This window comes from Sminthopsis crassicaudata, chromosome 1 (assembly GCF_048593235.1).
Source record: "Sminthopsis crassicaudata isolate SCR6 chromosome 1, ASM4859323v1, whole genome shotgun sequence".
NCBI lineage: Eukaryota > Metazoa > Chordata > Mammalia > Dasyuromorphia > Dasyuridae > Sminthopsis > Sminthopsis crassicaudata.
The window spans coordinates 339,833,083-339,977,261 of NC_133617.1; the positions used below are offsets into that span (position 1 = coordinate 339,833,083).

The 144,179-nt window shown below is 34.2% G+C and overlaps 1 protein-coding gene and 1 long non-coding RNA gene across 2 annotated transcripts; both read right to left on the reverse strand.

Annotated features, from left to right (window-relative positions):
- Nucleotides 1–4,634: 4,634 nt before the first annotated feature.
- On the reverse strand, nt 4,635–62,226 carry UBE2QL1 (ubiquitin conjugating enzyme E2 QL1). Its single transcript, XM_074279146.1, has 2 exons — nt 58,154–62,226; nt 4,635–6,029 (listed from the first exon to the last, which is right to left on the reverse strand). Exons 1-2 carry the CDS (start codon nt 59,039–59,041, stop codon nt 5,898–5,900), a joined length of 1,020 nt encoding a protein of 339 aa, XP_074135247.1. The 5' UTR covers nt 59,042–62,226; the 3' UTR covers nt 4,635–5,897.
- LOC141549540 (uncharacterized) lies at nt 20,384–58,078 on the reverse strand. Its single transcript, XR_012484377.1, has 2 exons — nt 31,558–58,078; nt 20,384–30,051 (listed from the first exon to the last, which is right to left on the reverse strand). It is a non-coding gene; the product is annotated as an uncharacterized LOC141549540 (long non-coding RNA).
- Nucleotides 62,227–144,179: the final 81,953 nt, after the last annotated feature.

The following is a 144,179-nucleotide window of genomic DNA, read 5'->3' on the forward strand; positions in this document are numbered from 1 at the left end:
CTAAGTTCCTTTTTCACCACTTGAGTTTAGAGTATGTATATGGAAATTTAACCACTCTTTAGTGTTGTTGCTATATATTTGTTTTCCCAATGAAGTATTGTGCTAATTCAGTAATACATTACACTACAGTTTTGTGCTGAGTGCACAGTTTCAGTTTTGTTGAGAAACTTTAATGGGAATCTTTGGCAAACAAGTCTACAAATCTTTTTAATGCAAATGGCAACTGAAGGAGAGGTCTTCTAAATCACGCAGACACTTAATTAGATTTGGTTCAGTTACATTTCATTGATTTTTATAGAGAATACCCGTGACATGCTTCAAAGCCTCCATTTGGCAAACCACAAATAAATTAAAGCACAAAAGATCATAGAATATCACATGACAAAAAACACAGCAACAATGGACCACAAAAGATAATGAATGTCAGGAAAACAAGCAAAAGCAACTGAATTTAAATCATGCAAGTATGTAACAAATATTCAGCATAAAGTCATTTACTGGATTGATATTTAATAACTTAAATATTTTCCCAAATTACTATTTTGCGTGTTAGGAAACTGACCTTTGGTCTGTCTGTCTTTCTCACACATACACTCATATTTACACATGCACACCCTTTATGTATACTTGTCACTGTTTTTTTTCCCTAAATTTCCTATTTAATTCCATATTATTTTTCCCCCCTCTAATGAGGATTGAGATCAATAACTTGGAAAACAGCATACTCCAAAGGTACCAATGAAAATTATAGTTGAGATTCCCAATCTTCACAATAACCCCACTAATGTATTTCAGCATTCTACTACTGTAATTATGGTATAACATTTGTAAAATCATCAAAAGGCAAGGCAAGCAGAAATAAGACAAGCACATTCAAGTTATATTATCATTTCTATTTTAACTTAGTTAATGGTATCACTAATGATTTGCCCAAGATTTAGAGATGAAAAGTGTTGGTGTGTCCACAAAATATGACATTTGAACTCATACATAAGTGCCTCAGAAGAAAACACAATTTTAAGTTGTAAATTGACATTACATACTCAAATGCTTAGAAACATGACTAAAATTCAAAGTACAGTAATATTGTACTCATGCTGTAAATTTCAAAGCATAACACAAGTAGCTAGTGACTTATTTACAAAAGCCACAATCATTGTATTGTCAGTCTTTAAATAACAAGTATAACTTTAAGCAACTTCTCACTTCCTTTTACATTGTTTTTCTGAATAAGACAATGTAGGAAACTTTATTTCTTAATTACATGTCTATGTGTACAAACTATAATCTCTTTAAGGACTGTTCAAAGTGGAGGCAATTTTCTATTACACTCAGAGTGACTTACATCTAGTTACTCTAAAAACCTTGAGAATTCTTGGACAAGAGATTTTTCTGCATGTAAAATCAATATAAATCAGTCCACTTTTATTCACATTTGAAATGAGAATGAGGTGATGGTCCCAGTGCTTTCACAAACTAGTTTTAGTTTTCAGTTTATTTCTTCCTTAGGGTATAAATGGAACAATATGCCACTGACTTAATTATTTGTTAATTGAAGGAATGAAAAATGTACTGCAATGTCCAAAGTTAGGTAAGATTTAAAAACCCATTTAGCTGCAGGAAATAAGTCTGTTTACTCTTTTAGCATATGTTGTTATGTCGACCCCAAATGAAGGTTTGAGTATCTGAGCTCCAACAGTTCAATTCATGATTTTTGTATTATATTTTATATTATGAGCTGCAAAGGAAAAAATCTATTTCTCTTTTGAGTTTTACTTCTTATTAAAAAACATTTATATTCAGACTTTGCTCTTCTTGCTTTATAGAACATCAGCTAAAAGAATTGTCATGAACTTGGTTGCCATTTGCTGCTTTCTTTATCCAGTTTCTACTACTTAGATCTTAAACTATTAGAGAATAAAATCAGTAGCATTTTCCTTTTAACCAAATGATGGTTTATAAAGTTTAAGGGCTATCTCCCATCCAACTACTGAACTAAATTGTTATACTATTTCATTGTCTTTCAGAGAAAATAAAACAAAACTAAAATATAAGTTTCTGTTTAAGATCAGCTACTCGGAACACTAACACTGTCTAACTCTTATCACATACTGAGTGGGGCATATCATCTCATATTTCTTGTCTTTTCTAATTCACTTTCAACAAGTGGTTGCTAATTTTGAATAACTCATCAAACTTTGAAGGACACTGCCTTTCAAGTAATTTCAAGTCAAAGAATGACTCAGGTTTAAAATGCCTAATAGACTTGGTCTATATTTTCATTATAATTATAGGATCCTTTCACTCATAAATTTTGTTTCTGTATGGTTAAAAAAATGACAGGATCTCATTATAAAGTTCTGTTCTGGTATGAATTTGGATCATGCTTAATATAATATGAGAAGCAGAATGACCTAATAGTCCCAATTTTGCCATTCTTTGGTCATTGGCAAATCATTTCTCCTATCTGGATCTCACTTTATTCGTTTGTAAAAATGGAGGCATTAGGGTAGTTAGGTGGCACAGTGGATAGAGCACCAGCCCTGAATTCAGGAGGACCCGAGTTCAAATCTGGTCTCAGACACTGAACATGTCCTAGCTGTGTGACCCTGGGCAAGTCACTTAACCCCAGTCTCAGGGAAAAAAAAAATGGAGGTATTAGACTAGATGATCTTTAAATACTTCCCAGCTACTACATTCTAAGAGAATAACATTTGACAAAAACTCAATATTCCATAGTTACTTCTCATTTAGAAAGCAGAAGTTATTACTGTCCTCTATTATCAGCATTATAATAGAATGCCACAGGGTCATTTTCTAGAAATAGTGGCAGTATTTTTCTAAGAGTACTAGCCATAAGGATAAATTTAGAGCCAGAAGGATTGTTAGAAACCATCTAGTCCAACTCTTTCATTTTATAGATGAGGAAACTGAGGCCCAGATAGGTGAAATGAATTCTTTTTTGTAATTACAGATGTTATCAGTGGTAGAGATGAAAGTTGAACCCAGTGCTTCTGACTTTAAATCCAGTGTTTTTTCCATTATAGCATGCTGCTTCCCAAGGAGTACATCATTACCCTGCTTCTTGCCTACTCCATGATGGAGAGTGTGTATTCTTTGAACATGGATATCAACAGAAAACCATTTTTCCATATTTTTCTGTAGAAGATCATGCAACCATGCAATGGGGGTCTATAAAAATAATTCATAATGAAAATGATATCTAGAAGACAAATATAGAGGTTCAAGAAGAAACTAAAAATCAAGCCTATTTCCTCTTTCATGTACATAATAACTAGATAAGCAATGGATCAAACTTTGGGGTCATTGTTTCATCATTTGTACAAAACTCAGTTTAAAGTTTTATTCCTCAATTGGTTTAAAAGAGCTTATAATATTATTGAAAGCAAAGTAATTAACAAGTATCATAGAATTATTATGTTCAAGTTTTGTTTTCTTGAATAAAGTCTTGGAATCTTTCATTAGGTCACAGCTTTCAGAAGGAATGGTTGCCTTTTATCTTAAAAATTTGCAACACTGGGGAAACAAAGGGGAAAGAACTAAAAAAGTTTATCATTGTTTTGTAGGAGACAATTCCTAAATAAGAGAGGTAGTGTGGTACAGTGAACAGAATGCAGACCTCTAAGTCAAGAAGATTAAGTCCTGACTCATACATAATGGCTGTGTGATTTTGGCTGAGTCACTTAACTTTTTAGGACTCCAGGCAACTTTCTAAGACTATAGGTTACAAAATAGTTGTTGATTGGGATTTATAGAGGAAGTTTAGGAGCTCTTTATACTGAAAAAACCACAGATCCATATTTAAAAAAAATTAATTGGCAAGCTTATTTGTATCTTGTAGATACTTTAAAATAAAAATATAATGTAAAACAATTCCATTACAATGAAATTGTCTTCATTACCTAACAATTCAAATGCCACCCCCTAAATTGTACTTTTTGAACAGAGAATTCCACTGCAGAGGATCAAATGTGATTTCCTTTAAGTTCATTACAATATACTTTCATAATGATCTTATGAGAAGCAAGTACTTTTGAGCAGAAAACTAAACAGGGAAAATTTCCTCTTTCCTTATTGGAAATAGATTAGTTAGGACTTTGGACAACACTCAAGATATTTACTTTTGGCTTGATGAAAGAGGGTGGATTTTTTTTTTTTAATTGATAAAAACTTGATCTTTTAAAAAAGCAAAAACAGCAGTAGCAAACATGTAACCGAAAGCAAGGACTGAATTTGTTAGTCACCAAGCCACACTGGATAGCTCATAACCATCTGTTCTTTGTAGCACTGTCTCTATGAACTTTAAAATTCTTAGACCAAATAAATGAGCTTCTCAGCAGCCAAAAATGCCTGAAGCATCATAAATAATTACTAAAAAGGATTCCCTTCCCCCAACCTTCCAAACCATGAAAAAATACAAAGGATAACTGTTTAGAGAATTTGATCAAAAGCACTGGCATAAATGCACAAACGGGGGTCATTATAGCAATGTATTTGACAGGATTGCTTTTATAATCAATAAGTATTAAAGGTATCAGGACTAAAAATGCCAATAGGATAAATATTTTAAGTGGAAGAGTATCCCCAAATGATTGAATTCTTGAAACAGTATAACAGGGTTTGGGTGATTTTATTAAAATTTGTCTAATAATATTTTCCATTTGGAATCACCATTTTAACCTTTTTTCACAGATCAATATAAACTTTTTTCTTGCTTTCTTATAATTTTTTTTAAAGAAAGTTCTAAGTAATTTAACAGAAGAGAAAAATGAAACCCCAAAGATTAAATAACAGGACATTTATATACAGCAGTGGGTTCTCTCACATATTGGGATCAAAGTACATACAATGACTATTTTGTTTAAAAAAAAATCCAGCCATGCAAATCATCTTACAATTCACTTATTTTACTTTTTTGAAGCTCTGACTTTCACATCCACTGGCACGTATTTTAAAATGTCATTAATGTTTGTGAACATAAAGTGACATACTTTTTTTGTGTATGGTTTGCCAGTTGAAAGCTTACAGGCAAACAAACAAATATGCTATCATAGCAATACTGCATTACACCAGAAAAAGAAAAATATATCTATTTTGATTCTACCATCAATTAATTACTTTGAATCCCATCCTAGAGTATGGGTTGCCCATTTTATTGGAAATCTGACCAGTTTTTTCTCAGTTTGTTTGTGAACAACAGAATACCACAAAATCAGCATAAAGAGCATATTTTGACCAAGTGAGATGATCTTGTCCCAAGAGAACCTGGCAATGTCAGAATTTTTTTTATGAGGCAAAAGGTCAAAGAGATCACAAATGAGGTCTAAATTTAGTCACAGCAGACCATAGCGCCACATAAAGACAAATCTTCAAGTTATGTTGATTTGCTAGAAAATAAAACAGCACAGCAAACAAGTATCTGCAATGCACTGATTCCCTATTAAAGATGAACAGCTTCATTTACATTGAAATGGACTGAGCAGAAATGGACAGATTTTCCATATCTGCTCTTTGGTGCAGCTGTCATGGCAAGAAGGTGAAAACAATGTGGACTACATGGGGGGGAAGGGTAAATGAAGGGAAATGATAGCATCTCAACATTCACTCTAAAGTGACTTCAAGATGAACATTTATTTTTGAAACAATCCTAAAACAGTATTTTTTTCTACCCAACTCTTTCCCTCCCTCTTTCTCTTTCTGTAAACAATCTGTTCATAAATAACTTAAATGTCTCTTTGACATTCATGATATAGTACTAACAGAAGCTGACGTAGAAAAGGATGAGTGGATGTACAGCACTGAGGAGGAGATGTCATAGTATTTGTGTGTTTTGTTTTGTTTTGTTTTGTAAGTGTCTAATGCAAGTGTTTCAAATATCAGCCATCAGAGACCGGAGGGGTGACCCAACCATACTTTTCGTGAGTCTTCACCAAACTCTTAAACGTTGCTTCCGCTTCCTTGCGACTGAAGGATTTTTTTGATTTGCCAGCTTTTCTACAGATTCGGCCCTGTGTGAGAGAGAGACAGAGAAAGAGAGAGATGGAAAGAGAAAGAAAAGGAGAATGAGACAGAGAGAGACAGAGATAGAAAGAGAGAGAGAAAGAAGAAGAGGGAAAGGGGAAGAGGAAGAGAGAGAGATTTCATTTCAGTTTGTATATGCATATATAAACACATCATATATATATGTATACATAAACATACATGTACATATATCCATGCACCTTAGGCAATTTAAATATATCTAGTTTAATAGCTATTAGAAATAAGAGATTCTCATCCAGAATATAACTTGAAAATCAGAGCAATTAGCTCAAGTATGACATAGAGAGTATTCAATATGTACTGATCATTTTAACATAATAGTATCAAATTCAAATATAGAGGCCACTAAATTATACTTAAGAATCCTTGTAAGCCATGGACCACATTCCTGATACCTTTGATTTATATCATAGGGTAGAAAAAGGAAGGATAAGAGGGAATAGGGAGAAAATAATTCAAACCGAATTCATACTGAAATTTAAAAGATCCTGAAATTTTCTTTTCTGTGTGTTTTTCTGATATGGGAAAATTTAATAATCAAGCAGAAAATCTCCTAATTCTCCAGAGACTATTTAGTCTATTGGGCTAGAAATATCAAGAATTAGGTCCTCTGGGGATGAACTATTAAAATATTTTCTGTTCATAAATAACTTACAGAAACTTAATTTCTTTTTCACTGTAACAGAGACACCCCCCCCCCCAAAGAATCATACTATTAATATAAGGCACTAGAGAATCCCAGCTGTCTCTTGAAGCTGACTTTTCACCTTCCAAATGTTGAAAAAAATAAAATTTCTATCCTGCTCTGTGAACCAGCTCTACTGGAGCCATACCAATATGACTCCAAACAGGTTAGGGATAAATTGGGAGAAATGAGGTGTAGAAAATCTTTCTACTTCTGTATTTAAGGGAAAATGGAGAACTTTCATGGCTGGGGCCACCCCCACTTCTTAATTTTCCCTGATATAAAGAAAAATTACTTCTGAAGAACTTCAACTTAGCATTGACAAAAGTTTGCTTTTTTAAAATAAAGTCAATTTCATGACAAAACATGTTCTAAGAGGATTTATAATGGAAATTGTCTACTGTTCCCCAAAAGAATTAAATTAGTTTTGATAATAATAACAATATTATAATAAACTTTCTTTTAATCATGCTTATTTTTAAGTTTTATCTCAAGAGAATTTTCAAATATCTTTTAATTAGTCTTAACTGTTACAAATTGTAGTAGTTGATATTGAAGGCCTTGATTTTAGAGGCCATGTTCCTTTTCCCCAAAAGCACTGAATTCCAATGAAAGAAAGTCTGCTATCTGATCAAATTGTCAGAGGAGGAAGGGAAAAGAATAAGGCATTTTATAATTCTATCTAATCTCTATAGATTGATGTTTGAATATGGTATTGTCTCAGGTTGGGCAGAAGCTGGAGGAATTGTGGAAGGCTTAATTAACACTGGGGTGAATATGAAAGTTGATATCCTTAGGGAATGAGTCAGAAACTAAAGAGCATCCTGTTTGACTGGCAATGGTTCAGGTCTGGGCTGTGGGAAGATAAAATAAGGTTTACCCAATCCCATGTCTTAACTGGAGGATAGAATAGCTTAATATAATATTATTGTTAATAATAATAAAAATAATAATAGCTTCTACTTCTATAAAATTTTAAGTTTTACAAAGTGTTTTATACATCTTTTGTTGTTGTTCCCATAATGTCCAACTCTTTGAGACCTTTTGGTATTTTCTTGGCAGATATACTAGCTTGCCATTTCCTTCTCTGGTTTATTTTACAAATGAAGAAATTGAAGCAAAGAATCAAGTGCCTTGCCCAGGGTTACACAGCTAAGTAACTAAAGCTGGATTTAAATTCAGGTCTTACTTTTTCTAGGCCCAGGGCTCTATCCTCTGTGACCACATATCTATCTCATTTATCTATACAACCTTACAAGATATTTATTACCATTTTACAGATGAAGAACAGAGAGTGAGAGGTTAAGACTTGCATAGAGTCACATAGCTACTGAGTAGGTGGAGTAGAATTTGAAGTTGGGTTTTCCTGAATACATGTAATGTGCTCTTTTCATTATACTACTTAGCTGCCTAACATGCCTGAATTATGGATAAATATTAATAAAATACTTTTTCTGATGTTTGAAGATTTGTTTACCTATTAAATACCCATCTAAATCCATTTTTTTCTTTTCTATGGAGATAATAAAAAGAGTTTCAAGAAATCAGAAATATCAATTCTAATCTTATTTTTTCACTAGTTGTGGAGTCTTGGACAAACCTTGTTTCTAAGTTTTCTTCATTTGTCAAATGATGGTAATGATATAATTTTATTTATTTAGGGGATTTTTTATGAGCTTCAAATGAGATCACAGATGTTGAAGTGATTCAAATTGATAAAAGGGGTATAAAAATTACTATTACACTATTCTCTGATTTTTTCTGGCATACTTCCTTTTACTATTTAAAATTTATAATGCTGCTATCTGTTAAATTTTTTTAGTATCCTATTGAGGCATTTATTATTAATAACAGGCATAATGGTTGAAATTATTATTGGAAAACTATTATTGGAATAATAATTTCTCCCACTTGGACTATTGCAATAAACTTTTAAAAAATTAGATTTCATTTTGAATTAATGAACTCCAAAAGAGAGAACATTTTCAAATTAGAATAGAAAGAATATAATATATGAAATCTATTCAGTACAATTTGCTTATATATATGCATATATATGTAAAATTATATATGAATGTATATGTATACATGTGTGTGTAAATTCAATAGGGGATATGCACAATTTAGTGACTTTTTGGGCACAGTTCCAAATTGCTTTCCACAATGTTTATGACAGTTCATAGCTCCACTCTAAGGGCATTACTATACTTATCTTCCTATATCCTCCCCAACAATTATGATATTCTTTCTTTCTGTCTCTCTCTTTCTCTCCCTTCCTTCCTTCCTTCCTTCCTTCCTTCCTTCCTTCCTTCCTTCCTTCCTTCCTTCCTTCCTTCCTTCTTTCTTTCTCTCTCTCTCTCTCTCTCTCTCTTTCTTTCTTTCTTTCTTTCTTTCTTTCTTTCTTTCTTTCTTTCTTTCTTTCTTTCTTTCTTTCTTTCTTCTCTCTCTCTCTCTCTCTCTCTCTCTCTCTCTCTCTCTCTCTCTCTCTTTCTTTCTTTCTTTCTTTCTTTCTTTCTTTCTTTCTTTCTTTGTCATCTTTGACAATCTGATAAATGAGAGGCAGAACTTGACAATTGTATTTATTTGTATTTATTTAATTTTTAATTATTTGGAGCATATAAAAATATGGCTATTGATTGCTTGTATCTTTGACAGCAACTTACTCTTATCCATTGACCATTGACCTATTGACAAATCAATTCCTTACACAGTTTGGGTATCATATCTTTTATCAGAGAAACTTATTGCAAAGCTTTTTTTCCTCTGCTAATTGTTTTCCTTCTAATTTTAATTGCACTGATTTTGTGCAATCAAAATTGCCCATTTTGCTTTCTGTGTTCATTTCTTTCCTTTGTCTGGTCAAGAATTCTTCCCCTATCCCTAACTGCAAATGAATATTTGCAAATTACCTAAAATTAGCTAATTGCAAATTAGCTAAAATCCTAAATTGTTTAGGATATTATATTTTTGATTGAGGCCATGTACCCATTTAGAACTTATTGTGGTATATGGCTTCTGATACTAGCTTTATCATCCTGAGCAAGTCTCAACATCCATCTATAAAATGAGCTAGAGAAGGAAATGGCAAATCACTCCAACATCTTTCTAAAGAAAATCCCAGATGAAGAGTCAGACAACTGAACAGCAACACTAACAACTGGTATATGATATTAAACTTGGTCTAAGCCTAATTTTTGCAATCTATTTTCCAGTTTTCCCAGAGTTCGTTGATTTCATTTTTGTTTTTCAAATAACAAGTCCTCAAACTGGTATTTATGATCTTTGAGTATCAAAGTTTATGCAACTATGCTCATTTGCTTCTATATGTTGTATACCTAATTATTCTATTGATTAATTTTTTCTGCTCTTCAGCCACTATCAAATGTTGTGATAATTATTGCTATGAAGTATAATTTAAGACCTGATGTTGTTTGGTTTCTTCTATACCCCTGAGAATCTTGAGTTATTGTTGGGTTTTTTCTTCTAGTTCCATAAAGTAATCCTTAGATAGTTTAATTAGTATGGAAATTAATAAGTAAATGAAATAGCATTTTTATTTTATTGTCATATATACTCTAATATTTAATAAAATAAATGTTTGCTTTACATTGTCATACTTATTTTTATCTGCCAATGAACAATTAATATTTAGTGTTGTCTTTATTTCCCTAAAGAGAGTTTTATAGTTGTATTCAAGTAGTTCCTATGAGTGTCTGGGTAGGTAGACTTTTAAAATACATTTTGCATAAAATTCCATATTTTCAATGAGATTTTTCTTTCTATCCCTTTCTGTTGGATTTTATTGGTTATATATAGAAAAACTCATGTTTTGTGGCAGTTTATATTTTGTTACTTAAGATACTCATTATTTCAATTAATTTTTTTAGTTGACTGTTTAGAGTTCTGAATTTATCCCTCTGCTCGGTTACCAAGATGATTTTTCTAAAGCACAAGTCACACTATGCTATTTTCCTATTTAATAAGCTCTAGGGGTTTCCTATTGTCTGTAGAATCAAATAAAAACCCTGTTTATCATTTAAAGTTCTTTACAACATGGCTTCTTTTTATCTTGGAAGTCTTCCTACACTTTACTCCCTTCTATCCATCCACTAGCCCAGCCTAAATGCTGTTTCTCAAATATGACACTCCATCTCACTCTGAGTGGCTTTTTCCTGGCTCTTCCCTTTGCTTATAATATTTGATCCTCTTATTTTTCTTTTTTCTTTTAATTTTTCTTCAAATTCTTCCTTCTCTTGGAAGTCTTTCCAGGTTCCCCCAAATGTTATTTTCCTTTCCTTTTCAGATACTTTTCAGTATCTACTTTATATATAGCTGAAATGTCTAGTTATTTTGATTCTTTCTCCCCCATTAAAATCTAAGTCCTTGAAGGATTTTTTGCTTATTTATTTTGCTATTCTTTGTATCACCACTGCTTAACACAATTTCTGGCACATAGTAATTTAATAAAGCTTGTTGATTGTTTGACTAACATAATATTTTCCTCACTTTCCTCACAGAAAACTTGTTAAGTAAGTTATGGGGAAAATTGTTAATAGTCCTATTTCACAGATGAATGAAATGAGGCTAAACAAATTTAAATATCTTGTCTATAGTCATAAGGCTATGAGGTGACAAAGCTGAGACTAGCACTCGTGTCTCTTGAGTCTGAGTCCAGCTTAATTTTTCTTAAACCACATTGTGAAAAGATAACTTAAATAGTTAAATAAGTAAATAATATTGAATATTGAATAATTGAAGATGACCTGAGTTTCCCCATTAAATATTTTTCAAATGTAATTTTCACAACATAAGGTAGGCGCCATTTAAACATTAAATGACAGAGAAAATATAAAGAATTTCCTGTAGATACAAAAATGCAAATCTAAGGCAATCTATATAATTAATTTGAATAAGACTGAAATAATTTTGGAATAGCATATTTAAAGGTATCAGAAATAAAAGACATTTTCAAAATCATAATTATCAAAGACATCTAAGAATACTGTCATTTATGGCAAGAATGGATATCTTGACTTACTCTTTGTCAAAGTACCAATTGTTTACAAAAAAAAAATCAAACACATAAACAAACATCTCTTTATTATTCTTTGTTTGTTGAATGAAATGATGAAGATAGACCAACAACAGTGAAGCTTCAGTGAATTTAGTCATCAGGATACAGAGTCTATTATAAACTGATTTGATATTGAAATTCATCTACTACACACAATTGTAAATGCAAAACTGTGGTTTTATCTTCTATTTCTTACTGTTCTGCTATATACCAAATGTACTGATTTGTTGGCGTGTTTTAAACCACAAGCTCTACAAAAACTGTTTATTCTCCTTTCAGTTAATAGTTAGCACTTTTTATACCATAATTCTTTAAGTGAATGATTCTTGAAAACCATTGATTGTTTCCTAGCTGTCAATCTCACAAACTTGTCACTGAGACAAGTTATTGGAGATACTTTTGAAATATACTACTATTTTGACTTGTAGTCAAACAGGCCTGAGTTTTTGTCATGGCTACAGACCTTCTATCACATGATCTTGTCATTTTTAGCTTTACTCAATATTGGCTTACTTAGCTACAAAATAGAAAAAAAAATATTTTGCGCCAATTACCTGACAGTTATTGTGAGGATCAAATAGAGACTTTCATTTATTTATAAAATTATAAATTATTAAATGCCGCAAAAGTAAGTCTTTATCATTATTCCCATGCTTATCATTCTCTTCTTCATTGAGAGGGAGAAATCTCATTCTACTTTGTTAAATATAAATCTGCTTGAGAAAAAAAAAAAGTAGTTTTTTGGTGTTTACAAATTTATTGAAATTATCCTTCAAGACCTGGAAACTTAGTCCTCTTCTTTCCAAGCCAGTATAGCATAATGCCGATTCTATTTTCAAGTCAGATGATACTAAGTTAGAGAAAAACAGTTTCTTCCTTCAAGAAGCTTATATTGTAGTAGGGAAATATAATATTTAAACAGAAAAAAATGAATACAGTATGATTTAAGAAGGGAGAAAACACAAATAATTTGGGAAAATCAGGAAAGTTTCTCATAGGAATTAAAATCTTGGTGAAGCCTTGAAGAAAGCTACTGATTCTAAAATAACAGATGTGAGGAGGGACTGTATTTTCCACATTATAGTAATGGAAGGTGGAAGACCCAGGTCTGGGTACAAGAAGCTGAATATTGCATTAGGACTTTACCCTGTTCATTTTCACTTTACTGAGAGCTTGTTTGGATGTTTCTGCTTAAAATGACAGAGTTCACTCTTAAAATATTTGTATTTTTTCTCTAAAATAACCATGCCACCATAAACATGGTGTTGCAATAGCTGAATGTTACAGTGACTATTAGAGAGCTAGTTGGCAAAGTAGATAGTGTGCTGGGCCTCCAGTCAGAAAGGCTCTTTATTCTGAATTCAAATTTGGTCTCAAATATTTATTAATTGAGTGACCCTGAGCAAATCACCCATCTTGGTTTATTTTATGGACTTTTAAATCACCCAAACCCATTATGACAATGTAGTCACTACTTGTGAAGACAACTAACTGTGTATTAGTCAGAGGTGAACCCATAAGGCAGACAATATGTTCAACCCTATAGTTGAAAAACTTGAGAACTATACATTTTCAGACTTTTCAACAAATTGAATTCTGGTGTGGAGATAACTGGACTATGCAATGACTAGGCAAAAATGTAATGACTTCTGGCAAATATTTTAGGAAGTCTGAGATTTAAAAAAACAAAAAGTAGCTTGACACAAAACTATATGATCCAGAATTAAAAAACAAAACAAAACAAAACTGTATGAACCAGAATAAATTAAAAAAAAAACATGCAGATTGAGGCAATGAAAAGAGCACTGTACTGGGATCCAGAAAAACTTGTTGGATTAATCTTGGCTTTGCCAACAATTTAAACAGTGTGACCTCAATCAAATCAGGCTTTCTGTACCTGGATTCTTTACCTCTAAAAACCTGGGGATTGGATAATTAGATGGGAAAGATGGACTTATTTTTAAAGGTAAAACTGGAACAAACTTCATCTAATGATCTAATTCAACCCTCAGTGGAGAGATAAGGAAACTGTGTCTCAGTGAAATTCAGTGATTTGTTTTCAGGATCAAAAGTTAGTTAATAATTTTCTATACATAGATATAAGAAGAAAAAATTGTAGCACATCCCACTTGATGGTTGTAACAAAATTTTTGGGGCAGCTAGATCGCACAAGCAGGTGGACCCATGTTCAAATCAACCCTCAGATATATAACACTTAGGAGCTGTGTGGCCCTATACAAATCCCTTAACCCCAACTGCCTCACAAAAAAATCCAATGCATGTTGAAAACTATCTATACATTTTTTTGAAAAATCAATTTTAAAAAGTATTAGTATACTAAAAGTGGGTACCATGTAAATGCTATTCTCTCTGTCCTCCTGAAAGCAGTTTAAAGGACAAACTATTTGCCCCCCAAACTATTGGAAGAAAGCAAAAATACTCAAAAACTACTAGTGAACAAATATCAATGTAAACATTCAATATTGTTTTAGGCTATTTAAATGACTCCATTCTCAAGAGAACTGAGAAGCTGATAAGCAGGTTGATTTAAGTTAAAAAGAAAATCACAACTGGTTTCAGAAATCAGTAGTTCCTCTCTTCCTGGATGTTCAGCTTCTAAAACAAACAAACCTAGAAAACTTGGTTGCTTTTGAAGAGACAACCCATTCTAAAAGAGATTGTTTCAAAAACAAAACAAGACAAAAGAAAACAAAACAAACAAACAAAAAAAAGCAAGTTAGCATCAAAGAAAAAATACCAGGTCATCAGCTAGTGGTAGGTCAATTATGCAGAAAATAGGAGAATGGGAGGAAGGGGGATAGTAGGGGAAGAGAAACCTGTGGAAATGATTGTTACCTTTAATGAGCCATTATAAAAAAATCTTGAGTAGAGAAAAAAATATTGAGAAACAGTGAAAACTGGAAACCAAATGCAGCTCTCAAAAAATGGAAACTTTTTTGAGGAAGTTAAGAGACTAAGCTATCAAGAAGATTTAAAATACATCAAGGCTCAGAGAAGCCCTGTGATTGGTTGACCTGCTAATTGAGGCATTTCCTACTTCAAGGGAGTTTTATTATAGGTGAGAAAACCCAAACCACCAGTCAGCCTACTAACCAATCAATACTTCCATGAGTATTGAAGAAAGGAAAGCTGAGGAAAACAAACGAGAACTAAGATGATGAGACACTCTCTCTCTCTCTCTCTCTCTCTCTCTCTCTCTCTCTCTCTCTCTCTCTCTCTCTCAAAAGAAGTTTAGAGTCCTCTATTAGCTGAATTTTTACTTAATCTCTTTCATCAACTGCCAAAGTTCCTCTTTGGTGTCTACTTGCTAGAATTCTGATTTTCTAATCCTCTATATTTACTATTATTGAACTAGAGACCCACTATTTGCCCCTAAATTCCTTCTTTCCAACTTTAATTACAATCCAGATTACCCTTATTCTCCACCCCCCACAATCTATCTTTACTCTTATTTGATACTCTTTCCGGACTATTTCATTGTGGTCTTTGAAAGCAAAGTTGAATATGGAAGTAGTACGAGGTGAAAGAAAGAGAAGTCAAGGATAACACCCTCAGGTTGCAACCCTGGGTAACTGGCTGCATATTTGTACTACCCCTTCCTTTTGTCTACTTGATTCTATGCCTACTTATCTCTTCTATGTCATGCATTCCCAATATCTTCTTCTCCTGCTACCTTTCGTCTACAAACGTGTTCAGGTAAAACTAGTTTAAAAACAAAAACAAAAACAAACAAACAAAAAACAAAACAAAACAAAACAAACAAACAAAAAAAAAAACAAAACCCAATTTTGACCAGATCTAGCTATCTATCTAGCTATCTAACTTCATGTTGTTTTTCAATGTGTATCAGGAAATCATCTCGTTATTGAAAAATTTAATAGTATGTCTTATTTCTAATTCTCCTTGACTCTTCTTTAGCATTTGAAATAGCCAATCACTCTTTCTTGTAATAAATCCCTTACCTCATGAAAAATTCTTCTGGTTTTCTTCCTATCTTTCTAACCATTCCTATTTTTATTCCTTGAATGGTGGATCTTCATTTCTATTGACATTTCCAACTTAATTAGTCACTCTATTTCCAATCTTGCCACTTCTCTTTTGCCATTTCTATTTCTGCAAGATTTTTCTCACAAACAAATCTGATCATGTCATTACTCTGTTCAAAACCCTTCAATGCTCTTTTGCTGCCTATGAATCAAGTTTAAAATCTAATTTAGAACTCACAATTTGCCTCCTTCCTTTTCCAAACTGATTTAATCATACTCCAAGTCATAGTCTTCATTCAGATTAACTGGGAATATCCATTATCTCCATTCTAAACTTTCTATCTTTTAGTTTGGAGGGTAATGTTGTAAATTTGGGAGATGGGAGGATTGGATTGGATAATCTTCAATTCCATTCAAGGTTTTGAATACAATTATTATTTTTACTTACTACCTTCACTCAGAATGACCATCCTCATTTTTACTTTTTGAAAATCTTATCATCCTTAACTGTCCTACTTTTCTTCATGAAATTTTCCTGTTTCTCAGTCAGAAATGATCTTTCCTTTAACCTTAGATGAATAAGAAACAGTTCCAGCCTTCAAGAACTTTACAATCTGATTAGAAGCAGAAAAGAAATAAAAGGATTGTGTTGGCTTGTCAAGGCAACAAATCAATTTGATCCTTTTTTCATCCTCTCAGACTAATGGTTTTAGTATTTTACATGTGTACTTGTGTCCTGGATTTTTTATCTGGTATCTTGAGGAAAAAAATCCCAAACCCACAAAATTATTTTTGCAAGAACATAGTCTACCTAAAGTTCTAACTATCAGAAATAATGAATAAATTTTTTCCCTAAAAGTTATATTTTCAAACTTCAAAGAATACTTGGAGACCTAACTGAGAGTAATATATTAATGATATACATACAAGTGTACAGGAAAAAAATGTATATGTACATTTTGTTGTCTTCCTTCAGTTGTACATGTTAGAGTTTTCTTGAGACAATCAGAAAATAAAAGAATTTTACACTATTTTCCCCAAGTATTTGGCTATACATATTTTATATTTTTCCCTAAAGTCTAAGGTATGTTTTAATAGTACACTATCAAATTATGTGAGTTGAAAAAAAGAAATATGACACATATCACAACTACTTCTGAACTTAATAATCAAGATATTTTGGAAATGTCTGCAATTTATATTTGTGTATGTGTCCTCTAATTATCATTAAAAAGAAACTTTTTGAAGGTGGGATCTATTTTGGTTCACTTTTGTATCTGAAGTTCCTAGAAAAATGCTATATGCATAATTGATATTTAATAAATGCTCTTGACTGAAGGTCTACTGAAGTCTCTTCAAACTCTGAGGTTGTGTTTAAATAGCATCCATTAACTCATTCATTTAACCAATTGGCATTTATTAAGCATGTAATATATACAAAATCCTTTGAGAAACAAAGACAAAAATAAAACAGTACCTGACCACAAGGAGGTGAGTTGAGGATGGAGATTAAGGTAAAAACAGTATGGAGGGAGGATACCATGATCACAGAAAAATATATACAAAAATAAACTTCATACATAGTAATTTCCAGTGTAAGGACACTAGAAACTGGAGGCTTGATATATGAAGAATACTTGAGATAAGCTTTGAAGAAAGTTGAAGATTCTTTGAAATGGAGATGATATAGGAATGCATTCCAACAGTGGTGAAGAGCCTGGAGATGAGGAAAATGTCATGCATAAGAAGCAACAGGTAGCCCAGTTTGGCTGGGATTGAGAGTATATGCAATAGAATGAGGTATAATAAACTTGGAAAGATAGGTTGGAGCCACATTGTGAAGGACTTTAAATTACAATCAAAAGAGTTTGGTTTTTCTCTTAAAGGTAATAGGTATCTACCATGCTTTTTTAAGCAGGAGGAATAACATGGTTAAATTGTACTCTAGAAATATCGATTTGGCACCTAAGTGTAGATTGGAGAAGGGAGAGATTGGAGTCAAGAAGACCAAATAAGAGATTATTACAATAGTCAAACGATGTAGTTGATGTTGGACTGAAGTAGAATAGAAGATATAAAAGTGGAGAAAACAGAATTCAAGTTAAATGCTTCAGAGGTAATAGCTATAAGGCCTGGCAACTGATTATGGTTGGAGTACAGGGGGTGATGACAGACAAAGAAAAGTTAAGGATCACTTAGAAGTTGTAAACTTGAGTGACAGGAATGATTCTGTGTTTCTTGAAAACAAAGAGTAGAGGAAAATCTGTGAGTTTAGTACAGAAATACTCAATTCTGATTTTGGACACACTGAATTAGAGGTGGCTATGTAGAACTTCCAGTTAGGAATGATTGACCCAAAAAGACTATAAGGAAGGTAAGACATATAAATACAAATCTAGAAGTCATTTTCATATAGATCTTAGTTGAAGCCAAGTTGAGGGAGGGAAAAGACAGAGTTAGAAACAGAAATAAAGACACACACAAAGCCAAAAATAGAGAGACAGAGAGAAACAGACACACAGAGAGAGACAGAAAGACAGACACACAGAGAAGAGACAGAAAAAGAGAGAAAGGGAGGAAGGAAAGGAGGAGGAGAGAGAGAGCAAGCAGAAATCTAATGTTAGAAAATCTATGTTAATAAGAAAAATATGTAGAGATGATTAGCTTTACAAAATATTATTATTATTATTATTATTATTTTTACCTAAAGGATTAAGATTTGAGAGACAATGTGATTTGAAGGTCTGACTTGGAATTAAGAAAATCAGAGTTCATGTCCTGCTTTGACACAGTAGCTAAGTGATCATGAAAAAAATCACTTAAAGTCTCATTATGCCCAGTTACCCCACACTATTCATAACTTAGAGATAATTTACTGACTGATCTGAATCTGTAGAAGTAGTTTTCACACCAGGGAATTTCTGTCTCTGATTAAATCTCAAGTCCAGCCTCTAATATTCTCTTCCCTCTTCCCCTAACCCTTTCCAAATGTTGTACATAGTCTTGGGTTTTAATACTGATTTAGTATACATTAGGCAAGTCAATTAATCTTTTGGGCCTTAGTTTCCTCATCTATTAAATGTGGGTATTGAAATTAATAACACACCAAAAGAGAATTTTAAAATTTAGACCAGTCTTATTTTATAGATCTTTAAGGTATTTCCAAAAGATAGAAAAAAGCTACCCATCTATTTGTTATTTTATTTAATAGCATTCCTTCAAATAGTGGGTTTCTTAATGCACTGAAAATAACACTTGATTAATAAGAATTTTATTTATATATAAATATCATGTAACCTGAAGCATCATGGCATCTAGTATTATATAATAAGTTGAATCGAAGTAAAGGTTAACTTTTCAGATCCTTAAATACATAACTGTATGTTTTCATACTTTATTTCCTGAAATAGATTTGTAGCAACCTATATTTTACTGTTTACTAAGATTACAATTAAAAATAACTTATTCCAAAAAAAAAAATGTCACCCAGCTTCTTCATCTATAAAATGAAGATATTTGGCTAGATGATCTCAAACATAGTTAGGTAACTTGAATCAGGAAGACCTAAGTTCAAAACCAGACACTCAAAACCAAAACTCAAGACACTTAACAACTGTATGGTCCTAAGCAAGTCATTGCTATCTGTCTCAATTTCCTCAACTATAAAATAGGGATAATGATGTACTAGCATCAAGCTCCTGGGGGCGATTAAGGATCAAATGGGATAACATTTGCAAAATTATTAGTCCAGTATCTAGTACATAGTAAGTAGAATTTTTAATTAATGCTTTTCCCCTTTCTTTTATGACACTGAATCTTATACTGACCTGTTACAATGGAAACGTATTCTATTTTTAATAATGAAAGACTCTAAAAGTTAAATCCTTCCACATCACAAAGATTTATAGTAATCCATTTAAAAAGTAATTCTTCAGTTGCTTAAAATTAAAGTGCTGAAAAAAGTTTTCATATGAATTTTCAAAGGTAAAAGTTCTCTAGGTTTATACAATAGCAATTTAATTTAATTATGAATTTCAGAGTCAATATGATGTAGATGTCAGGCGAGTTGGCCTACAAATCAGGAAATCTTGCATTTTAAGTTTTGCCTCAAACAAACACATACTCTGTATAATCCTGGACAAGATACTAAACCTTTTAGTGTCCTGATCCAAATCAACAGACAGAATTTCTGCACTATCTATTCCTTCTATTGATAAAATCACAGGTCTATTCCCTATCCCACCAAATATATACATATGTTTACATATGTAATATATATGTAAAAAGTAAAATTTCCCTTAGCTTTTGCCTTATATTTCTCAAGATTCTTTTTGCTTTGATAAAAATAAAATAGATCCTGTGATTCTGAAGTGCAGTCAAATTACAAAGGATCAAATTTTAGGCTTGATAACAGGAAAATAATTGGAAATTTCAAAAATGGAATGGATTGTTTCAGGCATGAATGAGAAAAAGCACTTAATAAGTATTTATTATATGCCATGCATGGTGCTAGTCAGTGTTGAAGTCCTTGCCTTCAAGGACCTTCTATTTTAAAAATAGAGAGAGTTTTGACCTAAGGAGTCATGGGGATGTTAAGTTTGATTCATGGGGGAGGTATTTATTCAGCCTATCCAGAAGCAGTAGTATTATTTACTTGATTATTGTGTCCAGAACAAAATATGGCCAAGTTGATCAGATTACATATAACAAGATGGTCCAAGATAGCTGTCTGAATAGGATGTAAAACATGTTGTGCTCTGATACTGGCTAGATATCCTGGGCTATGTGAGCCTGCATTTACTGACTCACAAATTTAGATTAATGTAGTACCAGGACAGAAGTGCCAAAATTGAGTGCATTAATCCTTCCTGTAATGATGTCTGTAAGTCAGTATGTATCTTTAAGGAATAGTTCAATGCTACTTTTGTGGGGGATGCTGCAAAAGGAATTTCTGTTCAGGTACAGATTAGATTATATGACCTTGGAGGTCCCTTTCAATTCTGAGATTTGGTGATTGAATTTCAATGTCCATGTTAGGATCCTTTATATAAAGAAGGTGAGATGACATTGCATGGTATAATCTCCTCTTTTAAAGAGCATAAGTGGGAGGAGAGATGAAAAAGGAAGGATGATATTGAAGACAGAACATAGTTTCATCCATTTTCCTCTCTGCAGAGGGAATGTCTATTTCCTGATATAGGAAAGAAAAGGATAGAATAATACCAGTAGAATGAGACGTGCTAAACATAGCAAATCTACATCTTCATCTCTCTGCACTAAAAAGTACATACATTCACATATTTATATTAGTAAAGACTGTACCCATTAGAAAACCATTCTTAATGTGTGGCAGATATTTTGCTTTCAATAATTCTGGAGAATTGTACCTCTTTTTTCCTATGGCATTTAACAGATTTTTTATAACCTTCAAGTAATATGTTAATCAGAACACTTAATTACATACTTCGCTTGTTCAGTATCACTATAGGAAAAGTTTCCAATTGTGTCATAAAACAGATAATAGTCATGGCAATGCAGTCTGAAGGAAGCCCCAAAGAAATAAAGGAGACCAAGAATGTCACCAGATAATGTGGCAGGAATCAAAGCTGGTAAATTAATCTGTCAAAACAGAGGGCAGTCATACACCACTCTTCTCCCCCTCTATCATTAGCTTTTATGAATTTGACAAAATAATTCCAAACTCACTTGCTCTAGAAGAATAAAAGTAGAATGTAAAGCAAGATTTCACTCTAGTAAGCTCACGTAGGCAGCATCCATCAATTCTGGGAAACATTTACAGGTAAGGGCATATACCTATTTTCATATTTAGCATTCAGTAAGATAGTTTTACTTATATCCCCAAACATTATTATCATAATAGTTAGAAAAATGTGTTCACATGACTTGAACATCATTACCACAGTAATTTTAAAATACATCAGCTAAACTAAATAATTAGTTAGTGCTAATTAAATAGAACTAATTTGACTTGGGAATCATTAACAGTCAGTGATTTGTTTCTTGGGAAAAATGAACTGTGAAACATATTAAGATATGAGGGGGGTAGGAAATATTTACAACATGCATATCTAAAGATCTTAACAGTCTGGTGGTGATCTGTTTCCCAAAACATAGCAGTAACAGATTTATTTTGTGATATGGCATTCATAAGATAACATTCATAAAAGAATATAGAACTTAGAGCTCAACTAGACTAAAAGCCTTCATTTTCTAGAGGAAGAAATTTAGGCCCACAAATGTTATTTGACTTTACCCAAAGTCATTCAATTTTTAATTTACTTCTATTTTCTCTGTCACTGAGAATGACCTTTGGATTAGGAAAGAAGCACAAACAAATAAAAAAAGTTAATAGATAGTTGATAAGCAATATAAACTAAGGCGTTGACTATAAATATATAGCTGCCCTTAATTCAAGTCACTGGATCAGATGAAACTTGGGCATGGAAAGAACTGGCAGATATGACTGATGAACAATTATCAATGATAACTGTAACATCAGCAAGAATAGGAAAGAAACCTCATTGTCTTTGATTCCTCTCAGAATTTTAGAATGGATTATTAGAGAGATGGTTAATGAAAATTTAAAAAAAGGAAGTAGGTATCATAAATAGCCCATATGGCTTCATCAGTTCTGAGTATCACAGTAGGAAGGACACCAATAAGGTTAAGTTAGCATGTTGAAGGATCTTGAGTCCATTCCATATGAAGATAAACTAATGAACTAGAAAAGATTCAAAGAGAAATAAGAACTATCTTCAAGAATTTTAAGAGTTGGCATGATGAAAAGGAATTAGTCTGGTCTCTTTGGCCCCAGACAGAAACAATAGCTTAAAGTTTCAAAGAGGAAAACTGAGGATTGAAGTCAGAAATTAAAAACAAACAAACAAACAAACAAACAAAAACAACTTCCTAATAATTAGAGTTATTTTTATCTTTATACATTTGCTTATATGGGGAGAAAATGGCTCCTTCCAGCCCACTAGAGGTCTTTAAGTAAAGGATAAATGACTATGTGCCACATTGCAGTGGGTTGGACTAGATGTTCACTTTCAGCTCTAAAATTCTGTGATTCTATAACCCCCAAATCCAGTGTTCTTTCCACTTGTAATTCCAAAATAATTTCAATAGACATGAAAGAATAGCCATGAAAATTCAAGTACTATTAACACTGGATTTTTCTTAGTATCTGACGCCCTCTATTCTAGTGGAACAAATGCTTTTGAGTTAGAAGAGACATTAAGATTTATTCTATTCACAGATTTCTCCTTTGTGATGTTCAAGAAAGTGATATTAGTGATTACTATTTTCAGAATCCAAGTAAGATTACTAAAAATAGCCTAAAACTACATTTTGTTTTGTACATTCTGGACTAGGTCAAGAGTAAATAATCTCCTTTATCCTACTTTTGCATGTGGATGATTCTTGGAATATTTATTACTAAGCCACTTATCTCCCAAATTACAACTTTACACCTCTTTCAATTAAATATTTCCATATGGATGCTCTGGTATTTGTTGAACCTCAGGACATTAAAGTTAAAATACTGTTCTATCTAGCATTTCCTCCAGACATCTCTATTTTTGGTGACAGATAGAATAACTATTCTTCCAGTCATCCAAGGTCTAAAACTGGGAGGCAAACTCTAGGGTGATACTATCCTGATTGGTGAATCAGTTAATGCAGACATTTGTGGTCCTCACATCCTTGCATCTACCTTGTTTGCAGAGTTTTCTTCCCTCTTCTCCCCCTTATGCCTTACTGAATTATCATTCGATTTTATAAAAGGAATGTCGATTGATTGTCCTGTGGTTTCATACAGCATCCCCGTGGCTGTCCAACCAAAGCATCCTTCCACTACTCCCTTGTATGCATGACCTCCTTCAATTAGAACCTAAAGTCCTTGAAAATAGGGTATCTCTTGCTTTATGTTCATGTTCCCAGAATTTAGCACAATGCTTGGCATATAAATAGTGCTTAATAAATGCTTTTCATTCATTCAACATTCCATGCAATATTTTCCATGAAAAGTGACCTATTGCAGTTTCCTTTATCTACACTTTTTGCATATATCATCACTTTCTCCCTTCACCTTTTGGTCTTACAAATCCAGACAAAATCCTTTCTTTTTTTAAATAAAATTTTATACTCCAGTCTAGAGATTAATTTGTTTGTTTATTCCTTCCAGAATTACTGTGTAGTGATGTGTAAAGCACTGATGATTTTTCTCTCCTCAGACTCTTAGAGAATGTATCTTCTACTTTCTTGTTCAGACACTAGCTATGTGACCTGAGCAAGTCACTAACCTCTCTCAGTTTTTCTTTCCTCATTTGTTAAATAGGGATAACAATATCTGTAGTAGTCGTCATCTTTAACATCATAAACCTATGATAGAAATTTGTTCATGATGATGGGAATATAGAGAATGTGTTTTTTTGCAATTAACCAAACATGAGAAAATTTTTTCCTGAAATCTTTGTGAAGGCCCCCAGATTTCTAGGATTTGAGAATTTATAATGTAGTACTAAACTCTCTGCTTAAATATAGTCCCACATTAAAATCTAATTTGTGGCCATAGTCATTTAGCTGTCCCATCAGCATTTCAAGCTTAATGTATCCAAAGTAGAACTCACCACCTAACCCTAAGAATAACCTGTTTCCATGAAATTCAGTTCTGTATAATTTATTTCAACAAACATAATTAAATATGCAAGATCTTGTGCTATGTAGTTGAGATACAAATACAAAATTATTTGTGTTTTCAAGGAGCCTATTCCATCAGGGGAATAAATATATGATCATAAATGAGGTCATTGAAAGCAAGAGCCTTAACATTGGAACATGAGGAAAGAGGCTTTAAGGAAGAAGCAAGATTTGAGTTGAGCAAAGGATTCTAAAAAGCAGAAATAAGGAAGACATGGCCTTTTAACTATGGAGGAGGGGTAGTTTATGTGTATGCATGATAGGTGGAGATGGAATTTTGGGTTCAAGGAAAATTAATTCAGTTCGGCTACAAAGCCATATAGTGGAGAGCTTCAGTGACAGGCTGAGACATTGGTAATCAATTCTAGAAGTAATAACAGGGAAACACTTAATATTTTTTGAGCTAGGGAGTGAACTGGTAAGACTTGTGCCTTAGGGCACAGGGAAAGGAAGGGAATAATATGGCAGCTACTATATTCTGGGCAGTATTCTAAGTGCTTTAAAAATATTATCTCATTTGATCAAGTGTATGTATAATCACTTGACAAAGCAGAGACTAGCATCAGGAAGACCAGTTAGGAATATTATATTATAGAAAAGAAGTAATAAGAACCTGAATTCGAATAGTAACATTATTATTGTAGAAATTAGGAAGCATGCAAAGAGATGTTTAAGACAGAACAAGATTCAGTTATTGCTTGATCAGGACTTTGTCTCAAGATATTACAGTGTTGAGCTTGATGAAAATGTTGTGCACTCCATTAGGTAGATAGGGAGAGCTTAGCATCTAGTTAGTAAGAAAAAGAATACTTTTTTTTTATTTTTTGGCTTCTTTCTAGTACCTAGTATACAGTAGATAAAGCCGTGGGCTTGGAGTCAGGAAAACATGAGTTTAAATCCATCTTCAGATACTCAGCTAGATATGAGACAGTAGGCAAATATTTGACTTCTGTGTTCCTCAATTGTCTCAATTGCAAAATAGGGATGATAATAGTACCTACCTTCCATGGTTGTTGTAATAACATATCTAAAGCTTCTTAGCATAGTGCTGGACACATATTAGACACAACACAAATGCTTATTTCCTTCCTTCTCATGAGCTCTTGTGACAACAGGCATATAATGAGAAGATGGAGATTCTGGGACCCTGGCTCCTGTCAGAGGCCATGGAACACTGAAATGAGGATGGTGGACAGTACAGTGATGGAAAGAAAACATGATAGGGCTAGATCAGGAAAGAGCATAGAAAGTAACTGTTCTTAGAATGGCTAAAGAATCAATTCTTTTGTCCTCAGGTCTGTAGAATCAACATAATTCACAGTGGCAGTGGAGGGCAAGGTAAATATTTTCTCCTCTATTTTGTGTCTTGATCTTTTGACCTTCTCTTCTAGCTCATGGACCAATGTTGCTCTTTTTCTCATGGAGGGAGGCTTGGTCTTAGGAGTTTCCTCTATTGTACAATTGCTTCTTGCCATTATGATTCATGAGACTCTGCTCTAATAACCTGCCATTCTACTCTTGCCTCTCCATGGCTGTCTTCTTTAGGACCCAAATCTGTTCCTTTAGAGAATTTGGCTTCTGACCCTGCTCTCTCCTCTAGTCTCCTCCATGTTCAGTACTAATTTACCAGTTCTCTGGTTGGGTTTCTTTCAAATTCCCCATTCAAGATCTACAATAGTCTCAATCAGCTATTTTCAAAGGATGTAACCAGGGCAAAAACACTACAGAGGTTCAAGGAGATGTGAACAAAATCCCAAATGAGGTGACAATAGAAATATTTACACTTTGTATAGGGAGTTATCTTCAAGACCAGAACAGGCAACTTCCTTTAACCTTAAATTGATTTTAAAATTTAAAAATAGTGTTAATGCCATATATTTTTAATATACAACTATCATTTTTGTATATAACTGTCCTACCCCAACTTAGCCTTTAACAGAGAAAACCAGTTCATTAATCTATGCAGAAACGGTGTCTGCTTTCTTTGAAATATGGCACACCTATGGCCCCCTCTACTTCTCTAAGTTAAGAGGGATATGTGTTTCATCATTGGTCCTCTGGGACCAAAAATCTGCAAGATTTTGCAGTGTTTTCTTACATTCACTGCTTTATGAGTTCAAGGACCAGGTTTGTAAATGCAGATACTCAATCTGACATGGATTTTACAGTTCTTTTGCTTCATTAGATTTCTCTTTGTACATATGAGTGCCACTTTTTTTTTTTTTAAACTTCAAGTTCCTGAAACAAGACATCTTGACCTAAAATATCAACCAAAGACTTATTTTCTTTCTTTTTTTCAGGTAGCTTCACACATATATAAATATATGTAAATAAAAACTTTCATTAACTAAACACAGTCAGGCTAGACAAGAACCATTTCTTGCCTGAAGGTGTATGTGAATGCCCAGTTTTGATTCTTTTGTGCAGAGGCTGCTAATGAGGTGATAACAAGGTGCTAAGGCTGTGGATACAGAATAATGTATCCAACTCAGTAAGAAAATAATTACTCCCTCACCTCTACTCCATTATAATACTGGGAGGCAGAATGAAAAGGTCCTGAGAAGTGACCAAAATCATGAACTCTTAATATATTTCATCATGCTGTGGTGATTTTCATCCTGAGATTATAACACCCTGGGAATGTGTCCAATTATTCTAAGGATGTCAAAAATGTGTCAGGACTTTTTTTGGGGGGAGGGGCTATTGTGACTGAAAAAATTGGAAGTTAATGAACTAAATTATCAATTGTTTTTACATAACTAAGAGGAAGAAACAAGCCAAGCAACAGAAAACTAGGGTATGAATATAAGTTAGAAGTTTTGAGTTCTGTATTACTATATCCTATTATTGATCTGACTGATGTAGTGCAGCGTCACTGAACTCGCATTTGCCTTAGCATCTACAATCAGTTTTGCTTATAATTCTGGTTTTGAAAATGCATTTTTTTTCAATGAGATTGATGCATAAAGGAACAATTAGAACAGAGTTTGAATTTCATTTTTGCTTATGAATTATTTTGTCCACAAGAAAGAGGGAGATGGAGAATTGCAACTTTTATACTAGTGCTATTAAGATTATATAGCTGAAGGGATAAGATAGGGAGAAAATGTCTCTCTATTGGTCTTTCTGAACTCAGACAATACTGGAAATTTCAAAAATCATGTATACTTCCAAGAAGAGAAAAATTCAGAAAGGTTGATTACTTTCTCTAGGGCAGCCATCTTTAAAGTATACACACTTTTAAAATAGGTATGCATGTTATTAGTAAAAATTCCTATTGAACACTTTGAGAATGCTATTTTAAAATGCTAAATGACTTTATCATGGACCATTTTCAATTCAAATACTGGAAGAGATTATTTGAGAATTAATTTATATCATTGTTTTTTGATGAAGCTGGAAACAAAATATAATTGAAAACTGTTTACAAAATAAAAATACAATGTTAATTTGTGGTTTTCTAAATTAATAGGCAGTTGTAGAGATCCAGGTCTATTAGAGTTTAACACCATTGCTCTATAACCTTAGTATAATCCAGGGGTTCTCAAACTACGGCCTGCAGGCCACATGCAGCCTGTTGAGGACATTTATGTGGTGGCCTGGTTATGGCGAATGGGCTGAGGAGTGGAGACAGAGTGTGAGTTTTTGTTTTTATTATAGTCCGGCCTCCAACAGTCTGAGGGACAGTGAACTGGCCCCTATTTAAAAAGTTTGAGAACCGCTGGATAATTAGGGGTGAATAGGGACCATTCCTTTCAGCAAAGGAGTGGAGCTGGGGGAATTCACTTTGGAACACTTCCTCCTACTTGGCTTGTGATATTAAGGTCAAAGAACAGGGTTCCAAAAAAAATCTAATAAATTACTAAAAAGAGGGATTATAATAGAAATATCGATGACAGATTTTATCTATAATACATAATTATCATTTACTATTTTTACAATTTAAAACTAAAGTGTCAGTCTACTGATAATTCCAATTTTGTTTTTTGCTAATTTGATAGAAATGGGGAATTTTTAAGTGAATAGCCAGTTTTGTATAAAATATACAATATATTAGCCTGGCATTATAATTTCTAAGCTATTTTTTTTTTGTAGGAACTGTATCTGTAGGGAAGTATAAACACTGATAAAATCATAGATCCTAAAATATCAAAATAATTATTTATCTAGCCATAATAATGTGCCTCAAGTATTACCAGTTATTTTAGCCATCTTTAATAAGATCAATTTGAATGGGTATACCATCAATATAATTATATAACAATTGACAGTATAAGATAATAAAAACTATGATTCAACTATAATATAGCTGGTCAGAGACCACATAAAGTCACAGGCTAGAAGTGAAATGAATTTGTAAGAAGCATAAGGATACATGTTATCTTGAATTAGACCTATGCCAACATCAATCTATAATATTTGTTGTACTAGTTAAGATACTCAGCCCCAGTTTCCTCATCTGTAAAACTAGGAGAAATAATTCTTCCAATGTCTATATGAAGAGATGGTTGTAAGGATCAAAGGAGACAAATAATATGATATTCTTTGCAAACTTCAAAGCATCCTACAAATGTCAGTTTTTATTATTCCACTGCTTTTTACTTTCCAGCTTTAAAAAAAATGTAGCTTTTGTCTCTCCTACTTTACTGAATCTATAGGAATCACAAAGACTTCCCCATTATGTAGGAATTTGGATTAGATGTTGCCTCCAGCATTTTCTAAGCTTTTGAACTTCTTGATTTTATGATCCGTGATAGCACAGTACTTATGAAGAGCAAATTCTTCAATGAATTTTTCCACTCAAATAAAGAGACTAAACAAGAATATAGGGAAAAGCAAAGTTGAAAAAATTACTGACTTTATAAGATGTTTTGAGAAATAGAAAAGAAAAAGAATAAAATAGAAAAGAAATAGGAAGAAATAGATTATTACTAAGAAAAATAGATTATTCTAGAAATGTGTTTTATTAGTTACCTCTTTCAACTTAAATCATCCTAGAAACTGAAAGTATATAAAATTTCTTAGTTTTAACAATCTGGGACAAACTAGAGAATATTACTGAATATTAATTTGTCAATCCTAAATGTAAAATTTATGCCATGGATCCTTAAATTGAACCATGAATTTTTATGTACATAACTATCCTTTCACAACAAGAAAACTTCACAAAGATCAATAATTTTTTTTTCAACCACTGCTATTGAATATCTTTCCTAAAAGGATTTACATTTAAACTTTAAATGTTCAAGAATATTTAACTTCTTGCTGAAATTTCTTGTCACAAATTAACTCACTGATTAACTATCATCTTGATTATAAGAACTGTAATAAATATTAGGTATTTACACAGCCAATGTATAATTATTAGAATTAGCCTAGAGGAAGATGTAAGTCACAAGTCAATAATCTCTTCAATGTCTTAGGATATTAGTTCTAGAAGCTATATCCAAAAGGTACTATTTGCAATTAGGGCTTTAATTCTGAAGCCTTAAAAATTCAACCTGATCGGGCAAGATAGTGAATAAAAATAGCAATCTAATCTTTGACAAACCCAAAGATCCCAAATTTTGGGATAAGAATTCATTATTTGACAAAAACTGCTGGGAAAACTGGAAATTAGTATGGCAGAGACTAGGCATGGACCCACATTTAACACCACATACTAAGATTAGATCAAAATGGGTCCAAGATTTAGGCATAAAGAACGAAATCATAAATAAATTGGAGGAACATGGGATGGTTTACCTCTCAGACTTGTGGAGGAGGAAGGAGTTTGTGTCCAAGGGAGAACTAGAGACCATTATTGATCACAAAATAGAACATTTTGATTACACCAAATTAAAAAGTTTCTGCACAAACAAAACTAATGCAAACAAGATTAGGAGGGAAGTAACAAATTGGGAAAAAATTTTTACAGTTAAAGGTTCTGATAAAGGCCTCATCTCCAAAATATACAGAGAATTGACTTTAATTTATAAGAAATCAAGCCATTCTCCAATTGATAAATGGTCAAAGGATATGAACAGACAATTTTCAGATGATGAAATTAAAACTATTTCCACTCATATGAAAGAGTGTTCCAAATCACTATTGATCAGAGAAATGCAAATTAAGACAACTCTGAGGTATCATTACACACCTGTCAGATTGGCTAAGATGACAGGAACAAATAACGATGAATGTTGGAGGGGCTGTGGGAAATCTGGGACACTGATGCATTGTTGGTGGAGTTGTGAAAGAATCCAACCATTCTGGAGAGCAATCTGGAATTATGTCCAAAAAGTTATCAAAATGTGCATACCCTTTGACCCAGCCATACTACTACTGGGCTTATACCCCAAGGAACTACTAGAGAAGGGAAAGGGTCCTGTATGTGCCAAAATGTTTGTGGCAGCCCTTTTCATAGTGGCTAGAAGCTGGAAGATGAATGGATGTCCATCAATTGGAGAATGGTTGGGTAAACTATGGTATATGAATGTTATGGAATATTATTGTTCTATAAGAAATGACCAACAGGAAAAATACAGAGAGGCTTGGAGAGACTTACATCAACTGATGCTGAGTGAAACGAGCAGAACCAGAAGATCATTATACACTTCAACAATGATACTGTACGAGGATGTATGCTGATGGAAGTGGATTTCTTCAACATAGAGAAGAGCTAATCCAATTCCAATTGATTAATGATGGACAGAACCAGCTACATCCAGAAAAGGAACACTGGGAAATGAATGTAAACTGTTATTTTTACCTTCTGAATCCAATTCTTCCTGTGCAACAAAAAATTCGGTTCTACACACATATATTGTATCTAAATTATACTGTAATATATTTAACATATATAAGACTGCTTGCCATCTGGGGGAGGGGGTTGGGGGAGGAAGGGAAAAAATCTGAATAGAAGTAAGTGCAAGGGATAATGTTGTAAAAAATTACCCATGCATATGTACTGTCAAAAAATGTTATAATTATAAAATAAAAAAAAAATTAAAAAAAAAAAATTCAACCTGATCTGTGGTTAAGCATAATTCAGAGCTCTTATTAATGTGCTTATCTTTAATAAGCTAATAAAAAACTTTGGAGGACTGGGGTTCTGAAAACAGATTTTCAGTTAACTAACCCATGTTCTATAATGTTAGGGATCCAACTCAATATAGAGTAATATACTCAATAATATTTTCATGAAGAGCAAATTAATTAAATGAGTTTTTTTTTCTCCTATGTGTTCTCATATTAAACAAACTGAATTATACAAATTCAGTTTCCTGATTTCATTTCTGTTAAAATTTTTGTAGCATTATTTCTTAAGATATATGTGAGATATAAACTGTATATAAGATATGTAATATATAAGGATCATACTTCATCTAGGTCCTACAGTAGATACTGTGTGTGAATGGTTAAACAAATTAGACAAATAAAGACAGAGAAACGATGAATTCAGAGAAGCATAGGAAAATTTATATGAACTGATGCAAAGGAAAAACCCAAAACAGGAAAAATTGTAAATTATTCTTACAATCAGGTAAATGGGGGAAAAAAAAAAACACAAGAAAATGAAACAAAATCCCTATATAGGGATTCTCTAAGATCCTAAAGAAGAGAAAGAAAAATATACTCTCCTTTTTTGCTGGAGTAGGTGACATAAAGTATATATGTTTAGGCTTGGTTGGTGCATTTGTGAATTGTTTGTTTTTTTTTTTTCTTTGTTTTTTTATTCTGTCAGAAGGAATAGTTTGCTAAGTGGAAAGCACATTCAGGATTGAAGGTGAAAGAAAATTAAAGATTTAAATTGAAAATCAAAAATATTTTTTACTTTGTTTTATATTTAAAGAAATAAACTATGTGACTCTAAAAAATTAGAAATATTAATTTTTATTTCATAATAACATCTTCCTTTAAAACTTCCTTTGCATGGGTTTTTTTGACCATTCCATAACATCATTGATGATTTCCTGAGAAAACTGGCTTCATATAATATTTGTATTAGAAATCAAGCAATAGACTTAGTTTGAAAAAAAAAATATATATATATATATATAAATAAATGCTTTATATTGATATGTGTTTATTATTCAAATCAGAACATCAAGCAGTGGACAGAGTTAATGAGAAGGAATTGTTTCTTTCTGTCAGAGTAATAAAAAATAGTATGTCAATTTTTTTTTAGAAGTTGGAATCTTATTTTGTCTTATATTAGTGCAAAATCCCATTTTATATAAATTAAATTTCTTATTTAGGATTTATTTCCCAAAGGAGTTATGTTACCCATGGGTAACAAAAGCACAACTTTTATGAAAATATGCAAATTGTGATAGTATTTAGATTGTAATGGTTCAGGCATTATAATTTTGATTTCACACTATCATTCTTTATGAAATTTCCAAAAGTGATTCCCATACCACCTTTATTTCTTCTTCTTTTAAAAATTTTCTCAGAGACTATCTTGCAAAGTATTAACTATATTGTGACCTTGGACAAATGACTCAGTTTCCCTGGGTTCCTTCATCTTTAATAGAAGAGTTGGATTAGATGATCTCCAAAATTCTAAAATCCTAATTAGCTTTGATTAGATCTATATTCTTATGTAGGTGCACAGGTAAATGTATAAATGCCTTAGAGAAAAATGCCTAAAAATAATTATTTTGCCTCAGTAACAATGACATTTGCCTTCAGAGGAGATTTGGTTTAGTGGAAAGAATTCTAGTCTAGTAGTAGATCCCCATTTGACTGTTTATTGAGAGTGGATATGGACACTCATTTTTCTCCTTGTAAAAAGGAAATAATAATACTTTCATATATTTCCCTCAAGAATGTTGTGACGAAAGCACTTTATAATTTTTTATTACTATAGAAACATGATCAATTTTTGCTAACCTTCAGAAGGAAGAAGGGAAAGAAGATAGAAGTTATTTATTAAACACCCACTATGTGCTAAACACAATATTTACATATATTATGTCATTTAATCACAACAACCCTGAAAGGTAGGTATTATTATTTCCATTTTACAGCTGAAAAATTGAAGGAAAGATTAAGTGACTTGTTCAAGGTCACATTGCCAGTGACTGTCAGAGGTTATAGCCAAACCTAGAATTTTAGGATTCTTGGGATTTCTAATATTTTGATGCCAGATGCACATTCAGTCAATCTACCAATATTCCTAAACAGTATGAAAGAAAATAAATTGTAGTATTTACCATATATTTGCAGATATGAAATAAAGGCAATTAATTTCAATTGGTTAAATCACTGTTTATCAAATATTCCCTGTACTTCTCAAATATATATATATATATTCCTCATGATAGTTTCCCCACTGAAGTCATGCTAAGGAGAAATTTTTTTTTGACACAAAATATAAAAATCCAAAAAGAAACCAGCAAACAGGCCATATGGGTACCGTACACAAAACACAAAATAGGGAATCAGGAGGCCTGGTTTCTAATAACAATTCATCCACTGGTTAATTAAATGTGTTTTCCATTTGGCTTAACATCTGTGATTTTAAAATATTAGAGATTATTTTATCTAATCATTTCATTTTAGAGAGGAAGAAATGATGCCAAAAGAGGTGAGGTGATTTGTCTAGGTCATATGGCTACTTTATAGAAGAATTTTGTAGAAAACCCTGGAATATTATGATAATTTTATAATCAATATTACAGGGTTTCCAAGGATACATACATTTAGAGAAGCAGTCACTTTATTGAATGGAAACTAGTACTTAATTTATGAAGCCCAATTAAGAATTAAAAACTTACATAGAGAGATGGAAAGAACAGATTTTTTTTCTAGTAGTAAAACAGATTTGAAATAGGTAAAATAATTTTAAACAAAGGACATTAAAGAGTAACCTACAAAATCAAGACTAACCATCCATACAAAGCAAAGGAAAAGTTAAATGGTTTATATAAAGCTCTTTAAATTTCTCCCATCACAATAAGTTTTTCAACAAAATGAATATTGGATATCTATTATTGATAATTCAAAGAAAGTGAACTGATATATGATGCTCTTTCAATACCACTTTAATGCTAGCCATTACTGAATGTACTGCCTAGTGCTGTGCTGATAACCATCTATGGAAACATTTTAGGGGCATTCTAATAAAAACAACACAAAAACCAATTCTATTTTTAAGAAGAGCAAGTAATACTTAGAGAGGAATATGGTAAAACCGCAATTACTTAGAATGTCTAAGGGCTAGAATACTTTTGTTAGTTGATTATAATTGTTAAGTGAAATCAGAAAAAGGAGAAAATTATTTTTTTATTTCTTCTTGAAAATACTGTGAAATTATCCTCTTTCCTGCTGTTGTGAATGAGATTTACTCTTTTTCTTCTTGCTGATTCAGTACCTTGCAATGTCCTTGGGCTATAATTCCGAATATCAACTCTCATTATATACTCTAGGTATAAGAAATTGATCTGAATGCATAACGACTCAAAGAAATGCACTGAAAGTTGTGGGTTTGAAAATGTAAAATACTAAAATTCTTAATATAAGTCTGTTTTCTTATTTGACTCTGAAAAAAATGAGCCCAGAAAATTCCAATTAATTAATAACTTAGCCAAATTTAGCCAAATCATTCTTATTTTATGAAAATAGAATAATCAAAAACTGTGCAGGTCATTATAAGCTAATAAAAATGTTTCTTTGCATGTATATAATAGTATTAATTCTTATGTATTAGGGTTTATAAAGTGTTTTCCTAACAACTCTGTGAAGATGCATCATCATATAAATATTATGCCCATTTTACAGATGAGAAAATTAAACACAAGAGTAGTAATTTCATATCTAACGAGATTCAGAATCTGACTCTATTTGCAATAATCTATTTTCTATAAGCTGCTATCTCTTAATGATAGCTTTGGTAATGAAGATTCAATCCAAAATAATGATGATTATTTTGATGAACATTTTCATGTTAAGGCTATTAGAATAGAATTGTAAGCTAATGAATCTCAATTTGTAAACTTAGGATAATGACTTTTTGTTTATTTTGTATTATTTTATTTTGTATATTATGTCATAATAATAAGGAAGCAGTAGATACAGCTCTGGGTCTGAAGTAAATAAGACCTGAAATCAAATTCAGCACTAGATGTTTAATAGCTGAGAGACTTTGGACCAAAAGTAATCTCAGTTTTTTCAAGTATAATAATAGTACCTTTTTCCTAGGGAGATCAAATGAGATAACAGTAAAGTATTTAGCATAGTGCCTGGCATATAGTAATAACTTAATGAATGCTTGTTCCCTTCCCTTTTACCTGTAAAATAGCAGAAGCAAAAGTCTCAATAAATTGAAGTCAATACTGACTGCCACTTTGCTTAAAATTAAGATATATTTAAAAGAAGTTAATAGGCTTGTGTCTCTTAAATATACTACTCTTTACAAAAATTGTAAGTAACAGATGCCAACAATATATCAGAATGAAAACTTCTGGTTATTTAATGTGAATTCTAACATGAATTCTTTTCATTTCAATTAAAAAAAAATTAACTTGTAGAGGAGGAATTGGGAAAGGAACAACTACCTACCAGCTAAGTGAATTGCTATTACTTTTGCAATGCCATTTAGTTATCTAAAACACCATAGTGGGTGAACTTGGGAATAATGTTGTTTATAATTACTGATGTATTATATGTTTTACTAAAATAGAATAAAGGTATAAAGTTACAGGTTTTTCCTTCCCTGTAAATTTAGTAGGTATCAAGATGCTAGTCTACACTGAACTTTATTAAAATAGAGTTTGCAAGTAAAGCAGAATGAATTTTTTTTTCAGACTTCAGCACAAGTGTTCAAATATTCTTCTGTTTAAGAAATGGAATCCCAGTTGTCCTGGAACACTAAAGGAATGTGATGGCTGATTCAGCTTTCTCTGACAAAGCCCTTCAGAACCTTTTAAAAAATGAGCATGCAAGTACTAAATTTTGTCATATTAGAATTGATTGGAAGATAGTTCCCATTTCCTTTCCTACTTATGTAGGAAACATCTCCATATAATGGTCTTGGACATTTCAGAGGAGATGTGCACATTTCACACAAAATTGTAAAGCACCTCCATTTCTATGGATAACATTCTAAGTATGTGTCTAATTTACGGTTGCAGACATAGAGTTGGAACGTGGTGAAGAACTGAAAGCACAATTCTATTTTCACTGGAAAGGAAATGATAAGTGTTATAATTCCTCAGACCTTTTCAGAAGGCCTGATTCATAATTGTTCCTAAAGAGTTGTTTTCAAGGCACAAAAATCTTCGTGGTTAAATGGAATAGCAAGATTATGGAATACTTCCTTCCAACTTCCTAGGTGATCTAAAAAGCAAAGCCTGACTATAGACACTGGGGTCAATTTAAGGGCAGCTTGCTAACAGTAAAGCAGGCGGCAGACAGCAAGCTGACACTGTTTTGCTTGTGTACATGACAGCAAAGAAACATGATGGCCCAAAACCTCCTGCTAATTCGTTGGCAATGCCCTGGTTTAAAAAAAAAACAAACATTTTTTAAGATCATCTGTTCAGAGGGTTCATTCTTTCTCATTAAGGAACTGTTAACACTATGCTTGCATTCTTTGCTCAAAGTGTATTTGTCCTAAAATGACAGTGTTTAAAATAAAGATATGGAACCCAATCCTGGGATTTTCAAGAGAAGCTGGTTTCAAAAGATTAATTTCTTCAAAATGAATTTTAATAGGATAGCCTCAATTTCTTAGTTCTCCAATTTCTTAAAAAATAAATATTGTGACCTTATTTCCTAGAAAGCAGTAAAAAGTATTTTTTTAAGGGGAAGGGGAAGGAAGGAAATACAAATAGGGCCAATAATCACCATTATAATTGTCATTATTCTGCAAAAAAGAAAAAATTAAAAAAAGCAAAAAACCCAAAACATACAGCATACGTCAGTGTCCCAAAGACTTCATGTATCTTTGAAGCTTAAAATGGTATTAAAACTTTGGGAACATCCTTGATATATAAACTGATGACTTTGACAATATACTTTATAAATGTAATCAAAAGTTTCTAGGTGCTTTCAAAAATTCTTCACTAACATTCATCTCCAGTATTGTGACTATGTTCTCAAGGGCAATGCCTTTGAAAATATAAGTTATAGCAGGTCCTATCAAGACAGAAAGACTTGTAGTGATGAACTATGTGTCTATTACCTAAGGGACTAGCAAAATTTAAAGAGTGGCCAAAGGTGATGAAATTATTGACCATAGCAGATTATGTCTATGCTGTTATAAAGCAATTGTGATCTTCAAGAGGATAGTATTCACACTGAGAAAACTATAGGTCTTTTACTTAATGAAACATCTTATTTAAAATACATTATAACTTTAAAAGAAATTTTATTGTTTTAGTAATCCCCACAAATCAAGCCTTATTTATCTTGAAGACAACTCAATGTTATTTTATTTCTCTAAGCAAAATCTAAAATATTTCTTCCTACATCCTTCGGACAGAACCAATGTCTGTGCCCAATATTCTTTGAGTATGCAACATCTTGATTTTATTGTTATGTATTATGAAAATAACTAAATGAAATCAAATAGGAACAAAAACTAGTTTTGCTCTGAAATATTTATATAAATGTAGTGATAAGTACAATATTATCATTAATTTTTGCAAGGTAGGGCAACTTGATAATCCAACTCTTTGTTGGTTCTTTGACAACAATCTTTGAGACCTGTTTTCAAACTCATCGTAAGCCCAAGTGCAACTTTTTAATAAATATGAAATGTTGAAAGCTTATAGAATTATAGAATGCTAGAGACTGAAGGGTAGTTCTAAATGGAAGGGAGAAGAAAGAAGGAGGAGAAAGTATAAAAGGAGGAAGAAGAGAATGAGGAGAAGAAAAAGATAGTGGTGATGATGATGATATTTTTGTGGTGCTCATTCATTTTGACATTATAATATCTTAGCAAAAAAGGAAATGTGAACTACCAGAATGCACAGTGTGATCTGATAGCGGCATAAAAATGCTATTGGGAAATGAGTTTTTTACATTATTCACTTTACCTCTTTTACTACTTTACCTACTATTTTCTGTGGAATGAACAAAATGGAGAAGCTCCAATCTGCAAAAACTAGATCAAGTTTTGGATCTCTTTTTACTTTACAAGGTACATTTAACTGTTATTTAAGTAACTTCTATTTATCACTATTTAAATGTAGATGATCTACCGCAATGGTATTTACTGATCTGTGTAGCATATTAATTGAGCTTACTAATTCTAAGTAAACTGGAGACAGTTTTTATTGGCTTTCCCATCATGCTTTTGTTTATGAGCAGAAGCTATAATGATTGAAAGTTATTTCTGGACTGTTTGAAGTTCTTATTTTAAGTCCTTGCATGCAGTTACCTAGCAAAAATCTTACATTGTTGTTATGGATGTGGTTCAGGAACCACAGGAAAAAAAGTGGTATCTAGAGCCAGCAAATACTATGGAAATAGATAGGGATAGGATTAGTATGTAATTTAGGATTTAGATACAAGTAAAAGGGAAGTGATAGAGAAGTATCTAAAGAGAACTCACTTTCAATGATAGGGAAGGAATTGTAAGCAAAGGTTTCATTGAAGAGCTAGCTTTTGAAAGAAGAAAAAATTTTAACAGGTGGCAATAAATCTGGAACAACCACTTACAGTCCTGTTTGACTGGAACTCAAAGTATGGTAAGGGAGGAGGCTGAAAAGGTAGATTGGAGCCCATTTTTAGTAGGCTTTAAATACCAGGTTAAGAGCTTGGGTTTATGCTGTAAGCAGGTAGAAGACACTAAAGATATTTCATCCAAGGCATGATGTGATTAGACTTTTCTTTTACCATATTTACCATATCCTCTAGGGAGGATAAATTAAAGAGTGGTGAAACTGGAAGCAAGAGACTGGTTACTCTTTACACCCATGAGAAAGGTGAAGCATTAAACCAAGGGAGTCACAGTGGGAATAGAAAGGAGGAAATGAATAGGAGGCACATTGTTGGGGTAAAATAGGAAGCTGCAGTCACCAAAACCATTTGGTATTGGCTAAGAAATAGACCGGTAGATCAGTGGAACAGATTAGATACAAAGGACAAAAAAGGGTACATCTATAGCAATCTAATCTTTGACAAACCCAAAGATACCAACATTAGGGATAAAAATTCATTATTTGGAAAAAACTGTTGGGAAAACTGGAAATTAATATGGCAGAAATTAGATATGGATCCACACTTAACACCATATACCAAGATAAGATCAAAATGGGTCCATGATTTAGGCATAAAGAGGCAGATAATAAATAGATTAGAGGAACAGAGGATAGTCTACCTCTCAGACTTGTGGAGGAGGAAGGAATTTATGACCAGAGAAGAATTAGAGATCATTATTGATCACAAAATAGAAGATTTTGATTACATCAAACTAAAAAGTTTCTGTACAAATAATACTAATGCAAATAAGATTAGAAGGGAAGTAACAAATTGGGAAAATATTTTTAAAAGCAAAGGTTCTGACAAATGTCTCATTTCCAAAATATATAGAGAACTGACCCTGATTTATAAGAAACCGAACCATTCTCCAATTGATAAATGGTCAAAGGATATGAACAGACAATTCTCAGATGAAGAAATTGAAACTATTTCCACTCATATGAAAGAGTGTTCCAAATCACTACTGATCAGAGAAATACAAATTAAGACAACTCTGAGATACTACTACACACCTATCAGATTGGCTAAGATGACAGGAACAAATAATGATGAATGTTGGAGGGGATGTGGGAAAACTGGGACACTGATACTATTGTTGGTGGAGTTGTGAAAGAATCCAGCCATTCTGGAGAGCAATTTGGAACTATGCCCAAAAAGCTATCAAACTGTGCATACCCTTTGACCCAGCAGCGCTACTACTGGGCTTATACCCCAAAGAAATACTAAAGAGAGGAAAGAGACATATATGTGCCAAAATGTTTGTGGCAGCTCTTTTTGTTGTAGCTAGAAACTGGAAGATGAATGGATGTCCATCAGTTGGAGAATGGTTGGGTAAATGATGGTATATGAAGGTTATGGAATATTATTGCTCTGTAAGAAATGACCAGCAGGAGGAATACAAAGAGGCCTGGAGAGACTTACATCAACTGATGCTGAGTGAAATGAGCAGAACCAGAAGATCGCTGTACACTTCAACAACAATACTGTATGAGGATGTATTCTGATGGAAGTGGAAATCTTCAACATAAAGAAGAGCCAACTCACTTCCAGTTGATCAATGATGGACAGAGGTAGCTACACCCAGAGAAGAAACACTGGGAAGTGAATGTAAATTGTTAGCACTAATATCTGTCTGCCCAGGTTACATGTACCTTCGGAATCTAATGCTTATTGTGCAACAAGAAAATGGTATTTACACACATGTATTGTATCTAGGTTATATTGTAACACATGTAAAATGTATGGGATTGCCTGTCATCGGGGGGAGGGAATAGAGGGAGGGGGGGATAATTTGGAAAAATGAATACAAGGGATAATATTATTAAAAATATATATATATACATAATAAAAATTATTAAAATAAAAAAAATTAGGAAACTGCTTGGAAATGGGATAGATCATGACAGACGAGAATGATAGATGAAGAAGTCAAATATGACTTTAGGGTTTCCAGGCTAGGTGGCTGGCAAAATGGTGGTGCCATTAGAAGAGTCAAACTAGGGATATGTTGTAGAGGGAAAATAATGAATCCAGTTTTTTATTTGACCAAATATGAAATATTAGTTGGACAGATATTCAGCTATAGATATCTGACAGGCAAGTGGAGGTAAAGGACTAAAGACTGAGATTTGGTGGTATGACCAAGACATTCTTACAACTTCAGAGCTTGTTTTAGCCACATTTTATTATTACAAAAAAGGGCTGAAGCTTTTCTCCCCAGACTTAGCTATTTAACAACTGAGACAAGAATCCCCCTGGTGACAACTCTACCTCTTTCCTCCTCAAGTATGCTTAAATTTTATTTTCATCCTTTCTTTCTCTCACTTTTTCCAACTATCTTTGCTCTCTTTTTCTCCTCTCCCCTTTCCCCCGTTACATCATAGGCCACTAGAACCTATTTACATTTGCTTGGTCCCATTAAAGATATTAAAAACTAAAGAAGTTGCTTACTATTGTGTTGTTTAGTACATCCATTAACAAAATTTTTCATAGTAAGGCCAGAAAAGGCGAGTTGTTCATTTGGCGAAAATGAGAAATAACAGGGACCTCAAAGTGATGTACTATCACCTCCCATAGATATTATGGGGATTTTTAATCTGAAGTCCACTAATTAAAAAAAAATAAACTATTTCAGTGTAATAGGTTTCATTTGTGGTCCTAGGTATTTTATTTTATTCATTTAAAATATTATGCTGAAAAGGGGTTTATAGACTTCATCATTCTTACAAAAGGATCCATAAGAAACTGCCCTGGCAGCACTGTGGAGTGTTTATTACTTTATAAAGAAGAAAACCACAATGTTTCCACATCACCCCCCCAAAAAAAGATTCTTGGAGTTTGGAGGGTGAGAAAGTTAATGGTCTGTTTCTTATTCTTTTCATAATAATAATTCCTAATGAAACAAGTATTGTTAAAAAAAAAACAGTGCAAGATCCATTGGTGACATATGTGTAATGCTCAATAATGGAAGAACTGAAGTCATTCACAAATCATACATTTACATCTGGAGGCTCATTCTTCCTCTGGGTTTTCGAAGATTAGAAAAGAACAATTGAGGCATTGCCTTCCTCTTTGTATCCAGATAAAAAGAACATGATGTTATACCACTGAATCCAAGTATAGTGATGTGGAGAGTCTGCTTCCATTCTGACAGTGTCTGTTTCCTTGTCTCATAAATCTGTCCAACTTGTTTCTGTGTGTATAAATGTAGTTTCATTTCGTGTATAGGTTGGTATGAACTCCAATGAGAATTTTATCTTGATCTTGCACATATTCTTATAAAGTCTTATCTTAGTCACTCATGTTTGTGTTTGGGCAAACTTCCAAAGTCATAGAAATTGAATTGGTATTTTTATAGGCAAAAAGTAGATTGATTATACACACACACATGCATGTGCATATATGTGTACTTATATATGTATGTACATGTATATGTGTGTAAATTATTGTGTACATAACAAATATATGTGTATGTGTATGTTGTGTATGTAAATATTGTCCTCTACAAAGAATATAAGCTCTAGAGAGCTACAGGAGAAAAAATAGATCTCTAGCTCTTGAATCGAGTTATTGATGGCAAAGATCACTTAGAGACACAAAGAAAAAAATATTCCTTGATCTCAAGGAACATACATCTTAATGGGGAATACAACATGTAAATAACAATGTATATACATGATGTAAACAGGGTAGACAGAAGGTGATCTCAAAGGGAAACAAGAAAGACTTTGAGACCTTAAGTATTAGTCTAACAACATTTAAGAGAGCAGATAGATGTGAATTCTGGTCCAGTTCTCCCTCTTTCTGAACACAGAAAAGCAGGTAAGTTTCTGGCCCCAACCTTTTCCTTTTCCTTTTGGCAGGAAGTAAAATCCCCCTTGGCGAACTATAAGGAAAGCTAAAGATGCCTATTCTTTCTTCCTTGGAATCACATAACAACATCACAATATTGCATGAGGGTATAGCCCTTGCCACATCTAGATCTAAGATTCTTTTTTTTTTTTTTTCTGAGGTTGGGGTTAAGTGACTTTCCCAGGGTCACACAGCTAGGAAGTGTTAAGTGTCTGAGACCAGATTAGTTAGATTAAGTCTGGTCTTTCTATTGGTTTCACTGTGCAATGAGATGGCTACTTGAGTGGCTTTTGATTATAGATGAAGGATAAAATAATACCTTCAATGAGAATTTTTCCTAAAAAACGGACCAGGTTAATCCCTTGAAATGTCTTTGAAACCTTTGTGAAGTGTTTTCTATTTTGTTTTCTGATTTCACAGTAAGCAGTAGAATAAGAAGCTATACCCAAACTGACCAAAGTGTCTGCTCCTAAGCTATTCTATTTCCTATTGACTTGACTATGTGACATGAAGTCACTTGAGTGGCTTTTGATATTCATGTGAAAGGAGAAATAATGCAGACAATGGTAACTCTTCCTACAAACCAAACAGGTTCATCCCTTGAAATGGTGCTCCTGAATTCAAGGCTGGTGCTCTATCCACTGAGCCACCTAGCTGCCCCTAGATCTAAGATTCTAAAGGTATATAAACCTAAAGTCCAGAAGAACTGAGTTCAAATCCAGTCCAAAGTACTTACTATGTATCCATAGCAAGTCATTTAACTTTTATCACCCTAGATTTCCTCAAATATAAAATGAGATAATAATAGTGCCTACTTCCCTCTTGTTGTGAGGGATAAATGGTATAAAATTAATAAAATTCTAAGCATAATGCATGAAACATTAATTAAATATCTTAATAAATATTTGATATATTTTTCTTTCTTCAATAATTTCTCATTTATATTTGTGTCTTCAACACTTAACACAGTGTCTGTAATATAAAATACATTTTGATTGTTTCTTCTCTCCTTTTTCAGGAATGAGATAAAGTATAATTGGGACAAAATTCAAATTTCTGTTTCTGGTATGAATTCTTGTTTTATCTGGATCATTAAGAGATACTGTAAACAAAAGAAAGAGTCTTAGATGCTGGTTCATCTGATGTTCCATGGAAGACTGAGAGGTATGTACCTGCTCTCATCTTGAGGTTCTTGTCAATTTGGATATGATAGGATTGGACTCCCCAAAACCATACTTAGAGGATAAACTATCATTGTTTGACACTGGGCTTCAGGTTAGAGTCAATATCAAGAGACTTGATGATGCTGCCACAAAGTTGTGTCCTTTAAAGAGGTAATTCCCATAGCCTGAGATGAGTTATTGTTTGTTCTTTGTTCTTGAAGAAGAGGACCATGACATCAGGGATTTGTGTCATTATTTGTAAGTGAACTGAATTTAAGTAAGGCAGGGCTGTGAAAAGTTATCAACCTCCCTCTCTCCCCCAGACTCCTCTGGTCCCGTGGCAAGATATAGAGCAGGTCAATTAGAGATGACCCGGATGTAGTGTGAAGCACTGATTTTTGTGAGCTAAGACTTTTCTCAAGTCTCAGCTTATCTGAGGCAATGCCCACTCAGTGATTAAGGCTAGGTTAACAATGAGGCAAAGAATGACCTCTTTCACCTAGTCAAAAAAAAAATAAAATAAAATCCATCTGGGAGGGGAAGGGCCTACACTATCCCAGCCTGCCTTGGAGGACATAAGCTCATTGTAGGAATTACAATAATTTAGCAGAGATCTGATGAAGGGTTCAAAGTTAGGAAATAAGTAAATGTCCTAAAAGAAGGGAGAACTAACAACAATGGCCATTCACCCAAAAATATTTTCCTCCAAGGTATAATAATAGATGTTCTTGACCTTGCTTAAAGAGATATATGGGAAAGGGATCCAAAAATGAGACTGTTACCTATTGGCTACATATACATATTCTTTCACCAATTGAGTCTAAGGGATCATTCCTTAAAAGATAATATTAATGATTACAACTATCATGAAATATAATATAAATACATATTTATAATAAATAAATATATATAAATATTATGAATAAAATATTGGCTTGGCTGATAAGAGAAACAGAATCAACAATAATAGTATTGCTCTTGCTATTGAGGAGAACTTTTGGTATTACCACATTAACTCATTATGGGAATATTCCCCCCAAATCTGTGAAGTCTAAGGCCATTCTATGGCGAAGATAGAAACAGCCCTGAAGAAGAAGATGATTATCGTACTAGGAAAACTATGACTAGTGACTTGGACTCATTTGATTTTGGTCCACCATCAGTGGAATAAACAATTATGACAGAAGTAATAGGCAACTTACCAAAAGGAGGATTTGGTAGGGCTGTAAGAAATCTGTTGGAATGACCTGATTTTAAGAATTAACCAAATGGGACAGGGGAAAATATTTATCATTCATATCTGTGTCACTGCAGAGTCTTTCAGAAGGATGGGAAAGATACTTTCTTCCCTGGAGATGGTAATCTTTTTAAAAATCCAAACATTTATGATATCACTACTTCTGGTATACACATATACAGTTGGTGCCATCAGAGCATTCCTAACATAGGTAATAAAATTATTACTTGTGTTGTCTTTGTATAAGAAAGATGTTGCTGCAGCCAGCATCAAACATCTGACTTCCTTGGTCCTTTGTAATCCTATTAGTACCATGGATACTAGTGAAACTGATATTCTGGGTGATGATTGGAATTTTCTGAGGATTTAGACCTGAAATGATGCCCTGAAACCAATAGGTTTGTTCTATACCAAAAACAAAAAAACCCACCCATTTTATTTATTCATTGAACTATAATAGAGCAATGAAATGGAGGAGCTGTAAACTTGACCAAAGAATTTCTCAGATCCAAAGTGACAGAGCTTAAGTGTGATTGTGGAGGCAATACTAATTGAATTTGAGAAAGGCATCCCTGGCATATTGGCTTTTTAAATGGCCTAGATCAACTTTTTGGCATATGAAGTTTGCATCATCTTCTTTATTTTCTAGTTGTTCAAAAAAGTAACAATAAAAAGCTTTTTAATGGTTGTTTTATCTATGTAAAAAGATAGTTATGTCAGAGAATGGCAAATCTACATCAGGACAAGAGTTCTGATAAAATTTACTTTTAGAAAAATATTAAAGGAATAATTTTGAAAAATCAAGGCTAGATAAAAAAGAGACTTTTATTCACTAAAAAAGTGCTTGTGTTATCTATTTATATATTAATTTAATTGGCTGTAATATAGAACTAATATAAATGTTTATTACTGAATGAATAAAGTGTTATATTCCCTACAATTAATTTTTCAAAAGAGATATTTTAAATTTTCTTAAATAAAGATCATCTAGTAATATAAAATCTTCTTCCTAAAAGTCTTGGGTCAGACTACATCTATCTGGACTTGAATTGCTACTTAATTTTTATTTCTTGCTCATAACATTTCCACACCTTGTATCCTGTGGCATTAAAATTAGAGGGCAAACAAGAGAACACTGCATTTGCTTCTTCAATAATATGTGTTCTACAAAAAGAAAATAATAATAATGACAGCTCACATTTGAATAGTATTTCAACAAACACAAAGGGCTTTCCTCATAACCACCATGTAAAGAATGTAATCAAGTATTTTTTTTTACCCCAGATCACACACTAAATCTGAGTAAGGAATAAAATCCAGTTCTCCTGGTTGAGTTTAACACCCTTTCTTCCACATCTTACTAAATATTTTGTTTTCTATTGTACATGTTATAAAAATGCTAAACTAACATTCCTTATGTTTCCTTTTCCCTGACATAAAAGTCATAGAAGAAGAATTGCAATCAAGGCTCTAAGATTGGTAAGTAGTTTCCTAATGACTCTGCAGAGCAGTGTCTTTTAGAGTTAGAAGAATGAGTAAAGTAGGAGCAACTTGATAATCAAAGGTGTCTATGGTCATTAATCTTCCTTTCATTGCTTAGTATGAGTAATTTAAAGAAGGATGGAATAGAAGGTGGCCCTGGCACTGTATGCAGATTGTGATTGAACTTCCAGTACTAATCTGGTGGTCCTTTTAAAAATAAATCTGCTTAATCATTAATGATAGTTAAACTCATCTAACCACATCTTAAGAATCTTCACATGGGAGGAGATGGAATATATTCAAGTGTTCAGCAGTTGAAGCCCAGTTTATGCCAATAAAAGAAAAAGGAAGTTGGAAAGAAAGAAATCATTACCAAAATATATGCAATATATTTGATGAGAGGCAGAATCATATGATGACTGATTGTGGAGTCAGTCAATATGTTAACTAGCATTTTAAAAGTGTTTTTGACATATCAAGTACTGTGCTAACATCAGAAGACCAGAGTTCAATCCTAGCTTTTAAGACATTATTACTGAACGACCATGGTGCTCCTAGGATAAATATTCTCTTCAACTATAAATTACAAAGAAGTTGCCAATATGCATCAAAATGAGGGAATTCTCTATGAGTTCCTCTCTCCCTCCCTTTGCTTTCCCTGCCAGAATTCCTACAAATGACAATGTAATTTTGAAAATATAAAAAACTTTTACAACACAATAGTGATGATATACTGGAAAGCAAAATAATATTTCTAGTATATTCTAGAATTTGGAGTTAGAGAAACTTTAAAATTCATCTAGTCTTTTTGTATCATGGTCCCTTTTGATGGTCTGAAGAAAACTCTGAACCTTGTCTCACAATAATGTTTTTAAATACATAAAATAAAATACATAGGGCTTTAAAAGCCCAATTATATTGAAATTTAATTATCAAAATTTTTTTTAAAACTTCACAGATACCAGGCTAAGAATCTTTACTTTAATCCTTCTTCTTTTAGGAGACAGCTAGATGGCATAGTGGATAAAATGCTGAGCCTGAAGTTAGAAAGCTCCAAGTTCAAATCCAGACTCACATACTGGCCAACTGTGTGATTCTGAGCAAATTACTTAACTTGCCTGCATTATGACCAAATGCTGATAATGACAGCAGCTGTCCTAAAAATTTGTGAGGAGGAAACAAGATATTTATAAAGGGTTTAGCTCGTAGTAGGAATATTATATAATTAATCTCACTTTATAAAGCAGGAAAGTGAGGCCTGCTGAGGTTGTCACTTGTTAAGTAGGTAGTAAATAGTTGCTCAGAACTATGTTGCTCAGAAATAGAATGGTTTGAAAACATCTCAAACAAAAATGTATGCTCTTTAATAACAAGAGTCTAAATTAAAGTAGATGGCAAACCCAAATGGAAAAATAATAAGCACAACACTGATTCTAACAACATTTACCTGGCTCATAAACTAATTTTACCATTTTTTTTCTTTTTCACTCCAGCTGAAGGAATAAGGAACTTTTCTACCTTGGGGATATAAAAGGCAGGCTGAAAAACTAGCTGAATGAAGAATACTTGGGGAGTTTCATAGTCAGGATCATAAATTGTGATATTTTAATATGCTTGAACAATAGTGTGATCACTGAGCACTTTATAGCCAGGTTCAAACACACTGGAAAACTATTAACTACAACTATTTAGAATTCCTTGGGACCTTGTTTTTGCACTTAGCAAAGAAAGAATCAGAACCAAAGAATCATAGAAGCTTGTATTTGGAAGGTATTTTGGCAGTCCCTTAATCTAACCCCTCACTCAATACAATCCTTCACTGATGATCCTCTACCTCTGCTTGAATTCTAGTTAACAGGGGGCTCATTACTTTACAAGGCAGTCTAATTGGTGACTACATGGCTCTAATTGTTGGAAAGCTCTTTCTTATAATAAACATGTTTAATAGAAAATTTAAGAGTGCCAGTAGAAAAGGATGGTCATTTTAAATGCATTTACTTTTAAAGGCAAGAGGGTGTTTTATTAAAATTCTATGCTATTCTAACAAGAGGTTGTTAATCTGGAAACTGTAAACTTTTTTTTTTTCTTTTCAATATTTTGATAACTGTATGTCAATGTAATAGCTTTCCTTTCTAATCCTAGAAATTTTGTTTTGCATTCAAAAACATATTTATGAGACTGGGGTCCACACCAATGATCTTATATGTTACATTTCTAGGCCAGTTCTATCCTCTGATCTCATTGGGGAAAAATAGGTTACATTTCTAGGCCAGTCCTTAAGAAGATCCTCTGATCTTATTGGGGAAAAAATATTGATGTTTATAAATTGGAACTGAAATGTATGACTAAGTAAAGCAAAGTAGGACCTCCCAAGTGGAAGAGATGGATTAAAAAAAAAATTACTGCTATTCCATTATTTTTTGTGATGAGTTTGTAGATGTTTTTGAAAAAAGACAATGTTAATATGGTAAAAATTAATATAATCCAAATGCCTAATTTTCTTTGGGATTTAAATTATTGTGAGACATAATGATAATAAAATTCTGTCAGAGGAAGACTCTACTATTCTTGAATTTCATTATAACAGATTAATTTTTAAGTCAATTAATATCTGTATAGCTCATCCAAGGATATATGCCATGTGGGATCCAAGCAGTCATGTAATTTTATTTTTCTTTTTTATCTAATGCTAACTTAAGTGTATGCATTTTATCCATCTGATAAGAAATTCACTTTGAAAATAATGTCCCAGTAATTATAATTATGTGCAATAATTTTAATAATTGTGCACAATATGAAATATTTAAATTTTAACACTTATATTAGGAATATTTAAAATAGGTTTTTTCTATTATATATTTTGTAATTAATATAACTCTTTATTCTGACCTATAATCTTTAACAGATTGAAAGTATGAGTATATCTTGCTTTCAGAAAATGCTTCTCCCTATACTTTTAAATTCAATTTTCAAGTGATTTTGTGCATTTTGATGGATCTGTGATCATAAGGATATTGATATTCCTTCCCATGATATAGGTTATAAATTTGTTAATTTGTTCATAAAATTTTGGTCTTTTAAAAATATGTTCAGAAAAGAAATTCTTATGAAATAAATCATCTTGTGCAGTGAATGAGTAGATTCAATTTCCTGAAATCAGAAAAAGAGATGCCCCACTCCTCTCAAGTGTCCTTATTCAAAGGAACATAGAAACATGTTCCTAATTGATTGACCAGTACAGAGCTAATTTTCAGATAAGACATATGGTTGCTTGAGGTCTATAACTTCTTGCATTAATCTTCAGATCTGACTGAGTTTCTGGTCAGCATAATCTAATCCTCAGTTATAAGTCTTTACACAGCAAGAGAGGGAGTTCAGCTTTCCAGCCAAATAGGGGTAGGTCCAAACAATGCAATAAAATTTCTCACAAGAGAGAATTGGACTGGATCTATTATTGAATAGAAAGGGAACTAAGTCAAATGCAGAATCACAAGACGGAGTTAGTGTGGTTCATTCAATTCCCACAATGCCTTCAGAATTCAAGTAAGATTTAATGTCAATGACTTGTCCACATAATTGGGAAAAAACAAGTTTAGAAATTATTTATTATGGCAACATTTTCATAAGTAGATTCTGCTTGTCAGTTGGATACCTATTAAAACTATGTTTTAAATGCTGATATTATGGAGGGTTTTCAACTAGAGTATTTCATTTTTCATCATCATGAATGCTAATATATGAAATCTATTAAAGATTAAAGGTAAAAATAAAGAGTTATAAAAATCATTAAATATATAATAGAAAACATATTTTAAATATTTCATCATGGATCACCAACTCTATCTAAGACTAATTTTTTCTGCTTTATCAATGAGTATAACTATTTATAACCCTTGCCTGCTTCTGACAGAGTCCCCTACAATTTATTACAATTTTTTGCCTTCTTCATCATTCCTCTGATACAGATTCTACATATTGTTTCCTTCATCTTATATCCTGGAACCCATCACTCAATGTTCCCATTTTCTCTGGATGATATCAAAAAAAGGGCAAGGTGTTCTCTATGGAAAAACTAAGTTTGGAAATATGTTAAGCAGGTAAAAGGTTTATAACAGAGCTAAAGTGTGTATGGGCAAAATCTCTGTGGTATCCTCAGGCATTATACCTAGAGGAGCAGCATAGGCAGGACCAATTTAGAAGATTGAAGCAGTTACCAAACTATTTAAAAAAAAAAACAATTTGCAAGTTGCCAATCCACTAAATGTATCTGGGTGGGAGTGGAAAAATTTGGTCCAAAAATATAGACTATGTGGAAATGTTTCTGTCATGTTGTGTTCTTTTGGAAAGGTCTAATTTTCCATATTTTCGCGATTGAAAAAAAAGCAATGAAATCACTCTGAAAAATGGATTCTGTAGAGTTTTCTTTCATAAACTTAATTTTAGAGACAATTCCAAACTATACTTTGTGAATTTTTCACAGAAATATTTTAATCATACTAACTTCTCCTCATCACCTACTAAGTATTCAATCCAAGTTGCCTCTTTCTATTGATAGATAGTGTTTCCTTAAGACATTGTACACCAATTATATTTAGTGAAATGAATCAAATATAAAAACCAAAACCAAATATGAAGTATTTAGCATTTACCCACTTTGGAGGGCTCTCTTCACCAATGTTTCTTTCCATGTATCAAAGGAAGTTTTGAATGAACCTTCATTATTTATTGCCTTCCCCCAAAGTTCACATTCTTTCTCACCACTAGGAAGTTGCCCAGAGACCAAGGATGTGACTTTGTCTTGTATTTTTCCACAACAGTGCTTAAAGGTTGTTGGGTAAGGCGAAGGTACTGAGGAAGAAAAGAATGGAGATGTTGGAGATGTTGGGAAGGATGGGTGTTCAGGATGGAAGTGTGAGGAAAAGGTTAATTGGGAAGTAGTGAAAAAAATTCCTTGGTAAATTCAATTACCTTCCCTCTCCTCTATCTTTTCTTGCCTTTAATCTATTTGTTTCCCTTTGCCTCCTTCTGTAGACTACAAATTGTACATACAAAGGGAATTTATAGAGGGCAACCCTGTAGCCCTGCAGATTGCTCATGGTATCAACAAATATTTAACAGCAGAAATCTATCAGAGATGTGACTAGAGCTCAAGAATGGTTCTTAGGTCACCACATCTTTCACTATTAATGTCTGTCATCATTCTTATATGGCAACCCAATCAAGAGATATTCCTGCAATACTCCTGTTATTTCTAAAGTTGAGAAAACAGAATCGATAGAGAAAAGTTGAGAAGTATATCAGGTTTAAATATAACTTAGACTACTCACCATCAATTTATAATTCACATTGGTATTTTCTGTTAGCATAATACTTTCAAAATGCATTAGTATTTTCTTTTTTAAAAATAAATATTGTTATTAGAAAAAATATTGCCTTGACAACTAAAGTAGAAATTTATAAACTTGAATGACAAAAAGTATAAATCTAAATTTTTCATTTATGTTTTTAGTTTCTTCTAAAGGAAATTAAATATCAGTTTAAAGTAACTTTTATTATTATTAACTATTTGTCAGAGAAAGCAACCACGAGAGATTTATCAATGCCAGAATATTCAATTGGTAACTATTTTTAGGATACAAAGTCCTGTTTGCAATTTTATGTCTGCCCTACTTGATATAAGAACAAGTAGCTATTTTTCTCCCAAACACTCAAGCTTATAGATATCACAACCTGCAGAGTCATCAGTTAGCTGGTAATTAACTTTGTCCCTTACACTGAGGTAGAGAACAAAATGACACATGGTGACTCATAAAAAGCACTACCAAAAATCAACATCAGGTCTGATCCAGAAATATATTTTTAAAAAATCAATTTCTTCACCTGTCCCTCAAAATGTTTATAATTTGCTATTAAATTGTCTCCTACTAAATTCAGAACAAACTAATTTATCAGGATGACATTGTGTTAATATAAAATGTCTTTATTCATATTAATATCAACCATGTCATAAATGTTATATAATTTCTATAGCTGAGATACTGATTTGCTTAAAAAGAAAAAAAAAAGTTGGGGACTTAAAAATTAAAGAATAAATTACAATTGGTTAGCATCCTATGATTTGTAGAAATCCTAATGTCTACACATTCCTCTTTCTGATTAGATTATATATAATTTGCAAAGCCATAAATAAAATATTTCAATGTCTTCTTTGGAGACAATAGTCAGTACTCTGAAAAAATAAATGAATAAATGAATAAATGATATTTTTGCTGACTTTTCATTCAAAGACACATTTTACCTAGTAAAAATTACTTAACACATTATATTGATCTTAATCATGCATATCATTAAGTAAAACTCAACAATGGATACTAGACCTGTCAATGTCTCTGGCAGCATTTCAGTTTCCTTTATTCAAAAACCACAGACTTGGAATAACTGACTTGGAATCACTAACACATTTTAATTTCAAAGAACAAAATCTGCAAAATTTTAAAGTATCTTTCCCTTTTCAGTTTTCTTGCTTAATGATTGACACTGTGTTTGTTCTATGTGCACAAAATTGATTAGAAGGGTCATGATTGAGAGAGGGCTGAAGCAATCCAAAAAAAAATCAATCTGGCTTTTTTCCATTAGTAAACTGATGCTATACTTCATTTTATGACGAAACTATCAAAAATCAGTAATAATTATTGATGATCTTTTATGTCATTTGTTGAGCATTTCTCAATTAGATGTCAAGTTCTAATAGTCAAATTTTAATTCAGTTTTGTTTCCATTTGGTCCTGGGACTGGCTAGGGCATGATTATGATCAGCTCCTTGCCAGTTGGAATGCCTGATCATCAGATTATCTTATGATCTCAATTAATTATCTGAATTGAATGGTCATATAAATGAGTTAGTATTATAAAGTAGGAGGAATGTCATAGAGTGATTCAAATTAATTTGTATGTCAGTTAAAATAATCATATTGACAGAATTTACTTACTTGTTTTATCTTAAAGCCTCCATCCCAGGGCAATCAAATCTGCTTCAATTGGAAGGAACAAACATATTGTGCTGCATGCACAAGCTCTTAAAACATCAATACCAATTTATATATGTTTTAAAATTATGTACCTGAAAGTCTTTAAAAATGTAATTTTGTGAACATAGATTAATCAATATTCATTAAATATTGAATGTTCGTGATGTGCTAGATATTATTCTGAGTTCCATAATATATATTGATTTTGAGGGGGCAGTATGATGTAATGGAAAGAACAATGGTTTTTGAAAAGTTAAAAGTTGTAATGAAAGCTTTGCCATTTTAAAAACATGTATCCTGAATAAGTTACTCATAACCTACCTGAGTCTCACCTTTCTCCTATGTAAAATAATAAATAATAATACTTGCCCTACCTACTCTTCATGGTTGTTGTAAGGAAATCCCTTTTATGGAAATACCTTGGAAACATGTGTTCTTAGTAAAAATCAAAATATTATACAAAGTGAAAGGATTTCTTATGAGTTCTTACAGTAATTGAGATAGTAATGGACTAATGAATAGAAATCTAGCCTTAAAATCAGAAAGTCTGGGTTCAAGGGTTTTCTTTTTCCTGATTTTCTGAAACAGTAGGTGCTTAATAAATACTCATTGATGATATCAGGTTCTCATTTCTGACATAAGCTGTTATGGGATCCTAGGCAAGTCACTTAGGTCTCTGGGCAATTAAGACCACAGTTAAAGTGCCAACCTTCATTTGTAGAGAGGGTTTTGTCATCTGATCTTTCCTTATATCAATGGAATCATGGATCCATTATCAATTCTTGTCCCTATCCATTAATTTTTATTCTTCTGATTCCCAAGTGCTGAAGAAATTACCTAAAAAGAAGAGTTAGTTTACAGGGAAAAATATGATGAAAATTAACAAGGTATGGACATTGACATTCTTAAATCATGTTAAATTACTGAATAATACATAAGTTATATTAGCAGTAAACAATATTAAACAATAAATGGAAATATATTTTCAAAGGCCACATTTAAAAACTAAATAAACAAAAACCTCTATAAGAAGCAACAGTAGCCTTGTCATGTGACAAGTTTAAAATTTCTAACTTGAAAACCAAAAATTTTAAAACCAAATCTATTTAAGAAATAGAAATATTTTTCATGACAATGTTAATATTATCACAAAAATATTATAACATAAAGATAAATATAAAGCATTCTTCAGAGATGGCCAGATATAAAAGCATAATATTTCCAAAGTTCTTAAGAACCAGAAAATTATGTTATCTAGTTATTAAAAACAGATGTTGAATTATTTAATTTTCATAGTCTAAGCTTAACAAATTCTTTTTTTAAAAAGAAATGTTGGTTTTTAATAATCCTTTATTTTAATAATTATTGTAATAATACTATGCACCTTTCTGTGCATACTCAAGAGGGCCTTTGGATATTCTACTGCGTATCCTTTACAATCCATGGAATCAAGTCAGTAACAACAGCCACATTAAGTGAATGGACTCAAAAAACAGTGAATTCAGAAAAATAGGATGTAACATTGAAGTAATGCTTTTGTAATCTGTCCCATTATCAAAAATCTTTCAAGATATAGAACTCTAGATGATAATTGTCATTTATTTCTTCACACTTTTAGCCCCATATATGAATTTTAATGTTTTATGTGTAACTTGAAAATTTTATTTTCTACTCAATTTGTAATATTCTCAGGGATCTAGAGACCAACAAAATTAAAGTGGAGAAATATGAAAAAACAGTAAAATTGGGATTAAAAACTATGTTATAAGTTTTTAGCTATATCTAGTCATTTTATTCTGCTAAAAGTGAGACTAAATAATATAAGCATGCTTACTGAACTATACTTGGATACAGGGCATTAGGTCCAATTAAGTAGATAGTAATCTCTCATTTACTATCATGGTGTAATTAAAGAAAACACCTTTAATTATTTCCATCAATGACGTCATACTATGTCTTTTTCTTTCTTTCTTATAAAATACAGCTTTATTCTCTCACTCTCACTCCTCACTCTATCATATGTGCTAATATATACCTGGTTATTTTACAATTTTATTAGTACAAATAGAACTAATACTAGCACTTAACAGGAATATTTGAAAGTATTGCTTCAAACAGGAAAAATAATTTTCATTTATAAGAAATAAAGTCATCCCTATCTCCCACTCCTTGGAAATCATTACTATGACTAATGAAAAGAAGTGTCAAATTTTTTCCAGAGAGGTCTGATGAAAGGTTAGGATACAAGTAAAGCAGGTATTTCTCTTGTGTTCTCTTCCACATGAGAATCTCACTTAAAAAAAAATCTTACTTCCCTCTCAAAATCCTTTCTATGAAACCATCTACCTCCTTATTCCCTTTTATAATTTCACTCTAGAATTAATGATTTGCACTGGTATTATTTCCTAGATCAGTTAATCATGTGCTCAGAGAGAACTGAGTCCTTGGTTTTTCAAGGAATATGAGAAAAACAAATCTTAGAAGAGATGGAATGCAATACATAAAATGTGTAGCTACATTAAAAACAACATATCTATTATGAATTAAGGAGTGTTTTTTTAAGACAAGATGTTGTTTGTCTAGAATTTCAGGTACTTTCTACAATCTGATCCTCTAGAAGATAGAAAGAGAAAGCCAACAGTAGCAGAGCCAAACAATATGGTAAGGTTTGGGGGCACCTGAAAAATTACCCGACTGGGGCCTAAAAAACATTCATTCCATTTGAATAAAAAATAAATTTAAAAATTTGTTAAATAATTAATGTATACTCAGTCAAATGTTCAGCTAACAAACATCAATACATCACTGTACTCTATGAAGGGAAAATGATTTTGCACTCAAGAAGCCAATATGAAGGTGAAGGTTAAGAGGGTTGCAGAATACTTCTCAAAAGATATATTCATAGAATTGCCAATCACTGCCCTAGTTTTTTCTTTTAGGTAATTCACCTACCAGGATTCCATAGGTAAAATGATGCCATTCAAACTGTATGTCCCAGTTTTAGGTGGGTTTTAAAACCTTTCATTAAATACAAAAGATTTTTAACCTTCTTAGGATATGGAAAGAACAAAACAGGAATAAAGAGAGGAAAGAGAGATGTAGAAATATGCTTTCAGGTGATGACCTATTGGAAGCAAAGATTCCAAAATCAGTGGGAAAAGAGAATGAAAAAGCAGAGGGGGAAGGAAGCTATTTCTTTATTTCAATTAATTAAACAGCTTTATGGGTTTTCTCACATCAAAAAGACTTCCACCACTAACTTCCTAATGATATTTCCGGTTAGCAAAATGTTCATCTTTGGGAGGCACCAGAATTGGCTGAGAATGAGTGAGGGGAAAAACACCCCATATTGATCAGTATTTACTATGGATTTTATCCCCAAATCTGTAACTGACTCCATCTGAAATGTTTTATAGAAGGAACAGATTTCCTGGAAACTGCTCAATTATAGTTTCAATCATTACAATAAAATTTTGAGAAAGGCAGAGAAAAAGATAAAGACAGAGACAGAGACAAAAACAGAGACAGAGAAGATGGAGAGAAACAGAAAGATACAGAAACTGAGAAACGTACGATCAGAGCCATAGATATCAAAAGAAAGATAGACACAGAGAATGACGGACCATGTACAATAAATAGAATTCAGTACGTGTATGCCCCCCCCCCCCGCAAGGTTACGAAAAGAAATGGGGGGGGGGCGTGTTGGATTGTCTACAGCCTCCTCTGGTAGCAAGTTTTAAAAGAAGGGGGTAATTTGGTGGAAGCTGATGCAACTCAAGTTTGGAAATGGGAGGGGAGGTAGATGAAGTTCTAGGAGGTCGTCTCCTAATTGAAGCTGAATGAAGTATCCCCAGCAAAACTGAGATACCGAATTTTGCCTCGGTTGCCCGCACCTGGCGGGTCAGAAGCAGGGAAATAACTGAAGATGATAGAAAAGGCTTCTGGCTCTTCTTCCCTTCTCTCCTCCCCAGCCAGTATCAAGTGTTTCCAAGTGTAATTCCCTCAGCCTCCTCCTTCTTTCCCTGCCCCCTGCCTATGTAGGGTCCCTTTACTGTCCCACTGATAGCTTCGCGAATCTCCCCTCTCCCCCCTCCCCCGCCAACCCCAAGCTTCAGCCTCTGCCTCCCCCAACCTCCTCCCTTCTTACCTGGCCCTTCACCAGGCTGGCAGCGAACTGCCTCATGACAGCCTCGACTGTGTAGGCGCTGGACCAACCCCGAGGGGTGAGCAACTCCATGCAGATGGCTCCCCCGTCCAGCACATAGCCGTTTTCCAGCCGGGGGCTGAGCACTCTCATGAAGGGCGGCGAGAAGGGGAAGTTGTCGGGGAAGGTGAGGTTGAGCAGAATGAATTCGGTGTTGGTTTCTTTCATGTCCTGCCACAACACCGAGTCCTTATCCACCTGGTGCAGCTTCACATTCCAGTCGTAGAGACTCTCGTCTACCAGCTCCACTGAGATGAAGCGGTCGCTCAGCCTGGAGATGTCCTGCAGCTCCTTCATCAGTCGCCGGCTCCTCACCTGGGTACCGGGCTGCCCTCGCCCCATTGGCGCCAGGCTGCTAGCTGCTGGGGTCTGGGCCACCTGCGAAGAACCCTTCCCGCCTCCGCTGCTGCGGCCGCCGCCCCCTCCTGGCTGCTTGGATTCCTTAGTGGACTGGTTCTCCCTGGAGTTCGCCTGCTTCTCCTTGTGGCTACCGGAGCTGGACTGCTGCTGCTGCTGCTGCTGCTGTTGCTGCTGCTGCTGCTGCTTGTCCTTGTTGGCCAGCTCCAGCGCTCTCTTGTTCTTGGAGTGCCCAGGGCTGCCTTCACTGATACCGCCGCCGCTGCAGCCGCCCCCTCCTACCGGAGCATTCTGCTGCTGCTGCTGCTTGTTACTGTGGTTCTTCTGGTTGCCTTTGCCCCGCAGAGAGGAGCCGCCGCCGCCGCCGCGGCCGTGCTGGCTGCTGCTGTGGAGATGGTTGTGGTGATGTTTGGGGTCCTCAGTGTCGCGATTGTGCAGCCGGATGAGTCCGATTTTCCGAAGCAGAGTAGCCATTTTAATCTTCTTCTGTGGCTCGGGCGATCCGGGAGAAAAATACCCACTCTTTCCTAGACCGTGGCGGCTGACTTGTCTTCTTCCCTTGCTGACTACCTGGAACGTGCAGCCCCAGCCGCGGACTCCGCGCTAACCCAGTGGAGCAGGAGAAGATGAGGCGAAGGGAGGCGCACACGAAGAGCTGCGCGCAGGGGCGGGGACGCGGGGCTGAAGGACTGAAAGGCGGTGAGAAGCTGGACGTCTGACTATCTTGGCCGCCGCCGCCGTCACTGCTTCAGGACAATTTGCTTCTTTTTTTCTCTGCTCTTGGCCAGACAGGAAAGCAGCTTGTGCTGCAGGGCTCGGATACTCCGGGGAAGAACACTGGAACCGGGGCTCCTGGGGCTGCGCAAGAGATGGGGGTCGGCTGTGACGGCTCTCTCAGAGACTCTCTCTCCCCACACTCAGAGCTGGCAGCATTGCAGCATCTGAGCTAGCAGGACTGGCTCTCCTTCGAGTTATTTATTACCACGGTCATATGATTATCCCTCTTCTCTCCTCCCTTCTATTTCTTTTCCCCTTCTGAGGGAAGAGATAGAGGGGGCTGCTGTACTGCAAGCAAGGAGTCTCCTTCCCTTTGGGGGCACTCAGAGGTTGATCAATCACTGAGCAGCATGGGCAGGAAGGATGGAGGCGAGGAGTAAAAAGGGGGTTGGAGGGAGTGTTGCTTAGCCGGGGGCGGGAAGGAGGGCAGAGATGGTCGTGCTATCTCCTAGTCACTGCAGCAGCAATGAGCAGGTTTCCCGGTTAGTAATTCCTGACTCTTCTTTGTTGCGCGATTCTCAGGCTCTTCACAGGCTTCCGAGAGAGCAGGTCTTGAGAACGAGGGAGCTGGAGAAGAAGAGAGACTACGGGCAAGCGTTGCCGTGGGGGGGAAGAGGTTTTAGGTTGGGGAGAGAGGGAGATTCCGGGGTTGTTCGCTCTCCCCCTGCAAAGTCGCGTCTCCTTCAGTTGGGTGTTCTCAGAGACAGCCAGACTCCGGGGATCCGCTGTTTCGTGGACGAGAGGAGATGGGTAGTCAGAATGGCTAATCTCAGCCCCGGAACCGTCGTGTTCCTCCCGGGAACCTAGATGCTAGTGTGCCGACTCTGGTCGGGATCTCCCCTGCTTCTACACGGACGCCGCCGTAGCTGCAGCCCCTGCTGCTGCTGCCGCCGCCGCCGCCGCCGCCGCCGCCGCCGCCTCCGCCGGTGCGGCTGCTGACATTGCAGAGGCAGCAGCTCAGTCTGTGCCCTGTGCTGCGCTGAGGCGGAGGCACTATAGAAGCAGGGGAGGGGAAGGGAGGGAGGAGCACGGAGGGAGGAGTCTGACGAGTTGCATTTAACATACAGACTGCCTCCTGGCAGCAGTAGAAAGAGTTAGCAGTCACTACCATCCAACCTATCCCATCCCATCCTATCCCATCCCATCCCATCCCATCCCATCCCATCCCATCCCATCCCATCCCATCCCATCCCATCCCATCCCATCCCATCCCATCCCATCATCTCCATACCCACTACTAATACTGCCGCCTACAGGAGAAGGAAAATGTGTGCAACAAAGCAAAGCGCTTCTTACTTGCTTCACTGTATCCCCAACTAAGCACTTAACCCTGAGCCTAACCCTAATCTCCATAGAGGCAAAACTGGCAGGCCCGACACTTAAGAAAAACATGATAACTCGAGTTCCTCCAAATCCTGAAACACAATGGAATTCCTCTACCCAGAGAGGGGATGTTAGGACCTGGGGGTAAGAATGGTGATCTGCTCTCAAAGACATAGAGCCATGCAGAGTAAGAGACGGGTTCGCCTGTGGATTCCAAGCTTACAGCATTGGACTTCACTTAACCTAGTTAGAAAAATGAGAAAGGGAAATGAGAACATTTATTCCCCCAGTCTCATATGGTGCAATATAGTTCGGATAAAAGATTCAGCTGTCTCACGTTATGGGGGAAGGGGGGAAGGAGAAGGAAAGGAAAAGAAGGAAGGGGGAGGGGAAATCCGGACACTGAATTAGAGTTTTAAGAGAAATGATTTAATCTATTAGTTCACATTGGAGGGTGAATATGCCGGGAAGTGTGTCCACCACAATTCTATTAAATAAAACCCCTTTCAAGTAATTACTTGATGAAAGAATAAATCTGTTACAGGAATTCACCTCCATGCCTCTACCTCGTGCTGCGTTCTAAAGAGATCTGCTGTTTTCTGAAGATGTCTAGTAATTGGGAAGGTATTGCTAGACTTCATTGTAAGCCATTTCAGAAAGACTGCAGAAGGCAAACTTAACGCACGTCTTTCCGGGTTAAATGCACACAATAAGCCTAAAGTTTGGAATCATTAAATGAACTCTTTTGAGCTTAGTAACATATTTCAAGAAATTTTGGAGATATCCTCCTCCACTTTTAATATGTCCTACTCATTCAGCTGCTCTCAAGTCTGTTAAATCTCATTTGTTCCATGGCATTTCAGGTATGTACTGAATTTTTATTGGTAGTTGAGATTCCCAATAAAATAGAGGAATATATAGACAATCTCTAGATACATCTCCAACTTTCACAAGTACCCAATGCATGTCGTATTATCTATGCACCACTCTGCTTAACACAATTACTTAATAATGAACGACAGCACTAATGATTGAAGCATTGTACAGGCAGTATCAAAGAAAGCAAATAGTAAAAGAGATCCAAAATCTATTAGGATTTTCAGAGTTTGTGAAAGCTGAACTATAAATAAATTACTGAAAATTAATCTTGGTTTCTTAAGTGGTATGATGTGGATTTTTAAAAAAAAGTTGTTACTATTTTTATTTTTTCCTCAAATTATTTAAAATAGCTAACTCCTCAGACTATCTGATCTGGTCACTGCAAGAAGTCATGTAGATATACAGAACTTAAGATTTTATGCTTCAGTTTGCTCAAGCATTCTAAAATAAGAGATATCATCTTTTTACTGACAAAAATATCAATGACATAATTTAAAAACGTTTGTAAAGTATTCAAATCTACCATACTAATAGAATTTCATTTCCTTTTTGGTTTTCACCCCTTCTATAATCCCTATTAGATTGTAAACTCCTTGAGGGAAGGGATTGTATTTTGCCTCTTTTTGTATGGGCAACTTTTGACATAGTACCTGAAACATAGTAGGGGCTTAATAAATATTTATCAATTAAATTATAATTCAATTAATTGTTATTCATTATGTTGTTGTTAGTTATAATGTGCCCAAGTCTATACAGAACATACGTGAAACAGTCCTTAACCACCATGAATTTATATCTCATCATTTCTAGACCTATACAAATATATCAACAGCATATATCTGTCCTACAAATCATTTAAATTAAATTTATTTAATACCATTTTTTACATCACAGTCATTTCCAAACCAATCAATCACAAAGCACTGCTCCTTTCCTTGCAACAACAGCAAAATTAAGCAAAACCAGTCACTGTGACCACATTTGACAACATATCCATAAGTCTGGACCTACAATCATCCACTTCTCTGCCTAGAAAAGTTATTTTTTCATTATCTATTCTCTAAGAGTGTTTATTACAAATCTTAAAATTGGTCATTACAATTAATTGTTTTGGTTTTTTTTTAGTGTTCTTTTTTCAACACTATTGTAATCCTCACATATATTCTCTTGGTTCTGCTTACTTCACTCTGCATCAGACTGTATAGGTCTTTCCATTTTAAAAAATAATAATTCTTCATAACCATAAGAATTATTTCCACTTATTTGTTACCATAAAATGCTGACATTTTTATAAGAATGATTGGCATATTTATAAGATGCCATCCCCTTAGTGACCTCTATATTAAGGGGTTCATGAATTTATATTTGAGATTTTATATTACAAATAAGATTTTTGTAAGTCAGATTGTCAAAATAACTTGCTTGTGATAAATTATCTTCTTAGCTGCTTTTCATTTATGTATACTTTTAGTTCAATTATTAACAAATATTTTTAATGTTCTAGTAGAGAAAAAAAAAAGGATAATTAGGAAAGAAAGCCAGTACTATTCTTAAAGTATATGTAGTTCCTATAAAACAAAATCATAATTTATCAGAGTTAGAAAGGATGTTAGAAAAAATGTGATTTTTGCCTATTATATGAGGCTATTGTAGGACACGGAGCAAGTCAAGGGTTATGCCTAAGTCCAATGAAGACCTCAAAGAGCTGTTTGTTCTGAAATGGGAATATGGACAATGATTTCAAAATGTACTTCATTAGGGTTGCTGAGGACACCAAATTTTTAAAGAGGGAAGAGATAGTGAGGGAAAGGTAGGGGAACCAAGACTGGTTAATGAGGACCCAATTCTTAGTACATATATGAATTTGCCCTTCTTGCTTATTTAATAGTACAGAGCATACACAATATTTCTTATTTAAGTCTCATTCAGTATGTGGAGACTTGTTGAGCTACTTCTGACTATAGATGAGCTAGAAATAGTGTGATTAATTCTTCTATTTGGTTAAGGAGTCAGAACTAAGAGTGCATGCAAAAGGTTTAAACAAATGATTTCTTATCCTCTTTCCAGGGGACTTTTCAGTGAGAAGAAATATTTCAAACTATTTGATTAGGGAGAGGCACTGGCAAACTGCATGCTTCTTACCAAGTTGCCATGTGTTCATAAACACATGTGTTCAAAAATAAGTACATAAATACATTAAAAATACTTTTGTTTCTTTTTTTGTTTATTCTTTCCTGATCTTAAGTGAATGTTTATCTTGAGATAGAAACACCTAGGGAACCAGTGAGACCAGGAGATCCATTGAGGCTATCTGAAATCCCATATCCTTGATTCTAGACCTGAACTCATTAGGATCATTTTCCTGATTCTTCCCTATATAGGACCTTCTCAGTTATCCCTTCCCTATGCCTACCTTCATCCAAATAGGTGAAGGTTTATTCAGTGACATGAACCAACTCAGTCTCAGCCCCTTACCCAAGGACAATTCTCAGGTAAATAATAAGGACATGCTATGCCTTTTGGAAAGGGTGGCCCTAGTAATATCTATATGAAACAAAACAATGTAGTTAATTCAGTAAGAAATCTGATAAATTCAGTAGATTTAGAAGATTCAGGCAGTTAATACATGTGAGAACAAAATTGATCTAGGGGCAAATTACAATATACACTTAGGCTTAGTGTTTTGTAAACTTTTTTTCTTCTTCTTCTCCTCTACCTCTTCCATCTCCTTTTCTTCCTCCATCTCCTCCTCCTCCTCCTCCTCCTCCTCCTCCTCCTCCTCCTTCTTCTTCTTTCTTCTGCAGAATCATTTAATGAGGCAAAAAGACCTTTTGTGCCACCTATCATCTCCATTCCCATTTTCCACCATACCACAAATTCTCAAACGAATTATCAATTCTTTCTTCCTCCCCTATAAACTTCTAGAGGCCAGGGTCTATTTTCACTTTTGTTTTTAGCCCCAGCATCCAATAGCGCACCTGGCAATGCTTGCTGAATGATTGAATGTCTTTAATCAAACAAAGCGGTGCAGGGTTTTAAAATAAGCATTTAAATGATTTATCACATCAGATGAAAAACATAGAGATTATAAACTTTACATTTTGCCTTTGATTTGTTTGGGGTTTAAGGCAGGTCAGGACTTCCTATCTTTTGCTTCCTCATTATAATTTACAACATGCTCTTGTTTATCAATGACCTTTTTAAATCATGGTTCTCAGAACTGAACACAGCATCTGGAGAGGTGAGGTTTGCCAATAGCAGAGTTCTCTGAAGTATCACCTTCCTATTCCTGGTAGCTAAGCCCCTCTTAATGCAGCTGAAGATCAAATTAGCTTTGGAGAACTGTTACATTGCATTTCTGCAGTCTACTCAGACCCTTGATTTTTATTTTATTTTTAGAACAACGATGTCTAATCGTGCTTCATCCATCATACTTAGGAAGTAGAATTTTTTTTTGGTACTTAAGTGTAAGATTTTACATTTATCCCTATTGAATTTCATTTTTAAAAATTCAATCCAATATTTGAGCTTGTAAGATTTTTAAGAACCTGACTCTTTCATCTTATCTCTCCTAGTTTATATAATCTGCAAATCTGATGAGCATATCATCTATACTTTTGTCCAAATCATTCATAAAAATGTTAAACTTCATAGGGCCAAACACATATGCTTTGAGAGATAGAGACAGAAAAATGGAAAAAAGGCAGGAAGTTAGTTGCCTGAGCTCTCTCCACTTTCCCTTGAAACACTTTAAATAAAGCCTCAAAATTAATTCTGAAGTAAAAGAACTCAGAAAAAGGTGAGGGTAAAAGAATTTTCCAATCCAAAATAATTTAGAAAGACTGCAGGAAATATTTGTCTCCCTTGGTTAAAAGAGGAATGCAGTCCAGGATTGGTGGAGTCCAGGCAAGCCAGTGGGAGTCTCATGGCCCCAGCACAGAGAAGCAACCATGGTTTCTTGACCGTAGATCACCAGACCAATGTCACAAAGGTATGAGGCCTCAAGTCCCATTGGAGCAGGTAAAATATCAGCCCCGAAACTCTTAAAAGAATAAGTTCCATAACACCAGGCAAGTCGAGCTCCATGGACTAAATGCCTGTTCCTAAATCCCCAGAACAATAGGAGAGCTGCTATGCTTGGAGGTCCCAGTGACCAGCTCTTTGGCCTCCAGAAAAGAAGCTTGGGAAAGTGTCCCTTGTACAAGTTTAAATGTCACAAAATAGGCTGGAAAATGAGAAACAAACAAACAACCAAAGCCCTGACCATAGAAAGCTATTATGATGATAGGGAAGATCAAAATACAGTCTCAGAAGAGAACAACAGTCTGAAAATACCAACATGTAAAACCTCAAAGAAAATACAAATTGGTCTCAAATCCAAAAAAATCTTTCTGAAAGGGCTCAAAAAGTATTTTTTAAAAAGTAAATAAGAGGGGTAGAAGAAAAATTGGGAAAAGCAATAAGAATAATGCAAGAGAAAGAAAACAATTCCTTAAAAAGTAGAATTGGTCAAATGGAAAATTAGATACAAAGGCTAACTGAAGAAAATAATTCCTTAAAAATTAGAATTGGACAAGTGAAAGGTAATGACTTTATGAGACATTAAGAATAAATCAAACAAAATCAAAAGAAAAAAAAAAGAAAATATAAAACATTTCATTAGAAAACAATTTGGAAATAGATCCAAGAGAGAGAATTTAAGAATTATTGGACTATGTGAAAAATATGATTAAAAAAAAATCCTAGATAGTATCTTTCAAGAAATTATCAAAGAAAGCTGTCCTGATATCCTAGAACACAAGGGTAAAATAGTCATTGAAAAAATCCATTAATCACCTCCTGAAAGAGTTCCCAAAATGAAAACTCAAAGAAATATTATAATTAAATTCCAAAATTATCAGGTCAAAGAGAAAATATGCAAACAGTCAGAAAGACAAAATTCTAATGTCAAGGAGTCACATTCAGGATTAAATAGGATTTAGCAGTTTCTACATTAAGAGATCAGAAAGTTTGAAATATGATATTCCAAAAGGCAAGAGACCTTAGACTACAACCAAAAGTCAGCCATCCAGCAAAACTGAGCACAGTTTTTGAGGGGAAAAGATGGATATTCAAAGAAAAAAAGGACTTTTAAACTTTCTTGATGAAAAGACCAGAACAGAACAGAAAATTCAAGTTTAAAATATAATATTCAAGAGAAGCATAAAAAGGAAAGAAAAAATATCATTCAATAAGATTAAACTGTGTATATCCCTATATGGGAAAATACTTATAAATCTTAGGAACTATATCTCTATTAGGGTGGTTTATAAGTTGATTTTGATAGAATGATATAAAAAAATTAAGATATGAAAATGAAGAATCCCTAGAAGAAGAGAGAAGAGAGAGGCAAAATAGGGATAAATTATATATTGTGAAGAGGCATGAACGATATATTACAGTAGAAAAGAATAAAAGGAAAGGAAGTTGAGCATTGTTTGCACCTTACACTTATTGGATTTGGCTCAAAGAGCCAAATCTTGGGTATAGAAATTTGTCTTACCTTATAGGGAAATGGGGGTATGAGGAGCAAGAAAAAGGGAGGGGGCTGATAGGAGGGAGGACATATTCAGATAGGCAGTGGGCAGAAGCAAAACACTGATGAAAGGAGAAACAGAGAGAGAGAAAAAGAATGAGACAGAGACAGAGGGAAAGAGAGAGACATACATAGAATTGGAGGAGAGAAGTATAAATAAGAAGGAAATAGGATAGAGGGAAAGACATAGTAATCAACTTGTTAATGTGAGTAGGATAAACTTATAAAACAAAAGTGGAAAGTAAAGTGAATCAAAAAACAGAATCCTATAATATGTTGTTTACAAGAAACACATATGAAGCAGAGAGACACCACAGAGTAAAGGTAAAAGGCTGAAGCAGAATATATTATGCTTCAGTTGATGTAAAAAAAGGACATAACAATCATATTCTGACACAAGCAAAAGCAAAACTGAATCTAATTAAAAGAGGCAAGGAAGAAAACTGCATCTTACTAAAAGGTATCATAGATAAGTAATATTAATACTAAACATAAATGCACCAAATGGTATAGAATTCAAATTTCTAAAGGAAAGGTTAATTTAGTTATAGGAGGAAATAGGCAGAGTTCAAAATGATCATTTTATAAGAGGTCTGAGACTGGAGCTTCTATTGTCAATGCCCCCAAGCCTACATTTCCAGTTGAAAAGAAAGTACTTATCTTGGGAGTTTCAAGCCCCTCAATAGGACTATCAGGTGGAACTCCAAATCTTTGCAGAAGTCCAAAGTAGGAATTATGCTTTGCCTACAAAGCTCTCTTCTTGGAAAAGCTGCATGCTAGGACTCCTGCTCGATGTGAAGATACCCTGTTCTCGGTGATAACCTTTTGTTTGTCTCAGGACCTCTTGCTACTGAGGAGTCTGTCTTCCTAGCAAAGCTGGCTTCTCAGTGCATAAAAATCCCTTTTTCCATTCAGACTTTACAGGTTCGGGAATTCTTTCACATTGGACCTGTGTGTCTGTGACCAGAGGGGATTCCCACAACTCTCTGCACTACCACTAGGCCAGAATCAAGATAAGTCTGTGTCAAGGCATATAGTCAAAAGATCCAGTATGTAAAAGAAGAATAGCACATATACAACAATACACCAGCATAACTGGAAAAAATAAAAAGGGCCCCTGCTGTGAAAGAGCTTTTCATACTAAACAGAGAAATGATTATTAAATAACCAATTATTGGGGAGATCCAGGTTTTTTTCCCCCTGCCTAGTTCCTTTTTCTCTACCAGATCAAAGCATCTGAAGTTGCTGATGGATTACCCAAATCCATGGGGTTCAGACCTTTTGGTTCTGGGTGAGAGTTGTTGCCCCATCTAACTAGGATACTTTACAAAGAAGTTAATCTAAGATGAATTCTGGTTTATTGTGCTCCTCTCACAAATTTGAGCAGTGAGATAGATTCTTTGTCTAGATTTGAGGTGTGTATGTAGAAGAGACAACGATTAGAGTCACATTTTCTCCCCCCTCCTTATTAGAATAATTTTACCTCTCATTATAATAGTCATTCTTATTGCTTAACGAATCAAAGTTGATTGCCACCCTAAAGAATACCAACTCTTCCAAGATCATATGTGTTTTGAGTGAGTTCCACAAGAAGTCTTTAGCATTTGAGAGTGCCACTGACCCCTTTCATTAATTATTTGCTAGCATGATTAATAAAATGATTAATTACCCAGAGACTATGCCTCAAACTTTTTATACATCATGAAACCAAGAACTTTATATATAAATATGGAAGGAATAGGAAGCCAATGGAGCTTACAGAGTAGGAAGAGGACATGGTCAGATTTGTGCTTTAGGAAAACCATTTTGACAACTATATGAATGATGATTTGGAGTAGGGAGAGACTTGAGGGTTAAGTACTATCTCCTATAGAAGATTTGTCTCAGCCCTACTTACCCTTTCCAGTAGAAGGCTACCTTACACCTGGGGTGTATAGAGTCTTCAAGAAGGACTAGTACCTCTGGACTTAGGGCTTGCCAAGCTTTTTTGGGGGGGCTATTAATCCATCTTTGGTGTCTACCTTTACCCAATTCTCACCTGTGGCTCCAAAGAGCATAGCACACATAATAGCCACACCCCAGTAAAAAAGCATCTTGACAAAAAAAAAGCATCGTGGTTAAGCCAGGTTGTGGGTAACCAACACATCTCAAACCTATTGGTGAGTTAAAGAGATGTTTACACCCAAGCATGTGAAAACTTCCCTCCCCCCCACCTGGAATGGGCAGATAAGAACAATTTGTTTTAATGGCAATGGAGGCAACTGAAGCTGGTGCTGTGGAGGGTTTAGAACTTGATCAAACATTAGATAGGCCAAGGTCATCCTCCACTGCATTCCTGGTCATTGACAATCATCTTAGTTTTTGTCCTGTCACTGGGCTCTGGAAAAGAGTGAGGCTGACAACTCAGTGCAATTTTGCCTCACTTAAATCTAATTCATGAATAAGTCAAGACATCATCCTATGATGTCATTATTCCTTTTTGGAAAATGAATGAGCAGCAACAACAACCACCACAACAACCACCTTTCATCTAGTCTGTATTTATCCTATATATCTCAATTTATGCATATTTTTTCTCATTAAATATAAGCTCCATGAATACATAGATTGTTATTGCCTTTGTATGTCCATATTTAGCATAGAACATTGCTCAAAGTAAGCAATTAACAGATGTTTATTGATTGACTAATTGGAGGACTCCTTGAAAACACAAATATCACAAATTTGTAAACATCACTGGTTATAGGCATTTTCCCAACTTCCTTTTGTATATGCCTGAGCAAAGAAAAAGAAGATACTGAGAATGCTACTCAGAATTGAAAAGTCCATGTTTTCTGTGGAAATTTAAGTGTAGTTTGAAATAAAGAGAACTAAGTCATGCATATATGAAAATGAAAATACTTCATCCTAGGGAACTCCCTAGAGAAAGTCATTCTCATTTCTTCTGTAACTTCTGAACGTTACCCAGAGCATACAGAATTACCTCCTGCCTGTTGTACAGAAGCATAAAATGATTGACAACTAATGCTAAGTGGCAAAGAAGTGGATTTTTTCTGTGTCAGTTTTAACTGTCTTGCTTCTTTTAAAGAAATATCTAAATGTGCTGAAAATTCTTTGTTCTCTATCATGGTTGAAGAATATTGTGTTAACTAAATAATATATTTGTTTAAGATCAGTACATATACTTTAAAAGAATTTTTAAATAAACTTAAGAAGTCCTGCTTCCAGACCCAGTGTTCCATCCACTACACCATCTAGATGCCAACATATTAAATTATCTCCACTACAGATTTAGTATTAATTTTGCCTAATTTTTCTCTTTTATAAAGTGGGATAAAAATAGCACCTACCTCCCAGGATTGTTATATGTATCAAATAAGACAATAATTACAAAATGCTTAATACAACATCTAATAGGTACTATATAAGAGTTATTATTATTGATCCTTCGTTTATATTTTAGAAGGCAAATGAGATTGTTACATTGATTCAAGATACTGGGAAGTATTCTGGATTTTTAATCAAACCTAACATAGGTTTACTCATTTTTTCTTAGTTTCAGTTTTATCATCTGCAAAATGGGCCTACTACTTTTCACTGACTACTTCCTAATTCCTTTATACCCTAAAAAATGAGCTTCTATCATTAGGAACATAATGAAAGTCTCAAAGATCATCTTCAAGATTAATTCTGATCATTTTCATAATGAGGAGCCAAAATATTATAAATTAAAAACATTATGAATGTTACATGGCTCCATGAACTTGTTAGTTAATAGAGCACTTCTGTTAATGAAATGATAAGTAAGAAAGTATTTCCTCTAGGTAGTACTTATCAGTCTCTGTTTTGGTGCAAACCTTGTTATTTCTTGACCAAGTCACTGATGAAAATGTTTTAAATCTTTTAATGTTTGGAAATCCTGATAAAAACTAATTATGCCACAAAGAGTAGGTTTTTCTTCTTTTTTTTTTTTTGTTTGTTTGTTTGTTTGTTTTAAGTACTGAACAGTGGCCACATCTCAGGGAAATAGAGGTCTCAGAATAACTAATCAATAACCTGTATTGTAGCGATGAGGGAAGAGAAACCAGGATTGTCTCAGACTTACAACCTTCAAGATTCCCCGGTGCAAGCTTCTTTCTTGCCAACCATAGTATGTTGTAGCTGATAAACTGTTGGACTTGTAGTCAGAAAGACTCAAGTTAAATCACATCTCAGATATTTGCTGGATATATGAACATGTGCAAAACACCTTACATTTGTCTGAATTTCTTCAACGCCAAGATAAAAGCATCAAAATGAATACATCCAAAATGTCTTTCATCTCTAAATCTACAATCTTCTTTTCTAAGATCCTATGTTACCAATGTCTAAAAGATCTATTTGATTTTGAAGCCAAGGTAAATTGAGTTTCTTTTTGTGGCAAACTTAGAAACATGAAGATGATGGGGACAGAGTTACTTGATTTCATGAGAAAGGGCACTCCCCTGTGCTGTGGTGTGGCCCTGGAAAACTTAACTGGTATTGGAAATTCACTTGCTAATAAAATGCAAATTGAGATCATTTGCTTGAAGAAATTGGGAGATGACCAGATAGCACATTTTGTTTTTATGTGTAATGTCTCAGGCTTTTCATACACTATCATCATTGAACTCAAGATGAGTTCATCATGATTTAATTACTAATTAATTGTCCTGATGAAATGGTCTATGAGAATCTTGTCCTTGGCATTGATGACTCTGAGGTTGGTGCACATGTCCAGAAAGTACATGTTATGAAACAGGAACATTAAGCCAAATTAGGAATGTACAGTAAGAATTTATATAATATATATTTCAAAGGTAAATGCATTAAGTAAAACCTAATCTAAATATGTACTTGGGGTAGGGACCAAGACATATTTATGACAATTCTAACTCCAAATTATAATACTGAGGGAAAGGAAAGGGGGAACCCCATTTCTCGGCACATAGATAATCCCATAAGGCACAGTGTCCCCTGTAAAATGAATTTACAGGCCCGAAAACCTAGATTGATAAATAAAAAGATTTATTGTAGTAATTTGGAAGTAAAGTTCAGTTAGACACCAGGGCCAGAGGTGGCCGCTGGGTGGGCAGGAACCCCTATATGGCTGGAAGGATACCACGTGTTGGGGGAAGGGCTCCTTCAAAAAGGGCGTTCCGGCTCACCTCTTTTATACCCAAAAGATGATGGGCGGTACCTCTGCGGGCTTTTCAGTTAGCTCATATCAGGTGAGGGCTGGGGGAAGCTGAGCTGAGGGTGGGGACTGGGCCCGCATATTCAAAGGGTGCCTTTGACCAGGATTTGTGAATCCAGAGAATCTTAAAGGGACTTCAACCCCCATCAATAAGAGAAATAACCAGCTCTTCTTTAAGGAATTTGGGAAGAAATGTATTCCCCTGCCAAATAAAGCTTTTTAGCAGGCTGAAAAATAAGGGGAAGAAAACCAGGATTTATTTCTTGAAAAGAAATAGCACATGTACTTAAAATCAGGATTTGAAGTGGGAAAAATGTGACTATACTCTATCTTCCTTTCTACTGCCATGGCACTAATTATCCTTTCTACCCATCTGCCTTCTTTGAACTTTAGGAGAAGAGAAGAGGAAAGAAAAGAAAGAAAAATAATTAAGATTAGAAAAAAAGAAGTGTATGTGAGTGGGGGGAGGGGTCTGAAGGAACAGCAGGAAATGAAAGAGGTAGATGGGCCAGTTGGGGTGGTTTGTGGCTGCCCAGAAGTAATGGGTGTCAAAAAGTAAAGTACAATCCTGCCCCTACCTTCCCTGTCATATGACTACCTTCATTTTAAGTCTCCTTGTCTAAAAGCTAATCTTTAGAAGAAAGTAATTGAATATTTTGAGAATATTTTTCTTACATTTCCAAAGATTTGTCTTAAAAGTTATATAGCAGGTGTTCTGTCAATCTTGGTTGAACCTGGATGCTTTACCTACATACTTTTCTTACAATAATACCATCAAAATGAAGAGTAGTGATGTTTTTAGATACACCTTTTTTTTTTTTTTTTTTTTTTCCTGAAAGAGTTTAGGCATTCTAGGCCCAGTTCTTCCTCTAAGGACCTCATTTAACTATATGTACATAAGCTTTCTTTGAAGTCATGGGATTTATGTACAGAGGAGAGATAAGCAATGTTGAGCTTTAGGGGAAGAAATTCAAAACCAAGTTTAGAGAAAAGTGAAAACTTTAGATTGAGGAACTTTTATAATTTTTTATATACTTAATTTGTTAAAAGGTTCTCAAATGGGCTATGTTTACTTTCTAATCATTATAGTACTACCTTTAATTTAAATCATAAGATTGCTATACTTCCTATTTTTTCTAGCACTTTGTTATTTTAATGACTTGTCAAGAATTTAGTGTTCAATATCAACAAAACTAATTAAATACATTTTATAAATATTTATATTTTTAATAAATAAACTTCAGTATATATAATATATTACATCTTATCAGTCGCTTCTTTTTTGTGTCCTTTGTTTTATATATTTTATTCTTTTTTATTATATATTATTTTCTTTTACATTCTTTGATTTAAAGTGATTAGAATGTTTATACCTTTTTGACCTAGAAGTTCCATTGCTAGGCATATACTGCAAGGAGGTCATTGAAAAAAACAAAGAGTTTCTGTACACCAAAATATTTAAAGTTGTATTTTTAGTGATAGAAAAAAGTTGAAAACAAAATAGATGATTGGGGAATGGCTAAACAAATTATGGTTCATGAATATAATTTAATATCATTGTGAAGAACCAGAAAAAGCAACATTCACAATAACTACAACAAACTAATCACCACAAAATAATCCTAAATTAATATTGCAAAATTACAAAGAAGCAAATCTCCAAAGATGTATGAAAAGACACTTTCCCCACTTCTTTGTAGAGATTTGGGGAACTGGTATTTGGGATGTAACATTATGTGTGATGCCAATTTTTCCCCTAATGTGTTGATTTTTTTTGCTATATTAATGATTTTTCTTCTTTATTTCTTTTCTCCCTCCTTCCCTGCTTGCCTTCCCTTCTCTCCCTCCCTTCCTTCCTTCCTTCCTTCCTTCCTTCCTCCCTCCCTCCCTCCCTCCCTCCCTCCCTCCCTTCCTTCCTTCCTTCCTTCCTTCCTTCCTTCCTTCCTTCCTTCCTTCTTTTCTTCCTTCCTTCCTTCCTTCCTTCCTTCCTTCCTTCCTTCCTTCTTTTCTTCCTTCCTTCCTTCCTTCTTTTCTTCCTTCCTTCTTTCCTTCTTTCCTTCCTTCCTTCCTTCCTTCTTTTCTTCCTTCCTTCTTTTCTTCCTTCCTTCTTTTCTTCCTTCCTTCCTTCCTTCCTTCCTTCCTTCCTTCCTTCCTTCCTTCCTTCCTTCCTTCCTTCCTTCCTTCCTTCCTTCCTTCCTTCCTTCCTTCCTTCTTTCCTTCCTTCCTTCCTTCCTTCCTTCCTTCCTTCCTTCCTTCCTTCCTTCCTTCCTTCCTTCCTTCCTTCCTTCCTTCCTTCCTTCCTTCCTTTTCTTCTTCTCTTCTTCCTCCTCCTCTTTTTCCTCCTTCTTCTGCACATGAATAAATGATTGAGTTAATGAATAAAAAATATTTATTAAGACACTGCTGTGTTTAGCATTTGTGCTAAAAACTGGGTATTCAAAAACAGAAATCAAGACAGCTCTAGCTCTTCTGGAACTCACATTCTAATAGAGCAAAACTTTAAGTAAAGGAGAGTAGTAGCTTGGGAGGAGTGCTTTGACTTAAGAAGTAATAGAGATGGTGAATGGAAAGACATAAAAGAGTTGATTGGCATGCTTTCAAGTAGCTATGACAAGATTGATTTGGTTATAGCTCCCAGAGGAAGAGGTGAAAACTAGAGGAAAAGAAGATGTATAGGGGAAGGTGCAAACTAACTAATTTAAGACCTTCAAAAGATGATCCCTGGAGATCTAGGATTCTAGAGGAAAGAAAAATGCCTAACATTTCATGGCTCCCTAAATCCACCCAGGCTATCCTGCCATGGTACTGGAAGGAATTCTCTCTTTATCTCTTTTCTTTACAGGTATCATTTCTTTATGATGCCTTTTTCCTTCTCCTAGATAATAGTGATTTCTCCCACCTTTAATTTTCTTCAGTATCTAATAATATACTTAAATTTACATAAGACTTTAAGGTTTGCAAAATATTTTCCTTGTTATCTCATTTGACAAACTCCCTTTAGGGGTAGTCAGTCAGTCAGTCAAAAAACATTTATTAATCATTTACTATGTGCCAGGCAAAGGCAAAAACAGGATCAGTGTGTTCAAAGAGTTCACATTCTAATAGAAGAGAAAATGTGCAAACAACTATATATTTATAAAATTTCTATAGACTAGGTCCAATTCACTTGCAAATTATGGCATTACCTTTCTGATATCATGATCCTCTTGGAGAAAAGAAGGAGAAACACCAACAGCAACAGAATAGCTAGAAAGTTATTTCAGAGGGGAGGCATTAGCAGGGGGGTATTGAAAGATCTCTTATAGTGAGTGGAACTTGGTATTGAAGGAAGCCAGAAGGTAGAGGGCAGGAAAAAACAACAATCCAGGCATTAGAAAAAAAGATGTCATGTGTTTGAAAGAGCAAGGAAGTCAGTGTTGCTTGATTCTTGAAAAAATGGAGGAGAGTAAAGTGCAAGAATAAAAAAGATAAGTAGGGGCAAAGTTGCCATGGGCTTTCAATGTCAAACAGAGGGTTCTATATTTGCATTAGGGAACCTCTGTAGTTTACTGAATAGAGAGGTGAAATGATTAGGAAAATCATTTTGCCAGTTGAGTGAAGAATTAACTGGAGTGGGGAAAGAATTCAGAACTTATTGGCTAATTCTTAAGGGAAAGCCCACATATAGTACATTGTGTAGTAGCAGCCACTTTTCTAAGGGCCCAATCCCTTAATGCTATTTAAAGTTAGGGACTAAATCTAGAGTGATCATATGGAATAGGAATCATACAGAGGCCAAATAGCAATTCATGGGAAGAAGAGCTCAGAGAAAGAGCTGATTAAAAGATTGATGTGAATCAAGAATCTAATATGACATCGAAAAGGGTTAATGCTGATGTAATATAGCAATGATGTTGAGGTCTCCTGATTTTAGGTGGGGGGCTTCTGTTCTAACAATAAGTCAGTGGTCCTGAATCTTCTGGCTTTAAAGTCTGCTTTAGGAAACTGCCATGCCAGTTTGTCTGATTCTGAATAGAACACTCCTCAATCAGATAGCTTCTGGCCTCAGGATAGTCCCATAGATCAAACTCCAGAGGTAATAGTGAATAGACCACTCATCAGTTCATTCCTGACTGTCACATCTGTTGGTTAGTGATATTCTAGAGACTACTCCTTGGGGTCATAGAATTAGCATATTAATGATAGAAAGCTGGATAAAAGGGTCCCCTCTTTCTTAGCACTTTGCTAACTTTTTTTTTTTTTTTTTTTTTTTGCAACTTAGATTCCTTGTAATGGCTCTACAATTACAATAAAACTTTTTCCTTTGACTAGGAAATGGGTTCAAGCCTGCAGATTCTTTTGAGACACCTTACTACACCAGTCTATGATGTCAAACTTTTGGGGTCACCTTCCCAACCTCCACAATGCCATCTTACACAACACTAAGAGACCCAGCATACAGAACAAGAGGCTAAACCCTTCTCTCTATTCCTTGATCAGATCCCATCTGGAGCTCTGTGTTGATTTGGTTCTGGGTGCCACAACAATGCCACAAGGGCATTGGCAAGCCTAAGATTATCTATGGGAGGTTGAAAGTTCGGAAGATCATATTATATGAGAATCAACTTAAAGAAGCAGGACTGTTTTGCTTGGAGAAGTAAAGACTTGGGACATGACACCTTTCTTAATGAATCTAACTGTTAATTAAGACAACTCTAAGATATCACTACACACCTCTCAGATTGACTAAGATGACAGGAAAAGATATGGATGAATGTTGGAGGGGATGTGGGAAAACTGGGACACTGATACATTGTTGGTAGAGTTGTGAAGTGATCCAACCATTCTGGAGAGCAATTTGGAACTATGCCCAAAAGGCTATCAAAATGTGCCTACCCTTTGATCCTGCAGTGTTGCTACTGGGCTTATATCCCAAAGAGATCTTAAAGGAGGGAAAGGGCCCCACATGTGCAAAAATGTTTGTGTCAGCCCTCATTATAGTGGCCAGAAAATGGAAACTGAGTGGATGCCCATCAGTTGGAGAATGGCTGAATAAGTTATGGTATATGAATATTATTGTTCTATAAGAAATGATCAGCAGGATGATTTCACAAATGCTTGGAGAGACTTATATGAACTGATGCTAAATGAAATGAGCAGAACCAGGAGATCATTATACACAGCAATAAGATTATACAATGATCAATTCTGATGGACGTGGCTCTTTTCAAAAATGAGAAGATTCAGGTCAGTTCCAATGATCTTGTAATAAAGAAAGCTATCTACACCCAAAGAGAGGACTGTGGGAACTGAGTGTGGATCACAATATAGCATTTTCACTCTTTTTATTATTGTTTGCTTGCATTTTATTTTCTTTCTCATTTTTCCTTTGTGATTTGATTTTTCTTGTGCAGCAAGATAATTGCATAAATATTATGCATATATTGGATTTAACATATTTTTTACTATGTTTGACATATATTGGATTACTTGCCATCTAGGGGAGGTATGGGAGAAGGGGAGCTAAGTTGGAATACAAGGTTTTGTAAGGGTTATTGTTGAAAAATTATCCATGCATATGTTTTGAAAATAAAAAGCTTTAATAATGAGTCTGTTAAGTAAAAAAGAAATTAAATTTTATCTGCTTGACCTCAGAAGGCCAAAGTTAAGAATAAAAGAGAATTTAAATATGAGGCTAACATTTTTGGTTTCAATTAGAGACATTCCAAAGTAGGAAGGGCTCCTTCAGGAGGTAGTAGATTCCTTCTCCTAAATTAGAGGAGACACACACACACACACACACACACACACACACAACTGTTTTTCCAGGATCTTGTAGAAGGAATTACCATTCAAATATAAGTTGGTTGTGACTGTAGGAAAACAATAATCAGTGAACAAGTAGCCTTGAACTTGAAGAAAGAGGTCTAAACCTAGAAATTAGAAAAATGAATCCTTTGTGTTCTGCTTACAATGTTAAATAATAAACAAAAAATTACCTATATATCTATATCTTCATCTCACTATAGATAGATCAATAATTCTTTTCTATTCTTTATTTGTATTCTAGAAAGACTCAGTAGGAACAATAACATAACACATCTTCATTCTGAATGGGAATCCTACTTATAGACTTACAATGTAGAGAGCATTGCCCTCATCAATGAAACTTTTGTACAAATATTAAACATTTCTTTGAATTCTTTAAAAATAAATCTACCATAGAGGCATTTGTTAGTTATCTGCAAAGCCACACCTTGCACATCTTAATATGGAAGGTGTGTGCTTATCTTGGTAGCTATTTGTAAGTCAGAATGATGCCAAAGAAAATAAAACTCAAGTTTGGCCCCAAGGCTGAACTGAACTGGTTTTGGAGTGGGCTGATAATAAGACTGAGAGGGAGATTGATTGAAGTATTTGTGATCCTTGTGTGAGAGAATCTGTGATGACCAGAGGACACATGTAAACTTTGGGGGATTTTTAAAATTCCTCACTTTCTAGGCTTGTGGTCTAGGAATGGGGTAGAGGAAGCATGTCCCCACACCACCTACCAGTATATCAGAATGACTATATGCTGCTAGATATGTGATCCACAATATTAGAGAATGAGGTTTATCCACAAGAGGAAAACAAAGTAAATCTTGAATGAGCTCATAGGAAATAAAGATACCCTTCCCTGAACAATGCCCTTCTCAAGATCTGCTATAGTGGGTCTTGTCTGTTGCAATTAGAATTAAACAAGATTGCCAATATCCCCTCCTCCTCCAGTTCTGGTAGCATTAGGCAATTTTCCTTGTGAAGTTTCAAGCAATTTTTCCTAACTCCTAAGAGCATCATTGGCTTAGTTCTTTTTTCTGATTTCCCCTGTGGCTCCCAGAAAGAAGGTCTATTCCATGACAAAAACCCTTGCATCAGGAAATTCTGTTTGAGTATAGACATGATGACAGTGTAGACCAGGTATTCCAACACACCTGGGCACACCTGGCTAATATTTGATACATACCTCTGCCTATAAGAGGAGATGGGACCACAGCCAAGTGAAGCTAAGAGGAATGGTGCAGGAACAATCCCTGCACTCTTATCCACATCCCCTCCCCCCATCCCTACCACGGTGGCTTGACAATTCCAGTTTTCTCCTTTTGTGTTCTGTTACTTGAACCAAGATGTATACTCTCTGGAAGAGGTGGGCAGAAACACAGGTATTTCTGTTCCTGGAGTTTTTGTATAGGTCAATGATTGGGCAACTGGATACAAAGACTAAGACAATCATAATGCAGCATTAGTTTCCAACACTTACCTCTGGACTTTTTTACTATCTAAACTGGATATTATTGCACCTTGAAAGGACAAATCAGTGCTGATTATGCTGCAATGGGATACTGTCGTGACTATTATTTGACAGGTAGTATAGATGCTGTTGGCTCTGTCATGTTCCGAGTTCATGCATTGCCCTGATATCCAGGGCTTGGGTTTTAATGAAGAGCTTATTTTTCTGTGTGTGTCACATAAACACCTGTCATAGGCCAATCACTAGGGAGGACAGACAATGGCATGCTGTCATCTAAACCAGAAGGGGTTGAACACTAAATGTACACATTGCTTAACTAAGATTAAAAGATAATTAAATGAAAAAGAAAAGGGAAAAAGTGAATGTCACTCAAATGTCCTGAATATTTTGATAGCACAAAGATTATAGAATTAGATATGTTCACACAGCTCTTAAAGACTTTTTGTGTAATTGAATGAAAATGCATTGTTTTAGGGTATGTGGAGAGGACTGGAGAGAACAAACATTAATTAAAGGGACAAATGACATTTTTAGATTGACTATACTTAGTGACTGATCAGGTGATACCCCTAGCCATATTCACTTTTTTTTTTAAAGTTTTATCTTATTTTTTTTATACTATTGGAAATTAAAGTCTTAATTAAAAATTGTGCTGCAAAAAGAAACAATTATTCAGGTTTTCAGATTTTTGTTACTACCAGTAGAAGCTACCATGTGCATATAGACACAACATTGACAATTCTGGGTAGTCTTATGTATAAATATCATTCCAAATATATACTATACAACTCAATAGAAAATATGGTAATTTAGTATGTATGACTACATTTATTTATAAATATGATATCTTATGATACACATTGATAGCAAACATTCATCTGAATGTCCTCCTTTTTTATTTTTTGACCTTTGTTGTAGATTTGCAGCTTCCTCTCAGAAACGAACAAGTTACAAACATATTTGTTGTTCCATTGGCAGATAAGGAAAGACAATCCAGCTTTATGATTCTGGTTCTATCAGATATGACTGTTTGGGACTTGCTCCAGTCTGATGTTTGTTTTGTTAAATCATCTTCTATATCTTCACATTAGCTACTCCCTGAAAATAAAATTGGTATCTCTGGAGAAGCATTAACTCTTTCAGGCATAGGCATTAAACATTACTTCACTTGCCATAGCAATCTCTGAAGCTGTGTTCTATTGACCAAAACCCAACCAAAACAGAATTTAAATGCCTTTCAGAAAGTAAGTGCTAAGTAGGTCTGGGGAAATGGTGAATCTGCTGTGAAAGTAAGAATGAGTTTAATATATTTCAATTTGAATCCTCTTTTAAAGATGTGAATATTAGTGTTTCATTTTTACCCTTTGAGAGTCTACTAGAAAGGCTAGACAAGCATTGAGAGACTGAGGTGATTAGCCATTGTCTTTCATCTGCCCTTGTGGTCTTGGTCCATTCCTGTGAGGTTGACTGACACAATGACACAACAATGACTCTAGGGTATTAATTTCACCTCTCACCTCCAATTCCTGCAATATTTTTATTTGGGGATCCAGTCTAAGCAAACAAAAAGATACCTAAAATATGGACAGAAAAGGGAATGTTAAGAAAAAGGAATCCTAGAATGCTTAACAATCAATTGATAATAGACAAGACAGTTGCAAATATTTTTTTTTTTTTTTTTTTTTTTTTGGCAAAGGCTGCATTTTTAAAATTTGACTTCCATTGAAGACAATTTTATCCATTCAGTGAGCTCATTCTTTTGGTGACTCTTTGCCTCTGGACCAATTTGGCTTTACCATTGTTGCCACTGCTACTGGAGTGGTAGGTAATAGAGAACTGCTGTTTCAGTATTAAAAAAGAGGAAGACACTCTCCTTCTGTTTGAGATGTCACAGGGCCCTATGCCAAAGGCAAGAAGACACAAATGGGAGAGAATAATTCTGGATTATATAAATTTGGGACAGAATTTTATTCAATTAAAAATCATTAAGCAACTACTATGTACAAGACACTGTGTTAGTCAATGGGGAACCAAGATGAAAGACAAAACAATTTCTTACTTCAAGAAACTCATAGTTTAATGGGAGGGGGAAATCAAACACATATATTTAAAAAAATCTAAGATGCTATGTGATAAGAAAAAAAAAGGAAAAATTTAGACAAAAAACATAAAAAATGTAAGAAAGCTGGGGGATCAGAAAGTGTATTTCGAAAGGTCATACTCAGATGTTTCTGCTCAAAAGTTGAGAAATGATCAATAAAGTGGTCTCAATCTTCTCTATCTTTATACTTCCTTCCATCAAAAAAAAAAAAAAAAGAGCAAAAGAGCAAGATGATAGGAGAAATATACTTAAAATCTTACTGTCTGAATCTCATTACTATGCATTTCATCTTCCCCAAGAAAACATTCTATTTTTATTATGTTTTACTTTTTCTCAGTCAGCAATATCTTCTTTGAGAAACTAAAAGATTTTCTTCAGAGCTATTTTAGCCTTTGCTGAATAAGTAATTAGGCAATTTTAAAAGATAGATAACACCTATTTGATACAGATAACTTAAACTGATAAGAGATAGACTGTATATATTTTAAAATGCAATTACAGTCCTCTTGATAAAGAAGAATAACTGTTGAAATTGAACTTTATTGAACATAGTTTTGTAATTTGGATGCATCTGACCAAAATAATATCCTTATTGGGATTCATGGGCAATCTTGTCTTTTCCATATTTAATATGGAAATACATGATTGTTTTTGAATAGAGCAATTTATACTGCTGCCTTTCATGGAATAAATAACTTATGACTATATTTACACAAACACACACATATATGTACACATTTGTGTATATATGTATAATAAATTAAATAAATTATTCCATAAAAGTCTACAGTCTAAATTTCTCTCCCCATACCGTCCCCTTTATCCCCAAAGACATTATAAATTAGAGAACTCATTAAGGTCGAGGAGGGTTACTTTTTTATTGACAACAGTCATTGCATTTAACATCAAATTTCATTTACTGCAAAAGACTCACTTATCCCTTGTCATTTGAAATAGCTGGATATCTCTTTGGGACCTATACTCTTCCTTTATCCATTACTCCAAAGCTTCTCTGGCATCCTTAGGTCTCTCCCACATGACACTTGGACTCCCCTCCCTCTTCCTACAGAGGGCCATGAGTCAAGAGGCTTTCCCCTCACTTCAGGTCATCTCTAGCCTATGTAGCTAGCGTCTTCTATAACCTTCCATCATCACATTCCCTCCCTATCAGAAACTTGGACTCTGCCCCTGAAGTCATTCTTGATTTCCATAGGTGGACTTTTGCTTTATCTGATCCAGTTTCATGTCTTTTACCTCACTTCCCTGCCATTTCCAGACCATGGCAGCATGTCTTCTATCCCATGCGCTCCTGCTTTCCCAGTTCTCAAATCTTGTGGCATTCACTATTCCATTACTTGAATTCAAAAGCAATGCTAATGAGCCTTGATAAAAGGGGAAATTATAATCTTATTTTCATTTTTTAAATAAATTTACATCATTTGCCAAGAACCAAAGAGGACTCTACACAAAATGAAGAATATCCCAGTATCTTTCCTAGTCAGACCACCTTAGTTGACTGATTAAAGCAGTGAACATTTAGCTGCAAATGACTAGACAAATTCTGATCTATAGAAAAGGCATCTGCCCTGAAAGGGGACTTTTAAACTCCTCTAATTGGTAAGTGAATTGGTAGAGTGAATAGAAATAAAATTTCCTGAAGAGGATATTTTGGTAGTCTTAGCTTACTTAAGAAATAAGATCCTATTCTATCCACTCTTGTCCCCTCCCTGAAACTAATCCAACTAAGAGATAAAATAATGGAATAATAGCAAATAGATTCTCTCCCTTCCACCTTCTGGATCTTTGCTAGTGATTTTTTTTTCATAGGTCTCAGTAAAAATAAAAATAATAATAATAAAAAAAAACATGGAGGGAAGGAAAAAAGTTGTGTAAAACAGAGGGACTCCTATATTTTTAAAACTACAAACAAATGAAATAATTCCATGTAATTCGACAAAAAGTTGAGACTAATGAATTAGACCTGAAAAAATACCTCCCTCATTTATCATTTGTTCCAACCTCCTCACTCTAATAATGAAGAGACTAAGGTCCAGAAAGGTTGTCATTTAAACACAGTCACATGTAGTAAAGATCAGAGTCAGGCTTAAAACTCAAGTCTTCCAGCTCCAGACCTGGCAGGCTTTGTGCCACTCCATGGCTTCCTCCCACTTCAAACTATTAAAGCACTCATCCTCCATTAGCTTTCTACTTTGAATCTTCCTCCTGACATAAGTAACTCTTAATTCTCTAAAACACATGCTTTGAGAAGACCTCACACAGGGAAAGAGCAAAGTTCTGGTCAGAGATTGTATGAATGTGGCCAGATGAACAGTTTACATAAACTTGGAAATGATTATTATCTGAAGGATGGCCATTATAAGATGATCATTTTAAGTTATATACAATCTCACAAAAACATTTTTTATTAATTTTATAATTATAACATTTTTGTACTCCCTTCTGTTCTGAATTTTCCCCTCCTCCCCTCCACCCCCTCCCCTAGATGGCAGGCATTCCCATACATATTAAATATCTTATAGTATATCCTAGTTACAATATATATGTGCAGAACCGAATTTTGTTGTTGTTGTTGTTGCAAAGGAAGAATTGGATTTGGAAGGTAAAAAATAACCTGGGGAGAAAAACAAAAAAATGCTAACAGTTTACACTCATTTCCCAGTGTTCCTTTTCTGAGTATAACTGATTCTGTCCATCATTGATCAATTGGAATTGGATTAGTTCTTCTTTATGTTGAAGATATCCACTTCCATCAGAATACATCCTCATACAGTATCATTGTTGAAGTGTATAATGATCCCCTAGTTCTGCTCGTTTCACTCAGCATCAGTTGATGTAAGTCTCTCTAAGCCTCTCTGTATTCATCCTGTTGGTCATTTCTTACAGAGCAATAATATTCCATAACATTCATATACCATAGTTTACCTAACCATTCTCCAATTGATGGACATCCATTCATCTTCCAGTTTCTAGCCACTACAAAAAGGGCTGCCACAAACATTTTCACAAAAACAATTTTTTCTAAAGTGAGGGGGTTATTTATATCCATGAATTTGTGGATTCTTGAAAAAAAGATAGACAGACAGACAGATAGACAGATAGATAATCAATAGAACATTTACTAAGCACTTACTATGTGCTGTGTTAAGCACTGGAAATTCAAAATACAAGCAAGACATTTCCTGACCTCAAGGAGCTTACATTCTAATAGGATAGGATAACATAAAAGGGAAAAAGAAGGAGCACATGGGATAGAAGACTTATTGCCAAGGTCTGTAAATGACAGTGAGGTAAAAGACATCAAACTAGGCAATATAAAGCAAAAGTCCACCCATGGATTTCAAAAGTGACTTCATGGGCAGAGTCCAAGGTTCTGATAGGGAAAAGATGTGATGAAGGAAGGCTATAGAATAGGTCACATAGTCTGGAGATGACCTGGAAGTGAAGGGGAAGCCCCTTAACTCATGGCTCTGGCATAATTTTCTCCTTTTTTGGGGAATCTCTACAATCTTCCTTTCAATACAAAGTGTTCTCTTATTCAGCTAGGAAATATTTCTTATTTCATAGGTCCGTTCATGACGGGACTAGCCAAACAAATCACTCAACTGCAACTTTGAGTTAGCTCTCCATTAACTTGGGACTTGGTTGCTGTACCTATAAGATCTACTTATTTACAGAAGGCTCTTCTAATGATTGTAATTGAAAGTGTTAATATCTGATAATTGTTTATCAAGTTGCCTTTCCAATGGTATATGTTTTAACAGATGACTCTGGATACAATGCACTAAACTAAAAGAATTGACTTTTAAAATATATAACAGTATTTTATTTTCCCTTCAAATACATCACAAGAAAATTTTTTGCCTTCAGATTTACAGTATTTTGAGTTCCAGATTTATTTTTCTCCTTCTTTTCCTCCTTCCTCTCTTCTGAAGAAGGTAGAAAGTTTGATCTAGTTTACATATATGCCTTCATGTATTATTAGTTACAGTTAAAAAAGAAAAAAATTAAAAGGGGAAAACATGAGAAAGAATAGAATAAGTGAAAGAAAATATGTTTTTATCTACATTCAAAGTTCATCAGTTCTTTATCTGGATATGAATAGCATTTTTCATCATAAGTCCTTCAGAGTTGTTATGGATCATTGTATTGCTGAGAATAGTTATGTCATTTACAATTGATCTTCTTACAATATTGCTGTTGTTTTGTAAACAGTACATTTAACTTTGCATCACTTCATGGAAGTCTTTCCAGGTTTCTGAGAGCATCTTGCTCATCATTTATAATAGCCCAATAGTATTCTATCATAATTACACACCACAATTTATTCAGCCATTCCCACAACTGATGGGTAGCCCTTCAATTTACAGTTCTTTGCTTCCAGAAAAGAGCTGGTATAAATATTTTTTTGGACATATAGGTCTTTTTCCATTTTGTGTTTTTTAATCTCTTTTTGGGGTAGAAACCCAGAAATGGTATTGCTAGGCCAAAGGGTATGCAGGGTTTTATAGTCTTTTTTTGGCATGGTTCCAAATTGCTTATAGAATGGTTGAATAAGTTCACAACAATGCATTAATGTCTCATTTATAACACATCCTCTCCAATATTTGTCACATTCCTTTTTTATTCCTATTAGCCATATGTGGTAGTATCTCAGAATAGTTTCAATTTGCATTTCTCTTATCAGTGAATTAGAGCATTCTCCCATATTCCTTTAGAAAGTTGTGATTCAGTTCTCTATATATTTGAGAAATGAGGCCTTTATCAGAGAAACATCCTTCAAATATTTTTTTGACAATTACTCTTACTAACTGTATTCCCCCCTTTTAAAATTCTATTCTCTTTCCTTTCACCCAATCCCTCATCAAAAGTGCTTTGCTTCTGACTACCCCCTCCCCCAATTGGCTGTTTTTTCTGTTACCTGCCTCCCCATGTCCTTCCCCTCTTACTATCCTGTAGGGTAAGATAGATTTCTATACCCAAATGAGATGTGTACATGATTTCCTCTTTGAGTCAATTCTAATGAGAATATAATTCTCTAATGAGAGAAAGGTTCACTCAATCACCCTCACCTCCTTCTCCCCCCCTCCATTGTAAAAGTTTTTTCTTGTCTCTTTTATATGAGATAAATTTACCTCATTCCACCTCCACCTTTCCCTTTCTCTAAATACATTCCTCTCTCACCCCTTATCTTTATTTTTTAGGTATCATTTTTTCACATTCATCTCTGTGAAATGCTCTCTCTGCTCTCTCTCTCTCTGTGTATATATCTATATATTTATATATCTATATTTCTAACTCTACTGATAATGAGGAAATTCTTGAGTTACAAGGATCTTCTTTCATGTGTGAATGTAAAAAGTTTAACCTTATTAATTTTCTTATGATCTCCCTTTTCTCTTTATCTTTTGAGATTTCCCTAGAGTCTTGTATTTGAAAGTCAAATTTTCTATTAAGCTCTGGTCTTTTCATCTAAAGTGCTTGAAAATCCTCTATTTCATTGAATATCCATTTTTTCCTCTGAAGTTTTATACTCAGTTTTGCTGGAGAGGTGATTCTAGATTGTAATCCCAGCTCCTTTGCCTTCTGGAATATCATATTCCAAGCTTTCCTATTTTTTAATATAGAAGCTGCAAAATCTTGTATTACCCTGACTGTGGCTCCACTTGAATTATTTCTTTCTGGCTGCTTGCATTATTTTATCCTAGACCTGGGAACACTGAAATTTGTCAGTAATATTCTTTAGAGTTTTCATTTTGAGATGTCTTTCAGAAAGAGTGAAGGCTGATGGATGAAGGATGGGAAGGTGGCATCTTCCCATTTCTATTTGACCCCCTGATTCTAGGATATCAAGGCAGTTTCCTTGTGAATTTCTTGACAGATGATACCCAACTCTATTTTTGTTCATGGTTTTCAGTAGTCCAATAATTTTAAAATGATCTCTCCTAGATTTATTTTCCTGGAAATATTTCACATTGTCTTCTACTTTTTCATTCTTTTGGTTTTGATTTATTGTTTCCTGATTTCTCATGAAGTCATTAGATTTCACTTGCTCAATTCTTTTTTTTTCCTCAATAATATTTTTATCTTTTTCCAATTACATGTAAATATGGTTTTCACCCTTCATTTTTTGTAAGATTTAGAGTTCCTTTCCTCTTCTACTTTCCCTCTCCCCAAGTTAGGTTATTATTATAACCCAAATAATCTAATTTAGGTTATATATGTACAATCATTATAAATATATTTCTATTCCATTTTAAATTTTAAGGAACTACTTTCTTTAGTAAGCTTTTGTACCTCTTTTTAAATTTTTTTCTTTTTATTTAATAGTATTTTATTTTTTCAAATAACTGAAAAAAATAGTTATCATCACTCACCTTTGCAAAATTTTCTCCCTCTTTCCCCTCTCCCCCCTCCACAAGACAGCAAGCAATCTCATATAAGTTAAACATATGCAATTCTTCTAAACATATTCCCATATTCCTCATGGTACACAAGAAAAATCAGATCAAAAAAGGAAAAATAAACATGAGAAAGAAAAAAAACACAAGCAAACAAACAACAGTCAAAAAATGGTGAAAATACTTTTATCCACATTTAGTCTCCTTAATCTCTGGATGTGGATGGCACTTTCCATCACAAATCTATTGGAATTGCCTTGAATCAACTTATTGTTGAAAAGAGTTAAATCTGTTACAGTTGATTGTCATATAATCGTCTTGTTACTGTGTACAGTGTTCTCTTGGTTCTGCTTACTTCACTTAGCATCAGTTCATGTAAGTCTTTTTAGGCTTTTCTGAAATCTTCCTGCTCATCATTTCTTATAAAACAATAATATTTCATTATTTTGAAATACAGTAACTTATCTAGCTATTCCCCAATTGATAGGCATCTATTCAGTTTACAATTCTTTGCCACTTATTGGCTGCTACAAACATTTATGCACATGTGGATCCTTTTCCTTTTTTTTTTTAATTGTAATTTTCTTTTTGGGATACAGACCCAGTATAGAAAGACTACTGGATCAAAAGGCATACAGAGTTTTATAGCCCTTTGGGCATAGTTGCTTTCCAGAATGGTTGGATCATTTCAAACTCCACCAACAATATATTAATGTGTTAGTGTATAATCTTCCCATATTCCTCCAAGATTCCTCATTTTATTTTCCTCTTACCTTAGCCAGTCTTAGAATGTATTTCCTTTTTCATTTGTCTGATTCTACTTTTAAAAGAGTTACTTTTGGTTCTGATAAAGGCCTCATTTCCAAAAATATAGAGAACTGACTCTAATTTGTAAGAAATCAAGCCATTATCCAATATTCAAAAGATATGAACAGACAATTGAAAATATTTCTAATCATAAAAAAGGTGCTTTAAATCATTATTGATCAGAGAAATGTAAATTAAATTCTGAGGTACCACTACACACCTTTCAGATTGGCTAAGATGACAGGAAAAGATAATGATGAATGTTGGAGAGAATGTGGGAAAACTAGGATACTAATACATTGTTGGTGGAACTGTGAACAGATCCAGCCAGCCATTGTGGAGAGCAATTTGGAACTATGTACAAAAAGTTATCAAACTGTGCATACCCTTTGATACAGCAATGTTTCTATTGGGCTTATATCCCAAAGAGATTTTTTTTAAAGCTTTTTATCTTTTAAACTATATGTATAGACAATTCCTCAACATTAGCCCTTGCAAAACCCTGTATTCCAATTCCTCCGCTTCCTCTACACTCTCTTCAGATGGAAAGTGTCCAATATATGTTAAACTTGGTAGAAATAGATGTTAATTCCAATATATAAATACATATTTATACAATTATTGTGCCACACAAGAGAAAAAGTGAAGCAAAATAAAATGCAAGCAAACAATAACAAAAAGTGAAAATGCTATGTTGTGAATCACACTCAGTTCCTACAGTCCTCTCTCTTGGTGTAGATGGCTCTTTTCATCACTGAACAATTGGAATTGGTTTCATCTCATTGTTGAAGAGAGCCAAGTCCATCAGAATTGATCATCATATAGTATTGTTGTTGCCATGTATAATGATCTGGTACTGCTCTTTTCACTCAGCATCAGTTCATATAAGTCTCTCCAGGCCTCTCTGAAATCATCCTGTTGGTCATTTCTTATAGAACAATAATATTCCATAACATTCATATACTGCAATTTATTCAGCCATTCTCCAACTGATGGGCATCCACTCAGTTTCCAGTTTCTAGCCACTACAAACAAGGCTGCTACAAACATTTTTGCACATGTAGGACTCTTTCCCTCCTTTAAGGAGGAATCATTATCAACATTGTGGGACAATCATTCTGATGAATGTGACACTTTGCAACACTTTCCAACTCCAATTGTGAGATGATTGATCCCAATTTCAATGATCTTATGATGAAGAGAGTGAGTGATCTATAGCAAGAGAAAGGATTGTGGGAACTGAATGTAGATCACAACATAATATTCTCACTTTTTTTTGTTGTTTGTTTGCATTTTGTTTTTTTACTCCTTTACTTTCCTTTTTGATTTGATTTTTCTTGTGCATCAAGAGAATTATATAAATATGTTTACACATATTGGATTTAAACACGTATTTTAGCATGTATAACATATATTGGATTGCTTGCTGTCTAGAGGAAGGGGTGGGGCAAAGAAGGGGAAAATCTGAAACACAAGGTTATGCAAGAGTCAGTGGTAAAAAATTATCCATGCATATGTTTTGAAAATAAAAAGCTTTTTTTTAAAAAAAGAGTTATTTTCTTTGGTGGTGTGGTGTTTTTTTCCATTTGACCAATTTTGCTTTTTAAAGCATTCTTCTCCTCATTGTTAGTTTTTTTTTCTTTTCTTTGTACTTCCTTTAACATTTGACCTAGTCTGTTTTTAAGGCATTGTTTTCTTCAGCACTTGTGTGTGCCTGTGTGTGTGTGCATATGTGCACATGTGTCTCCTTTATCAAGCTGTTGACTTACTTTTCATGCTTTTCTTTCATCACTCTCATTTCTTTTCCTAATTTTTCCTTACCTCCCTTACTTGATTTTCAAAAACTTTTTTGAGCTTTTTTATGGCTTGAGATCAATTCATATTTTTCTGTGAGACTTTGGATTGCGACCTTTGCCTTCATTATATATATTTATTTATTTTTGCTGAAGCAATTGGAATTAAGTGACTTGCTCAGGGTCCCACAGCTAGGAAGTGTTAAGTATCTGAGGCCACATTTGAACTCAGGTCTTCCAGACTTCAGGACTGGTACTCTATCTATTGCATCACCTAGCTGCCCTAATTTCATTATCTTCTGAGTGTATGTTGTGATTTTTCTTATCACCATAGTAGCTTAGTATGGTCAGAATCTTTTTCTGTTGTTTGCTCATTTTTCTTATCTATTTCTTGACTTTTAACTCTTGTTAAAGCAGGGGTCTACTTGCAGAATGGAGGGTACATTGCTCCAAGGTTTAGGAATTTTGTGCAGGCTGTTTTCAAAGATACCTACAGTTTTCAGTTTTTCCAAGGTGGTATGATCTAAGGTGTATTTACTCTTCTTCTAAATTGTGCTCTGGTCTATGTGTGATTACAAACACTTTTTCTGTCCTGGACTGTGAGGAGTATTGCTGCTCCACTGTGGCCATAAGCTGTAGTGCACTACTACTCTACTCCTTATCCTGGCATTGTGAGCCAAGACTGACCCAGTTTAGGGTATGAGCAAAGCAATAGATTTGAATTTCAATGCTAGCAAAGAGCATCCTTTTGACCAGTTGTAGTCTTTTAACATTTGTGATCTGAGAGCTCTAGAAGCTGACACTGCCACTGCTAAGTTTAGCACAAGACCTGTGCTGAACTGTGCTCCACTTTGGTGCAACACACCTGTTCTAGTGACCTTTCAAGTTATCATGGGCTGAAAAAAAACATTTTTTATTAGTTCTGATTTTCTAAAATTTGTTTAGAATCATTATTTAAAGATTTTGGAGGGATTTGGGGGAGCTCAGGTAAGTAGCTGTCTTTCTTCCATAATTTGACTCTAGCTCCTCAGAACGACATTTTTAATGATGAAACTTGAGACAGTATGTAAATGTCAGAGATTTTTAAAAACTTAATAACTTTCCTGTAAGTCCTTTAATCACACAAACCTCCCCCCCCAAATACAGGCAGCCACTGAGATATTGCCTATATGTGAAATAACTAATTGATACCTGCCTTCAATCAGAACTATTATCAGGAATTCTTGCATGAAGTGAAGAACAAATTCATTTGGGGATGGGATTGGGATTTATAAATCAAACATCAGCCTGATTATTCTCTTCAAAAGGGTGTCATATAAATTTGAATATTATATCATTCCATTCCCCAATTAAACATTGGAACAAAGGAATTCTATGTGCTTCCACATCTGGTTACCTATGTGATCTCTAGGTATGTTCAAGGGCACTTCAAGATCTAGCAGACCATGTGCATTTTCCTCTACCCCATTTTCCAATGATCTGATATCAGATATATGTCCTGGTCACACCACTTTCCTTATATCCTTCTTTTGTCACACTTACATTCAAATAAAGATATTTAGGATGTTTTTCTTTTTGTTCTGTTTTATAGTGATGGTGAGGGCTGTAAAATTAGGAATACAAAAAGGGACCTGCACATAAAGTGTAACAACTAATGTTAGAACTTTAGCACATTTTCATTGTTGTGGCCACTATCATAATACTTGGATTCAAAACAAACAGGGCAGCCAGAAGTCTGGGAACTGCCTCATTGTGAAACAGCATACTTAATAGGGAGAACCAAGGGCTACTGGATTACCTGTGCCACTTGACTAAAGAAACAGGAAACCTGCTCATGCATAAGGATTTATACCTGGTTTCAAACAGCTTGCTAGATATTGCCCATGAACAGAAGGACACAGGGTCATTCAGAACCAAAATCAACTCATTTTCAAAGAAACAATATGTTAATACAAATGCCAAATTACCTCCCACTTGAGAAACAGATGAATAAAAATGAACTCATTAGATGGTATCTGTGAGACTTTCTAAGTCTGAGAATTTCATACTAGTAACTTTGAAGGGCAAAGCAAAGTATTAGAATTAGGTTCCTCCCCCTTGTCTTTATTTGAGTAGGATTTATTTACATAACTTTATTCAAGTTAAAAGATAATGGCATTAAGATTTCATACAAACCTTTAATGCTTATTTTCGATGGACAGGGCCTATCAATCTGTCCAGTAAGGCTACCTCAGTATGGTCAGGTATTACAATGGGTCATTGACTAATAGCATTAGGTGGTATGTGGGAAAATGATTATGTAATATCCACTTGTAATATAAAAATTACATTATAGTTTGAATATATATGTGTGTGTACACATATACATAGTATATATATGTATATATATACTAAATCTAGAGCAGGTAAAATATATATTGTGGTAAAGCTTCATTTGTTATTTACTCAGCATTGTCTAACTAGTTATGAAAATATCAAAAATCTGTATCAGGAATCAGAAGAATGAGGTTTATTTTTCTCATTTAAAAAAATATTCTATTTGCCCAAGTGCAAGGTTTTTTAGTTACTAATCATTGACTTATAAAACCAGGTGATATAGAAGATAGAGTGATAGCCTTGAAATCAGGAAAAACAAGATCATAGCCCTTCCTTAGACGGTAGTAGTGAGTGAACCTGGGCAAGTCACTTATTTGATTGCATCAATTTACTCATCCATAAAATGGGGATAATGACCTTACTTTTTAGGGTTCTTATGAGGATGAGATAATAGTTATAAAATGCTTTACAAACCTTAGAGTGCTATATAAATGCTATTATTATAAAACTTGCATTCCCTGATGGATTAATTCATATGTAGAATTATTTTCAAAGTGACATCTGGAACATTTTTTTTTTAAAGAGGGAAAATATCTACCCTCCCTCTTTACTCTTAAAAAGGAAGATTTAAATCTTGGCATTGGCATCTTTCTCTAGTTTCAGCCTGAGACTGCCTACCTTTTAAAGCTCTGATTGTCCGGGTATCAGTAAACCAAGGTGTTACTATATAAAAGGCTATTTAAAGACAAAGTGAGTTCTACCTTTGGCATGCAGTTGCAAGTAAAACAACAAAAAGAAAGAAAAAAACAAAGTAGATCCTAGTATGCAAATGGATATTCAAAGTAACAAATACCCTTTCCTTGAAACCCTGTACTTGCCTCTCATTTTTTTCAGTTGCTCATCATTTTCCTAAAAATAAAGCTTATAGATGCAATTCTCCAATTTCGATCCCATTGCAAACGCAAATTACTTTTGGTTCATCTGAGGTAAATGAGCTCAGCTGTTAGTTAATTTTGCAGGTGTGAAAAACTCACTCTTTTCTTTTAACCCTTCTCCTTGTTCCGTGCTGGCTCTGTGCAAATTCACAATGAGCAAATTCAGGAAGTGAAATTTAGCAGGGCAATAATACGACAACCCAGAAAAAAACAAATTTGATTTTAAAAATTTGTTCTAAACTTTCTAAAATATTTAAAATCATAGCTTATCATGCTGGTAACATAATACATTTAGTTTTTGAAAGATTTTTTGCTTTAGATCTTCTTGTAATTTTTTTATGCTCATGGGATGGTATCTTACAATGTCTCAAGGAAGCTACAGCATGATACCAGTGAGACTACAGTCAAGAATTCAATCTTAATAAGAGTCACAAAATGCTAGACTAATTCTTGCAAGTCATCTCAAAGTGCATACCATTGGGGCAGCTAGTTGGTGTAGTGGATAGAGAACCAGTCCTGAAGTCAGGAGGACCTGAGTTCAAATATGGCCTCAGACACTAACACTTCCTGGCTGTGTGACCCTGGGCAAGTCACTTAAATCCAATTGCTTTAGAGGGGAAAAAAAAAAAAAAAAAAAAAGCATACCATTAGTTAACAGGGAAATTAGCCAAGAGAATGATAATGGAAACTAATTAAAGCACCTGCCCTGAGGGAAGAGGCAAGATGCTGTTTTGGCTATGTATCTGTGTTCACTACCGAGTACACTCACAGAACTATTAATCTTTGATTTGGAAATGACTTTAGAGATTGTCTAGTTGGGTCCCCAGAGAGTTTAGGTGAATTGTTCAAGGTCACACATGCAGAAAGTGAGTAGCTGAGATTTGAACTTGAATGCTCTAACTTCAGATCCAGCACTGTTCTCTTTGCACCGTGTTGCCTCTTGCCATCCATGTCTTGGAATCCCCCCAGATGACATTACGTTGTAGATACCTTTTTGCTGTTTTTTTTCCATTAACATTGATTTGTTCACTTTTATATTGCTTTCTTGGTATTGCTTATATTATCTTGCACCATTTTTTATCTTTCTATATTTCCATGAATTCTTTATAGTCATCATCATTTCAAATAACACACACATGCAGAGAGAGAGAGAGAGAGAGATAGAAAGAGAGAGAGAGAGAGAGAGAGAGAGAGAGAGAGAGAGAGAGAGAGAGAGAGAGAGAGAGAGAGAGAGAGAGAGAGAGAGAGAGAGAGAGAGAGAGAGAGAGAGAGAGAGAGATACAGATACAAACAGACACAGAAAGACAAGAGTTTGTGAAAATAAGAAGTCAGGGATAATATTGAGGTTGTTAGATGAGGAGGATAGTGCTGCTGTTGATAGTAATAGGAAGGTAGAAGGAAAGATTTAGATAGAGAAATAATGAAGTTTTTTCTGGACATGTTGACTTTGAGATGCTTGGAATACATATGATCTGATATAAACAAAAAGCACAGTGATACTAGAACTCACTAAGCAGATGATTTAGGACCAGGAATCATCTTCCCAGAGAGGATAATTAAGGTCATGGGAGCTTCAGTTCTAAATTATTCAAGGTAGAAAGGGAATAAAACATTCCTTTTTTCACTGTTTAAATGCTATTCCTTTCTTTTCTTTATTAAAGTGGTGAGCAATATCTAGGCTTGAATTAACTTCAGACCTTTCCAATTTTTTAACTGGGTGGAGCAAATGAACCAAGACAAGAAACTTACCATCCAATGCTGTGACAAGTAAAAGAGAGGATTGGGAGACAATGGATTTCATGGACTCTAAGAAGCAGAAAAATGATAGAGGGGCTCAGAGATTGTAGATATAGATTTTAGGGAATTATCTTATCATAAAAAGGAACTTATGGTGACTGCCAGTGGGACTAAATAAGAACTATATCTTGTAGACAGATAATTAGCTCACATACATGCTCTAGAATTTTTTTTTCCCCTGAGGCTGGGGTTAAGTGACTTGCCCAGGGTCACACAGCTAGAAAGTGTTAAGTGTCTGAGACCAGATTTGAACTCTGGTCCACCTGAATTCAAGGCTGATGCTCTATCCACCGTGCCACCTAGCTGCCCCCAGCCCATATATATGAACAATTAGAGCTGGAAGGACCTTTAGAGAAAACCCAGTCCCATCCTATCATTATATTGGAGGTGATATCACTCAAATTTCTGAAGATTAGGTCTGACTTCAAAGCTGAGTTCATTCACAGCCAAATGTTTGTTCGGTTGCTCAGTAGCCCATTGTTTCATGCAAAGATATAAAGTCCTCGAACTCTCCTTGACATACATACTATTAGGCTGTTTTTTGGCGTTCTTTTGTATCCTCCATAGGGCTGCCCTTGACAGTCATTTTAACTTTATTGACAGGTATAACAACATAGGTAGCAGAGGATCCAGTATGACTTTTGCCCATTGCAGAACCAATAGGAAGGACAGCACTGATGATGGTGAGGCTTAAGAACCCTAGTTTTTATTAAATGGAAAGAACACTGGCTCTATGAGCAAGTCACTTAGCCTCCCTGGGACTTAATTTTCTCAAATGTACAATAAAGGGAATTGGATAATCCTTACAGCTCCAACTTTATGATCCTATGACATATGGTAGGATTTCAAATAATGAGTTCTATACTATACTACACTGAAAACATAAGTTCAAAAGACTACTCAAATAGGGGTAGGAAGGTACTTCACAGAAATTTATAGTCAAGATCCCTTTCCTCTCAAATAAATATGTAAGTAAAGATTGCAAAGAAATACCTATTTTGTATAAAGAAGTCCTTACCATGATTTCTATTCCATCAACCCACTGTTATTCCATGACAAGAACACATTCAATGTGTGTGTATGTGTGTGTGTATATAATCAGTAATTATTGAAGGGCACTGGGAATACATTATCTCACTTTTATCTCTTATATTATGCCTATAGTCTGATGAACTAAAATTTGCTGGACGACTAGGCATACTAAAAAGCCCATTCTTTAAGCCAGGTTTTTATCTGATTAACAAGGGAAATTCTATCAAGGTTAGAAGAAGAAAGACGTAAAGCAGTGATGTCACCTCATATTTTTAAAAATCATGCTTCCAAAACCCAGAAAATCTGCATGTTTTAGAAATAGAAAACTTATGAATGTATATTTATGGTGACTTAAGTATGTATTTTAGAAGAATAAAATCATATGGTTGGTTAGTACGTATTTAGCATCTGAAATGTAAAAGTAGAATGCACTTGTCCTTCATTGTCCTTCAATAATTACTGTTATATATACACTGGCATATGGATATGTCCAGATAGTGTATGTATGTGTTTTGTCATGAAACAATAATAGATTGGTGGAATAATAATCATTTCCTTCTCCAGCTTATTTTACAGATTTGGAAACTGATGCAAATGGTTAAAATATTTGCATAGAATCAAACAGCTAGTAAGTAGTCTAAGGTCACATTTCTACTCAAGGCTTGCTAACCTTTTCTAGGTCTCATGCCCCACACATTATGCCATCCAACTGCCCAATTCCCCCAATTTACATGTGAGGAAACTGGAGTCAAGAGAAGTTAGGCAACTTAGTCAAACAGGGAGTAAGGGATGGAGGCTGGGTTTAGCTAAGGTCTTTTGACTCCAAAATGAGCCTTCTGTATCATAAAAAACTGTAAACAACCTAGAGTGTGGAGTCAAGTTGCCATTCTTTACATTTTTATTAGTTTTGTCTGTAAACAGAATAGAATATTTTGAAGGCTGGGAAGGTGTTTTGCTTTAGTGTGGCAGATGATTTTTTTAAAAAAGGAGTTTTAAATATGTCTGTGACATCATGTCCTTTAACAATGTATGGTATAATTATATGATATATCTGTACACTGTAAAATGCAAGGCTAGAAAAAAACATATAATTGGTAAATTGGTGTCTACTACCTGTGTATAATTATCTGCCTCTCTCTTGGTTCACACACACGTATACTATACATAACTGGGTGAAAGATGGGTTATTGCTGTCTTTGCTGAAATGAAATAATAATGATTAATATGCCAAGACTACAATGTCATAGAAAGAAACAGTGAATTTTATTGCTTAGATGTTTCCAATTCAGGTTTGAAGTAATATGAATGAATGTACTAATTGCTAATTTTGCTATTAATTTACTTTCTTCCACTGATATATTGTTATTGTTGTTTCTCAACTAGATTATTTTATCCCAGTGATATCTTTATTTCAAGATTTTGATGAGAGTGGCTAGAATCTGAACTTGAAAACATGACCAATTTCTAAAATTTTTCTATGTAGTTTATTTAAAAATATTGCCTTTGTGAATCATTGATTTAAGTTCCAAAATTTCCAGGTCTTATTATCTTCCACTTTAGGGGTGAATTAAGAGGCTTACAAGATTAAGCATTGATATAAAGGTAAGGTGGATTTGATGTGAAATCTTTTCACTTTATGCATAATGGAGGTGTGACTGATAATTGATTACATTAGTTTCTAGAAGGCCCATTTTCTAAAGACACATTATTTTTTCTCCAGTCTGACAAATTGAAATAGAATACTTAGGGAAGGAAAGAAACCACCAGGTTGGATTCTTATTTTACAGAATAAGATATCCAAACACAAAGAGAAGCAGTGACTTGGACATTACTTAGGTGGTAAATAGCAAAGCTGCCATTTGAACACTAAAACTCTAATAATTCTTTCAGTACTCTTTCTACTCCACTATGGTGTCTTTAATTAATAGAGTCAGAGAGGTATAGTAGAAAGTATGTTGAATTTGTAGTTAAGTGACCTGAGTTCAAATCCTGACTCTGCTACTTTCTCCCTGAGTGAACTTAGTGAAATCCTTTTTGGGTCTCAGTTCTTCACCTGTAAAATGCAAAAGTTGACTGTATGACTCTTTCCCAACTTTAAACCTAACTGGACTATTATAAGAAATTTTAATAAACATTTTTTTTCTCTTTGGCCCTCTCTAATTAAGTCACATCTATTAGGGAATTGTCTTAGTTTCTCCTGAAGTTAGAAACAACTTTCCATAGGCTGTGGTTGGTTGCTATGGTGATCAGAGATTGTTAGGATTACCAGATGAGAACTCAGGTTTCTAGCATGTATTATGGTACTATGTTACTATGTTACTATGTGCTTATGTAATTTATGTAATTATGTGTACTACCTCCCATATTGATGGATTTATGTTTCAAGGTCATGACTGCCCTATGTTCTAAATCAAAAGAAAGGGGGAGATGTTAGGATTACCAGATGAGAACTCAGGTTGTCTGGACAGTGACAAGGTGAGAATTCAGGTTGTCTGGACAATTACAAGGTGAGAACTCAGGTTGACTTGACAGTTCTCTGGCTCAGACCTTTGGTTCAGGCCTTTAAAGGTAGTTTACACCTTAGGAATTCTAGAAGGAGCAAGCTCATTGGTTGTAAGTAATTCCCACAAGCCCCTGGGAGTACCCACAAGTCCATTCTCTGGGAGGATAAAAAGAGGCAACATTGAGTCTGGAGAGCAGTCTGGATTGGGAAAGGACAAGAGCTGGAGGAGATTCAGAGCCAGGATTCAGGAAGAAGAAGAGGCTGGCTGGAGGCTCCAGAAGCCTCCCAAGAAACCTGCTCATAGAGGAAAAGATTATACAGAAAAGAATCTTCCTCCCAGAGAAGGATCACAACTGAGAGACGATCAGAACATTACAAGAGATGATGGATCAGAGATCTCTACCTGCATACTTCATTTTGGGTCCTTTCTGACTACTCCTGGAAACCTCAATAACCATATCTTAGGAGAATCTCACAGATTCAAATGTTCTTTATTTCATATCAAAGCTTGAAATGCACATTGAATTCATTTCAATAATTTTTTGTTAAATATGCAATATACAATAAAGACTAGGAAAGGAAGCACAATAGCCAAGACAAAAACCAAACAATTCCTGCCCCTAGGTGCTTATATTCTATTAGGGGACATAACATACACACAAATGGCATAATAGAAAGTAGGCATTGGGGATCAAAGGAGACCCTATAAGGTGTTTGAGGAATATGTGAGGAAGAAGATAAGGGAAGGCTTGGCAGAGGATATGGAAGATAATGACTATGAAAGACAGAGATGAAAAAGGGGACTTTCAAATATACCGAGGACAGCCTATACTTAAATGCTTTCCCTCTTCACCACAATGTCTTAGAATCCCAAGTCTACTTCAAATCTTTGCTCAAGTATTCCCATCTTTAAGATAACTACTATTTCTCCTAATTGCACTCAAAAACCACTTTGTATGGATATACATACATATATATATGTACACACATATATATATATATATGTAAATAGATAGATAAATATGTCTGTATATACATCTGCATGTATACATACATTATATGTGTATGCTCCATATTTACTTGTGTGATTCCTTTCCCTTCCACCTAATTGAATGCTAGCAAGGATTATATCTCACTTTTATGTTTATATTCCTAGAACCTATCACTGTGCCTGATACATAGTAGATGCATGATAAAAAAATCTTTGATTGGATTAGCTCAATGCATAGAAACAGAAGCTGAAATCTCAGATTTGAAGAATTAGTTATAATATGTTTTTGCTCAAACATGTGAAGGGGACAGGTAACTTAAAGGCATCTTATATTGTTATTGTTCAGTCATTTCAGTGGTAACCTTCATGATCCCATTTTGAGGTTTTCTTGGTAGAGATGCTGGAGTGGTTTGCCATTTCCTTCTCCACAGTTCATTTTATAGATAAGGAAGTGAGATAAATAGGGCTATGTGACTTGCCCAGAGTCATATAGCTAGTAAATGTCTGAGGGCAGATTTGAATGCATGAATATGAGTTTTCATAATTCTAAGCCCAGAGCTCTAACCACTATGCTATCCAGCTGCCCTAGAGTCATGTTGTGCCAGTATAAACAGAATCTATTTTATCCCACAGTCATTAGGGAAACACTGAATATTTTAAACAGAAGGGAAGTAATATTGGAGAAGCTACACTGACTATGTCTCTTTTGTTAAAGATCTGTTTCCTTTGTTGAGCAGGAAAGTGAAGTCAAAACAAAATAAAACAAAAAAAAACCTCTTTTGTGTGTTTTAAGGTGATTGATAGGTGTTGATAGGTGATTGATAAGGTGTTGCAGTCTATTGGAAGTGTACTTAATTGATCATTGGAAGATCTGGGTTCAAATCCCAACCTTGCTATTTACTCAAAGAAAGTAATGTTTGTTGGACAGGTCAAGTTACCACTGACATTGTTTTCTCATCTATAAAATGAAGGCATTGAACTAAATGATCTCTACTCTCTCTTCTCTTTTTAATCTTATGCTCTTCTGATGCTATTTCTAATATAGGGACATCAATGTGACCAATGTTAACAATTTTTTGTTACATGGAAATGCAGTAAATAAAATCAAAGGGTTATAGTTTTACAATTATTTTCTAAACTTATTCTATATACCAGGCTTTGTGATAAGAGTCAGGGATAGAAAGATAAAAATGAAATAGTCTCTGTACTCATGGAGCCTAAATTCTATAAGGGGAAAGAAATTATACATTCAAGTATCTGGTGTGGGTATATATATATATATATATATATATATGTACATATATATATCTACATATATATATATATAGATAGATAGATAGGTAGATAGACAGATGATAGATAGATATCCGTATCTAGACTATGTCTATGTCTGTGCCTATACCTCTATGTATATCTATACTTGTTTCGGGAAGGTTGTCAATTGAACTGAACTTCGAATGAAATCTAACATAGAAAAATTGCTACTAGAAAGCATTACTTCAAAACATTTACAAAAATGTCTCAGAATATAACATACTTTAAGCAAAAACTCAACTAAAATTCTTAGAAAAAAAGATTTTTTGAAATAATATTTTTATTTATTTTGTTAAGTATTTCCTAATCAAATAAAAAATTATTTCTAACAATCATTTTTTAAAATGTTGATTTCCAAGTTCTATCCCTCTCTTCTGCATCTTCCCCTTCTTTGAGAAGACAAGCAATTTGATATTGATTATATATATGAAGTCATGCAAAACATATTTCCATATTAGTTATGTTGCAAATTTTAAACACATGTATATATGTGTTTATATACATCTATATGTGTGTGTGTGTGTGCATGGAGACAAAGAGAGAGAGAGAAAGAAAAAGAGAGATAGAGAGTAGAAAAATAAGAAAAGTTAAAAACATTATGCTTCAATCTATATTCAGAATTCATTAGTTCTCTCTCTGGAGATGGATAGGATTTTTCATCATAAATCCTTTGGAATTGTCTTGGATCATTGTCTTGATCACAATAACTAAGTCTTTCACAGTTGATCATCCTTACAATACTGCTTTTATTGGGTACAATGTTCTCCTGCTTCTTCACTTTGTATAAGTTAATATGTCTTCTCATTTGAAACCATTAGCACATCATTCCTTATGGTATCCCGTCATAATTAAATACCTCAACTTCTTCAGCCATTTACTAATTGATGAACATCTCCTATGTTTCCAATTTTTTGCTACCACAAAATGAATTTCTTTAAATATTTTTGTACAAATAGGTACTTTTTTCTTTGAAATAGAGACCCAGTTGTAATATTGCTGTGGCAAAAGGTATACACAATTTCATAGCCCTTTAAGCATGGTTCCAAATTATTCTCCAAAATAGTTGGATTTGTTTTTATATATTTTCTCCAACATTTGTTATTTTCCTTTTCTGTCATGTTAATCAGATAGATATGAGGTAGTACCTGAGAGTTGTTTTAATTTGCATTTCTCTAATAAATAGTGATTTAGAGCATTTTTTCATGTGACTATTGATAATTTTAATTTCTTCTTTTGAAAAGTGTTTATTCATATAATCTGACTATTTATCATATAGACAATGACTTTTATTTTCATAAATTTAATTGTTTCCTATATATTTGAGAAATGGAGTCTGTATCTGAGAAATTTATTGTAATATTTTTCCCAGTTTGAAAAATTTTTTTCATTTAAAAGTTTTATTAATAAAATGAGAGTATTAAATGAAAAAAATTAGAAAAGAAATGGGTTTTGTGAAAGAAAGAATTGGAAAAGAAATCAATAACTTGACCCAAGAGTTATAAAACTTTACCCAAGCAACAAAATTCTTTTTTTTTTTTTTTTATTATAGCTTTTTATTTACAAGATACATGCATAGGTAATTTTTCAGCATTGACAGTTGCAAAACCTTTTGTTCCAACTTTTCTCCTCCTTCCCCCCACCCCTTCCCCCTGACAGATTGACCAATACATTACATATATTAAAGTTTAAGTTAAATACAATATATGTATACATGTCCAGTTATTTTGCTGTACAAAAGGAATCAGAGTTTGAAATACTGTACAATTAGCCTGTGAAGGAAATAAATGCAGGCGGACAAAAATAGAGGGATTGGGAATTCTATATAATGGTTCATAGTCATCTCCCAGAGTACTTTCACTGGGTGTAACTGGTTCAATTCATTACTGTTTTATTGGAACTGATTTGGTTCATCTCATTGTTGAAGAGAGTTCCGTCCATCAGAATTGATCATCATATAGTATTGTTGTTGAGGTATTTAATGATCTCCTAGTCCTGCTCATTTCACTCAGCATCAGTTGATGTAAGTCTCTCCAGGCCTCTCTGAAATCATCCTGCTGGTCATTTCTTACAGAACAATAATATTCCATAATATTCATATACCACAATTTATTCAGCCATTCTCCAATTGATGGGCATCCACTCAGTTTCCAGTTTCTGGCCACTAAGAGGGCTGCCACAAACATTCTTGCACATATGAGTCCCTTTTCCTTCTTTAAAATCTCTTTGGGATATAAACCCAGTAGTAATACTGCTGGATCAAAGGGTATGCACAGTTTGATAACTTTTTGAGCATAGTTACAAATCAAACAAGAAAATTCTTGAAAATTTGAATAGACCAAAAGAGAAACTAAGAACTACATCAGATAAAAAGAAATATTAACACAAAGTCACAAAGCTGAAAAAAAAATAGAAGAAAATGTAAAGTATCCAGTAACAGCCACAAATGACCTGGAAAACAGATCAAGGAGAAAAAATTTAAGATTCATTCAACTATCTGAAACACCATGGTCAAAAAAAAAAAAAAAAAAAAAGGCCTAGGCATCTTATTTCAAGAAATCTTAAAAGAAAATTGCTCTTAAAACTAAAGGGCAAAATGGAAATAGGCTACCTCCTGAAAAAAAAAATGAAAAATCCCAGGAACATTATAGCCAAAATCCAGAACTTCTAGGATAATGGGGAAAAGGGAGGGGGAAATGGTGTAATCAGTCAGAAAGGAAGAATTCAAATATGAAAGAGCTACAGTCAGACTCACATACAATATAGTAGTTGCTACTATAAAGCAGTGGAAAACTTGGAATATGATATTCCAGTATGTTTATAGCCAAGAATAATTTACCCAGTAGAACTGAGTATAATGCTACTGGGGGAAATTGGACCTTTAAAGAAAACTTCCAAGTATTTCTGATGAAAGAGCCAGAGCTCTAGAGAAACTTTGAAGTTCAAATGCAAGAGTGAAGAGAAACACAAAAAAGATGAATAAGAATAAATAATGATAAAAGACTAAAAAAAGGTTGCTTCTACTCAAATAAGAGGAGATGATATGTGTGTCTCCTCTGAACCCTATTATCATTATGGTTCATAGAAGGAGAACATTGAACATGAAAGAGAGGCCGGAATAAGGGAGGAAATAGTTCCAAGCAAAAAAAATTCTAACTCATACAAAAATATTTATAGCTCTTTTTGAGGAGGCAAAAATAGGAAAGGAGGAGGGGGGTAACCAGAGGACTAAGCAAGACAATTTTTTTTTTTTTTTTTTTAGGATACAGCCAATGTAGACTTTTATTAAATATATGTTTGCACTAAGTTTTGTTTTTCTAGTGTTCTCAGTGGAAAGTAAGAGTTGAGGGTGAGAAGATGACTTTTAATGACTAAAACACTTTTAAAAAAAGGAAATTTGCAAACTCTTTTCAATACAAATAACCAGTCATAATTCCTGAGTATCTAGGAGGAAACATCCTGCTTACCTCTAGAAGGAGAGGTAATAGACTCAGAATGCAGATTGAAATACTTTGTTTTAGACATGGCCAATGAGATACTTTGTTTTTTTTTTAATTAAAGCTTTTTATTTATAAAGCATATACATGGGTAATTTTCCCAACATTGACCCTTGTAAAACCTTTTGTTCCAAATTTTCCCCTAGCAGCATCCCCTCCCCTAGCTGGCAGGTAGTCTAATACATGTTAAATATGTTGAAATGCATGTTAGATTCAAACTAAGTATACATATTTATACAGTTAATCTTGATGCACAAGAAAAATCACATCAAGGAAGAAAAAGAAAAATTGAGAAAGAAAACAAAATTAAAGCAAATAACAACCGAAAGAGTGAGAATGCTATGTTGTGGTCAGACTCAGTTCCCATAGTCCTCTCTCTGGGTGTAGATGGTTCTCTTTGTCACTAAACAAGTGGAACTAGTTTGAATCATTTCATTGGTGAAGAGAGCCACGTGCATCAGAATTGATCATTTTATTGTCTTGTTGTTGTGTATAATAATCTCCTAGTTCTGCTCATTTCACTTTGCATCAGTTCATGTAAGTCTCTCTAAGCCTCTCTGAAATTATACTGCTAGTCATTTCTTACAATAATATTCCATATCATACATATACCATAATTTATTCAGCCATTCTCCAATTGATGGGTATCAATTCAATTTCCAGTTTCTTGTCACTACATTTTTACACATGTGGATCCCTTTCCCTCCTTTAAGATCTCTTTGAGATATAATCTCAGTAGAAACACTGCTTGATCAAAGGGTATGAACAGTTTGATAACATTTGGAGCATAGTTCCAAATTGCTGTCCAGAATGATTGGATTTGTTCAGTTATACCAACAATGTATCTTTTCCTGTCATCTTAGCCAATCTGACAGGTGTGTAATGATATCTCAGAATTGTCTTAATTTTCATTTCTCTAATCAATAATGATTTGGAGCACCTTTTCTGGGGCTACATATAGTTTCAATTTCTTTATCTAAAAATTGTCTGTTCATATCCTTTGATCATTTATTAATTGGAGAATGGCTTGAACTATTATAAATTTGAGTCAATTCTTGATGTACTCTAGAAATGAGGACTTTATCAGATCCTTCGGATGTAAAAATGTTTTTCCAGTTTATTGCTTCCCTTCTAATCTTGTCTACATTAGTTTTGTTTGTATAAAAACTTTTTAACTTAATATAATAAAAATTATCTATTTTATAATCAATAATGATTTCTAGTTCTTTGGTCACAAATTTCTTCCTCCTCCACAAATCTGAGAGGTAAAGTATCCTATGTTCTTTTAATTTGTTTATAATATTATTCTTTATGTCTAGATCATGAACCCATTTCAACCTTATCTTGTTATATGGTATTAGGTATGGGTCTATGCCTACTTTCTGCCATACTGGTTTCCAATTTTCCCAGAAGTTTTTGTCAAATAGTGAATTCTTATCCCAAAAGGTGGACCTTTGGGTTTGTCAAATATTAAATTATTATAGTCATTGGCTATTTTCTTCTGTGAATCTAATCTATTCCACTGATCAATTTCTCTATTTCTTAGCCAGTACCAAACGGTTTTGATGACTCTGGTTTATAATATAGTTTTAGATCTAGTACAACTAGACCACTTTCATTGGCTTTTTTTCCTCATTAATTCCCTTAAAATTCTTGACCTATTGTTGTTCCAGATGAATTTTGTTGTTACTTTTTCTAGATCAATAAAATAGTTTCTTGGGAGTTTGATTGTATAGTACTAAATAAATAGATTAGTTTAGGGAGTATCTTTATTATATTCACTCGACCTATCCAAGAGCACTTAATATTTTTCCAGTTGCTTAGATATAACTTTATTTGTGTGGAAAGTGTTTTGTAGTTTTGCTTATATAATTCCTGACTTTCCCTTGGCAGATAAATTCCCAAATATTTTATATTATCAACAGTTATTTAAAATAGAATTTCTCTTTATATCTCTTGCTATTGGATTTTGTTAGTGATATATAAAAATGCTGATGATTTATGTGAATTTATTTTGTATCCTGCAAATTTGTTAAAGTTATGGATTATTTTTAATAGCTTTTTAGTTGATTCTGTGGGGCTCTCTAAGTATACCATCATATCATCTACAAAAAGTGATAATTTGGTTTCTCCATTATCTATTCTAATTCCTTTAATCTCTTTTTCTTCTCTTACTGCCAAAGCTAGCATTTCTAGTACAATATTGAATAGTAATGGTGATAGTAGGCAACCTTGTTTCATCCCTAATTTTATTGGGAATGGTTCTACTTTATCCCCATTACATATGATGTTTGCTGATAGTTTTAAATAGATGCTACTGACTGTTTTAAGGAAAAATCCATCTATTCCTATACTCTACTGTCTTTTATTAGGAATGGGTATTGGATTTTATCAAATGTTTTTTCTATATCTATTGAGATAATCATATGGTTTTTGCTAATTTGGTTATTAATATAGTCAATTATGCTAATAGTTTTCCTAATATTGAATGAGCTCTGCATTCCTTGGTATAAATGTCAGTTGGTTATGGTGTATTATCCTAGGGATGATTTTTTGTAATCTCTTTGCTAATATTTTATTTAAGATTTTTGCATCAATATTCATTAGGGAGATTGGTCTATAATTTTCTTTCTCTGTTTCCATCCTACCTGGTTTAGGTATCAGTACCATGTCCATGTCATAAAAGGAATTTGGTAGAAGTCCTTCATTCCCTATTTTTTCAAATAGTTTATATAGTATTGGAGGTAATTGTTCTTTAGATGTTTGGAAGAATTCACATGTATATTCATCTAGTCCTGGGGATTTTTTCTTAGGGAGTTGATTCAGAGCTTGTTCTGTTTCTTTTTCTAAAATGGGACTATTTAAGTAATTTATTTCCTCTTCTGTTAATCTGGGCAATCTATATTTTTGTAGATATTCCTCCATTTCACTTAAGTTGTCAAATTTATTGGCATAAAATTGGGCAAAGTAGCTCCTAATAATTTCTCTAATTTCCTCTTCACTGGTGGTTAGTTATCCCTTTTCATTTTTGAGACTAACAATTTGATTTTCCTCTTTTCCTTTTCTAATCAAATTAACTAAAGATTTATCTATTTTGTTGTTTTTTTCATAAAACTCTTAGTTTTATTTATTAATTTAATAGTTTTTTTATTGATTTCTCCTTTTATTTTTAGAATTTCAAGTTTGGTATTTGATTGGAGGCTTTTAATTTGTTCTTTTCCCTGCATTTTTAGTTGCAAGCCCAATTTTTTTGATCTTCTCATTCTCTATTTTATGCAAGGAAGCATCTAAAGATATAAAATTTCCCCTTATTATTGCTTTGGCTGCATCCTATAAATTTTGGTATGTTATCTCATTATTGTCATTCTCTTATCTGAAATTATTAATTGTGTCTATGATTTGCTGTTTCACCCATTCATTCTTTAGGATGAGATTATTTAGTTTCTAATTTCTTTTTGGTCTATTTTATCCTGGCCCTTTTTTGAATGCAATTTTTATTGCATTGTGATCTGAAAAAAGTTTATTTGATATTTTTGCCTTTCTGCATTTGATTTTGAGATTTGTCCTTTTATATGGTCAATTTTTGTATAGGTTTCATGAACTGCCAAGAAGAAAGTGTACTCCTTTCTGTCTCTGTTCAATTTTCTCCAAAGATCTATCATATCTAGTTTTTGTAGTATTCTATTTACCTCTTTAAACTTCTTTCTTATTTATTTTGTGGTTTGATTTATTTAGTTCTGAGAGAGCAAGGTTGAGATCTCCCACCATTATAGTTTTGCTGTTTAATTTTTTCTTGCAACTCTCTTAACTTCTTTAGGAATTTAGAGGCTGCACTACTTGGTGCATATATGTTTAATATTGAGATTGCTTCATTATCTATGGTATCTTTAGCAAGATATATTTTCCTTTCTTATTTCTTTTAATTAGATCATTTTTTCGCTTTTGCTTGATCTGAGATCAGGATGGCTACCCCTTGGTTTTTTACACCTGAAGCATAATAGATTCTGCTCTAGCCTTTTACCTTTACTCTGTATGTATTGCTCTGCTTTGAATGTGTTTCTTCTAAACAACATATTGTAGGATTCTGGCTTTTAATTCAGTGTGCTATCCACTTATGTTTTATGGGAGAGTTCACTCCATTCACATTTATAGTTAAAACCATTAATTCTGTATTTCCTCCCATCTCATTAACCCCAAATTATATTTTCTCTTTCCCTCCTTTCCAGTATTTTGCTTATGTGCAAGTTTCTTTTTTTTATATTATAACAGTAACATGTAGTCTCTATGTATATCCATAACAGAAATACAGTTCTCAAGAGTGTTTTTTTTTTCTTTTTATCTTTTTATACTTCTCTTGAGTTCTATATTTGGAGGTCAATTAATTTTTTTGTTTAGCTCTGGTCTTTTCATCAAAAATAAATGGAATTCACTCGTTTCATTGAATGTCCATCTACTTTCCTGAAAGTAAATGCTCAGTTTAGCAGGGTAATTTATTCTTGGCTGCATTCCAAGTTCCTTTACCTTTCAGAATATCAGATTCCAGGCCCCTCTATTCTTTAATGTGGAAGCTGCTAGGTCCTGAGTAATCCTTATTGTCTTTGTTTTGCATTAATAAACAAGCTTTTTTACCAAGAACTCCACTGATTCACAGATAAATTCAGGAAAAATCAAGAATGGGATTATTGTCCTCAAAAAATGCAAGAATATAAGGTTTTTTTTTGGGGGGGGGGGCAGGGACTGGTTTTTTTTGTTCAGGGGTAGTACTCTGAGATTTGAAAAGAATCTTTTGTCCTTTTCCCCTAGCCCTCCATCCTTATCTTCCTTCATTTAGAATGTAAGCTCCTTGGGGCAGGGCCTGGTTATGTAATTTGAGGTGGAAATTCAGGTCATGTAACTTATGTTTAATGGGGAATCAGAGGAGGGACTTGTGCATCAGATAAGAAATTAAATACTGCCTTTGGAGCTTCAAAGGTATATCTACTAACCTAAACTCCCTTTCTTGCAAGAATATAAAAAAAAAGGGAAAGTTTAAAGTGTACTTTTTGTATTCTATTTCTATCTTCTGGCATGTTACTAGTTATACCTTATCTGAACATAAAGCAAAGAGTGTGGAATTCACAGAATCTTCAAGGAGGTAAAAGCACACCTCCCAAGAATGAAGGTTCTTAGTGCTCCCTCATCCTCTCTCAGATTTGTTTTCCTCTAGGCTTTGAGAAATTCACCTTCAAATACAGCTAGACAGCTGTATTAACCAGTTTCAGGGGTCTGACTTAATCCACTGGATCTTTAGCCAGCTCAAGCTCCTCCAAATGGGACCTTATAGGATGAACCAGCTCAGTGCCCATTCTCAGCAGGAAGTAATTTCAAAAAATGAGATCATCACTCCATGCCCCAAAATACTTTGGGCCCCATTTGTTTGGATAGGAACTGGAACTGGATGATGAATGGACCTCAAACTACCCAGTGGATTTCCTGTAAGGAATCCATCAATACTATGAAGGAAGAAGTTATCAATGCAACTCCCCTGCTACAATAGTATTTGGGACTTAGGATGAGGACATTGGGTTAAGATTTGGGTTCATATTACTGAAAAAGGAAATCCTATAAACAATTCAGCTGATGCTTGTCAAATTATAGAATTGTTGAGACTTGACTAGCCTTGAAAAGTAGGCAATTGTGTCCTAATAGAGAAAGAGAGTTTATGGAACTGCCTGTCCAATTTGGAATAATGTTTGGTTTACTACAAGAACTAGACATTTAGACAATGCAGATCAAAGCATAAGTTAGTTGTACATGCAATAGGTATAGATATCTTAGGAAGATTTGGAATCAAGTTAAGGACTTAAGGCAAATGATAGACACCAATGCTTGGGTAGAATTGGCAAAGTACTCTATAAAGAGTCTGAACAAAAAAAGCAATTTCTATGTCTGTGTTATAGGTTGCCCTATGCCCAGATAGTACCATTACCTTTGGGTAAGAAAAAATATGAGAGTGAATTCCTCTTGTTCCTAAAATTGCAGTGTTTTGTTCTACCTTTCCCTTCTTGAGGGAATGAACTGGGCTATACTACCCTCTTAGCTCTGGAGATCAATCAGCTTGGGTCTTATGGCAGGATGAAAGATTCCAAAATATAAGGATTGTAGTGGCATATACTAAGCATAGCTCTGGCAATTTCTTGGGGATGAGCACACCCCAAACAAAACTGGATGGTAAATATTGTGGAGATAAATATTGGCCCGGGAATTGAGTGGGCACCTGTGCATTGATCCAATTGGTTATTCCTTTTAACTTGGCATTCGATGAAGTAAGACTGAATCAGGAAGAATTCAGTCAAGGATAATAATTGATGAATTCAAGGTTATAAATCTAGTTCTGGGTATAGGTCATTCCTCCCCTGGTGAGTAAATACTTTTGGATGTTACACCAGAGAAGCACTGAAGAGAATAGCAGAGTAGTTAGATACCACTAGCAGAATGGCATGGGAAAATAGAAAGACTCTAGAAAGATTAGAAAAGTATATAGTAACCAAATTGTTAAAAAGAAAGAAAGGGGGAAAATGTGAGAAATGGATGGACATTTGTGTTCCACAATTATGAGGATTAAATTGGAGAAATGAAACTTAAATTAGAAAACTAAAACCCACACAGACATCAAGAAATAATCAAGTATGGAGTTTATCTTCCCCCCAAAGAATATAGCTCCTTATAGGCAGGGACTAACTTTTGTAATGAAGGGTGACATCCTGATATTTGAAAAGAATGTTTTGTTCTTTATTTTTAGCCCTCATCTGTTACCTTCTCCCCTTCTAGAATATAAGCTCTTTGGGAGCAGTGAATGGTTATGTAATGAGGAATGGAGAATTAGGTTATAGAACTTCTGTAACACCCAATTAATTGGGAATCAGGAGAAGGATTGTGCTTCAGCATAGGAAATAAAATGCTGCCTTTGGAGTTTTAAAGATGTGTCTACTCACCTAGGTACCCATTCTTGCAAGAATGTAAAATAAATCTTTCCTGCATTCATTGGTGAGTCATTAGAATTCTTGGTAAGATAGTTTGTCTCTTACAATATGTCTGCTGATAAAATGTCCAGACTTGAATTATTATTCTGTTGGTAATCATCCTCTATGAAACAGAAGTTTACTATGCCAGAAATCAGCTCCATGCTTTGGAGTTGGGATTTCTAAATCTCTCATACTCACAAGAACACTTCAAAGACTGGACAGATCCATTTCAGAACCTATTTATGAAAACACACAGAAAAGGAAACTCAAAGAAGAAAAGATAGTCAGAGGCTCCATTGAGGAAATTAGACTCAACCTGTTGAAGAAAGTTCCGTTAACTAGGGAAAGGATGTCAAAATATTAAATTATTCTATCTCAAGGATAATATTTGTTCATCTTACTCTCAGTAGCTTAATATTGCTCTCAAGCAAATTCAATCTGTTTACAAAGTGATAATTTGAAAGTCCAAGAATTCAAAATGTTCCAAATGCAAGGAAAACAACTTTTGGGCAAATTATCCTATGTGCTTCTCCTATACCAGGGATTCTCAAACTATGGCCCACGGGCCCACCGGGTTATGACAAATGGGCTGAGGGGCAGAGACAGAGTGTGAGTTTTTGTTTTTAGCATAGTCCAGCACTCCAACAGTCTGAGTTACAGTGAACTGGCCCCCTATTTAAAAAGTTTGAGGACCACTGTTACCTTCCCCAAATTTTTATATAGGTAAAATGAAGTGAAAAATATCTAATTATCAAATATCATCTTGAAGGGGAAAAGGAGTAGTCACCAATAGGCAACTTGAATCTTGTTTTTAGAAGGATGTCTGAAGTAGTTCAAAAGTCTTTCCTCTTTGATATATTATATAGTGGTTGGAGGGAGGGAGAGAGAACTTCACTTTTTTTCTAGGTTGTATTGATACTTTCTGTAAATCCAGGTCTCCTTAATCAAAAATTCTCCAGTGATAATAACAAAGAAATCTCAAATGCTATTTGATTTTTAAATACCATCTCCCTCACTCTGATGAGGTGCTAAATGATGTTTTGGACTGAGAGAAGCTAAAGAATGGATCCCTGGAAGGAATACAGAGAGGCTTGGAGAGACTTACATCAACTGATGCTGAGTGAAATGAATAGAACCAGAAGATCACTGTACACTTCAACAACAATACTGTATGAAGATGTATTCTGATGGAAGTGGATATCTTCAACATAAAGAAGATCCAACTCACTTCCAGTTGATCAATGATGGACAGAAACAACTACACCCAGAGAAGGAACACTGGGAAGTGAATGTAAATTGTTAGCACTACTGTCTATCTACCCAGGTGACTTATACCTTCGGAATCTAATACTTAATGTGCAACAAGAAAATGATATTTACACACATATATTGTATCTAGGTTATACTGTAACATATGTAAAATGTATGGGATTGCCTGTCATCAAGGGGAGGGATTAGAGGGAGGGAGGGGATAATTTGGAAAAATGAATACAAGAGATAATGTTTAAAAAAATTTACTCATGCATATATACTGTCAAAAAATTATAAATAAAAAAAAATTGATCCCTGGAGCAAGTGCCTGAAGAAGACACTGATAGACTCAGTTTTGCTTCATGGTCCTACCCTCTGGGGAGGTTGTCCAGTCTGAAATCCAAATTATGTCAAACCCTTGCACCCACCACTTTAGAGGTCTCCAGCAATCTCACCTTGTCATGTTCTGTCTGAAATCCCAGTCACGTTACTGAGGTTAAATTCTCCGTATAAAATCTATTTATGGGTCATCTCATGCCTGCTGCCTTACTTTGGGACAGCCTGCCAGGACACTACCTCATGGTATCTTTCTCCTTACCTTTTCCTTATGCCACATGGTATATTTCCTGACTCCATTATGATTCTCAACCCGACGTCTCTTTATAGGTAACTAACTCTTTCAGGATACTAAGTCCTTTTCAGGAATTAGCCTGTCAGCTAAGGGCATGCCCTAACTTCATGGGGTGCTCCCTTTCTATGGGACAATTGTGAGTTCCACTGAGGAATTTGTCTTTCATATGTTCTCCCAACTCTATTTCATATGTATCATTCTGGGTATCTATTGCATCCTTTCATTTTGTCTGTGACTTCTTCCTTAAATAAATCTACCTTTTGCGAAAGAAAATGGCCATTGTGAATTCTTTACATTATTGAACCCCAACTTTGGGTGCCTAGTGTCTAAATCACCTACATCATTTTGGTCCTCAAACCACATCACCTCTATGCCTCATTTTCCCACCTAAAATTGAAATGTATCAATATGAAACTACAAGTCACTTCCTATCAAGAATAAAAAGGCATGAGTGAATTGTTTGGCAAATTATTGAACCTTGAGTAAAAAACTTCTCATTGAAGGTTGTGTATGTTTCCAAACATAAGAAATAAAGAAAATATCCTAGTACCATTTGATTGCTGGTATTAAAGAAGTTGGTGATAAGACTTCTGGAGAGATAATGTTTGGCACTATTGCAACATGTGCACTGACCTTTTGATGTAAGATCTTAAGAAACTCACGTACACTTCAATTAAATTTCACCACATACCTCTGAGGTAGTTGATTATGAGCTCTGTAACATGTCCAGCATTGCACAGCCTCCCTATGCCTGAGTCAGAACTAGAAGAGCTGAATCTCAGACTGAATTTCATGTGGTTCCATGTTATTATGTTATCTTATGATTCTACTTCCTTGTTAAAATTATGTGATATAAATACCAAATCCACATCCCTTTCCTGTTATTTTTTCTGGTCTGGCAATAATTCTGCTTAAATCCCTTTTTTAATATGCAGTATTCTTTGCTTCAAGAGAATATTTTTTTTCAGTGAAGGTATTGGAAGAGAATCACCCAAGTAATTTGATAAGATAGAATTACAGAGTTTCTATCTTAAGTTGAAATGGACATTTAGAGGTATTTACTTCAATCTCTTTTGAGACGTATGATAGAAATAAAGCATTTAGAGATTGATGAGTACAATATGTTGTTATTATTTTAAAATAAGCTGCTGCTGCTGAAGTTATCTCTGCTACTTATTCTCATGTGACCTTGGACAAATTCCTTAATCTATCTGGGGGTCAGTTTTTTCATATGTAAAATCAGGGAGTTGAGCTAGATGACCTCAAAGATGCCTTCTAAGTGTCTAAATGTATGATTCTATGCTATCATCATCTTTTTTTCTTTTTTCTTTTTTTCCTGAGGCTGAGGTTAAGTGACTTGCCCAGGGCACACAACTAGGAAGTGTTAAGTGTCTGAGACCAAATTTGAACTCAGGGCCTCCTGAATTCAAGGCTGGTGCTCTATCTACTGTGCCACCTAGCTGCCCCCTCTATGCTATCATCATCAAAGTTTACTGGCTAGATTTCTTTCTTAAAGAATAGACCTTAAACCAAATTCATCTGATTCTAATCCGTCCCCAGTAGGTCCTAGGCCAAACTTCATTGAGTCATTGTTTGGATAACTCAGATTGGATGTAAATAGCAGTCATTTCTGTTTTGGCCAGAAACCCTGAAGGTCTTCCCCTCCCAGATTTATTTATCTAGATTTTTTGGACAAGTGAAAGAAGAGATTCTTTGCTTCAATTGCTGCCTATCCTTAATAAATGAAGGGATACAGCTTCAGTCAAACTGTGGCCTATAGAAGACCTCAGCTTAAAAATCCAATGTCTCCCATTTCATCCAGGGCCATCTCCAGTACTCCTGATATTTGAAATAGATAGAAATAAAGCATTTAGAGATTGATGAGTACAATATGTTGTTATTATTTTAAAATAAGCTGCTGCTGCTGAAGTTATCTCTGCTACTTATTCTCATGTGACCTTGGACAAATTCCTTAATCTATCTGGGGGTCAGTTTTTTCATATGTAAAATCAGGGAGTTGATGGCTCTGAGGGGAAAGTGAGGCAGGTGACTTTGCACAGTCCTCCTTCACTTAAATCCAATTCACTTGCATATCATGGCATCACCTCCCTGATATCATGATCTTCTTTGAACAATAACAGTCATCAACAACAACAATAAAATGGAACTTGGATAAAGTTTATGCCCTAAGATAGTCTTAATAAGTGAAAGCACCTCTTAGATCTCAATTTATTCTTCATTATTATCTAATAATTTAATCATTATTAATTATTTCTAACACATCCTAGGTGATGTGGTTCAAGCACCAAAATGATGTGGGTGATGTAGACACTGGATGATAGTAGGCATTCAGTCATGTGCAGAATTCACAGTGGACATTCTCTTTGACAAAAGGGGAATGGGTTACAGACAAAACAAAAAGACACAATAGACACCAGGAATGGTAAATATGAAATAGAGTAGGAGAGTATATAAAAGACAAGTTCCTCAGTAGAACTCACAATTAAGTGAATCATGCCCTTAGCTGGCAGGCGAAATTCTGAAAGGGACTTAGTACCTTAGAAGAAGTAGTTAGCTGCAAGGAAGAGAAATGGAATTGAAAAGCATAGTGGAGCTAGGGGATATACATAGAAGAATTAGGGGAAGGGGAAGGGGAAAGAGATCATGAGGCAAAGTTCTGTGATGGACTGACCCAAAGGAGGGCAGCAGCCATGGGATGGCCCATTTTATAGGGAAAATATAACTTAGGGACATGAATAGAATTTCTAACAAAGCATGGCTTGACACAACTTGGATTTCAGAATGGATGACCTCCCCAAAGGTGGGACCATGGAGCTAAACTGATCTCTATCAGTGCCTTTTTCCTGCTTGCTTCAGGTATAAATTTTTATCAATTCCTCTGCTAACTATATCCATCATCAAGAAACAGAATAACTTGCCTAAGGTTACACAGGTAATATAGAAAGTGACAGATAAAGAATTTGATAATAGGTGTGAGTGTAATTCATTTCCTTTCTGAGGGAATAGAGTGGTGGCCAAGCAAAGAACTTCATTCTAGACATTCAGCAACTAGACTCAATCAGTGGAATTCTGAATGAATCCAGGGAAGTTGTTTCTTACAGTGGTCAATTACTTGATGGAAGCAACAGAAATATTGATTCAGTGATTAATATTTGAAGATGTGGAAGTTGGGGGGGGTGAGGATAGGGGATGTATATAGAAGCAAGGTATCTGAAAATAAACTCTGATCCCACAGGGATGTCAAATTAAAGGTCCTTGGAATCACAAGACCTAGCTGGTTATAGAAGGGTGAACCAATCCAATTCCACCAATTCACCTTCCAATTACCACCTGCTCCAAGATTCATTCCCATATTGAGTAGTTATTTCTCCTGTCACTGTTACATTAATTATATCCTAATTAAATCCAAGGTTCAATTCACTCTCTGAACAACACTATTATCAGGCATTCTATGAAGTACCACTATAGAGTTCATTTTTAGACCTACAGTCAGGAAGATACAAGTTCAAATCTCACTTTAGATACTTACTATCTGTATGACACTTAAATTGCTTTTTCCCTGTTTCTCATCTGCAAAATGAAAATAAAAATAGTACTTACCTTCCAGGATTACTGTGAAGAAAAATCATGTGGTAAGCTAATATTACTATTAACAATAGTAACTATTGGTTATCTAGTTTATAGATGGTTGTGGTAATTGTTCTTGCTTTCTTCCTATTGATAGCTTTTTGGCAACTTCATGGTTTACCACATCACTCTGGAAATCAGGAGAAAGAGAAAAGAAAACTAATTTAAATCTACTGATTTATTCTGTTGGGAAAGGAAGTGACACTGTGGAATTTCATTTTTCCTTGCTCTCCTTAGTCACCCTTTCCCTAAGGGGATCAGATTGAAATGATCTGGTAAGGACCTTAAAAATTACCAAATTCATCCTTCTTTTCTATACATGCAAGGAAACATACCCCAAAAATGTTAGACTTCAAATGAGAGGGTTTAAATTCAAATTTGGGCTCACGTATTGTCATTGTGACTTGAGGCAGACCATTTTTTCTCTAGTCTCCTGTGGCTTATGTATGAAATGAAAGAGTTTGATTCAATGATTTCTAAGGCCCTTTCCATTCTAAGTTTGATGATTCTATCGTAATGTGATTATCTCACCCTGACTCACTGGGAGGCAAGAATAGATATCCCTAGTATCCTTCACCTACCCTTCTTCAAAGGATACTTTAATTCCTATTAGGAGGTGAAGTAAGAGATTGGAGTCACTCTGCTCTTTTCAGAAAGAGGAGGTCTATGATAGAGTTATATCCATTTGTTCTCTTAAATATTATTAATCTAAGCTTAAATTTAAGATAAATTTCTGATCAATATTCATTAATGGGGATGGGAGGGGACCAAGACTTTCAATCCAAAGCTTGATGCCCTTTCCACCAAATACCAATTTAATAATATACGCATATAACAAATAGTAAAGAAATCTATTTATACAAGTGGGGTAGTAAAACATAAATCAGAAAAGATATATACAAATTGAATATGAGAGGGATAGAGACAGAGACAGTGACAGAAACAGAGAGAGGGGCACAGATACAGAGAGACAAATAGAGAAAGTCTCAGATGTTACCCAAGTGGTAAAAGCCCCAACGTCTCTAGTATTACACATTAAATAAAGAGATATGGTAGAAACTGTAAGCTTCTCTAGGGGAGCTGAGTAGTACAGTAAATAGAGTGCCAAGCCTAAAGTCAGGGGAAATGCATCTTCTTGATTTTAAATCTGATTTCAGACACTTCAGTGATCCTGGGCAAGTCACTTGGTTTAGATAAGGAAATGGCAAACTATGTCGGTACCTTTGCCAAGAAAATCTCAAATTAAGTCATGAAGAGTCAGATATAACTGAACAACAAAATGAAGCTCCTCTAATGTTCACTTTCTTACTGGAGTACTTCTCTCCCTTCAATGACTTCAAGGGAGGTTGACATTGTACATCTATTCTCTTGAAAGTAGAAGCTAGGGGCAGCTAGATGATACAGCGAATCTACACCAACCCTAAAGTCAGGGTAACCTGAGTTCAAATCTGGTCTCAGACACAACACTTTCCTGGCTGTGTGACCCTGGGCAAACCACTTAACCCCAAAGTAGAAGCTAGAATTACCCCCAGTTTTTCTCCTCTCTCACAAATGTGAAGCATTGACCTCTACCAATGAGGAAAAAATCCCAACTCAATGGCCTTTGGGTTATATTCCATTTGTTTAAGGATTCCTGACAGAGAAAGGGGAATACAACCTAGATTTCCCTTCATACATCATGCCATATTAACTATAGTTCATTTATTTTATCAGTTAACATTGTTTTCAAAAGGAATTATCTAAAATAGTATTAAATGTAATGGAAAAGAAAAAGAAATGTCTTCTGAACCTGGTTTCTTTGGAGCTTTCATTTAGTAATTCATTCAGCAAATATTTGTTAAAATGCCTACTGCATTTCAGAGAAATGTGGCAGACATTGGGAGAAAGAAAAAGTCAGGCTTTTTGTAGATTTTCTTGTCATGAACAAAAAGCCAAAGAACTTTGTTGTTGTTGTTGTTTGTCTGGTTTTAATTTAATTCACTTGAGGTTCAATTCATTAAAAAACAAACAAACAAACAAAAACCAAAAAAAAAAAACAAAAAACAGACCTATAGTGAGAGGATATATATATATATTTTTTTTTTACTATACTGAGCAGATGCAATATCAGAAATGTTGTTAAGTCTTTTGTAAAATGGATAGCAGATGATTAAACAGTGTTGCTTTCCTCAGTGGCCCAGATTTAAACATCTGATTTAGAAATTAAAGTTTTAAAAAATATCCTAGCCCTAGTAAATGTCATTAATTATTCAATGCTGCCATTTGTGTGTTTCATCAAGAATCCAGCTGAAATGGAAGAATGAATGAATTTATGAATGAATTAATAACCTTCTCATATTGGTTCCTCTAGATTTAAGCAACAATTCAATAAATTCTGTTTTTTTTTTTTTTTTCTTTAGGATGGAAGACTTGATTTCCCTTAGGTGTTTCACATTTGAAAATCAAAAGCCAACAAAGAGCTCCAATTGCTGAATTGGCAATGTGTAATTTATGATTATTTATTTTTTGAGATTTGGGTATAATTGCCCCTGTCATAGATGCTCCTATTTTTATGCCAACCATAAAGAAAGTATGTTAAAGAGGAAAAGAAATGGCCAGTCTCTCTTTCACCTCACCAAACTAAGATCTTCCTATCAATAAGATTAGAAGTAAATCGATGGCTTTCTATATCAGGTCAAAACACAATGACTTTGTCAGTATAGGAAACAAAATAAATTTAAAACATTCTACAGAAAATTCTCTCTCTCCAACTTGGTGACATAAATTTCCACATCACCTCACCAAACTAAGATCTTCCTATCAATAAGATTAGAAGTAAATCGATGGCTTTCTATATCAGGTCAAAACACAATGACTTTGTCAGTATAGGAAACAAAATAAATTTAAAACATTCTACAGAAAATTCTCTCTCTCCAACTTGGTGACATAAATTTCCACATCATTAAGAGGAATGCAGCAGGTTCATCTAAATTGTAAATCAAGAGAGGCAATCTATAAACTAACTAAAGCACAATCCATTTTCAAATTCACCTTGAACTATATATGGTTCATGGGTTCTCTGATCCTATTGTGAATCATCACCCAAGTCTGGTCCAAAGGATTCCAGAGAGTTTGGGAACATTCCATTGCTATACTCTGTAGTGTTACATTCACCCCAGGTTGAGTAAGGAAGTCCAGTTTTGTCCATTACCCCAAGAACTCCCCAGTGGGAATTGTATTTAATTCTTAGATGTGATCAGAATGATATTCCCTCAGTGTGAGGTGGAATGGAGCTTATACCTCATCTATCTCTTTTAGGTATCCTTACTCTAGGTTTGTCCTGGTCATTAATTGATTAGCATTAAGGTAGGATAAAATGCTTTCAACAAGGCATTATGGAAAAGTTCCAAAGATGCCAGGTGTTAGGCAGACTTTCTGGGCATAAGAAAGTTATGGCAACACTTCAATCTGTAAAAATACAGCAAACAAACAAATGAAAAAAGACAACATAATAAGTCAATTCACAGGATGATGGGAAAGCAGTTATTTAGTCTCTGAGTCTGGCCCCCATGTTAATTTTTGGTAACACTATTCTCCATGCCACCTATTCTCACCTAACCCTTGCTTATCACATAGTAGACATTTAACAAATTGTAAAGTTAATTGAACCAAATTCTTTAAAAGAAAATTCAAATGGAATGTCATCCAGGAAGCCTGCATTCATTCACACTTCCCTCTTCATTTTATTAACTACTTCGTTTCATAACCTTTTGTTGTACTAATTGTAAAATCAATTGTACACAATAGGATCAGAGTACCCATGAACCATATATAGTTCAAGGTGAATTTGAAATATTATATTATAAATATAATATAAGGATTAATTGAAGAAGATGGGATTGTTTGGCTTGCCAAAGCTTGCCAGAGACTCAAATGACATATGATATTTTGATCATATTATGAAGTGGTAATTGTCCTGTGGACGACTCTTAAGACTTGTGTTTGCCCACAAAGAACATAACCAAATAGGTTATATTTTTGCAAAGATGAAAATTTGGTTTTGACATCAGTAAAAATTTCTTAATAATTAAAGTTGCCCCAGAGCAAAATGGACTACCTAAAAAAAAAAAAATTAAAAAAAAAAAATGCTGCCTTCCCCCTCCTTGGAAGTCTACAAGCAGAGAGGCCTTTTGGATCTATTTTGGTCTAGATGGCCAATGAGGTTCTTGTCAATTTTAAAATTCTGTGCTTCTGTGTTGGTCCGTTATTAGATTAAAAACTATAAATATATGTATTAATAAACCATCCCAGAACTTCTAACATATAATTTCTATATGGCTCTCTACACATAGAAAGTATTTAATATTTTTGTGTATTATATTTTGGGTGTGTGCATATATATTTTGCATATCAATTATATATAATACATGTGTGTATGTGTGTGAATATATGTATACATACATATACACACATATAAATGAATCATTTTGTCCATTCTATTGAATCATAACTAAAGACTATACAATTCAACAATGGTAAGGAATGACCAATTTTCTCTCTTTGTCCTTTCTTCCTAATTGGGGCAGCTAGGTGGTGAAGTGGATAGAGCACCAGCCCTGAAGTCAGGAGGACCTGAATTCAAATCTAGCCTCAACTACTTAACACTTCATAGCTATGAGACCCAGGGCAAGTCACTTAACTCCAATTGCCTCAGGGGGAAAAAAAAGCTTATCAGCTGAATAGAACTCAATTATTTTAAATAGAGTAAAATAAAAATCAATTTTCAGAAATGATTTCAGAGCTTCACTCTTTTAACAAAACATTCCCATTTAACAAAACTCTGAAAAAAATCCCAGAAAATTGAGAATTTATATCCAAGTACCTTTCCTTCCCCATAAAGACAGATTGACCTGTTAGATCTAAGCAAATAGTAAATAAACAAATTTTAAAAACCACATGCCAAAATGTTGATTTTTTTAGGAGATTAAAATAATTAAATGTCAAAGTTGATCCAAATCTTCAAAAATAGGGGAAAAACTAGGGAAAAGCACGTCAGTGGATACTAAATTGGAAGGCAATCATCAATATCATTTTTGTTTTTGCTGTTCTATCCTTTCTATTAAGATTTTACTTTTTTGTTTTCTCATTTTTATTGATACATTTTGCTTTTATATCACATTAGTTTCCAAATATATCACTTCTTTTTTTCCCTATGCAGGCTCTTGTAACATTTATTATAAATATATTTATTCATTAGAAAAATTAATCAAAACATTAATTATGTATATCTATGTACAATATTCTATATTCAATCTTCCCTCCCTCCTGCCTTGCCCAAATCCTCACTTCTTGAAGGAGTGTGCTTACTCTCCTAAGTGTGTTTATTCTTCTAATCCAGGTTTGGTCACTATAGATTGTTACGGGCCAGAACTTGAAATAAGATGCTAAATCAGTGGAATTGATAGAGACAATGATTGTTTAGCATGGTACTTAACAGTTCTCTAGTTCAGTACATGTACTTAGTATTTATTATAGTTCTACAAGATTTACACCTTTGATAAGAGAGCATATAAACTCAAACAAACTCAGCCAGAATCAGAACTAGGAAAGACAGAGACTGTGGTGGTGGTGGTCCTCCTGCCTCCCGGACAGAAACTAAGACACATTCAGGAGGACCTCAAGAAAGCTGGTCCAGGCCCTAGGCAAGGATGTAATAAAGAATTTGGACTTTAACCCCTGGCTACTTGTGTGGTGATTACTGAACTGAAAAGAAGCCTGCTCCCAGAGAGCCCAGGAAAACTGAAACAGAGATCATTACAATAGATAAATAATATTTTAAAATTTTTATTGCTATTTTCACTTTCATTGTAGTCATTGTATATATTGTTATCCTGGTTCTTTGGAGTTCTCTGCATCAGTTCATATATTTTTCCTTATATCAAACAAGTATTTTAAAAAGTACAAATCATTTGTCATCTCAGTAAAAACTTTGCTTTTATCGTTAACATCCACAATGCATTTAGATAACCATAGTGATATACCACTATCCCCAGGATTCTGTTTGTCCCTATAGGGAGGATAGAGACATCTTTTGATCCAGCATGCCCAGTATACAGGTAGGTCGCTTGATACTTTACATTTACAGGCGTTTAGTTGTTACACATCACATCCTTCCTTCACCTTCTTCCTGGTGATAAAATGCTACAATCTCATTTCTTGCAAAGAATATTGCAAGAATAGTTATGGAGGAGGCATAGGCAAGGTCTTCATTTAAGTCATTTATTGTTGAGAAAAGGTAGAGAAAAAAAAAAAAGTAGAGAGTCAGAAGTCCTCTCCAGAGGCTGTGATGAATGCTGCTTCAGTACCAAGGCAGTAAGTGCTACAGAAATAACCATGAGTCCTTGCATATATATGAATTCATAATCAAAAGAAAATTATAGAACTCACATTCAGGACAGAGGAACGTTTGAATTGTGTTCTCCTCTTGGAGAGTGTCATTGCTAACTAATGTGAGTCAAGTTTCTTCCTCAGTTTATAATAACCTTACTATAAGGAATCAAGAAAGTCAGGATATTTTAGATTTTCTAGACAATTTCCTTTTCTTCCCCCTTTAACAACCTGCTCTTCAATTATACTATAGAAAGGAGGTTTAAGATACCTGATAGTCAATGAAGACATTAAAAGACACTTTATTGAATGGAGTTATGACTGACAACCTGCCAGTAAAAAGACTTAAAAAAGTTGTTGAAAAATGTTCTTTCTAATTGTGCAAATTCAAACTTATCTGTTAAAAGCATATTTTTAAACTCCCCTTTAAGCCTCACTTTGAAATACATGCTCCCATAGACAATTTATTTTACCTTTTCTTTTAAGTATCTTTGTTAACATAGCTCATTGTGTCTTTAAAGGGCAATTCAAATCTTTTATAGGAGAGGAGATATTTAAAAGAATAATTAATCTATTTCATTTTTTAAAAAATAAATAATACTATTTCCCTTTCTGGGCAGAGTCTCATCTAAAATCTTTTTTTCCAATCAGGAAATAATGTCACTACAGGATTATCTAATAAAACAAAACCAAACCAAAAAAATCCCTCACATTGGACAAATTGGAAAGAACTGTTATCCAAGATTTGGAACTTATTAACTGGCCCAGGTAGTTGGATGATTTCTTTTGCCTGTTTAAAATCTCTCAAAGCAATGACTTTTACTGAATGGCATTTATTTATATCTGATCCTTTCTATTAGAGGATAGAAGTAGGGAAATACTCTATTTCCCCCTATCACAAGCAGATAACTGTTTCTGAGCATTTAATCACTTTAAAAGTGAAAGGAAGGGTAGTAAAACCAGCATTCAATTATGAGTGCCAGCCCAGTATTGAACCATCATTTCCTCTTTTATTGAAAGTTAGTAATATTTTCTTGATGTCAACACACCAAACAGATAGCTTTTCTCCCACATAGCTGACCATTTATTGATGGCACACACTCAATATATAATAACTATGTTAAAAGTAGTAAAATTAGAACTTGAGTCAAAACAAAAATCAATGTTACTCATCTACTCAGATTTTTTTTCTCATGCTGAATGGAAATACGAAGAAAAATCCATTTTAAATGAAATAGTGTGAGATAATCTGTAATTGCCACATTGGAAGATTATCTGAGGAAGTTATACAATTTTCCAAATGCTTTGTTTTGTAAGATAATGAAATCTAATGTACCCCTTCCACATCTATGTTGTTCCTTTTTTTGGAGGGGAGAGAGAACTTGTATTCCAATATATTTTTCCTTTTTCTTTTGTCCTTGGAATCAATGGAAAAAACATTATTTCATTGTAACTGATGGAGAAACCTAGAGACTGCAAGAAGTGAGCCAAGCATTCATAAGAGCTGCATAAGGGGAAGCTGACTTGCAAACAATGACTCAGACAGTATATTTTGAATTACATTGTCTCACCTAAAACACATACTTTTCTTCACCACTGGGGTTGTTTCTGGCCAGAGTTAAAGAACAGTTTCACTCTCAGGATCCACTTCCTTCTTTAAAAATAAATTGGGTGAACCCAGAAATTCATTATGATTATTGCAGAATAATGAGATGTAGAAAGGGAATGAAGGAAATCATCAAGCTCAATGACTCTCTGGGTGTTTGTTATTCTTACCCTAACCTTATTTGACTTACATGGATTTTGCTTCTATGTTACACTGGGTAACAGGAAAAAGAAAAGTTAAGTTGCCTTTTATTTAACCTGGTTTTTTCCAGGAGTGTTTATGGTGTAGTATGGGTACTTCTATCAAATACTGATATTGTTAGGGAATGGGATGAAGACAGAAACTATAATCTTTCAACAGGAGTATCTGGAGGATATGAATAAGAGATACTGCATCTCTTCTGTTTTTAGGCAATGCTCTTAATCTCCCTTGTGCTTGATTTTAAAAATCAATGTATAGGGACTCAAATGTTCACTGAAGCTAGCAGGGCATCTATTTCGATATGTCCTCCAGGTTGAATTCCATCCATGTTTACCCATTCTAGGCTATTCTTATTCATGTCCTCCCTTAAGATCTCCAAAGGGGAATTTACCAAAAGGCTTTCCTTGTTCTTTTTCTGATGTCTAAAAAATACCAAAGAACACTCTGGCTATCATCTCTTGTTCTTACCACATGACTAGCTAACCTTTCTTTAATTATCCTGCATTTCCTTCAAGACATCTTTTATTCCTATTTTTCAAAGTTCTTCCTTGATTAAATATTGTAGCTTGTGTGTACATATCACGATCCTTTCCTTTTGAACTCTGTAAGGTATTCAATTTTAGATCTCCACAGGCTTCTGTGTTTCATATTTTACAGCCATGGTACAATACTTACTTCTATTCAATAAAGTGATTATTCTGTTGGCATGGCCATAGTAACAGCTGTTATAAAGTATATAAAGAACCAAATTCAGAGCTGGAAAGACCTGGTTTCTATATCTGTCTCTAGCCTATACTGGTTGTGAGTCCCATTTCACTCTTGAGTACTCTAGAAAATTCCCTAGGAATATAAATTTCAGAGATAGCACCAATCATCATGGGAAAAGAAGTTTCCAGCATCAATTAAATCACAGATCTAGTAAATATCCCTATTCTTATGATGAATTTAGTTATTTCAGATATCTTGGTGATCAGAATATATTTTGACAATAGTATTTGTCATGAAATCAAGATTTAAAAACTTTAAATACAATACCATACATTCTCTGGAATTTACAAAATGTAGTAACACTGCTAGTGCCCTAAGATTGCACCAAAACGTCTTCTAAACCAGAAGAATCAGTATCAATTTTAATATACAGTTTCCTGTTTACCATTGCTTATGGCCATAAAATGAATTTATCCATATTTTTAAATGAGATTTATTATACTAATTTAATGTCAATAAATCATGTTTAAAATGTTTAGAAAATTTTTTTCTAATTTTATGTCATATGTCAAAAATATGAGGAGGGAAATGGGCATTTTGTATTCTTTATTTGCAGGATTTAAAATTCAATATAACAATTGGAGCTCAAATATAAGTCCAGGATACAGAAAGGCCATGGAGTCATGAGTCTTTAAAAAAGGCTTTATGGCTCTTTATACCTAGAAATTTTAAATCTTCAATTTTATGAAGTATCTGAAGCAAATTTAACAGTTGTACAAAGTTCAAAGAACTCCATGGGTATGAATTCAAAACAGTGCTGTCACCAGGACTGAAAACAGATATTAAAAATGACATTTCTTGGAACTGACAATTTTAATGCTACAAGGTAACATTACTGCTTGTATGAGCTTTGGTAAATCATTTATTTTCTCTGGGACTCATTTTCTTCATTTGTAAGAAAAAACAATTGGATTAGATGGTCTATGAAATATCTTTCATCTCTTAATCTCTAATCCTGTGATTATTTGGTTTGGAAACAGCCTTTAGAAAAAGCAGTCAGTGGAATTCCCTCACTTTATGAATGAGGAAACTCAGGAAAGAGGTGTGACACAAAGTTTCTAGTGACAAGAATGCCCATGTTATTGATTGGCAGTTATTCCATTCAATATATTTTGTAACTATTATATGGAAGAATGATAGTTTTGTTACTTAGACCTCATCAATGTACTTATACCTCTCTGATCCTCTGAGAGAAGGTAGAGCCCCAAATTCCACTTAAGAAGAAGGAACAGGACAGACATTTCCTTACTTCCCACCTGGCTGCACTTATTTGGGATTTCAGTGACTTCTCCACTATGCCACCAGGCTGATTAACATTCACCCTCAATCTCCTTTTTCAGCCTTCTTTTGTGTGCCACCTTTACTCATTTGATTGTAAGTTACTCAAGGGAAGTGATTGTTATTCTTTTTCCTATTTTTATTTTTATCCCCAGGACTTAGCACAGTGCATAACATATAATAGCATTATTAAATATATACTGACTGTGACTATGATTATCATTGATAGAAAGATAAAAAACACCTGTTTTCCCTAAAAGAATCAAGTTTACTATTGATTAGAGTATAAGATATACACAAGTAACTAAAAATCCAAATAGATAATGATAAACTCATATGAAAAATATTTAGAAAGTTCAGTGGCTGGTATGACAAGAGAAAGATAATTTTTCAATGAAGTTCAGGGAAGGTTTCATGGAAGTGGCATTAAACTGGATTTTGAAGGATAGTAGTGATTATGATAGATAGATAGACAGATAGAAAGAAATAACAGCTCATGTTTCTATAGCACTTTTAAGATTGACAAATTAAAAAGAAAAAGATTGACAAAATACACTCCTCACAAAAAACTTGTGAGCTATGTAGTACAATTAATATTATCTTCATTTTGCAGATAAGAAATTGAAGCACAATTGGTGCAAGGTCTGCCAACTTGATTGGCACAAGGTTAGTCAACTAGTAAATATCTACAGATACATTTGGGTCCAAGTACAATTCTTTCTACTATACTTTATTGTTGAGAGGAGGAAGGAGGTGTTTCTTAACCAAAGGTGATTTTTACAATAAGACACATTCATCAGAAATATAAATCTAGATGCTTGCATTGAAACAAACAACAAATAAACAAACAAAAAAGCCTCTGCCTGAAATACTGTACCTTGAATCTTTAACATTCTATCAATATTAGCTTCCCTTTTAACAGTGTTGATTAAAAAAAGTCAGGGTAGACTGTTAAATGATTATTTAATATTTAGTTTGATAACATTAAATAATCTATAGCCAATAAAACATGCTTTGAAGCTACATACCTCAAAGTGAAAATCATGTGAAGTTGTTAGGGCTAATAATGGGAAATAGTTTATCTTTGTATAATTTTTGTGCTCATATCTAATAAATAAATATTTATAAGATTCCATATCATGATGAGTATTTATTCTATAATCAATAATGCTTTCAAAGTTACATAGGAAAATGCCTTGTGTGGATATATAATAAATTGTACTAATAAAAAGCTGCATATATAAAATAAATGCTAGATGGAGTTATCTTTTTTTTCTACTGCATTTCAGTGCAAACAAAATAAAGGAGAGTTAATAATAGAATAGAGTAGAATAATAAAAAAGTACACATAAGGCTTTGGAATGCAGAGTAGATTTCCAAGGGAATTGCATGAAAGGAATTGTATTTCTCTTGCAGCAGCTGGAAATTTCCACTTTACTTGGAACTTTTTAGGGACTGAGGATGTTCAGACCTTCACAGTACTAAGGAACTGCCCAAGATACTCCCCAAACCACCCATATCCAGCATTCTCAATAAAAATGCTACATAATAAGCTATCTATATATAATAGTATTAAAAGTTTTCTAGTTCTATACAGAAAGAAGCAAGGATAACCAATTAAAATGACCACATTAGGACTCACAAAATCTTAATTATAGTTCAAGCTAATTTAGTCATGCTCATGCTGGAAAACATAGAACTTTTTGACTTGTGGTCATTTGTAGACAAAAGTTCAGAATATTGTGATTTGAGGAAGAGAAAAAAAAATATGACAATATACTGTCTGGGTTTGAATTCTGTTTAAGCCTTTGACTCCAGTCATTTCCAGTTTGCACTCCATCTGGAGTATTCCCCTAACTTGTATTCACTTTCAAGGACCTTGAGTGCTAGAATTGATCCTGTGATTCCCCATTCTTAACATTTAAGCTCATGAGCTCCAACTGGTATGCTTCCCTTTAAAAACCCTGTAGATACAATTAATTCTTAACAATTTACTAATTCTTACTAATTTACTAAGATCCTATAATAGGAAACAAAATGTTTCAAAACATTCCTTCCATGAATGTGGGTGCATATTATTATTACTGGAAAAAGTGGGTTTAAATTTAGAAGACACTGGTGGTGAGACACACATATAGGATACACATGATTCAAAATCGATCCACAAAGGTGATTCACATCTCCTGGTACTGCAGGATCTGGAAGTCTTTTCTCTCTTCATGGCACCATAATATTAGATTCCCAGGTTTGCTTTTCTCAACTGCCTAATTCTTGATGGCCAGTGGTTGTGATATTTGAAGCTCTTTTCTTCCTTGGGTGATGTTTATCTGTATCTATGTCTATCTGGAATATGTCTCTGTTCCCTAATTGATGCAAAATCTCCTTTGTTCTAGTAGCCCTTCTTCAAAGTTTCATGGCTAATGGTGTGTGTGAAAGGAAGATCAATCCCCCTCTCCACTACTGTTGCTCTCTCCATAGGCACAAAGGTCTCCTCTCTAGAGTCCTTTCACTCATTAAGGGATCAGCTATTCAAGGTGTAGATGTCCTGAACCCTTGGTCAATCACAGTGTTCATTTCTCAATCCAATCAGAGAAGATTTTGTATGTGATTAAACACATTTCTACAATCCTTTTAAAACCGTATTAATATTTTGTGATTTTGTTACAGGTCTTCTGTAACTTTATTAATAGATATGGAAATGAGGATTTCCTTTTTTAAAAATTTGTTCCTGCTTAGTAATCTTTGTTTATTTTTCAAAATACCTGCAAAGATAGCTTTCAACATTCATTCTTGCAAAACCTTGTGTTACAAATTTTTCTCCCTTCCTCATATTCCCCCTTCTCTATAAACAGCAAGCAATCCGATATAGGTTAAAGATGTGCAATTTTTCTAAACATATTTCTACATTTACATGCTGAACAATGAAAAAATAGATCAAAGGGAGAGAAACAAGAAAGAAAAACAAGTAAGCAACAACAACAAAGGTTCACTGGATGTGAATGGCTCTATTATAAATCTACTGGAATTGCCTTGACTCACCTCACTGTTGAAGAGCCAAGTCAATTACAGCTGATTGTCACAATTTTGTTATTGCTGTGTATAATGTTCTCTTGGTTTTATTCACTTCACTTAGTATCAATTCATGTAAATATTTCCAGACTATTATGAAATTATCCTGCTCATCATTTTTTATATAACAATAATATTCCATTACATTCATATACCATAACTTATTCAGTTGTTTTCCAACTGATGGGCATCCACTCACTTTTCAGTTCCTTGGCACTACAAAAAGAGCTGCTATAAACATTTTTGCACATGTGGGTTATTTTCCCTTTTTTTATGATCTCTTTGAAATACAGACCCAGTAGAGACACTACTGGATCAAAGGGTATGCCCAGTTTTGTAGCCTTTTGAGCATAGGAACTTCCTTCTTTACCTTAGCTCCACACCTGTCTATCATATACCTTTACACAATTTTGACAATAATAGGACTGTTATGGAGCATATGGCACATAGTTTTCCTTCATTTCAGGCAATATCTTATTGACTGTGGTATCATTTCTTTCTTCCCTTATTTAAATGAGAAAAGGAACACTCTTCTAATTTAAGCCTCTATAGGATCATCATTAATAGGATAAAATAACTTTCCAAATGACACTCCATTTCCTATCAGTAGCTCTGCTTGGTTTCCATGAAACATTATGTCTCATCCAAGATAAGCTGATCAGCAGAAATCTTGTCATCATATTGATTGATTCAATATTTGATACTCAACTTTTTCTCAACTTCCTCAGTTGCCTCTCCCCTCTGACTGGGAGATTGAAGTATAGACCATTAAACTCCTTCCAAAGCCTCTTTGTAGAAGCCTAAGAAATGCAGAACTTTTCAGGTAATTCACTTTCTACTGGACTCTGTGAAACATTCTGGTACTATTTCCAATTTAATTTTAATGTTTTGTTTTTCATCATAAAATTATAAGCTCCTTGAAGGCAAGGATTATCTTTATTTTTTATTTGTGATCCTAACAATTAGCACAATGTCTGGCACAGAGTAGTTACATAATACCTAATGCTAAATGATGCTAAGTGAAGTGAGTAAATCCAAGAGTAATACCTACTCTGTAGGTAGTTTGAATTAAACTGAATAGAAATTTTTACCCTAAAGAATGGCTATAACAAAAGGGTGTGGTATGGAATAGCAACAAAGATTCTTCTCCTAGTGACTGGTCCCCTAGATTAGGGAACAGGATATATGTCTTAGGTCTTTCAGGGTGTGTCCATTAGTGATTCTAGCAATGCACCTGGCTGACATCTAGCTTCTGTTGTCTGAGAGAAGCTGCACAGTCAGATTTACAAAAGAACTGCCACTGCAGTAATTAATCAACAGTGAATTTTACAATCTCAGCATTTAAGAAAAGGTTCTGGCAATTCTGTGTTGTATGGAAGTTAGTGATTGTCATACACTGTTTTCACTAGCAATGGTCTCATAGGGTAAAGGAACAGATACATACTATAGAAAGAGAAGGATATAAAACTAAAGAGAGAAACTAGGCCATGAAGTTACATAAAGCAATGGAAAGAAGATAACAACCTAATACAAATGGGAAAACATATTTCTCAGATCTCTCTATGACAACTTGGCATCTGTAAATCATGCTAAACATCATGAAGTATTAATTCACTATCCTAGGGGTAGGGAGAATATATTTCTTTTTTGATAAATAAGGATTTTCTAATGTCAGTAATTATTTGCAATTTCCAGGATAAGATTTATTCTGTGACTTTTGTCTACAGTTGTTTATGTATTAATAAAGACTTTTCCATTACAAATTTGGAGGTTGAAAATTCACTAATGTAATTGATATTATTAGGATAATCATTTAAATGTTGATTTATTAATTTATGTGTCTTTAAAAATTGAGTTTTATTCTCAAATATTCTGATATAACAATACTTCTGATATAAAATTTTAAAACCAACAAGGACTATCCACTGTACTTGCTCAGAAATCATCCCTTAATAAAAGGTCATTAGGCCTTTGTTTAAAGACATTAACTGGGGCAGCTAGGTGGCACAGTGGATAGAGCACCAGCCCTGAAGTCAGGAGGACCTGAGTTCAAATGTTGACCTCAGACATTTAACACTTCCTAGCAATGTAACTTTAGGCAAGTCACTTAACCCTAATTCCTGCAGAAAATGAAGGAAGACTGACTTTACCAAGATGGCAGAATTCTAATAGAATTTTTTCCCCTTTAAATTGAGGCTAAATTTGTCTCTCTGTAAGTGCTAGCTACAGTTCCTTATTTTGCTCTTTGGGGTAAACAGAACAAATCCCTTTCCTATGGCAGCTCTTTTGTGTTTGAGAGGAACTATAATGTGCCCTCTAAATCTTATTTTTCAGGCTAAACATTCACAAATTCTGTCATATGGAAAAAAATGTTCTAAATCACTATTGATTAGAGAAATTCAAATTAAGAAAATTCTAGGTACCACCACTATACACTTCTTAGATTGGCTAAAATGACAGGAAAAGATAATGATGAATGTTGGAGGGGATGTGGGAAAACTAATACATTGTTGATAGAGTTGTAAATTTGGAACTGTGCTCAAAAAATTATCAAACTGCATGTCCTTTGATCCAGCAATGTTTCTACTGGGCCTGTATCCCAAAAAGATCTAAAAAAGAGAAAAGGACCCATATATGCAAAAATGGTTGTATCAGCCCTTTTGTAGTGGCAAAGAATTGGAAACAGTGGATCCCCATCAGTTGGAGAGTGACTGAATAAGATATGGTATATGAATATTATGGAATATTGTTGATCTATAAGAAATGATCAGCAGAATGATTTCAGAGAGGCCCAAAGAGGCTGAACTGATGCTGAATGAAGTGAGTAAATGCGGGAGAACATTGTACACAGCAACAGCAAGATTATATGATACTCAATTCTGATGGATGTGGCTCTTTTCAACAGTGATGTGATTAGGGACAGTTCCAAAGGTCTGCACCAGAGAGAGGACTGTGGGGACTGAGTGTGGATCATAATATAATATTTTCACTTTTTTGTTGTTCTTTGCTTGAATTTTGTTTTCTTTCTCATTTTTTTCCCTTTTTGATCTGATGGTTTTTTGTGGGTTTTTTTTCCCCTGAGGCAATTGGGGTTAAGTGACTTGCCTAGGAAGTGTTGTGTCTAAGATCAGATTTGAACTTGGGTCCTCCTGACTTCAGGGCTGGCGCTCTATCCACTGTACCATCTAGCTGCCCCTTTTGATCTGATATTTCTTGTGCAGCATGATAATTGTGAATATATGTACAGAATTGCACATGTTCAACATATATTGGATTACTTGTCGTGTAGGGTACGGGATGGGGGGAAAAGAGGGAGAAAAAAATTTGGAACACAAGATTTTGCAAGGGTGAATGTTGAAAATTATCTATGCAAATGTTTTGAAAATAAAAAAGGTTTAATTTAAAAAAAATTCCTAAACCCTTCAAATAAAGAATGATTTTGCAAGCCTCAACAATTACAGGAAGTTTGACTACTGATAGACAATAATCTCATAAAAAGCACTAATCAAGTGTTAAAGCATCTATGCTAGACTGACAAAATATAGATTGTAAAATAACTATATTCTGGATATTAAAATCTTTAAAATGTGTACATTTAGGAGTTTATTATGTTTAGCTTATGGCCTTATGAGGCTAATTTAAAGGCATCGAATTTCTGGTAATTCTACTTTGAAAGTGTGGTTATGAAATATATAAATAACTCATTATGATGATATTCCCAGTTAAAGAAAGAGAAAAATCTCTGCAATGGTAGGTGGGGATTAGGATCCTGGTCTTATACTAGAATAAATCATTCTTCTCATGTGGCCTTCAGAGCTATCTCATAGCATCCTTCATGCCATGTACAAAGAGGCACAAAGAATGCAAAGGATAATATTAATTACGGGTTTATATGAGAAATGAGATTAGATCTACTAGGTATAGTCTCTAGCAGAATTTTTTTTTAAATGCCTAGAAATGGAAGCCAGTTGTGTCCATATGAAGTAAGATCTTGGAATGGGATTAAGGCCTTCAATTCCTGTGTGTCTTGTTTTTTTCTTCTTTTCAGAGCTTTTGTCTCTTCAGTCTCTCAGCAATAGGTATAGATAATTAATCAGAGTTGTTTGAGAAGCATGCTGCTCCATATTTTTAGGAAGCCCCAATATCACTCTTTACTCCCTCATTTCAAAAGATATTCAAAACTTTCCTTGAAGGGGAAAAATTCCACTTTTGATTCCTGATCTTGTATTATCTTCCTGAGTGTGGAGGAAATACAACTCCTAACATTGTTAACAGTTTTGGCCCCCTTTCAATACTAGTAGTCCAAAATTTACCAGGATTGTTAAACACGTAATGAAATGATAGGATACTATTTACTCTCTTCCTCTCTCAGGTTTTGAGTCATGAACCAAATAAACAGTTATTGGTAGAGGTGATGAAGATTTCCTTGTTTCTACTAAAGATCTTGATTTAATTACTCTCCCTGTGCTGAGACTGAACAGAGGCTTTTTTCACTGCTAGTAAAAGATGACTTTCCAAAAGAAGATCTGGGACAGAAATTAAAGTATGCCCTTGTTTGAGCTTGGTATTGCTATACCTCAGAGATTCAGTGTCCAAGAGTGATTTCACAAGCAGTATTCAGCCATCAAAATAAGCACAAAATTGATTGGATTCATAGGAGAATCAGATAGTCATCCCAGAATGTTACCTAAAACGTAACATTTAATTCCACTTGATTCAATCAAAATAAAATATTGCTTGAGGAAATGGGAATAGTAGTTCAAATAATTCAAAGGTGCATTATTTCTTTTCTTTTAATTATTTGCATAACTATGTAACAATTTTCTTTTCTTTTATCTATGAAGCCAGTGCCTAGTAAAAATGTTCTTTATAAAATACAAAAGATTGTATTTCTTTATATTTGTGAACTTGAAGGACTTTAATAGTTTGGATCTGCGAGATGGGAACAGAAAGGAATATGGAAGACAATGTGTGGTTGAGAATATATACACATGATATATACATTCAAGTGTATATAAACACACATCTACACATATGCATTTATGCATACATATGTATGTGAATGGGTTTATGTGTGTATATAGTGGATAGAGAGAGGGCTTCAGTCAAGAAGATCTGGGTTCAAGTTTCATTACATATACATGCTGACTACGTCATCCTGGTTAAGTCACTTAACTTCTCAGTTAAACCCTGGCAATCCTCTAAGACTATAAATTGGAGAACAGATACTCATCAGCATCTTTCTAACCAGTAGTTAAATGTATATGTGTATGTGTGTGTATACATAATCAAAGTTCATATACAAACATACTACCTATATGAATTAATTCAAATTATATATATATATATATACATACATAATTATATCATATATCAAATCAGTAAAAATTCATACATATATGAATTTAAATATATATATATATACATACATATAATATATCAAATTGAGTATAAATTCATGAGATTCCACAACAAAATCATAGTTTAAAATCATCAATTTTTTATTTTATATGATTAAATACTGAGATCCACAAATTTAATCACCTTTTCAGTTTTTTCAACAGTTAGCCAGGGATATTCTCTTGAATTAAACTGCTTTAATAACAGGGTTGAGCAAATTCTTGAAGAAAAAATTTTCTCATAGGGTAAAAAGTGTTAAAATTCTGTTATTACTGTTTTCTTTCCTCCCTCCTTTCCTTCTTTCCTCCTTTCCTCCCTCCCTCCTTTCTTCCCTCCCTCCTTCCCTTCCCCTCCCTCCCTCCCTCCCTTCCTTCCTTCCTTCCTTCCTTCCTTCCTTCCTTCCTTCCTTCCTTCCTTCCTTCCTTCCTTCCTTCCTTCCTTCCTTCCTTCCTTCCTTCCTTCCTTCCTTCCTTCCTTCCTTTTTCTCAAGATCCTCTTATTTCTCTCTCTCTGTCTCTCTCTCTCCTTCTCTCCCTTCCCTTTCTCATTTTTTAAAAAGAGATTCTCTTTTCAGCTATTGTTCTTTCAGAACAAATAATTCATTCAGCTTTGAACCTCTTTCTCATCATGGATCCCTGGATTGAGCTGTTTTCATTGGTGAGTGATCACAATCTTAATGAGATTCCCATATCTAACTCAGACCATCAAAGGATACTAATATGTGACATTCCATTAGGTCTAACCCTGTATTCTTGTCATTCATCCTGTCATGTTAAGCTAACCACCTCCTACCCACTTTGCACCTTTTGCCCAAGTAATCAGTAATTCAATAATCAGATCAATACCACCATATGATTATTGTTCCTGGATGTTGCATACTTTCAATTGATTTTTCTATGGATCGAATCCCCATCCCTGTGATTGCTCCATGGATGTTCTCATAAGTGAGAAATCAAAAACCTTTTGAGGGAAGATCTTAAATGACACCTCAGATTCTACAGAAGGGAAATAGTCTTTCATAATACACAGTGACCATAACGGGGTGGAGATGAGGAGGGAAGAGGAGTGGAAGAAGAAACAAAGTAGGAGAAGTAGGAAGAAGCCTTAATTCTTAATATGGCTCTATAGAAATGCTTATATGTTTATATGTACATTTACAGTCTCTAATAAGTAATATCAATTTATTTTCACTGCCAGGGAGGAATAGCATTTTCAATTATAAAATTTTAAGAAGCAAATATATCTTCATGAACACCAGCAAAAGCATAGCAAGTATGAAACAAACATTATGAAATGAATAAAGATAGGCTGGTTTATGGGAACTGATAACATATAAGTACATATTGTCTCACTTGTTGAAATGTAAACTACTGAGAGCAAAGTCTTTTGTTTTGTTTTGAATTCCCAATACTAGAACAATATTACGATAGCCAGGAAATTTAGAAATAGATATTTTTGTGAATCACACCCATAGTCATTGGTCACCATCCTATATATCTCTTGAGTTCAGAGTATCCCTTGATATCATTTATTTTTCACTCCTAAAACTAGTTTTCCCTTCCTTGACAATCATAACTTTAGATGTCTACCTGGCCCTAAATATCCTCCAGAAACTTGGTTTCATAGGTAAGATCTTTCATATTTTCCTTTTTCAGCAGGCCTCAAGTAGTGCAATTGAAAGAGATGTACAGAGGACCAACTCAGAGAAAGACACGTGGGACTTTGGCTGAGCAGAGAATAAACTTCATGGGAAGCATTTGTACCAAGATTTCTAAGCATCAGGCTAGTGGTTTGTTCTTAGAGGGATTGATATTTATACTGACTATTGATTAGTGAAGTTTGTATAAATTGAGGAGCATATGTCAAACTGGTATCTCCATTACATTAGTTAGCCTAAGTAGTGATAAGTCAACTATAAGTGTGCATAGTGCATTACAAATCCCTTATTATCTATCAATTTTCCAAACAGAAGAGCTCTAGCAGAAGAGCCCATCTTCATTCAGAACATGCTTTATTACCCCAACCATACCTTATCATTTTAGTTGCCTTTTAGCAGAATGTTTGTAGCTTTGTTTGCTATTTCTTGACCAGAGCTCTATGCCATGTTCCTGATACATGGTCATCATGGTTTGTTTGTTTTTTTTTTTTTTAATAAGGCAACCTGGTAAACCAAAGCCCTAGGCTTCTAGTCAAGTGATGTTTTCAAAAGCCAGCACTACAGGTAACAAATATAAGAGACTGGGCAAATCAAATCACCTCTGAGTCTCAATTTCATTATTCATAAAACTGCTTTGCAAGCCTCAGAATACTATTTAATTGTGAGTTATTGTTCATATCAGCAAGAAAATATTATACTTTCCTTCCTGACATGATTAGAAATGCATATAAGAAGTCAGCTTTTTCATTTCAAAGTACTTAATATATACTTTTATTTCACATTAATTTTTTTAAAAAGGTGAATATTAGGTAGCAAGAACTCAACAGAGGGGCTAACGAATTGAGAAAGAAATAAATTGGAAATACATTGATTGAGTGTGATTGTGAAGGAAGTTTACATTGAGGCAAAAACATCTGAATTATACAGTATAGTTGGGCCAATAGATTTTTGTGCAGTTCATCCAAAATAAAGTAGAGAGTAGAATATATTTGTTTCTGTTAACCCTAGCAACAATAGAGAATTTGCATAAAACCTTATCAACCAGTTGTCGATTTCCTATTAGGCAAATACTTGCACAGATTTTTTTTTTTTTTTTTTTTTTTTTTTTTTTTTTTTTTTTTTTTTTAGTCTTATGTGGACTATGGCCTTCTTAATTTATTAATTAGAAGGAACAGTAAAAATGTCCAGAATGGCAGCTCCCAGCTAATAGATGAGGAATAACTTGAAAAGAAGGAAGAAAAAGAATAAGAGAGAGTGAGAGAGCAAGAAAGTGAGAGAAATATTTTTGTGAAGACAAGGACATGAAAATTTCCTGGTTAGGAAATTTCCCAATGTCAGTATATGTCAACATCAGAGAGAAAACAAGAGGACACTGTACACATGTCTTTGAATATTGTCAATATTCCAGAAGTCAGGCTCTTTAACTGCTACATGAAGAATATACAACCCTGCTGAAGTTGTTTCCAACCCTCCATAAACATAGCCCAATTTTAGAAGTCAAAAGAGCAAGACTTAAAAAATTTTTCACAAACCTATATCATGTATTCAGAGGGCATTTTCAGAGAGCATGCTGTTTAAAGAGAGATAACAACCATTTAGGGAGTGTAAAAAAGTTTAAAGGGACACTTCAAAGTTGGTTTGATTAGATTAAAAATGTTAGATTCTGAATCATAAATCATTGCCCTAGTCAAAGAACAATCTTCCAGGCAGCTGTAATGAAAAATCAACTGCACTAGGGAGCAATAATTCCATACAAGTGGAAGATAAGTGACTTAAGAAAGACTTCTATTTGATAAGGGAACTTTAATTGCTACATTCTGGAAGGTTTTGCAACGCTGCTAAATCTCCAACAACTATTGTCACTCTAACCAATGTCAGTCTGATATACATTAATTTAACTTTTTTGCTTGACAATTGTTAGGATATGGAAAAGACTTGTCACTCTAACCAATGTCAATCTGATATATATTCATTTAACTTTTTTGCTTGACAATTGTTAGGATATGGAAAAGACTGAAACAGATGAAAACTGGGACTGAAGATTAATCATAGTTAAGTCAAAGGATTAGACAAACATTCATGAGACAATGCTACATCTGAACTTTATATGCATTTGTATTTTTAATACTTGATCTTGGGTCAGTTGAATTTAATTTAGCAAATATTTATTAGACATCTGATAGACATAAAGATTTGTGTTTGGTCCTGGAGATACAAAAATAAATGTGATGTATTATCTAGGGACCATAATCAACACCTTGAGATTATAAGTACTAGATTCTTTCTTGTACATTTCTTTCTAAAATTTCTTTTGATTCATGCCTCTACCAAGATTTTCCCCAGGAAAATCACAATTTAGCTTATGTCAATGTCTTAACAAGAAAAGAACAAAACTCTCAATTCCCAAGCAAATGTGCTGAAGGATGAGATGTTGCACAATTGTATCAGATTTAATACAACAAAATCTTGCCACCAAGATTCCAAATAGTTATCAGCTTTTCCTTCTTCAGTGAACGCAATTTTCCCAAGAATCTATGTAGTTCTCCAGACTATAGCACTTTTGTGAGTATCATCACTCTCTTCCCTCCTCTTCCCTCCCCTCTTGAAAGGGGAAATTATTTGTGATTGCTTGAGAGTTAAAAACAAAACAAAACAAAAACAAAAACCTTTCCCTGGTGAACTTTTATGTTCCAAAGATTTATAACCTAGTCCTTTAAACTTATAAAGGAATATAGAAAGTAGTTAAAGTAATAGAAACATCTTCTAATCTCCCTCACACCTTCACAATTCATTTAATTTACAATGTCACTCAAGGATAAGATCTGGGTTTGAAGATTTTTATCTTTTATATTGTAACAAGAAGAGGCAATGAAGCATAATAGATAGGCCCAGGGATTTAAGTTCTGCCCTTGACATATGCTAGTTGTATGATCCTGGGCAAGTGATTTAACCCCAGTACTCTAGACAGAGAAGGTACTGACTTCCAGGGATAGAGTTTCCTCTTCTAGGAATTCTCTATGCCAGTAAAAATCACATCTTGTCCCTAACCCTATTATAGCATTGACCCCTTAGATGATCCAACTACCATTGTTTCAGGATCTCCTTGTAGTCCAAGAACTACTTCCCTTGGCCCTCTTCCTATAATGATGATTCCTCAGTGAACATTACTCTATGAAGGGGTCATAGAGTTTTTCTTCTAGGGAGGTGTGAGGAAAAGTCTTACTTAGTACATTGCTGGAGAGGCCCTCTCCCTGCTGGCCAGCCAATAAGTATCTGCTGGATAGCCCTTCCTTTCTCTATCCTCTGTCATTGTCAAATGCAAGGTTATGATGCAGGTGTATAAATCAGCCATGAATCAAACATCTATCATCCTCAACATAACCTCATTAGGGAAAAATACCTAGGACATTGCAAGAAATGCACAATTTTCAAAAAGTCATCTATGACAGAATAAAGAGTCATAGCAATAGGTTCACAAAAAACAGAAAATGCTTGTATTCTCTCTCCTGATGTAGACATTATTTTCTCACACCTTTTAAAAAAATAATTCAATAGGAAAGAAGTGAGATGTATACACAAATATAACTGTTACAAAAGATATTGTAAAGTTCAGAGATAAAGGCAAAATGCTGTGCTAACTTTGAGGAAGTATAAATAATTTTTTTTTTGTCTGAGAAAAAAGAGAGGAAAGGAAACATTTAAGTCATGGGGGATAAAAGGCACAGAGACAGTAAAGAACAGATCAAAAATGAGAACATAGAGTAGTCCAGTGTACCCTATGTTAAAAAGGGAAGATTACGAGATAATCATAGTAACTAACATTTCCCCAGCATTCCAAATCCAGTGCCTTTTCTATAGCTCCAAGATGCATACCTAAATGGATTCCAGATAATAGATAGTTTTCAATGCCAAGATCAGGAGTTTACTTAATAATATAACAACAAGAAGAATCATTACAATAATACTATAAGCACTATAAGGCTGTTAATTCAGTACAATTTAATTGAACAAGATTTTATTTAGCACCCATTCCATACTAGGCTTAGTACTTGGGGTTGAAATTGCAAAGACAGAAAAAAAAAAAATCCCTGCCCTCAAGGAGTTTAAAAGCAGTTTACTGGAATGATGAGGAAAGTGAGTTTTAAAGAGGTTAAATTATTTTCCTGGAGTCAGTAAATTATTCAACTAAGCACCTACTATGTGCCAGGTACTGGGCTAAACTCATTAACAGTACTAAAAGGAGGAAATGGGATTTGAATTCTAACTCCAAATCCAGGATTGTATCATGTTCCTTACCAAGTTAAGTTAATGGATAGAGATGGTCTAAAAACTGTTATTCTTGGTGCTATTTTTATTATTTTCTGCTGTTCTGTGACTGTCAATGAAGAAGTACCAGTGGGCCACACATCATTAAGTATAAGGAATGCACTTTTAGGCATTGGACAACATAATTTCATAAATGAGACATAGCTGTTGTCCTCAAGGAATTTACAGTCTGGTAGTGATAACAGGAAGTTACCAGATTAAATAAAATACAAATTAAGACTAGGAGAGCTGAATTCAACTTTATATTCTAATTTGCACCCCATTTATTTTTGAACATATTTTTATCTTCTCTCATGTTCTCTAATGCCTACTTTAACAGCCACAGTAGACAAATATTTGTTGAATTAAAGCATTACACAGTGCTATATGTATGGATGAAAAAGAAATCACTTTTTACTGGAGTAACAAGGAAAACTCCATGGTGTCATTAAACTTTGAACTTGAAAAATAAATGCTGTATGCAATGTCAAATACAGTATATAGAAAAGAGAACTCATTATATTCTTGTGTTTCAGTCACATCCAACTCTTTTTGACCTCATTTGCAGTTTTTTTAGAGAAGGAAAAGATTCCATAGTGGTGTGTTATTTCCTTCTGCTCATTTTACAGATGAAGAAACTGAGGCAAAGAGGATTAAGTGAATTGCCTGCAGTCACACAACTAATAAGTATCTGAAAACTGATTTGAATTCAAATCTTCCTAATTTTAAGCCCAGGATCTATCCATTGCACAAGCTAGTTATTTTATATCTCTGTATAAACCCATAATTTTACAAATTTCCCTGTTTCCAATCATCCAAGTTTACAATCTTGGAGTCATCCATGAGTATTCCTCATTTCCTACATTCATAAGAAGGAATATAGGTAATGAATGAATGAGTAAATGAAAAGGTGCTTATTAAATTTTTTTATGTGCAAAGCATGGGGGCCACAAATAGAAAAGTGAGATAGTCCTTAATCTCAAGGAGATTATATTTTAATATGTTTAGGAGATTTAACTGCATGTCACATTGAATAGTCATTTGATGATTAGAATTTAATAGCAAAGTAGATGGTAATGCATCTTCTTTCAATTCATAAAAGAATTAATTTCCAATTTGAATTTTGATGGTGTCAATGACTTTGACATGGACCACTTTCTTCATTGAGTCTTCTAACTATGGTTACATAGAAGCTAGGGACTTTAGTATCCACCAAAGGCAGTTGTCAGGTCCCATATGCCCAAGAGTTGCTTGTTTGGATACTGGTTTCAGGATAAGCAAGGGCAGATCCTTTGAGAATTGCTGTTGATCTTTAGATTTTGGGGTTTAATTGTTCATTTCTTGAAATGACAGATGGTTAGCAGCATAGCAGGGAAAGTGGTTCTCTTTTTTTTATAACAGTGCTTTATTGGATGAAGGCAGTATGGGCTAACCTGAAAACAGAAATGATGAATTATCTTGGTGTTGCTGTTGTTCTTGTGTTCTTCTGAGCTTTAGTCCTATATCACCAAGTGACTATTGGACATTTCTAATTGAATGTCTAAGAGAAATCTCAAACTTGACAAACCCAAAACAAATCTACCCACTTCCCTTTTTCTACAGAGGGAATTGTCATTCTTATCTTTTAAGTTTATAACCTCAGAGTTATCTTTGGTTCCTCTCTTTTAAAGAACTAACTTCTCTAATTGATGTCACATCTTGACATTTCTATGTCCAAAACATCTCTCAAATCCAGCCCATTAATTTTACTTACATAGCTACTACCATTTAATTCATATTTTCATTTTTCACCTGGACTATCCCAATGACCTCCTAATTGATATCCTTTCTTAAGTATTTTCCCACTTTAGAATATCTATCACAAGTTGTCAAAGTGGTTTTCCTCAAGTA

Excerpts from the sequence above, each read along its gene's own strand:
- UBE2QL1 (XM_074279146.1), bottom strand. The coding sequence starts at position 59,041 with ATGGCTACTCTGCTTCGGAAAATCGGACTCATCCGGCTGCACAATCGC. Across the intron at positions 6,030-58,153 it reads CCAGCCTGGTGAAGGGCCAG|GGCCGAATCTGTAGAAAAGC; the intron begins GTAAGAAGGGAG and ends TCTCTCACACAG.